The 144179-nt window shown below is 42.8% G+C and overlaps 8 protein-coding genes across 15 annotated transcripts in view; 4 read left to right on the top strand and 4 right to left on the bottom strand.

Moving 5' to 3' along the window:
* The window catches only part of spint1b (serine peptidase inhibitor, Kunitz type 1 b), a 13306-nt gene extending 12144 nt beyond the window's left edge, over window positions 1–1162 (bottom strand). The window contains exon 1 of one of the 2 annotated variants that reach the window (XM_021611488.2): window positions 124–1162. In XM_021611488.2, coding sequence (XP_021467163.2) covers window positions 124–571 — 448 coding nt within the window. In that variant the 5' untranslated portion in view covers window positions 572–1162. The remainder of the gene's footprint in view (window positions 1–123) is intronic. The other variant, XM_021611489.2, reaches the window with a different exon arrangement.
* A 23230-nt stretch (window positions 1163–24392) lies between these two features.
* On the top strand, window positions 24393–38736 carry LOC110529351 (protein phosphatase 1 regulatory subunit 14B). Its single transcript, XM_021611487.2, has 4 exons — window positions 24393–24884; window positions 33638–33718; window positions 34002–34034; window positions 37180–38736. Exons 1-4 carry the CDS (start codon window positions 24696–24698, stop codon window positions 37240–37242), a joined length of 366 nt encoding a protein of 121 aa, XP_021467162.1. The 5' UTR covers window positions 24393–24695; the 3' UTR covers window positions 37243–38736.
* A 6075-nt stretch (window positions 38737–44811) lies between these two features.
* On the top strand, window positions 44812–62506 carry LOC110529349 (mitotic checkpoint serine/threonine-protein kinase BUB1 beta). Of its 3 annotated transcripts, none has more exons than XM_036984728.1 (23): window positions 44812–44965; window positions 45627–45768; window positions 46008–46067; window positions 46360–46504; window positions 47786–47982; window positions 48239–48378; window positions 48667–48863; window positions 49107–49207; window positions 51399–51613; window positions 51981–52093; window positions 52696–52829; window positions 53272–53306; window positions 53483–53545; window positions 53764–53804; window positions 54051–54286; window positions 54755–54924; window positions 55590–55730; window positions 56350–56438; window positions 56813–56974; window positions 57458–57588; window positions 57820–57985; window positions 58424–58539; window positions 62208–62506. In XM_036984728.1, the coding sequence occupies exons 2-23, from the start codon at window positions 45635–45637 to the stop codon at window positions 62338–62340; spliced, it is 2919 nt and encodes a 972-aa protein (XP_036840623.1). In that variant the 5' UTR covers window positions 44812–44965; window positions 45627–45634; the 3' UTR covers window positions 62341–62506. The 3 variants fall into 3 exon arrangements, with proteins under 3 accessions (XP_036840623.1, XP_036840621.1, XP_036840622.1); XM_036984726.1 differs by having other exon boundaries at window positions 55581–55730; XM_036984727.1 differs by having other exon boundaries at window positions 44849–44995; window positions 55581–55730.
* A 3737-nt stretch (window positions 62507–66243) lies between these two features.
* LOC110529348 (serine/threonine-protein kinase PAK 6) lies at window positions 66244–104561 on the top strand. 2 transcript variants are annotated; one of them, XM_021611484.2, is made up of 10 exons: window positions 66244–66482; window positions 77194–77327; window positions 90167–90406; window positions 94760–95404; window positions 95576–96055; window positions 98757–98890; window positions 99439–99565; window positions 100474–100599; window positions 103233–103367; window positions 103444–104561. In XM_021611484.2, the coding sequence occupies exons 3-10, from the start codon at window positions 90203–90205 to the stop codon at window positions 103609–103611; spliced, it is 2019 nt and encodes a 672-aa protein (XP_021467159.2). In that variant the 5' UTR covers window positions 66244–66482; window positions 77194–77327; window positions 90167–90202; the 3' UTR covers window positions 103612–104561. The 2 variants fall into 2 exon arrangements, with proteins under 2 accessions (XP_021467159.2, XP_021467160.2); XM_021611485.2 differs by lacking the exon at window positions 66244–66482 and adding an exon at window positions 71154–71374.
* Window positions 104562–108772: 4211 nt separating this feature from the next.
* Window positions 108773–116687, top strand: myh6 (myosin, heavy chain 6, cardiac muscle, alpha). Its single transcript, XM_036984725.1, has 2 exons — window positions 108773–115472; window positions 115695–116687. The coding sequence occupies exon 1, from the start codon at window positions 109647–109649 to the stop codon at window positions 115443–115445; it is 5799 nt and encodes a 1932-aa protein (XP_036840620.1). The 5' UTR covers window positions 108773–109646; the 3' UTR covers window positions 115446–115472; window positions 115695–116687.
* An 18769-nt stretch (window positions 116688–135456) lies between these two features.
* Window positions 135457–136937, bottom strand: LOC110529346 (complement C1q-like protein 2). 2 transcript variants are annotated; one of them, XM_021611483.2, is made up of 3 exons: window positions 136589–136937; window positions 136131–136268; window positions 135457–135838 (listed from the first exon to the last, which is right to left on the bottom strand). In XM_021611483.2, exons 1-3 carry the CDS (start codon window positions 136764–136766, stop codon window positions 135546–135548), a joined length of 609 nt encoding a protein of 202 aa, XP_021467158.2. In that variant the 5' UTR covers window positions 136767–136937; the 3' UTR covers window positions 135457–135545. The 2 variants fall into 2 exon arrangements, with proteins under 2 accessions (XP_021467158.2, XP_021467157.2); XM_021611482.2 differs by having other exon boundaries at window positions 136577–136858.
* Window positions 136938–138224: 1287 nt separating this feature from the next.
* On the bottom strand, window positions 138225–139656 carry LOC118936357 (complement C1q-like protein 2). Of its 2 annotated transcripts, none has more exons than XM_036984724.1 (3): window positions 139362–139656; window positions 138899–139036; window positions 138225–138606 (listed from the first exon to the last, which is right to left on the bottom strand). In XM_036984724.1, exons 1-3 carry the CDS (start codon window positions 139537–139539, stop codon window positions 138314–138316), a joined length of 609 nt encoding a protein of 202 aa, XP_036840619.1. In that variant the 5' UTR covers window positions 139540–139656; the 3' UTR covers window positions 138225–138313. The 2 variants fall into 2 exon arrangements, with proteins under 2 accessions (XP_036840619.1, XP_036840618.1); XM_036984723.1 differs by having other exon boundaries at window positions 139350–139629.
* Window positions 139657–140996: 1340 nt separating this feature from the next.
* Window positions 140997–142279, bottom strand: cblnl (precerebellin-like protein). Of its 2 annotated transcripts, none has more exons than XM_021611216.2 (3): window positions 141996–142279; window positions 141515–141652; window positions 140997–141378 (listed from the first exon to the last, which is right to left on the bottom strand). In XM_021611216.2, the coding sequence occupies exons 1-3, from the start codon at window positions 142183–142185 to the stop codon at window positions 141086–141088; spliced, it is 621 nt and encodes a 206-aa protein (XP_021466891.1). In that variant the 5' UTR covers window positions 142186–142279; the 3' UTR covers window positions 140997–141085. The 2 variants fall into 2 exon arrangements, with proteins under 2 accessions (XP_021466891.1, NP_001117737.1); NM_001124265.1 differs by having other exon boundaries at window positions 141019–141378; window positions 142008–142125.
* Between the last annotated feature and the right edge of the window lie 1900 nt (window positions 142280–144179).

The raw sequence follows: 144179 nt of genomic DNA, 5'->3' as shown, positions 1-144179 counted from the left end.
TTGTTTCAACTCCTGATTGACGATTTAAATCACCATTAAACATGCTTGGTTCAAGACTATGCTTATTCATGTGTGTCTGGGAAACTGGTTCGTAGGCCTACAAGACTATAAAGCAATGACTACCTGGAACTGGAGTGAGTCGAGTCTTGATCTTACCACGGGTGCTTTCGGGTCCTCCCAGGTAATCTTCATAGACGGAGTCCAAAATGTAATTTGTGAATCCCACTTTGTTCACAAACCTGCAGACATACTCTCTCTTGTACAGGCAGTTAAACAGAAAACATGTTTTAACCGAGCCTTTCTCTGCACCATTCTCAATCAGAGCCAAGTTGCAATTGGGGTCTTGGCAACAATAGTCAACACAGTCTTCAGCTTGGGTTATAGTTGGGGACGAGATGAAACTGGCTCCTTCTTTGACAGAGTCTTCAGTGTCTAGCACAAAGTTTACATTGCCCACATTGAAATTCCCGGCGCAGCCTTCTCCATTTGTAACCTGTGCGTTGTCTTGGCAGACTATTGACAGGAGCAACAGCGCGGATCCTAATATTGACCCAATACACAGAGCCGTCATTATTGCCGTTACTTGAAAGACGTAGCCTACCGAACAATAGCCTACGACACAACGAAGGTAAATGCAGTCAAGTGTTGTTTTATGTTTCCTCTCGGTTTCCGTGTGAATTACTCCTATAAACACTATTTGGACAAAGGTTCAACGCCCATTCCGTCTCCAAAATGCCTTATTTAATTTAAAACAAACCGATATTCCATGAATTTCCAACACAGAACGTGCGACATGAAATGAGTTCAATAGTCGACCAACAACACGGGTTATAGCAATACGTATGTATTTTGCTGAAAAACAAACAAGATAGGCTATAATCTTATTTCTGTGTTCCTTGTTTAGAATCCAAGTAAAGAGAGTACCTCACGCGATTAAATCACTCAGCAATGTTGGGTGTTTTCATTCGCAAGAAAGGCCAACAATTTAACTTAAACAAAATTCTCAGGTGTGTCCATAGAGATAGATAGAGGACTCATATATATCTGTGCTATTATATCGTCGGTGAACGCATGTGCAGCGCCATTGAGGTTTACAACAACCCATAGGAAACCCCATCCAGTTGACTAGGTTACTTTGAAATGGCGTAAGCATGGTGGAATCCCTCAGGGGTAATGTCCATGATGAATACTCTATCTATCTCTATGGGTGTGTCATACCTGTAAAATCCAGGAAGTGAAATGTTGTACTGACGTTGATGTGGGCGGTAGAGTTTCGGTGGACTGTTGCTTCTGTCACATCAGGCTGGGGGCCCTTTGTATTTCCTGACTTCAACATCCCTCCTCTATTGTCAATATATAATGTCATTTTTCAATAAACCATTTGTCATTTTCTTGCCAATAAATAATGTGTCATGTGTATTTATTTTGTGCACAATCATTTCCAACAAAACTTGGAATAACACTTTTAGAGGTGAAATGATTTTTACTTCAATAATACACCCCAGCCTCTACTCCTTTCACGTCCCTTATTCCAATAAATATTCACGCGAAAATGTTCATCATCTAGCATATATTAGGGGGAAAAAATGCATGTTTGGATCCAGGTAGAACCCTTTTGGGTTCCACGTAGAATAGTCATTTTCACAGAGGGTTCTACATGGAACCCAAAAGGGTTCTCCAATGGGGACAGCTGAAGAACCCTTTTGGACCCATTTTTTCAAAGATGGTATTTTATTTTTATTTGTATTTATCCTTTATTTAACTAGGCATGACGACACAGCCTGTATGAAAACTCTTGTTCATTGTTACCTTTTCTTATGAAAGTGGTTAATGGTTTAGATGCCTTAGAATGATTGACGTCCTAAAACAGTTGGTCTTTGATTCCACAGGCAGACATGTCTAGTAACACTGCACATTGTATTGTCAAGAGACAAAGAGACATTGTGTGGTCTTTTTTTTCATCTTCTTTTGTATGCACGACACTGAGTGTACAAAACATTAACGACACCGGCTCTTTCCATGATATAGACTGGCCAGGTGAATCCAGGGGAACGCAATGATATCTTATTGATGTCACTTCCGTCAGTGTAGATTAGGTATTCCCAAACTGGGGTACCCCAAATAAAAATGTGTCTTCACATTTTCAAACAGTCCATCTATATTTCCCAACAGGGCTATACATTTGGGTGAGTTTTTTTCTTTGCCTGAGTAGCATTGTTTCACTGCCAAAAACAGCAAATTATCAACACAATGTCAAATAGAGGTAGCGTAGTCAAATAATTAACATCCAATCACATTAACCGTTACTCTCTTGGGGGAATTCCAATAACGGTCTGTTTGTAGCCAAACCTAGCTGCTGCTCATGTTGGTATCTGTGCTGATGGCGCAAAAGCCATGACAGGGAGACATAGTAGAGTGGTAACGCCCATGCAAGCAGTTGCTCCCGACGCCACTTGGGTAAACTGCAGCATCCACCGAGAGGCTCCTGGGTACACTGTAGCATCCACCGGGAGGCTCTTGGGTACACTGCAGCATCCACCGAGAGGCTCTTGGGTACACTGCAGCATCCACCGAGAGGCTCTTGGGTACACTGCAGCATCCACCGAGAGGCTCTTGGGTACACTGCAGCATCCACCTGGAGGCTCTTGTTGCCAAGGGAATGCCTGACAGCTCGAAAGATGTTTTGGACACTACAATGAAAATGGTTAACTTTGTTAAAGCAAGGCCCCTGAACTCTTGTGTATTTTCTGCACTATGCAATGATATAGGCAGCGAGAGTTATTTTCGATGAACAAATAAGGTTTTATATGTAAGATGGCAAAATGATAGATTATTATTATATTATTTGTGGCAGACCAGGGGGTTTGATCAAGACGTTTACACAGATCAGACATGGACAGAGTAGGATTAGCTTCAAGGGTGTTTATTTAAATAATAAATCAAAAGAAAAGGATAGGTCTCCCCCATGACACCCTCTCCGGGATACCGTCTTCTGGGCTCTGGGTCTTGCTGTATCCTGTCGGGCACAAAAACTGAACTCCCTCCTTTTAGCTCGGGCACCGTCTCCAACTATACAGAAGTCACCTTTCTTCCCCCAGTCCCTTCCCTTGTGTGTTGCACTTCTGGCAGCTTTATTGGACTCGTACAGCTGGTGAGCAATCAGCCCTTGATTTATCACCAACCACAATCAGCCCCAATTAGTCCTGTCCGGAGAGCACGTCGAGACCTGGCACGTCCAGCAGAGGGAGCTATCACCTCGTAATGTAGACTCCGTCTGCCACCAGGCATCGACGAGTCTCCCCCTGGTGGCTGACCTGCTGTATGCCACCCCACCTAAGCTCAGTCGGGGAAGGGGCTGTCGTCAGTGTATGTTTCTCTTCTCGATATGGCATCTGCGTTTCCATGCTTCGCCCCTGACCTGTGCACAACAGAAAAAGAGAAGCGTTGAAGGGACAAGAACCACCTGGTGACCTGATCATTTGTGTCCCTTCCCCTGGACATCCAGACCAGGGGAGCATGGTCAGTTACCAGGGTGAAGTGGGTACCTAACAGGTAATACTTGAGAGTGTCTTGCGCCCACTTCACCGCTAGACACTCTTTCTCAACAATCAAGTACTTTTTCTCTCTAGGTATTAGCTTTCGGCTTATGTGTATGATGGGGTGCTCCCTGTTGTGTATCTGGGACAGAACAGCCCCTAGTCCCGTGTCACATGCATCCATCTGGACCAACATCGGCACCTGGAAATCGGGCGTTACAAGAATCAGATGGGAGCACAGTGCTTCCTTCAGGCGCCTGAGCGCCGCTTCTGTCTCGTCCGTCCATTTCACTGTTTTCGGGAGGCAGCCCTGGTTAGATCGGTGAGGGGGGAAGCCATAGCCGCAGAGTTGGGGATTAACAGGCTATAGTATCCTGCAAGTTTCAAGAAGGACTTGACCTGGGTCTTGGTGCGTGGAACGGGCAAGTCACATACCTCGTGAACCTTCCTCTCCTGGGGCTTGACGTTCCCCCGTCCGATCAAATACCCCAGGTATTTAATCAAATACCCCACCTCCTCAAACCCTAGTTTGCATTTCTTGGGGTTCGCTGTCAACACGGCTTTCCTGAGCGCGTCCAGCACCGCCTGGAAGCATGTCAGTTGCTCTTCCCAACCTTGGCTGTGGATGATGATATCATCCAGATAGACCACTGTGTACTGCTGGTGGGGTCGAAGTACTTTGTCCATCAGGCGCTGAAATGTGGATGGGACTCCGTGGAGACCGAACAGGAGCACCTGGTACTGATATAGTCCATCTGGTGTCGAAAACGCTGTCTTCTCCTGGGAGAAGGCTGTCAACGGTACCTGCCAATATCCTTTGGTCAGGTCAAGGGTGCTGATGTTCCAGGCCTTTCCCAATCGGTCGATGAGTTTGTCCACCCTCAGCATGGGGTAGGCTTTGAACAAGCTGATGTTGTTCACACCCCAGAAGTCATTACAGAAGCACAGGCTACAGTCCAGTTTGGGCACCAACACGATGGGGCTGCACCTGGCACTGTGGGACTCTTCAACGACCCCCATCCTCAGCATAGCCTCCAGTTCTTGCTTCACGGCCTTCCTTCGGGCCTTCGGAATCCGATACGGACGTTTTCGTACCGTTTCCCCGGGCCGGGTACGGATGTGGTGTTCAATGAGGGTCGTGAGGCCCGGCTTCTCAGAGAACACCGCCATGTTTCGATCGATGAGCTCCCTGAGCTCTTGCTTCTGGGCCGGGTCGAGGTCCTCAATGCTCGGGACCACCACTGGTACCGTTGGCGTCCTGGGTCTCGACCAAAACACGGCCAAGGCTGTCCTCTCGTTAATTGACGGGTCCCAGCTTCTCGTATGGTCCGTGACATGTCTCCAGGAACTTACTTTCGTCCGTGGGGATTAATACCAACACCCTGTCGTTTTATTGAACCTCACGACGAGTCCATCCGTCTGTGGGGTCATCCATCTGCGGGTGAAAGACCGGATCTGCTTGATCTGCAGGAGAGCACACAAATATTTCATTAGGCGGGACATAAACTCAGTACCTTGGTCTGTCAGGATTTAGTTCGGGATGGCCACCCGGCTAAAGAGGTGGAACAGCTCCTGGGCGATTCCCTTGGATGCCGCCCGTAGGGGAATGGCCTCAGGATACCGGGTGGCATAATCTCCTATCACCAGGATGCATCGGTGTCCTCGTGCTGTTTTTACCAGGGGTCCAACTATGTCCATGGCAATGCGTTTACAGGGCACCCCGATGATCGGTAGGGGGACCAGTGGGTTTCGGAAGTGCGCTTTTGGGGCAGTGAGTTGACACTCCGGGCAGCTGTGACAGTAGTCTTGCACGGCCCTCCTCATCTCGGGCCAGTGGAACCGGGCGGCGATCCATTCTTCTCCTTTCCCAGGTGCGCCCCCAACAGGTGGGTGTGGGCCAGCTGAAGAAAGGTTCCCACGTACCGTCAGGGAAGCAACAATACCTCTTGACGTTCCCCCTGTTGGCGTGACACCTGATACAAAAGGTTATTCTTGATTTGGAAATTGGGGTATCGCCAGTCACTCACCCCCGGAAGTAGCTGTCCATCCACCGCTATCACTTGCGCTGCGGCGGCTTTCAAATTCGAATCCGCCCACTGGGCCGTCTCGAATTGTCCCCTCAGTTGGCCCCCAGCGGGGGACTGGCCCCTCGAAATCGAAGAGGGGGAGGCTGGGCTACTCCAGTGGTCCCCAGGGGGGGGTCGGGTTCCGGCGCCCCCTCTGACTCCGACTCCAGACCTGTAGATACAGGTTGGTCAACCGGTTGCTTCCGGGCCACTCAGACGCTCAGGGTCGTCCCCGCTCTCTTCTTCCGCCAGCTCGTATCTTTTTCTTCAGCTCGTGCCCCCATAGGGCCGCGAACAGCGGACAATCCCGTTCCACTAGGAGAGGTACCGGCAACTCTGGTACTGCACCCACCATCATCTGGCAGCTCCCTTGTTGTGTCACGATGTTGGTCCATATGGTTGGATACTGCTTTGTGTCAAGGTGAACACAGGAAATGGACATCTCCCTACCACCTTCAGTCTCCTGGTTCAGCAGGCTCGTGGTTATGAGCGTAACCATACTTCCAGAGTCTAATAGAGCTTCCATGTCGTGTCCGTCAATCTTTACCGGGACCATGGGTGCAGTTGATTCGTGGTGCGAACAACAGGAGGTGACATAGTTCACGGCGTGACCCACCTCGCCTCCGGGGCTTGCTGATGGCATCGAATACTCTCGAGCTGGGCAATTCCAGGCAATGTGCCCCCGGGCGCCACACTCAAAACACCTCTTTTAATCTCCATCTACCTGGGAACTTGTGGCAGACCAGGGGGTTTAGTCAAGACGTTTACACAGATCAGACATGGACAGAGTAGGATTAGCTTCAAGGGTGTTTATTTAAATAATAAATCAAAAGAAAAGGATAGGTCTCCCCCATGTATCCTGTCGGGCACAAAAACTGAACCCACTCCTTTTAGCTCGGGCACCGTCTCCAACTATACAGAAGTCACCTTTCTTCCCCCAGTCCCTTCCCTTGTGTGCTGCACTTCTGGCAGCTTTATTGGACTCGTACAGCTGGTGAGCAATCAGCCCTTGATTTATCACCAACCACAATCAGCCCCAATTAGTCCTGTCCGGAGAGCACGTCGAGACTTGGCACGTCCAGCAGAGGGAGCCATCGCCTCGTGATGTAGACTCTGTCTGCCACCAGGCCTCAACGAGTCTCCCCCTGTTGGCTGACCTGCTGTACGCCACATATTATTTGTGCCCTGGTTCTATAAGAAACTCACACCCATTCTTTCTTATGATTAATAAATGTATTGTATAGTGTGTGTGTGGCAGGCTTACAATGATGGCAAAAAACAACATTTGTGTCATGCCCTGACCATAGAGAGCCATTGTTTCTCTATGGTGTAGTAGGTCAGGGCGTGACTAGGGGGTGATCTAGTATATCTATGTCTATGCAGTGTTCTAGTTTCTTTTTCTATGTTGGTGTTTTGTATGATTCCCAATTAGAGGCAGCTGGTAACCATTGTCTCTAATTGGGGATCATATTTAAGTAGTTATTTTTCCCACCTGTGTTTTTGGGATCTTGTTTATGTGTAGTTGTCTGTTAGCACTCCATTGTCGTGAAGTTTCGTTCATTCTTTATTGTGATTGTGCGTTTCAGTAAATAAACATGTGGAAACCATATCACACTGCACCTTGGTCCGATAATTCTTACGACGAATGTGACAATGTGAGAGTGTGCTGACCCTGGTGCCAGAGGGGGTATGCAGCTGGAGGTTGAAGGTTTGAAGGGGTACAGGACTATAAAACGTTTGGGAACCACTGGTGTAGATGAAGGGGAGGAGACAGGTTAAAGAAGGATTTTTAAGCCTTGAAATAATTGAGACAAGGATTGTGCATGTGTGCAATTTCAGAGGGTGAATGGGCAAGACAAAATATTTAATTGCCTTTGAACAGGGTGCCAGGCGCAATGGTTTGAGTATGTGAAGAACTGCACCACTGCTAGGTTTTTCACACAGTTTTCCCTGTGCATTAACAATGGTCCACCACCGAAAGGACATCCAGCCAACTTGACACAACTGTGGGAAGTACTCTAGTCAACATGGGCCAGAATGTAGGCTGTTCTGGGGGCAAAAGGAAGCGCAATGCAATATTAGGAAGGTGTTCCTAATGCTTTGTCCACTCAGTGTATTTTGTGTTCTTTCACTTCTCGTTTGAATTTGTCAATTTCATGTTGGAATTTCAAATGATCAGGAAAATAATGACCATTGAAACGTTTGGGTAGATTCCAACAATTACAGTAAGAAACTAGGAATGGTTGAGCCGAGTGTATGAAAGTACTGTGTTTGGCACACAAACCAAATTAACTGAAGAGACATTCATTATTCTACTGTACATTAGAGAGTCATGAAGTGTATGAAAATAAGTCTTACCATACTAGCTTCCTTGGACTGGTTTACACAGAAATTATCATATCTCTCAAGAAAGCTCAAGCATTTTCTGGTGATTTCCACAGGCAGACACCAATGTCATAGGCTAAGGTACATCGAAGAAGTCAGACTCGTTTGACAAGCTAGTGAAATTATTATTATTATTATTTATTTTTTGTATGTATATATTTTTTTACCTCAGTTAAGAACAAATTCTTATTTTCAATGACGGCCTAGGAACAGGCCTTGTCAGCTCGGGGATTTGAACTTGCAACCTTCCGGTTACTAGTCCAATGCTCTAACCACTAGGTAGAATAAAAGTGCATATCCTATTATCTCCAAGGCCTAAACCAGCACTGTTGAGGGACATTAATGTTCAAAAACCAACGTTCCATTGTGTCACATTAAATAATAAAGGCTGAGTTTGATGTAAACCTTAGAATGATTTTGAATTGTGTGGTATTTTGATTGCTGGAAACAGTGGCTGCATTTGCACACATTTCTCTTCACTTTGGATGAAAACAGTTGATGATATCGACATGAGGCCACATGTGGTTGGGAGAGTTACCGTTGTGCCAGACTCTTTTTGGGTTTGTGAATGTGTCGATTTGTATGGTTTCGTTTACGCAGGCAGCTAAATTCTGATCGCTTATTGGTCTTTGGAAAAAAAGCTGATGTGAAATGATCAGATGGGATTGGTCAAAAGACCAATTAGTGGAACAAATATCCGAATTGGGCAGCCTGTGTAAAGGCAGTGTGAGGTGTAGCACATGTGGATGTGTCCCCAATTGCACCACTGACTAGCTAGCTTTTTGCGTGGTGCGACTGGTAAGACGCCTCGGGAGGGTGGTCACGTGTCCTAGCAAGGCAGAGGGTCCCTCCTGGGTGTGAGTCGAAATCAGGAGGAAGCGGTACTCTCTAAACAAGCAGCGATGTGGCAGCCAGACCTCTGCTGATATTTTCGTTGGACATTGGATCCGATGGACAATAAAGGGATCTTAATTTTAAATGGATGTGTGGTGTGTGTGTGTGTGTGTGTGTGGTGTGTGTGTGTGTGTGTGGTGTGTGTGTGTGTGGTGTCTGTGTGTGGTGTCTGTGTGTGTGTGTGTGTGTGTGTGTGTGTGGTGTGTGTGTGTGTGTGTGTGTGTGTGTGTGTGTGTGTGTGTGTGTGTGTGTGTGTGTGTGTGTGTGTGTGTGTGTGTGTGAAGGGGTTTATTGCTTTTCTAGGGCCCGTCTTTTGGTCCGGAAATGGAGCCATTGTGCTTTTAACCGTATTTCTAGCAATATTTTGTATTGATGCTGGTAGAAAATCCTAGGAAATGTTCTGTAAATGATACAAGCCGTCTCCAATCAATCTATCAACGTCTGGTTGTGCAGGTGGGTTTGGCAGGAGTATCGCCTGAGAAGGGAGGCGTAGCACAAGCATTTCGCTACACTCGCATTAACATCTGCTAACCATGTGTATGTGGCCAATAAAATTTGATTTAATTTGATTTAGCTCTGCAAATCTTGATTGCACAAAACCTATTATATGGGAGGTAATACTATTATTTTGTAGATCAGTGATTCTACACCTCACTTTGCTCAAGCTGATCTTCTCCAATGGACTCTGAAGTTGTAGATGAAAAATGTGTCAATTAGGGGCAGTTAAAAAAGCTCTATGCAGAAATCGCTCCGCCATTTCCTGGTTGCTAAAATTCTAATAGTTTGCCTAATTTCAGTTTGTGCCAAAACCAGCAAGTATAGAGTAGAGAATCGCTTTACCGTCTAAACCGCTGTGAAATATAATTTCCATAACCAAACATATATATTTTTCATGTTTGAAGTTGGTGTACAAAATTGAAAGTAAAAGATGCAGAAACTAAACTTAAGAACGGGAAGCATTAAAGTCTTAGACTTGCGTTCAATGAGAATGACAGATCTATAACACACATTTCTATGTGAATTTGGTCGGGTCGCCCAAAACGTTACATACTGCAGCATTAAAGGGAAAGTCGATGAAACCAACCATGGAGGAATACAGAATACAGAAAAAATTAGGAATTAGGAATTTGAAGTCAATCCACATCATTCTGAATTTATTTAGGACTAATTGGATAATTGCTTTACGATTAGTTCACACAGGGTGTGAGAAGGTGCTATTTCGGCCTCTTGAGAGGTGATCTATGATGATCTTTATGAGGGGTAGAAAAGAACTGGAACGAAAGGAGGAACCAACTATTGCATAGGGTCTCTTTGCCAGCCAGTCCGGAATCAGTGGAGGCCGGTGGGAGGAGCTATAGGAGAACAGGTTCATTGCAATGGCTGGAATGGAATTAATGGAACGGAGTCATACATGTACTTTCCATATGTTTAATGTGTTTGATACCGTTGACCAACCTGTATCTACAGGTCCGGAATCGGAGTCGGAGGGGGCGCCGGAACCCGACCCCCCCCCCCCCGCTGGAACCCGACCCCCCCTCCCCTCCGTGATTTCGAGGGGCCAGTCGAGACCCCCGCTGGGGGCCAACTGAGGGGTCAATTCGAGACGGCCCAGTGGGCGGATCCGAACTTGAAAGCCGCCGCAGCGCAAGTGATAGCGGTGAATGGACAGCTACTTCCGGGAGTGAGTGACTGGCGATAACCCAATTTAAGGAAATCAGTCAATTGAAATAAATGCATTAGGCCCTAACCTATGGATTACACATGACTGGGCAGGGGCACAGTCATGGATGGAACTGGGAGGTCATAGGCCCACCCACTTGGGAGCTTGGCCCAGCCAATCAGAATTAGTTTTCCCCCACAAAAGGGCTTCATTAGACAGAAATACTCCTCAGTTTCCATCAGCTGAAGAAGCCGGATTTGGAGGTCCTAGACTGGCGTGGTTGCACGTGGTCTGCAGTTGTGAGGCCGGTTGGACGTACTGCCAAAATCTCTAAAACAATGTTGGTGGCTTATGGTAGAGAAATTAACATTCCATTCCCCAGCACAAGGTGCACCTGTGTAATGAGCGTGCTGTTTAGCAGCTTCTTGATATGCCACTCCTGTCAAGTGGATGGATTATCTTGGCAAAGGAGAAATCCTCACTATCAGGGATGTAAACAAATTTGTGCACAACATTTTAGAGAAATAATTGTTTTGTGCGTATGGAACAGAAAACATTTCCGGGATCTTTTATTTCAGCTCATGAAACATGGGACCAACACTTTACATGTTGCGTTTATATTTTTGTTCATTATATACACTTTATTTTTCTTTAGATTATTGCATCTAGGCTATGTTGAAATGTTACTGTTTTCTACCCAACAACATTCAAAAAGGTTATTTGTGTCACGTTGTATAAATGATTGGTGACAGGCGCAGATACACGTAATAGGGGTTTTTAATAGTCCATCCAAAAAGACAACATGCCATGATAGGCACGGGGACGAAGCCCAAAACAAAACATGTATACAAAAACACAGGGATAAAACCCAAACAAAAGAGCGAGGTTACACCTCTAATAAATACACGGGATGAGACCCGTAATAACAAATGCGCAGCACGAAAGCCGAAACAACAAAGCAAAGGTATTCACAAGACCAACAGACATGGGGACAATAACTGACCAAGACAATGGTGAACAAAGGGCACAATTATACAATTACTAATCAGGGGAATTGGAATCAGGTGTGCGTATTGACAGTTCAGTGACGCATAGAGCCCGGTGACATAGACCTCCGGTACTGGTGCACGGAATGTGCAGCAGTACCGGGGGGATCCGTGACAGTACCAAACCCTGACGCGCTGCACTAGCAGCGGAACAACACCAGCCTCGAGGACGACCACAGGGACGTGGTGTGGGTTGGTCAGGGCCAGTTGCAGCTGCCGAAGTTGCGCCGTTGGACGGGCCAGTTGCAGCGGCGCCGGACGGGCCAGTTGCAGCTGCCGAAGTTGCGGCACCGTACGGGCCAGTTGCAGCGGCGCCGGACGGGCCAGTTGCAGCGGCGCCGGACGGGCCAGTTGCAGAGGTGCCGGACGGGTCAGTTGCAGCGGCACCGGACGGGCCAGTTGCAGCTACCGAAGTTGCGGCGTCGGACAGGCCAGTTGCAGCGGCGCCGGACGGGCCAGTTGCAGCTGCCAAAGTTGCAGCAGCATCAAATGGGCCAGTTACAGCTGCTGAAGTTGCGGCATCAGACGGGCCAGTTGCAGCTGCCAAAGTTGCGTTGTCGTCGGACGGGTCAGTTGCAGCTGCCAAAGTTGCGGTGGCGTCGAAACAGCTGCCGAAACAACAAAGCACAAGACCAACAGACATGGGAACAATAACTGACCAAGACAATGGTGAACAAAGGGAACAATTATACAATCACTAATCAAGAGAAATGGGAACCGGGTGTGCATAATGAAACAGTTCAATGACACCTAGAGGCCGGTGACATAGACCTCCGGTACTGGTGCACGGAATGAGCAGCAGTACCGGGGGATCCGTGACAATTTGCCACCCAGGTATCCAACTGCATCCATCTTTCCCTGAAGTGTAACTCCCGATCACTCCTCCATGGTTAGATAAGAGCCGTTGAAATGTATCTGTCAAAGATAGACAGTCGTGTACAGTAACTACAGTAAGGAGAAAGATACAGTGTGGTTAGGAGAAAAATACACTAAGAAGAAAGATATTACACTCTAATCCAGTTAGGGAAACAGTCTATATAGGCCATATCATTTTGTGAAGGTATGCTCTTTACTGTAATATGATACAATATATAAAACGGTATATACTGTATGTGATATTCTCCACACTTCTCCAAGATCGCATAGCAGTTCAGACGTCTTTTGTCCTCGTCTTGTCGTGTCCTGTATATATATATATATATTTACAACTTTTTTCACATACATTTTATTTTTATTTTCCATCAACTCATCTTCTAAACACTCTCCTGCAACCAGCCTCACCAATTTATATTTATAAAAAAGTATTATTTACCTCAGATCTGTAATCCTCCAGGAAGCTAGCCAGAAACTCCAGGAGGCTAGCCAGAAACTAGCCAGAAGCTAGCCAGGAGCTAGCCCAGAAGCTAATCCAGAAGCTAATCAGAAGCTAGTTAGCTTCTTTACTGGCAAATCGTTAGTATTCAGCTAACCACGGTTTGTGGTCATCGGCTGTCCTTTAGCTCAAAAATCTATCGAAAATCTATCGCCAGTTTTGTACGGCGCAGCGCGGCTCGGAACGGAACATACCGGACCAATTTTTCTCTCCATGTCCCTGGATTTCAACTGCTCTCTGGACATTCATACCCGGATCTCACAGCTAGCTAGCTGCTATCCGTGTGACAGTCGGCTTTCGTCGATTCCGGAGCAAACATCGATTGTTCCGGTGCTAGCCAGCTCCGTCAATCACTCCTGAGTTCCATCATTCACTCCTGGGCTGCAGTCACCTATCCGGACCCGTTTCACTGCCTACGCGGAGCCCCACCGGGCCTTCACAACTGGACTGCCGACGTTATCTACCTGAATGAGATCCGGCTGGCTCCTCTGTCGCGACGTTACCTGAACGCCCATCTGCGGCCCGCTAACCGTTAGCTGTCTTACCGGCTGCTATCTGAATAGACAATCGGACAATTTATTTATTTTTATTATTATGTTTTCTTCTCGGGCATCTATAACTATATCTATTGTTCTTATTTTTGTTGTTGTTGTGTGATTTGGATTAATCCCCTCTACCACACGGAACCCCACTAATCTACTGACCGAACGCAAGAGGTGGCTAACAACAGACTCCATCCTATGCTAGCTTGCTACCGGTTGGCCTGGCTAGCTGTCTAAATCGCCGTGACCCTCAACCAACCTCTCCACTCACTGGACCCTTTTGATCACTCGACTAAGCATGCCTCGCCTTAATGTCAATATGTCTTGTCCATTGCTGTTCTGGTTAGTGTTTATTGGCTTATTTCACTGTAGAGCCTCTAGTCCTGTTCACTATACCTTATCCAACCTATTAGTTCCACCACACACACATGCAATGACATCTCCTGGTTTCAATGATGTTTCTAGAGACAATATCTCTCTCTTCATCACTCAATACCTAGGTTTACCTCCACTGTATTCACATCCTACCTTACCTTTGTCTGTACATTATACCTTGATGCTATTTTATCGCCCCCAGAAACCTCCTTTTACTCTCTGTTCCAGACGTTCTAGACGACCAATTCTTATTGCTTTTAGTCGCACCCTTATTCCACTCCTCCTATGTTCCTCTGGCGATGTAGAGGTGAATCCAGGCCCTGCAGTGCCTAGCTCCACTCCTATTCCCCAGGCGCTCTCTTTTGACGACTTCTGTAACCGTAATAGCCTTGGTTTCATGCATGTTAACATTAGAAGCCTCCTCCCTAAGTTTGTTCTATTCACTGCTTTAGCACACTCTGCCAACCCGGATGTTCTAGCTGTGTCTGAATCCTGGCTTAGGAAGACCACCAAAAATTCAGACATTTTAATTCCAAACTACAACATTTTCAGACAAGATAGAACTGCCAAAGGGGGCGGTGTTGCAATCTACTGCAAAGATAGCCTGCAGAGTTCTGTCCTACTATCCAGGTCTGTACCAAAACAATTTGAACTTCTACTTTTAAAAATCCACCTCTCTAAAAACAAGTCTCTCACCGTTGCCGCCTGCTATAGACCACCCTCTGCCCCCAGCTGTGCTCTGGACACCATATGTGAACTGATTGCCCCCATCTATCTTCAGAGCTCGTGCTGCTAGGCGACCTAAACTGGAACATGCTTAACACCCCAGCCATCCTACAATCTAAACTTGATGCCCTCAATCTCACACAAATTATCAATGAACCTACCAGGTACCTCCCCAAAGCCTTCAACACGGGCACCCTCATAGATATCATCCTAACCAACTTCCCCTCTAAATACACCTCTGCTGTCTTCAACCAAGATCTCAGCGATCACTGCCTCATTGCCTGCATCCGTAATGGGTCAGCGGTCAAACGACCTCCTCTCATCACTGTAAAACGCTCCCTGAAACACTTCAGCGAGCAGGCCTTTCTAATCGACCTGGCCGGGGTATCCTGGAAGGATATTGACCTCATCCCGTCAGTAGAGGATGCCTGGATATTTTTTAAAAATGCCTTCCTAACCATCTTAAATAAACATGCCCCATTCAAGAAATGTAGAACCAGGAACAGATATAGCCCTTGGTTCTCCCCAGACCTGACTGCCCTTAACCAACACAAAAACGTCCTATGGCGTTCTGCATTAGCATCGAACAGCCCCCGTGATATGCAGCTGTTCAGGGAAGCTAGAAACCATTATACACAGGCAGTTAGAAAAGCCAAGGCTAGCTTTTTCAAGCAGAAATTTGCTTCTTGCAACACTAACTCAAAAAAGTTCTGGGACACTGTAAAGTCCATGGAGAATAAGAACACCTCCTCCCAGCTGCCCACTGCACTGAAGATAGGAAACACTGTCACCACTGATAAATCCACCATAATTGAACATTTCAATAAGCAATTTTTTCTACTGCTGGCCATGCTTTCCACCTGGCTACTCCTACCCCTGTCAACAGCACTGCACCCACAACAGCAACTCGCCCAAGCCTTCCCCATTTCTCCTTCTCCCAAATCCATTCAGCTGATGTTCTGAAAGAGCTGCAAAATCTGGACCCCTACAAATCAGCCGGGCTAGACAATCTGGACCCTTTCTTTCTAAAATTATCTGCCGAAATTGTTGCCACCCCTATTACTAGCCTGTTCAACCTCTCTTTCGTGTCGTCTGAGATTCCCAAAGATTGGAAAGCAGCTGCGGTCATCCCCCTCTTCAAAGGGGGGGACACTCTTGACCCAAACTGCTACAGACCTATATCTATCCTACCATGCCTTTCTAAGGTCTTCGAAAGCCAAGTCAACAAACAGATTACCAACCATTTTGAATCTCACCATACCTTCTCTGCTATGCAATCTGGTTTCAGAGCTGGTCATGGGTGCACCTCAGCCACGCTCAAGGTCCTAAACGATATCTTAACCGCCATCGATAAGAAACATTACTGTGCAGCCGTATTCATTGATCTGGCCAAGGCTTTCGACTCTGTCAATCACCACATCCTCATTGGCAGACTCAACAGCCTTGGTTTCTCAAATGATTGCCTCGCCTGGTTCACCAACTACTTCTCTGATAGAGTTCAGTGTGTCAAATCGGAGGGTCTGTTGTCCGGACCTGTGGCAGTCTCTATGGGGGTGCCACAGGGTTCAATTCTTGGACCGACTCTCTTCTCTGTATACATCAATGAGGTCGCTCCTGCTGCTGGTGAGTCTCTGATCCACCTCTACGCAGACGACACCATTCTGTATACTTCCGGCCCTTCTTTGGACACTGTGTTAACAACCCTCCAGGCAAGCTTCAATGCCATACAACTCTCCTTCCGTGGCCTCCAATTGCTCTTAAATACAAGTAAAACTAAATGCATGCTCTTCAACCGATCGCTACCTGCACCTACCCGCCTGTCCAACATCACTACTCTGGACGGCTCTGACTTAGAATACGTGGACAACTACAAATACTTAGGTGTCTGGTTAGACTGTAAACTCTCCTTCCAGACCCATATCAAACATCTCCAATCCAAAGTTAAATCTAGAATTGGCTTCCTATTTCGCAACAAAGCATCCTTCACTCATGCTGCCAAACATACCCTTGTAAAACTGACCATCCTACCAATCCTCGACTTTGGCGATGTAATTTACAAAATAGCCTCCAATACCCTACTCAACAAATTGGATGCAGTCTATCACAGTGCAATCCGTTTTGTCACCAAAGCCCCACATACTACCCACCATTGCGACCTGTACGCTCTCGTTGGCTGGCCCTCGCTTCATACTCGTCGCCAAACCCACTGGCTCCATGTCATCTACAAGACCCTGCTAGGTAAAGTCCCCCCTTATCTCAGCTCGCTGGTCACCATAGCATCTCCCACCTGTAGCACACGCTCCAGCAGGTATATCTCTCTAGTCACCCCCAAAACCAATTCTTTCTTTGGCCGCCTCTCTTTCCAGTTCTCTGCTGCCAATGACTGGAACGAACTACAAAAATCTCTGAAACTGGAAACACTTATCTCCCTCACTAGCTTTAAGCACCAACTGTCAGAGCAGCTCACAGATTACTGCACCTGTACATAGCCCACCTATAATTTAGCCCTATCAACTACCTCTTTCCCAACTGTATTTAATTTATTTATTTATTTTGCTCCTTTGCACCCCATTATTTTTATTTCTACTTTGCACATTCTTCCATTGCAAAACTACCATTCCAGTGTTTTACTTGCTATATTGTATTTACCTTGCCATCAAGGCCTTTTTTTGCCTTTACCTCCCTTCTCACCTCATTTGCTCACATTGTATATAGACTTGTTTATACTTTATCATTGACTGTATGTTTGTTTTACTCCATGTGTAACTCTGTGTTGTTGTATCTGTCGAACTGCTTTGCTTTATCTTGGCCAGGTCGCAATTGTAAATGAGAACTTGTTCTCAACTTGCCTACCTGGTTAAATGAAGGTAAATAAATAAATAAATAAATAAATATTATGTGATATTATAAAACACAAAAAAACAAGCTCATTTGTATCAGTTGGTGGTTATTGAGGTGGTCGTTGGCTAACTTGTCTCTACCTGTAATCTCTGGACCTTTGTTGTCTGTCAACTGCTGTAAAGGTGTCAAATTATGAGCCGGACGATAAGGCATATTGTCTTACGTTATGCTATACGTACACACATGGATCACCTTACACCTGTGACAAAGGTCTCAAACAAAGACAAAGAAAGCAAGCATGAGTAATGTTATTGGCTGTTTGCTGCAGGTGTAGGTTCATGTAAGAAAATGCCACCTATTACCTAGTGCACTAATGTAGTGCACAATGGAGGGGATAGGGTGCCATGTGGGATGTACACTGGTACTATGTAACACCAGAAGGTTGTGGAGAAGGATAGATGCCCACAAAGAACATTGGGAAACAGTTGTCGTGTCTGGACTATCATTAAATGGGAAGACTGTGTATTATCAAATAAAATATCTTAGTTTAATTATTTTGTGATTAAACTAATCATGTAAACATTAATTAACTAGGCAGTCGGGGCACCACAGGAAAATGTTTAGAGTTAGAATTAGAATTCCCTGAATATAACTCTTCAGATATTTTAATATCTGATCAAACCAGTCGCTTATTAATGAATTATTATTATTACCTCATCAGTTCTCATTACTGAACGCCGCAAACCCTTGGATATCTGCACAAACCATCGTTTCTATAATGAATCAGCAATATACAAATTGGCTTAATTATTTATTTACTAACTAACATAAATAATCACACAGAATTACATAACAAACAGACAGTAGATATTTCCGTTACTACATGATACAAAGAAAAGATCCCGAGCCGATATGATGGATTGGTAGACAAAGGAAAGGGGTGGGGACTGAGAAAGACTAAATTAATTCACTACACACAGTGGATAATTATAATCACTGCTATCGTAATCCTTCGAGAATAATTGCAATGTATATATTTACGCCGTATGTCGTTGTTTTCTTCTATGTTGGAATCCAGTTCCTGGTTAACTTTCCCAGAAGTCACAATGTCTTTCGTGGTTGTAGGTGGTTAGAATGGATACTTCAGAGTACCATTCGGAAATGTTCTAATAGATAAATGCTTTGGCGGTTGTCGGTATTCTCGTTCTAGACTTACGTCATTTCTAGCTGCAGACTAGTAATTATATGTCTAAGATTTGCTCTTATTCTGTGGTGATCGATAGTGTCAGAGTTTAACCATTTCCAGCTGTGTAGCCAAAACTACAGCTGTATGGTCTAATGATCTCAATTGTAGCCATTCCAACGTGGGGACTCTGTCCCGGCGTTCTCTGACTTAATGTATATTTTGTAGGAAGTGGGTTTTAAACTCTTGGGAAGAAAGTGTGGTTCTATGACGCCTAATGTGATGTCTGTATATGAAAATCCATACTCTCATTTAGAAAGTTAACATAACATTACATCTTTTCACAAATAGTTGAATGTTTAATCACATAAGTTTCACAATATTTAGATGCAAATCAGACAGCTGGGAAAAGTACACTTTAAGAGATACAGTTATATGTGTTTCCTGTCCTTCATGAGATCACAAATGAAACACACTCGTCATAACTGTCCCTTAAGTCCCACGGACCATTCCCACACTCTCAAAAATATAAATATTGTTTAGTTCTCCCATTTTGGGGATTAGGAGTTTTGAACGAAGAGAAGCTCTTTGTTCTGGTAGTGTCACGCGTTACTAGGCGTGGAAGGTAGGAGTCAGGCGCAGAGAGCAGAGGGTTCAATAATAGATGATTAAATTTCTCCGGCACAAAACGGTCACGCCAAACACAGGGCGCAGCAGAAACACTGACCAGCCCAAACACACAGGACAAAACGATCCGGAGAAAAAATACAACCACAACAGACAGTGAACACAAAAATAATCCCGCACAACCCTAAACGGGCCTGACAGGCTTACATAGACCAGAAATCTAGAAACACAAAAGAAACAGGTGCAACTAATAAGACTAAACCAACAGACAAGGGAAAAGGGATCGGTGGCGGTGACGAAGACCACCGAACGCCGCCCGAACAGGCAGGGTAGCCACCTTCGGCGGGAGCCGTGACAGGTAGAATCTCTCCCTCAATACTGCATGGTATTTATGACCGATGTAAAACCTGACATGAGAGAGAGAGAGAGAGAGAGAGAGAGAATGGGGAGCCATGTTATACACCCAAAAGCCCACATCGTGACACAGTATACAAGGACACAGGTCAAAGGTCAGACCTATACCTGCATAGTTACACTTAGTTCATGTCAACCATGTTTTTTTGTCAGAGCGTAAATGTTCAGGTTGATAGTGTAGTTCCTATTCATACATGTTGTAACAACATCAAACACTGCAGGTGACTAGCCTGGTCCCTGATCTGTTTGTGCTATCATGTCCGCTCGTTGGCATGACAATGAGTGACAAACTGAGTTGACATGATAGCACAAATAGATCTGGGACCAGGCCCAACAGGCTGAACAATCAACAATAATACAATTCTAATCTGAATCTGCCACGACTACGATTGTCTCCTCCTACTGCATTCAGGCTTCAAGGGAAGGCATCATTTGTAAAGATCCAATGGTTGTGGAATGTTGTTGTTGTTGATGATGTCCGTAAGCAGGAAGTTGGCCAACTCTATTAATTACATCATATTACTAAGTCTACTTTTAAACTGTGTAAATTAAACAGTTGATATTTAATGTATTTGGCAGCTAAAGGAGCTTTTGCATTTGTGTCTATTATGGATCCACATTAGCTGCTGCCAAGGCAGAAGCTATTGTTCCTGGGGTCCAGCAAAAAGGCAGTTGTAACATTTTAACACGTTTCACAAAACATTAAGTGTGTGCCCTCAGGCTACTACTCTACTACCACATACAGTTGAAGTCAGAAGTTTACATACACTTAGCTTGGAGTCATTAAAACGTGTTTTTCAACTACTCCACAAATTTCTTGTTAACAAACTATAGTTTTGGCAAGACGGTTAGGACATCTACCTTGTGCATGACACAAGTAATTTTTCCAACAATTGTTTACAGACAGATTATTTCACTTATAATTCACTGCATCACAATTCCAGTGGGCCAGAAGTTTACATACACTAAGTTGACTGTGCCATTAAACGGCTTGGAAAATTCCAGAAAATTATGTCATTAGCCTTCTGATAGGCTAATTGACATAATTTGAGTCATTTGGAGGTGTCTATCTATTTCAAGGCTAATGTATTTCAAGGCCAATCCGTGCCTCTTTATTTGACATCATGGGAAAATCAAAAGAAATCAGCCAAGACCTCAGAAAAATAATTGTAGACCTCCACAGGTCTGGTTCATCCTTGGGAGCAATTTCCAAACGCCTGAAGGTACCACGTTCGTCTGTACAAACAGTATAATAGTATGTAGAATTGTAGTATAAACACCATGGGACCACGCAGCTGTCATACCGCTCAGGAAGGAGACGCCTTCTGTCTCCTAGAGGTGAGCGTACTTTGGTGCAAAAAGTGCAAATCAATCCCAGAACAACAGCAAAGGACCTTGTGAAGATGCTGGAGGAAACAGGTGCAAAAGTATCTATATCCACAGTAAAATGTGTCCTATATCGACATAACCTGAAAGGCCGCTCTGCAAGTTAGAAGCCACTGCTCCAAAACCACCATAAAAAGACAGACCACGGTTTGCAACTGCACATGGGGACAAAGATCGTACTTTTTGGAGAAATGTCCTCTGGTCTGATGAAACAAAAATAGAACTGTTTGGCCATAATGACCATTGTTATGTTTGGAGGAAAAAGGGGAGGCTTGCAAGCCGAAGAACACCATCCAAACCGTGAAGCCCAGGGGTGGCAGCATCATGTTGTGGGGTGCTTTGCTGCAGCAGGGTCTGGTCCACTTCACAAAAGGGATGGCATCATGCGGGAGGAAAATTATGTGGAAATATTCAAGCAACATCTCAAGACATCAGTCCGGAAGTTAAATCTTGGTCGCAAATGGGTCTTCCAAATGGACAATGACCCCAAGCATACTTCCAAAGTTGTGGCAAAATGGCTTAAGGACAACAAAGTCAAGGTATTGGAGTGGCCATCACAAAGCCTTGACCTCAATCCTATAGAACATTTGTTGGCAGAACTGAAAAAGCTTGTGCGAGCAAGGAGGCCTGATTCAGTTACACCAGCTCTGGCAGGAGGAACGGGCCAAAATTCACCCAACTTATTGTGGGAAGCTTGTGGAACGCTACCCAAAACCTTTGACCCAAGTTAAACAATTTAAAGGCAATGCTACCAAATACTAATTGAATGTCTTAATTTCTGACCCACTGGGAATGTGATGAAAGAAATAAAAGCTGAAATAAATCATTCTCTCTACTATTATTTTGACATTTCACATTCTATAAATAAAGTGGTGATACTAACTGGAATTTTTACTTGGATTAAATGTCAGGACTTGTGAAAAACTGCATTTAAATGTATTTGGCTAAGGTGTATGTAAACTTCAGACTTCAACTGTATCTACAATACAAAATCAATGTGTACGTGTATATCAAATCAAATTTATTAATATAGACCTTTGTACATCAGCTGATATCTCAAAGTGCTGTACAGAAACCCAGCCTAAAACTCCAAACAGCAAGCAATGCAGGTGTAGGTATAGAGCATATGTTATTGTGTGTTATTGTATGTTATTGTGTGTGTGTGTGTGTGTGTGTGTGTGTGTGTGTGTGTGTGTGTGTGTGTGTGTGTGTGCCTTTGTGTGTGTCTCTTCACAGTCCCCGCTATTCCATAAAGTGTATTTTCATCAGTTTTTTTAATCTGATTCTACTGCTGCATCAGATACTTAATATGGAATAGAGTTCCATGTAGTCATGTCTCTATGTAGTACTGTGCGCCTCGCATAGTCTGTTCTGGACTTGGGGACTGTGAAGAGACCTCTTGTGGCATGTCTTGTGGGGCGTGCATGGGTGTCTGAGCTGTGTGCTAGTAGTTTAAACAGACAGCTCGGTGCATTCAACATGTCAATACCTCTCACAAATACAAGAATGGATTAAGTCAATCTCTCCTTTACCTTGAGCCAGGAGAGATTGACATGCATATTGTTAATGTCAGCTCCGTGTACATTTAAGGGCCAGCCATACTGCCCTCATCTGTGCCAATTTACATTTTCATAAGTCCCTCTTTGTGACACCTGACCAATCGACTGGACAGTAGTTCAGGTGCAACAAAGAAGGCAGAACATATTTTATTATGGACAGACCTCTCCCCATCTTAGCTGCTGTTGCATTAATGTGTTTTGACCATGACAGTTTACAATCAAGCGTTACTCCTAGCAGTTTATTCTCCTCAACCTTATCATGACAAGATTTAGTTGAGGTTTAGGGTTTATTTTCCCAAATGCAGTGCTTGTAGTTTTGGGAATATTTAGGACTAACCTATTTCTTACCACCCATTCTGAAACTGACTGCAGCTCTTTGTTAAATGATGCAGTGATTTCACTTGCTGTGATAGCTGACGTATATAGTGTTGAGTCATCAGCACACATAGACACATAGCCTTTACTCAGAGCCAGTGTCAGGTCATTAGTGAAGATTGAAAAAAGTAAGAGGCCTAGACAGCTGCCCTGGGGAATTCCTGACTATACCTGGATTATGTTGGAGAGGCTTCCATAAAAGAACACCCTCTGTGTTCTGTTAGACTGGTACCTCTCAATTCACAATATAGCAGGGCAGGGGATGTAAAGCCGTAACACATACGTTTTTCCAGCAACAGATAGTTGATTGATAATGTTAAAAGCTGCACTAACAAAACAGCTCCCACAATTGTTTTATTATACATTTCTCTCAGCCAATCATCGGTCATTTGTGTACGTGCCGTCCATACTTGTTGAATCCCCATCCGTATATGCGTGCTGAAAATCTGTTTTTAATTTGTTTACTGTGAAATGGCATTGGATCTGGCTAAACACAATTTTTTCCAAAAGTTTACTAAGGGTTGGTAACAGGCTGATTGGTCGATTGTTTGAGCCAGTAAAGGGTGGTTTGCTATTCTTGGGTAGCGGAATGACTTTTGCTTCCCTCCAAGCCTGAGGGCGCACACTTTCTTGTAGGCTGAGATTAAGGAGATGGCAAATAAGAGTGGCAATATCATCCACTATCATCCTCAGTAATTTTCCATCCAAGTTGTCAGACCCAGGTAGCTTGTCATTATTGATAGACAACAATATGTTTTTCACATGTTCCACACTCACTACGGAATTCAAAATTCCAATGTTTGTATTTCATTATTTGGTCAGTTATGCATTGATGTGGGTTCAGAATTTGTTGTTGGCTTTCATTGCTGTTGTTCTCCTTCCCCTTCAAATAATTTCACTGTGGGGGAAAGAGTCGTGGATTCCATTCACAGTGAATATATGGAAAAAGGAAGGTAAATTATAATTTACAATGCAAATGTTTTCTTTCTCAAGCAGATAGATGACTTGCAAAAAGTACTCTGCAATACTGTATATTTTTAAATGTATTTTCGAAATAAGGGCAGCAAGCCATCTGTCAAAAACTCCCCGTGTTGTGGGTTTGACACACACACAAACACACACACAAAAAGGAAAGGAAAGCATTTGCACTCTTACCATGTACAGAGCAAAGGCGAGAGACAGTCAGACAGAGGCAGAAAATAAAAAAGTAAATCGACAGGGATAAAGAGAGGAGAGAGGAAGATGGGAGACGAAGAGGAGAGTGTAAGAGGAGCGAGGAAGAGGATAGGAAATTAAAGAAGAAGAGGGCACGCAAGGCAAAGGAGGAGGAGACTGAGAGGGGAGAGTGGCGAGAGAGAGAGAGAGAGAGAGAGAGAGAGAGAGAGAGAGAGAGAGGGAGAGCGAGAGGGGGAAGGGTGGAGTCAAAGAGGGAGCCCCGGAGAAAGTAGGAGGAAATGACAGAGAGAAGGGAAAGCAGGGCAGAGGGAGAAAGAGAGGAGGCCATAGAGATAGAGAGAGATACAGAGGGGGTTTGGAAGTAGGAATACACAGATGAGAGAGCATAAGAGGAAGCCAAACAGACAGCAGTGCAGACAGACAGACAGACATCATTGCAGACAGACAGACATCATTGCAGACAGACAGACATCATTGCAGACAGACAGACAGACAGACAGCCAGACAGACAGACAGACAGACAGACAGAGGCATGTCCACCCAACCGGGTCCCCAGCACAGGGTCTTGTTCCAAACCCCAGGTGAGGAGAAGGCGGAAGAGGAGCCTCCTCAACGCAGACTGGGAAAACTCACGGTCAAGTACAACCGCAAGGACCTGCAAAAGAGGCTGGACATCGAGGAGTGGATTGACGGGCAGCTGCATCTCCTGTTCGACTGTGAGGTGAGTTTAAGCTATCTTCTGATTTAAGGTCAGCTCCTTTTACACCAGTGTTGATCTTCACCATTGTGGTGTAATATATCAAAAACTAGTCTTGGACCAGTATCTTATTAGGGCATGATGTAAATATAATGGTAAAGTAAGCAAGCTTTAGTTTAGACAAGGGAGCTCCCATAGCAACAGTTGCCTGGTAGAGAAGGGGAGAAACAGAGTTTAGGAGAGGTGAGGGAAGAGGGGATGGTGCTCCCTTGTTAGAGAGGATAGAGAGAAGGAGATAAAGTTCAGTACTTTGGTTATTTCATGTTGTGACAGAATCTAGCTATCTTGGGATATTTCTCTGTGCGTTTCCAGAGCAGACAAACTGAATTGGGAACCTGAATGAGGCTGAGTGAGGCTAAGTATGAAGACTTGATTGACTCAAATAATTAGTCCCGGAACCAGAGGGAGCTCGGTCCAATTATAACCTCAGCTGTGGCAATTTGATTACCGGGCCCCTAGGAAATGCAATGGAAACTAAAATTTGGGCTCCAGTTTTGGCTCCTTGTCAGTGAACCGTAAACCTTTTGTTTTGGGAGATAGAAGATAGTCGATAGATAGACGATAGATAGATGATAGATAGACCATATATAGAAGATATATAGATGATACAAGATACTGTAGATGCCTGTGGAAACATATCCAGGATCAGTTTATCCTCAATCAATCCTAACATTAGGATAATTTTGATTTGATTTGATTAACACATATCAGTATACACATATTCATATTTTGTGACCCATTAAACCAACTTCCGTTATAAATAGTCTAACATCACATGCACTGTAAGTGAAGTACTGTAGCTAAAGTTCTCTAGAATTCTTTTATTTCTACTTTACCCTCCTGGAGGTCATTGTCAGGAACGCTGTCTTTTTTCACATGACCTTGGGACACAGTTGTCCCTTAGCCAGTGAAGCCTATATGGAAGTAAATAACTGGTGGCTAAAGAACCCAGTGTTTGAGAGAGAAAGGGGCCTAGTCAGGGTTCAACTAAGGCGTCATATGACCAGCAGCGTGGGTGACAATAGAGTCGGTGTGCTGGCCCCCATCCAATGTCCCCTTTGCCCCCATCCAATGTCCCCTTTGCCCCCATCCAATGTCCCCTTTGCCCCCATCCAATGTCCCCTTTGCCCCCATCCAATGTCCCCTTTGCCCCCATTGTAAGAAAGTCCATAATAAAAGTTGGCCTGAAACAATTTATTTTATTTAACAAGGTAAGTTGACTGAGAACACGTTCTCATTTACAGCAACGACCTGGGGAATAGTTACAGGGGAGAGGAGGGGGATGAGCCAATTGTAAGCTGGGGATGATTAGGTGACAGCTTGGGAATTTAGCCAGGACACCAGGGTCAACACCCCTACTCTTACGATAAGTACCATGGGATCTTTAATGACCTCAGAGAGTCAGGACACCCGTTTAACGTCCCATCCAAAAGACGGCACCCTACACAGAGTAGTGTCCCCAATCACTGCCCTGGGGAATTGGAATATTTTTTTTAGACCTGAGTAAAGAGTGCCTCCTACTGGCCCTCCAACACCACTTCCAGCAGCATCTGGTGTCCCATCCAAGGACTGACAAGGACCAACCCTGCTTAGCTTCAGAAGCAAGCCAGCAGTGGGATGCAGGGTGGTATGTTGCAATACAATGCACTGTATAGTACAGTGGTGGTCAAAAATATTTTACATAATCAATAATAGAATCCATGAAATACATCTTACATTTGCATCTTTAGTACAAACACCATGTCCAGTAGCTCTGATTGAAAGATAAAAGTTGAGTATTAAAACTGAAGCTGCTTTCACAGTGTAAGGCCTCACATTTGTATGGGAGGAGAAGTACAGTGAACTGGCCTGAGAAATCACCACCAGCTTATTAGCATATTCCTTCAAAAGAATATTGTTCATTTTCTAGAAGGTTTCCTTGATATTTCGTCCCTGGTAGGCACTCATTGTTGTCTCTGAAATAGTTGTTTCTTTGTTCCTATATTAATGGAAATACCAAAGTAGTGTACAACAGACTGTGTTGTGGGTTCAAATCAAGACAAAGTCATTTAATCTTGACATTCTCCAGGATGACCTAGCCAGATCTGAGGGATTGGACCCTCACTGCATTCATGATAAATGATCAGATAGCATTATTATTTTCCAAGACACTGAGGTTAGAAATAGTTCATACATGATTGAGAAAGGATGGAAAGATGAAAAGATAATAACAATCTACTTTTTACTCATTGAGTTAATACTGCAGCATTTTCCCAAGTAGCAGTCAGTACGTGTGTTCTATTGGATTTATGCCAGTGGAAAGAAAGTAGGAATTGAGTAAAGGAGCTTGCCAAGTGATACGAGGAAGGTCTGAAGTGGTTTGCTATGGGGGGAAAAACAAAAGTAATCTGGACTTTATTGATGTTCACTAAACTAAAAGGAAAACATTGTAGAAGCAGAAACATATCCATTACCCTCCAGTATGCCACAAAGGTGGTTTAAGCTTCCACTAACACACAGGTCAGAGGTCACATTCTTTTTTTGTGTGTGGGGTTCATTCCAAAAAACAAAATGGCTGACTTATTGACTTCCCCCTGCAGAGTAAATCCTCTCTGCATGCTACGGCAGGTAAGCGATTACCTCCAGTTAGCCTACCAAGATTTAACATGTTTGCCCACAGTGTAGATAAATGCACTGAACATTTCTTGCTCAAAGATTCTTGACTTGATTAATATTCTGGAAATCAGCTTAATTTCTCAGCTATTTGTGCTTAAACCTTCTCTTAGCTTCACACGGTGAATGACATTGGCTTCCCAATACCTAAACTAATTTCCCTCTAAATTATATAACCTGAGCTTTAATGGTTTAGTAATAGTTGGTTTCAGATTATAGAGTACCGATGATGAGTGTATGGTGTTGAATGCAGTCAGGGATGGTACATACAGGCCGCATAAACACAATCTATGAAACTAGTCCTAGCTGTTGTTCAATTCCACAGGGTTTGTAATACAATGTGTGTTTTAAAGAGAAAAATTGCAAAAAAAAGATATCAAGCTACCGATAAAGTCTACCCCTGGAACCACACGTGAATTAAGGAATAACCTTCAATAATAAAACACATGACCCTAGGCGTCTGTGTCGAAATACCCCACTGGATAAAAGCAATACAGGGTGTTATAGGAAGATGTGACTGTGCCTGAAAGGTGGGTAATGGAAGAGGAAGTTAAGAGATGTTGACATCTGCCCACATGATCAAATTGATGTTGGGGTACTGTGTAGAGACTGATCACCTTAAGCATCAGCTGCCAAAATACCTTAATTGGAACCCCTGTACTATACCTATAAATCAAATCAATTTTTATTTGTCACATACACATGGTTAGCAGATGTTAATGCGAGTGTAGCGAAATGCTTGAGCTTCTAGTTCCGACAATGCAGTAATAACCAACGAGTAATCTAGCTAACAATTCCAAAACTACTACCTTATACACACAAGTGTAAAGGGATAAAGAATATGTACATATAGATATATGAATGAGTGATGGTACAGAGCGGCATAGGCAAGATGCAGTAGATGGTATCGAGTACAGTATATACATATGAGATGAGTATGTAAACAAAGTGCCATAGTTTAAAGTTGCTAGTGATACATGTATTACATAAAGATGCAGTAGATGATATAGAGTACAGTATATACGTATACATATGAGATGAATAATGTAGGATATGTAAACATTATATTAAGTAGCATTGTTTTTTTTTGTGAAGAATCAACAACAAGTGGGACACAATCATGAAGTGGAACGACATTTATTGGATATTTTAAACTTTTTTAACAAATCAAAAACTGAAAAATTGGGTGTGCAAAATTATTCAGCCCCCTTAAGTTAATACTTTGTAGCGCCACCTTTTGCTGCGATTACAGCTGTAAGTCGCTTGGGGTATGTCTCTATCAGTTTTGCACATCGAGAGACTGACATTTTTTCCCATTCCTCCTTGCAAAACAGCTCGAGCTCAGTGAGGTTGGATGGAGAGCATTTGTGAACAGCAGTTTTCAGTTCTTTCCACAGATTCTCGATTGGATTCAGGTCTGGACTTTGACTTGGCCATTCTAACACCTGGATATGTTTATTTTTGAACCATTCCATTGTAGATTTTGCTTTATGTTTTGGATCATTGTCTTGTTGGAAGACAAATCTCCGTCCCAGTCTCAGGTCTTTTGCAGACTCCATCAGGTTTTCTTCCAGAATGGTCCTGTATTTGGCTCCATCCATCTTCCCATCAATTTTAACCATCTTCCCTGTCCCTGCTGAAGAAAAGCAGGCCCAAACCATGATGCTGCCACCACCATGTTTGACAGTGGGGATGGTGTGTTCAGGGTGATGAGCTGTGTTGCTTTTACGCCAAACATAACGTTTTGCATTGTTGCCAAAAAGTTCAATTTTGGTTTCATCTGACCAGAGCACCTTCTTCCACATGTTTGGTGTGTCTCCCAGGTGGCTTGTGGAAAACTTTAAACAACACTTTTTATGGAAATCTTTAAGAAATTGCTTTCTTCTTGCCACTCTTCCATAAAGGAAAGATTTGTGCAATATACGACTGATTGTTGTCCTATGGACAGAGTCTCCCACCTCAGCTGTAGATCTCTGCAGTTCATCCAGAGTGATCATGGGCCTCTTGGCTGCATCTCTGATCAGTCTTCTCCTTGTATGAGCTGAAAATTTAGAGGGACGACCAGGTCTTGGTAGATTTGCAGTGGTCTGATACTCCTTCCATTTCAATATTATCGCTTGCACAGTGCTCCTTGGGATGTTTAAAGCTTGGGAAATCTTTTTGTATCCAAATCCGGCTTTAAACTTCTTCACAACAGTATCTCGGACCTGCCTGGTGTGTTCCTTGTTCTTCATGATGCTCTCTGCGCTTTTAATGGACCTCTGAGACTATCACAGTGCAGGTGCATTTATACGGAGACTTGATTACACACAGGTGGATTGTATTTATCATCATTAGTCATTTAGGTCAACATTGGATCATTCAGAGATCCTCACTGAACTTCTGGAGAGAGTTTGCTGCACTGAAAGTAAAGGGGCTGAATAATTTTGCACACCCAGTTTTTCAGTTTTTGATTTGTTAAAAAAGTTTTAAATATCCAATAAATGTCGTTCCACTTCATGATTGTGTCCCACTTGTTGTTGATTCTTCACAAAAAAAATACAGTTTTATATCTTTATGTTTGAAGCCTGAAATGTGGCAAAAGGTCGCAAAGTTCAAGGGGTCCGAATACTTTTGCAAGGCACTGGGATTGGGATGGAGATTTGTCTTCCAACAAGACAATGATCCAAAACATAAAGCAAAATCTACAATGGAATGGTTCAAAAATAAACATATCCAGGTGTTAGAATGGCCAAGTCAAAGTCCAGACCTGAATTCAATCGAGAATCTGTGGAAAGAACTGAAAACTGCTGTTCACAAATGCTCTCCATCCAACCTCACTGAGCTCGAGCTGTTTTGCAAGGAGGAATGGGAAAAAATGTCAGTCTCTCGATGTGCAAAACTGATAGAGACATACCCCAAGCGACTTACAGCTGTAATCGCAGCAAAAGGTGGCGCTACAAAGTATTAACTTAAGGGGGCTGAATAATTTTGCACGCCCAATTTTTCAGTTTTTGATTTGTTAAAAAAGTTTGAAATATCCAATAAATGTCGTTCCACTTCATGATTGTGTCCCACTTGTTGTTGATTCTTCACAAAAAAATACAGTTTTATATCTTTATGTTTGAAGCCTGAAATGTGGCAAAAGGTCGCAAAGTTCAAGGGGGCCGAATACTTTCGCAAGGCACTGTATAAAGAGGTGTCATTGTGTGGATTAGAATGGAGTTTAATGGACAACTACAGATGTAGGATCTTAATTTGATCACTCTCACACTGATAATTTTCCTGCCAATCAGGACTTGCAAACTTGTAGTGTATTTGAGTTTTAAAAAGGTTTCTAACATTTGTCATTTTTACTTAGAAATTTGACTTGATTTGCACTAATGAAAAATGAATCAACCCCTACAAAAATGTCCAAAAATTATAATCCACAATATAATTCACATTTCCTGTTGCTGCAAGATTATTTTCCTGCTCTAACAAATTGGCTCAAAATAAGATCCTACATCTGAAGTTTACCACAGGAGGGGTGAACATAACTTTTAAAGCTCCAAGGTCATACAATAGAAAACATTAGCTAATGTATTGCATTTAAGGGATAATGGCCCATTTAGCTCACAGGGTTAGCCTTATCTAGCTTTATAGCCTAATGATTTTCCTTGTCCTCGTTTTATGATCATTACTTCTAAGAGTCTGACTGTTGCTGACAAGCTTGTTCTGGCTTTCCAGAGTTGTGACGCTAAAGGCTGCCGTGTCAGCGGAATAGGCTGTCTTGTAGATTTAGATGAGGGACTGCATTTAGTTCCACTTCCAAAGGGGACAAAAAGTACACCCATTCATCAAATCAAACATTATTTGTCACATGCGATGTAGACCTTACTGTGAAATGCTTCCTTACAATCCCTTAACCAACCATTTTTTTTTTTAAGTAAGAATATATTTACAAAAAAAAAGTAGAAATAATAATAAACCAAAGTAAAAAAAATAAAAAATAAAAAAAGGTACACAATAAATTAACAACAACGAAGCTATATACAGGGGGTACCGAGTCAATGTGCGGGGATAGATGTTAGTCGAGGTATTTGAGGTAATATGTACAGTGCATTTGGAAATGATTCAAACCCCTTCACTTTTTCCACATTTTTGCTAATTTATTAAAATTGAAAAACAGATACATTATTTACATAAGTATTCAGACCCTTTGCTATGAGACTCAAAATTGAACTCATGTGTATCCTGTTTCCATTGATCATTCTTGAGATGTTTCTACAACTTGATTGGAGTACACCTGTGTTAAATTCAACTGATTAGAAATTATTTGGAAAAGCACACACCTGTCTATATAAGGTCCAGTGCATAAGTTGACAGTGCATGTCAGAGCAAAAACCAAGCCATGAGTTCGAAGGAATTCGAGCCACAGATCTGGGGAAGGGTGGCAAATAAATTATGCAGCATTGAAGGTCCCCAAGAACACAGTGGCCTCCATCATTCTTAAATGGAAGAAGTAGACAGGTCCTGGATGGCAGGAAGTACTACCCTCTGATTGATTGAAGCACTATCCTCTGTAGCGTACTACCCTCATTGGTCTATAACTATATTTTCTATTGGGCAGAATATGTGTTTGCTCCTTGATGCCTTCTCAGTTAGTGGAACGAACTAAGAGAAAAAATAAAGGAAGTTAAAGTTGATAAAAAATGTCACTACAATAAGCTAGAATGTATTTTGGAAAGCATCCCTGTTTTATCTCAACCTAACAGAGAACAAACAGGGCAAGGCCTAACTTCCTTCTTGCCCACAATTTCCTGTTCTGGAATGGTACAACAAAAAGGTACCATAATGCAGGAGATGACAACTGTAAATGAAGAGCTTTATAATTAGCCTGTTTGTCAGTTGAAATGCAGCTCTAAATAAGTTGCAAAGTCATTTTGAGGTTTGAAAAATGTATGCACTGTACTCATGATTGCGGTTCTTGAAAACCATTTCAGAGCCCAACCCATTTTCTCCATTATCCTCCCTAATGCTGTTGAAAAGCAACATCTCAACACAAATGACAAATGATCTTCATGCATTAATTAGACCAAAACATTCTGCTGCGTAGAATAAGAACCTTTTTGTCTTTGCGTAAGTGTGCAGGGAACATTAGGTGCACTTGTGTTTTGGTTTCCTGGCTGTTTCCCCACTCATTAATGATGTCAACAGTCATTTCCCATCTTCTACTGTCAGGATCGGCAGCCATTTTGTCTCATTAGACAAATTGTAGGTAGGTACAATAGGGAACAGATTTACTAGTATAGGCCAACATACTCATGAAATGATCCTTGAAAACTAAGGATCATTTCAATGGAAGCTAATTTGCAAGGGAAAGTGTTCTCTGGGTAAATCTTATGATCTATTAGCCCTCTCTATGCCTAAACCTCTTCCTGGAGATCTACCATCCACATTATGTCAGAAGTTTGCGATAGTTCATTGATATTAAAATGGCAGAACAGTGTGAATGGGAATTGTAGAGTTATAGGTGCACAATATGTTTTCTTTTTTGTGGTTATTTACTTTTAAAGTATGTCATTGGCTCTTTGGTAGCTGTGGCTGCATGATTAGTGGGACAACTGTGGTCCACCAAAGCCCAGTGTATGCCAGGGAATGTTGTGCTTGTTGGCCGTCAACACAAAAGACTAAGTGTCTGAACTATTATCTGTGCGTGACTGTGTGGGTCACAAAAATGCTATCACTTCCTATCAACATGGAAATCTGCTGGCAACCAACAACAAAAAAAGGAGGGGAAAAAAAGGGAATGTTTTTATTTGCTTTGTTCATTTCACAGTGATCGTTGTGTGTGTTCATCCATCAACAATCAAGTTCATGAAAATGGTTGAGTGAGAAAGCAACGGATGCCCTTTCTCAGAATGTATATTCTGGATGAAGAAATACATTAGTGTACAGTTGACAGAGAGGACATTCAGACTCAGAATAGCCTTTTTTTCATTGGTTAAATGTATTATTAGAATAAATGGAGAGTTATCTTGTTGACATTTGGGTTCTTGTTTTATTCCAGTTCTCTCTTTGTTTGTGTTTTGCCTTTCTTTCAGGAGGAGGATATTCCAGAGTTAGAAATTGACATGGATGAGTTGCTGGATCTATCAGACGCAGAACAGAGAGCAAAGCTACATGTGAGCTCAAAATCCTTGGTCTATTCAGACCTGTGTACAAATACTATTCATATTCCTGCAAATACTGTAGCTGTGCTTAATTGAATTTGGCTGGCATTGGAACAGTCCCCAAAGTGCAAAACTCAGCCCATCTGGCATTGACAGGCTCAACCAAACGCTCAAACTATTTGAACGAGAACTAAAGCTATTTCAACCCTGTTCTAAATCTGTCAGAAACACCTTGTGATTTTTAATAAAGAGTCAGAGTGAAAGGGTTCATGGTTTCCCATGTCTATTTCTACAGGACCTTCTTCAAGACTGTGACAAGCCCAAAGAGGTAAGGGAGCACCAAACAAATTGCATTGAGAGGCAAGGCCCTTTGGATTTGATAATGTAGTTAGGCTGCAGATGGGAGGACGTCTCATAATAATGTCCGGAATGGAATAGTATCAAACACGTTTTTGATACTATTCCATTACACTCCATTCATAGCCATTACACTCCATTCATAGACATTACACTCCATTCATAGACATTACACTCCATTCATAGACATTACACTCCATTCATAGCCATTACACTCCATTCATAGACATTACACTCCATTCATAGACATTACACTCCATTCATAGACATTACACTCCATTCATAGACATTACACTCCATTCATAGACATTACACTCCATTCATAGCCATTACACTCCATTCATAGACATTACACTCCATTCATAGACATTACACTCCATTCATAGACATTACACTCCATTCATAGCCATTACACTCCATTCATAGCCATTACACTCCATTCATAGACATTACACTCCATTCATAGCCATTACACTCCATTCATAGCCATTACACTCCATTCATAGACATTACACTCCATTCATAGACATTACACTCCATTCATAGCCATTACACTCCATTCATAGCCATTACACTCCATTCATAGCCATTACACTCCATTCATAGACATTACACTCCATTCATAGACATTACACTCCATTCATAGACATTACACTCCATTCATAGCCATTACACTCCATTCATAGACATTACACTCCATTCATAGACATTACACTCCATTCATAGACATTACACTCCATTCATAGACATTACACTCCATTCATAGACATTACACTCCATTCATAGCCATTACACTCCATTCATAGACATTACACTCCATTCATAGACATTACACTCCATTCATAGACATTACACTCCATTCATAGCCATTACACTCCATTCATAGCCATTACACTCCATTCATAGACATTACACTCCATTCATAGCCATTACACTCCATTCATAGCCATTACACTCCATTCATAGACATTACACTCCATTCATAGACATTACACTCCATTCATAGCCATTACACTCCATTCATAGCCATTACACTCCATTCATAGCCATTACACTCCATTCATAGACATTACACTCCATTCATAGCCATTACACTCCATTCATAGCCATTACACTCCATTCATAGACATTACACTCCATTCATAGCCATTACACTCCATTCATAGCCATTACACTCCATTCATAGCCATTACACTCCATTCATAGACATTACACTCCATTCATAGCCATTACACTCCATTCATAGACATTACACTCCATTCATAGACATTACACTCCATTCATAGACATTACACTCCATTCATAGCCATTACACTCCATTCATAGCCATTACACTCCATTCATAGACATTACACTCCATTCATAGCCATTACACTCCATTCATAGCCATTACACTCCATTCATAGCCATTACACTCCATTCATAGACATTACACTCCATTCATAGACATTACACTCCATTCATAGACATTACACTCCATTCATAGCCATTACACTCCATTCATAGACATTACACTCCATTCATAGACATTACACTCCATTCATAGCCATTACACTCCATTCATAGACATTACACTCCATTCATAGACATTACACTCCATTCATAGACATTACACTCCATTCATAGCCATTACACTCCATTCATAGACATTACACTCCATTCATAGACATTACACTCCATTCATAGCCATTACACTCCATTCATAGACATTACACTCCATTCATAGCCATTACACTCCATTCATAGCCATTACACTCCATTCATAGCCATTACACTCCATTCATAGCCATTACACTCCATTCATAGCCATTACACTCCATTCATAGCCATTACACTCCATTCATAGCCATTACACTCCATTCATAGCCATTACACTCCATTCATAGCCATTACACTCCATTCATAGCCATTACACTCCATTCATAGCCATTACACTCCATTCATAGCCATTACACTCCATTCATAGCCATTACACTCCATTCATAGACATTACACTCCATTCATAGCCATTACACTCCATTCATAGCCATTACACTCCATTCATAGCCATTACACTCCATTCATAGCCATTACACTCCATTCATAGCCATTACACTCCATTCATAGCCATTACACTCCATTCATAGCCATTACACTCCATTCATAGACATTACACTCCATTCATAGACATTACACTCCATTCATAGACATTACACTCCATTCATAGCCATTACACTCCATTCATAGCCATTACACTCCATTCATAGCCATTACACTCCATTCATAGCCATTACACTCCATTCATAGCCATTACACTCCATTCATAGCCATTACACTCCATTCCAGTCATTTTATGAGCCATCCACCCCTAAACAGCTTCACTCTGAGCCCCATGCACATTCAGCTGAGAGAAAGGAAAAGCCTGACATAGTAACTACCACGGTATTGGCTATTTCAAAGTTATCTACTTGATTCATGAAGGATGTGGAAACTGTTATTGACACGCTAATGATGGGTGGGTGAGGCACCGTTTAATGAATAATCCAATGATACAGGCAATCTTTCTAACGGGAGGCAGATAGCCTCGAGGTTAGAGCGTTGGACCAGTAACCTAAAGGTTGGTGGTTTGAATTCCAGAGCCGACAAGGTGAAAACCCAACTGCTCCAGGGGCGCTGGACAACGGTGACCCTGGCCGTGACCCCACTCCCTGCGGGTGTCTCAGGGGGAGTTGGGATATGAAGAAACACCTTTCCACGACACACTGACACTTGTACCAGTGTGTAACAGGACAAATATAAGCAGCCCCTAAACGTTCGATTATTATCTTGTGATGTGCGCTAAAAAACGGTGAATCTTCCGTTGACCCATACACGACTGCTACTTGTTTACCTGACCCCACCACACAACCCCTTACCCTCGTGAGACTGCTCTCTAGTGGTGAGAAGTGACAGCCCAAAAACAAACCCAAACATACACCCTATCAAAATGACTCTTACAACCACAACATGTGAGATATACTTCCACTAAGTTTCCATAAACACACCTAAAACTGTGTTGTGCATGCACGTATTGACCGGTTAACCTGTAAACAGAATTACCACCTCTCGCTCACATCTTCTCTACTGTTTCCTGACAGGACTTCATCGACGGCTTGCTGTATCGTATGAAGGGACTTCGCAAGATGTCCCTGAAAAAATGAACAAAAGTTGGACCATGTGAAATGAGACACCATTGTCTCTCACCTGTAGCTGTGGATGTGTGTACAGTGACAGTCCTCATGTATCTAGATATATCCTTATGTATCCACAATCTGCACTATCAGTGTCTATATTAGTGGTTGGCAGCACTTGTCAAAGAGGGTCCCCATGGCCAGTCCGTCCTGACCTTATATTATTAGGACCATTTGATACCATATATGTCTTACTCACATAAGCCTGGTGGGTCTTCCAATGGGGCATCTGTGTAAAACTGAGTTTAAATATGACGTAATATAGCATAGAGATGTCCTACTAGATTCAAACACCTCTTGGTATCAGTTGCCTCTGAAGTAGAATGAGAGATCCAGTCTAGTGTTGATGGATTATCCAGTCTATCGTTTATGTAGATGTTTTTCACTGTTATGTTACAGAATGGTTCACCAATTCACCATGGCCTGGTTTGTTATGTTCTTCGGTGTTAATGGACACTTCTGGCATTTTGAATAATCAGATCACAGCTTATGTTGACATTCTTTTTTATTTTTTCTGAATTTTTTCTGAAATGTTTTCTCTGATGAATCCCCTGCTATGACTAGCCCAAGAATGTACTGTCGTGACTTTGGCTATGCCGGATTAAGTAATATGATATGCTATTCTATATTAATATCGCCTGATTGAGCTAATCATGTAAATGTAATTAACTAGAGAGTCAGGCACCACAAAATAATATTTATAGAGCTGTTATCTTCCGAATAAACTCTTAAAGACCTAGTAATATTTTACATCAATAGCAGTCAACATTAATCATCACCTTAATTCAGTCTCATCTGAAAGTTGTAGATTCTTAGTTATCTGCATGAACCCTGGCTAACAATTTGAATCAGCAATACAAAATTGGGTTTAATTATTTATTTACTAAATACCTAACTAATCACACAGAATTACACATACACACAATTAATCATAACTTGATTACAAATTACGTCATAAAGGAAAACGTCCCTAGCGGGCGGAACAGTCTTTATATAGAAAGGGAGAAAAGGGTTGTGTTTCATAGTTTACAACCTCTGTCTCTTCACGTGGGCAGGCAGAATCTCTATGTTAACCAAGAGTTTTGCAAATGTAACCTCAGTAGGGTAGAGAGAGGAAAAAGGGTTGGACTGTCATAAACCAATCCCCCAGGCCAATGTCATGACAGTACTGTAAATATGGTTACTAACACTTTTGTTTATCTTAAAGTATTGTTTTAAAAGAGGCAGTGCTCTCATTAACTGTTACATCGGAATTTCAAATGTGATCTCCAATTGAAAATATGTGTACTGTGATGTTACCTATGATATTCTGGAAAATATCACCTAAAACAAATTCACTTCAATCCATAAAAGGGCAGTTAGGCATCACAGAATGTCGACGAGCCTTGGATCCGCTAAAGATCCCAATGGGGGGGGATCGAAACTTTTTCTCTTTGTGAATTTCAATAAATCAATGGAAGCATATCAGAGTTTTGACATTCTTCAGGGCAGAAGGTAGCAGAGCGTTAAGCCAGTAACCAAAAGATGGCGAGTTCGAGTATTCGAGCCGGCAAGGTGAAAAATGTGTCTGTGTACTTGAGCAAGGCACTTAACCTTAAATTGATCCAGGGACGCTGTACTACTATGGCTGACCCTGTTATACAACACATTTCACTGAACCTATCTGTAAAACAACACATTTCACTGCACCTGTCTAAAACAGCACATTTCACTGCACCTATCTGTAAAACAACATTTTTCACTGCACCTATCTGTAAAACAACACATTTCACTGCACCTATCTGTAAAACAACACATTTCACTGCACCTATCTGTAAAACAACACATTTCACTGCACCTGTCTAAAACAACACATTTCACTGCACCTATCTGTAAAACAACACATTTCACTGCCCCTATCTGTAAAACAACACATTTCACTGTACCTGTCTAAAACAGCACATTTCACTGCACCTATCTGTAAAACAACACATTTCACTGCACCTATCTGTAAAACAACACATTTCACTGCCCCTATCTGTAAAACAACACATTTCACTGCACATATCTGTAAAACAACACATTTCACTGCACCTATCTGTAAAACAACACATTTTACTGCACCTGTCTAAAACAACACATTTCACTGCACCTATCTGTAAAACAACATTTCACTGCACATATCTGTAAAACAACACATGTCACTGCACCTGTCTAAAACAACACATTTCACTGCACCTATCTGTAAAACAACACATTTCACTGCACATATCTGTAAAACAACACATTTCACTGCACCTATCTGTAAAACAACACATTTTACTGCACCTGTCTAAAACAACACATTTCACTGCACCTATCTGTAAAACAACACATTTCACTGCACCTATCTGTAAAACAACACATTTCACTGCACCTGTCTAAAACAACACCTTTCACTGCACCTGTCTAAAACAGCACATTTCACTGCACCTATCTGTAAAACAACACATTTCACTGCACCTGTCAAAAACAACACATTTCACTGTACCTGTCTAAAACAACACATTTCACTGCACCTATCTGTAAAACAACACATTTCACTGCACCTATCTGTAAAACAACACATTTCACTGCACCTGTCTAAAACAACACATTTCACTGCACCTGTCTAAAACAGCACATTTCACTGCACCTATCTGTAAAACAACACATTTCACTGCACCTGTCTAAAACAACACATTTCACTGCCCCTATCTGTAAAACAACACATTTCACTGCACCTATCTGTAAAACAACACATTTCACTGCACATATCCAGTGTTTGTGACAATACAAATATTTAAATAAACGTAATTTATTTAATTTGAGGCAGGTTCAATCTACTCCCAAATGTTCTTACCATTGAATTAGTTTATATATTATATTGCATTTTCTGACTCTTTTTTTTTCTTCTTTTCTACTGCCCTTTTTAAAACCTATTTCCTGAACACAAATAAAATGTAAGGGAATATGGTTTATCGCCCGGCTCATAATTCGACACCTTACAGCAGTTGACAGACAATTGTAATCCAGGGATTACAAGTTAGCCAACGACCACCTCAACAACCACCAACTGATACAAATGAGCTTGTTTTTTTGTGTTTTATAATATCACATAATATCACATACAGTATATACCGTTTTATATATTGTATCATATTACAGTAAAGAGCATACCTTCACAAAATGATATGGCCTATATAGACTGTTTCCCTAACTGGATAAGAGTGTAATATCTTTCTTCTTAGTGTATTTTTCTCCTAACCATACTGTATCTCTCTCCTTACTGTAGTTACTGTACATGACTGTCTATCTTTGCCAGATACATTTCAACGGCTCTTATCTAACCATGGAGGAGTGATCGGGAGTTACACTTCAGGGAAAGATGGATGCAGTTGGATACAAGGGGTGGCAAATACCCCTTTTGAAGGTTGTTGGGTGGAAAACAGTCAAATTAAAGAAAAATAGTGTTTTCCCGGCAGGTAGCCTAGTGGTTAGAGCATTGGGCTAGTAACCAAAAGGTTGCTGGATCAAATTCCCGAGCTGACAAAGTAAAAAATCTGTTGTTCTGCCCCTGAACAAGGCAGTTAACCCACTGTTCCCCGGTAGGCAGTCATTGTAAATAAGAATTTGTTCTTAACAACCTCTTAAGGATCCACCCCTTTTTTTAAATTTTCGCCTAAAATTACATACCCAAATCTAACTTCCTGTAGCTCAGTCCCTGAAGCAAGGATATGCATATTCTTGGTATTCTTGGTACAGGAAACACTTTGAAGTTTGTGGAAATGTGAAAGGAATGTACGAAAATATAACACATTAGATCTGATAATAGATGATACAAAGAAAAAAAAAAGGTTTTTTTTACCATCATCTTTGAAATTAAAGGCCATAATGTATTATTCCAGCCCAGTTGCAATTTAGATTTTGTCCACTAGATGGCATCAGTGTATGTGCAAAGTTTTACATTAATCCAATGAACCATCGCATTTCTGTTCAAAATGTAGTCATGACTGCCCAAATGTGCCTAATTTGTTTATTAATAACTTTTCATGTTCAAAACTGTGCACTCTCTTCAAACAATGGCATGGTATCATTTCACTGTAATAACTACTGTAAATTGGACAGTGTAGTTAGATTAACAGGAATGTCAGCTTTCTGGCAATATCAGATATGTCTATGTCCTGGGAAATGTTCTTGTTACTTTTATCCTTATGCTAATCACATTAGTCTACGTTAGCTCAACCGTCCCACAGGGAACCCACCCACCCTGAAGAAGTTCTTTAACTGACTTATAATATAATATAATATTTAAATATTATATATATATTAAAATGTTTAAATATATTGAACAAAACTATAAACACATCATGTAAAGTGTTGGTCTTATGTGCTGAAATAAAAGATCCCAGAAAGTTTCCATATGCACAAAAAAACGTATTTCTCTCAAATTGTATGTATTGTCCCTGTAAGTGAGCATTTCTTATTTGCCAAGATAATCCATCGACCTGACAGGTGTGGCATATCAAGAAGCTGATTAAACAGCATGATCATTACACAGGTGCACCTTGTGCTGGGGACAGTAAAAGGCCACTCTAAAATGTGCAGTTTTTTGACACAACACAATGCCACAAACGTCTTAAGTTTTGAGGGATCGTGCAATTGGCATGACGACTGCAGGAATGTCCACCAGAGCGTTTGCCAGATAATTAAATGTTAATTTCTCTACCATAAGCCACCTCCAATGTAGTTTTAGAGAACTTGGCAGTACGTCCAACCGGCCTCACAGCCGCAGACTACATGTAACCGCGCCAGCCCAGGACCTCCACATCCAGCTTCTTCACCTGTTGGATAGTCTGAGACCAGCCACCTGGACAGCTGATGAAACGGAGGATTATTTCTGTAAATAATAAAGTCCTTTTTAGAGGAAAAATTCATTCTGATTGGCTGGGCCTGGCCCACCCACTTGGGAGCCAGAACCGCCCATGGCAGCACCCCTGCCCAGTCATGTGAAATCCATAGATTAGGGCCTAATGAACTGATTTCAATTGACAGATTTCCTGATATGAACTGTAACTCAGTAAAATCATTGAAATTGTTGCATGTTGCGTTTATATATTTTTTCAGTATTACAGGCTGCACTGCATTATTAGTGAACTGTGTGCTGGCTTCTGAAGTTCAGAATATCTCTCCTCTTTCTCTTAATGTTTTCACATTCCAATCCAGTAGAGCCCCAACTGTATTTTGACCTGCATGTTACGCCTGCCAAGAAAGAGTGGAAGGATAGTGTGAACCTAGAAAGATTGAGGGTATTCGATGAATCTGGCTCGGGTGCCATGAGGGTATTCGATGAATCTGGCTCGGGTGCCATGAGGGTATTCGGTGAATCTGGCTCAGGTGCCATGAGGGTATTCGGTGAATCTGGCTCGGGTGCCATGAGGGTATTCAATGAATCTGGCTCGGGTGCCATGAGGGTATTCGATGAATCTGGCTCAGGTGCCATGAGGGGATTCGATTAATTTGGCTCAGGCGCCCGGGTAATTGTGTTTTGCATAGGGCGAAAGTTAATTGCATTAGTTTTGGAACCGTTCGGGCCAGATGCCCGGTTTAAAGCACTCGGGAAGTCGCCTTAAAACAAAAGTTACGTAATTAAGCACGAGGTACGCTTCTTTGTTTTCACATGCAAAAGGGTTTGCTTTTGGTAAAAATCTGCCTTCCCAATGACAACTATGTTTCTGGACGATGCACTATGCTGCCTTGTTGACAACATGACAGAGTGGCTCAGATTACTGTTCCATTTGAAAAGGGTGCTCCTCCAATGGCCCTTTTGCCTGGTCATGTCACAGGCCTTTGGCCGGTGCCCAGGGGCTCAGAATAATCTAATCTACCCATTTCTACGGAAGTGCAGTGACATTATCCACTCAGAGAGGAGAAAAAGATGGCGGAAGGGGAATGATGAAGTGGATTCGGAATCTCATGGAGGTAAAATCAAGGAGAATTGGAATATTGTCCAAAAGAATGGAAAACGGAGCAAACTAGACTACAGTGATGAGAATGTCACTTCGTATCTTGTAGGGGTACGGTTATAAATGAGGAGCAGATGATCAAATTACCCATCTTGAGGAATCCATTTGAGATATCCAGACTGGTGAAGAGAGTGCTGGGTAAAGTGAAGGCTGTGAGGATCATGAGACGCGGCCTGGTTTAGATTTTTTGTGCTTCTGAGGATCAGAATAAATATGTGTTGCGTCTCACCCGATTTGATAAGTTTGAAGTGTTGTGTGTGTCTCTCTTAGGAATAGGGCACCCCTCAAGAGGGTTATATCTGGAGTCACGTGGGAAGTAGATGTTGAAAGATATTCCTGGAGTGATTGATGCACTTCGGATTAATTGTGTGGTGAAGGGTGAAAAAGTGAAGAGTCCATCTGTTCTTTAAAAATGTTTTTGTATGGAGTCTCTCCCTACTCCAGTGCAGTTAGGGTATATTAACTACAGAGTTAGAGCCTTTATCCCAATACCAATGCAGTGAAGCTTTTGGTCATGTTTTGAGTGTTTGCAGAAGGGAGAAACTGAGATGTCAAATTTGTGGAAAATATCATAGTATATGTTATAAAAGTGATGAAAATGTTGTAATTGTTGTGGGAACCATGAAGCCAAGTCTTTCAAATGCCCCACAAGGGTCAAAGAAAATGAGGTGGCCAAAGTCAGGGCTATGCAGCAGCTGTTAAAAGGGTTGAGGGTGTGAAAGGAGTCCATGGTGGTGAATAGGCCTTCACTCCAGGCTGCAGGGGTTCCCTTTCACTTGCAGGATCCTGACATTTAAAATGTTAGGGTGGACTTTGTGGCCATTATACCTATGGTGATAAATGGCACTGCCAAGGTGGAGAGAAGGTCCAAGAAGATGGAAATCATTGTGGAAGCGGCAGAGAGGTTCCTGGGGCTAAAAGATTTCCTGGGAAGGAGTTACATGGAATATTTTCACAAGCCGTACCACCCTCTCAGGCCCTAGAGCCATACCACCCTCTCAGGCCCTAGAGCCATACCACCCTCTCAGGTCCTAGAGCCGTACCACCCTCTCAGGCCTAGAGCCGTACCACCCTCTCAGGCCCTAGAGCCGTACCGCCCTCTCAGACCCTAGAGCCGTACCACCTTCTCAGGCCCTAGAGCCGTACCACCCTCTCAGGCCCTAGAGCCGTACTACCAACTAAGGCCCTAGAGCCGTACCACCCTCCCAGGCCCTAGAGCCGTACCACCCTCCCAGGCCCTAGAGCCGTACCACCTTCTCAGGCCCTAGAGCCGTACCACCCTCTCAGGTCCTAGAGCCGTACCACCCTCTCAGGCCCTAGAGCCTGAGAAGCGAGATATGGAGAATTGAAAGAAAGAAGAAGTGGGAGTTTTTTTTGCTTTGTCAATGTACTATTTTTATTTTGGTGGATTAAGTTAGTTTCCATATAACATATGGCTTTTCTTTTGACCTTGTTTTGGCTTCAACCCGTCCAGTTGGTGGCGGCAACACACATTTTTGGGGTTGTAGTCCGCCATAAACCCACAGAAGAAGAACACGAATAGGCGGATCAAAAAATAAATAATCCAATCGCGTTCGTCCTTTGCTGGCGGTTCATTTTAAATGTGTGGAAAACACAGGCGTAACCAGCTGTAGCCAACTTTTGCATTTTAAGATTTGAGAAGAGAAACGGTGAATATATTTTGTATAATTACAGAAACTGTAAGTTGTCTTTAGCTAGCTAAGTTTGAGTTGTACATTACATAATGTATGTAACGTTAGTTACCACTAACTCGACCGGTCCCTTTCTTTAAGCTAGCTAACGTTAGCTATAAAATAACTGTGTTGCTGCCAAACTAACGTTAGCGTAGTGGCGTTTCATTACTAAAATAACAAAATGCAAACCAAGAAAGTTAGCTAACTAGTGTGTCATGAACAGCAGATTGCTGGCTAGTTAAATCAGCAAATGAGTCGTTTTATAAAAATTCTAAGTTGGCCTAAAGTCTGTCGATAAAGGCACTTAAACCTAATTTCTCCTGTCAATGGATATGAGCGTCTGCTAATTGACTAAACGGTAAATGTTACTTCAGCCACATGCTAACTGTTAGCTAGCTTGCGTTACTATTACCAAGTGTAAGTGTTTTTGTTTAGTATTCTAGTCGTAAATTAATATACGTTAGCGTTAGTAATGTCGAAGGAACACTGACAAATTCAGTACAATACGTCCAATATAACGTTTAGTGAAGTGTGTATGGCGTCATGTACACTGGTGTCATCATGTAATCTAGATTGTAGGCTACTTTTTTAGCATTTTAAAGTAATTAGCTAGTGAACATCCCCTTTTCTTTCAAAGTTGTGGTTATGGCCCAGGTGGAGGCAGAACGGGGGCTGTGTAAAGAGAACACCCAGCCATTGAGAGAGGGATTGGCTGTGACTGGTCTGCACCTCAGCCACCAAGAGGGATCCTGTCATGCAGCCATCCAGCAACAGAGACAGTATGTCAACAACGCTGTCTTCACAATGTTACTAGCTAGCTATATTCAACCATTTTAAGTTTGGGGTCAAGAATCACTGTCCGGGCTATTCTGTTTTGGCTTTGTGTAGAGATATGTTATAATATCTGTTCTAGAATTTGGTGTTGTGTGGATTTGGTGAGTTTCTACATGGGGCATATCTTTAAAAGTTCACACAGGCTCAGTCTATAAAATTGAAAGCTCTGTTTTGTGCCCCACAGAGCGTTTGAATTGGAACTCCATATGTACACTGGAGATGATCCACTTGATATCTGGGATAGGTGAGATGTGCAGCAGCATATGCAATTCACCTCACTCGGTAACACCACACACACACACACACACACACACAGAGGTTTAGACATACACTTCCCCATGCTCCCTAACTTCACCTGCCATAATGGTATATCTGTGTTTTTGTGTGATCTGTTTAACTTTTGTATAGGTAAACCGGATTTAAAAAGTTGAACTTGCTTCCAGTCCAAAATGTCCCTCGGGATAATAGTTTGACCACACAGACACACACACACACACTCTGGGACCATACACAACTTTGGCTTCTGTGTTGTGCAGGTACCTAAAATGGACACTCAAGACCTACCCCCAGGGTAGTAAAGAGAGCAGTCTTACGGCCATGCTGGAGAGGGCTGTGCAGCTCTTTGCTCATGACAAGAAATACTACGATGACCCCCGTTACATCAACCTCTGGATCAATTTGGTGAGTGGCTAGTCCAGGTCGTTAGTGCGTGATCTTCCACTACTGTATTGAAAGACGTTGAACTCCATAGACAAACTCCGCTAATGCCCTGGACCAGAGCTAGTGAGCGGCAACATGACATGGATTACCAAAAGATTAAGGAATACCGATAGCCTCGTGTGCCTCGCTTCTATGATCACACTCTAGTGGTCAATGAGAATATCTACATTTTATGCGTGATCTTGTTCATATCCAATTTGTTTATTGAGCTAAGCAAGAGCTAAGGCAGTTTATTGCCCACTCATACAATATCACACTTGCAAACGCATGCTTTCCTAAGGATAGCCTGGAATATTGTAATCCAAATGAAATATTGCTCAGTTTCACTGTTTCCCTACATTGACAATAGTGAAATGGAGCAATATTCTCTGCATTCCCCAAGCTAATACTAGGTGTAGTAATGTATGTTTACAGCCATGTTTAGATGCTCGTATCAATTTGTATGAAAATGTGAACGGTTTGGAACATACATTTTCCACTCATTCTGAAAATAATCCCCATTTATATTGTTCTGCTTCAGTGTTCTGACCGGAAGAATAAACTTCTGAGCCAGTTAGAACCCCAAAAAGTATCAGTTACTTTTTGTATATATAAAAAAAAAATGTGCCTAGTGAAATCAATCGTTTTTACATTTGGCTATTTAATTTACTCCACCAATTAGCATGGATAGAGCAGCTGGCTATGGAATGGGTAAGCTAGTTTGATGGACAGATACTGTAAGTGCAAGTACTAGAGCAACGGACAGTTCACCGGTGAGGAGAGAGGGTGGACATGGATGGAGCTTGGCTTAAAATAAAGAACATCATGATGTGGCTTGGAATGTGTTTAGGCTATTACTAGCTATTACTGAATTATAGACTAGACATTAGGAATATTTTTGGAGCAAAAATAACATTAACCGGTTCTCAAGATTTGAAAATGTTTGTTTCAGTTCCTCAATGTTTTTTGAGGGTTTCTGTTCCTCGAACCTGTTCCAACCCCTGCCGTTCAATATACTGTACATTACTACTGGGTAAAGCACAGACATTGGCTTGCATGCTATCACTACCCACCTGTTTGCATCGATACAGAACTCTGAACAATTGACCCAACTTGGGTTGTGTTCATTAGGATACGCAACGGAAAAGTTCCAAGTCATTTTGCAACATAAAAAAAAAAATAGATTTTCTCATTTGACAAGTCCAGGTAGTTCCTCCCTATTTGAGTTTGTTTTGGTGCCTAATGGACACTGCTGTTTTGTAGGCCCAGAACAGCATGGAGCCCCTGGAAATGTTCAGCTACATGCAGGACAACGGCATCGGACTCACTCGGGCTGACCTTTACATTGCCTGGGCGGAGGAGTTCGAGAAGCACGGCAACTTCCAGAGGGCAGACGCCATCTTCCGTGAGGGACTTAAGTGCAGAGCCCAGCCCATGGATAAACTTCAGCAATATCACAAGTGTGTGCTCCTTGTCTCTGTCCATTCCTTGTTAGCTGTCCTATGTCTGCCTCTGTCTATGTCATATATGGAAGGGAGTAGGCTGTAAACAATATGCCCCATTACAAATAAGTCACAGTACTTAGATTTTCATTTGTACTGAACAGAATGTACTATTAGTTCATAGTAATTACTTTAGCGTGATTTAATGAGGATTTAGGCACAGCCCTTGTCCTTGCTTGTCGGTGGTTTGGTGATTATTATTTGTTCATTTTAGTGGTTTCCAGGCCAGGGTGGCCCATCAGGCTTGGTCTGCAACTGAGGAGGAACCCGAACCAGCAAGAACCAGTATGGTAGACCTGAGACCACGGGGGAGAAAGAAGGCCGTCGCACCAGTCAATCGAACAGAGGCTGCAGGTTAGCCCTTTGTGGTCGTTACTAGGTAGGGGTTTAGCTGCAAAGTAGCTGCTCTACGAATGGGTGTGTAGATGGGGGCTTTCTCAGCCAATCGGCACTGTTCTGAATTCAATGCCGTCTTTGAGGAAAGTGGATCCAGAGTCGATCTTGGTTGATGTTTAGAAAATGTTCTAAAATGCAGTATTTTCAGATGAAATGCTGTACTTTGACACAAGAAAAAGCCACTGAGCCTTTAATTAAAAGTAAAGTAAGGATGTAGCGGTTCAACTGTTTTGCTATCTTTGGTAGGACACTCTCGAAGTCTGAACTTGCAGTTGCCCAGGCGGTCAGCTCGCCACATCCAGAAAAACCCGATCCTGGGGTTTAACGAGAATCAGGCGGATTCCCTTCAAGCTGCACAACTGAAGCTGGAACCCTGGATGGCACCACCCAGCAGCAGGGCCAACGAGAACCAAGTCATGTCTGAGCAATTGGCCGACATCAAGGTTTGACCGCCGATGCCGATCTCCATAGATAACTTGACCTGTCATTTAAATTGCATCAATGTGCACGGTTTCTAATCTATGAGACTTTGTCGAGATAGCTTGCCAGTAGTGAATTGAGTTGGTAGACTTGGGTTTGTGTTTTAATATGGAACTAATACAATTTTCTGTGGAACCTTTTTGTATTTGACTGTTTATAACTGTTATTATTAAGCCATTTTAAGGGGGTGTTCTTTGTCTTGGCAGATTCCCCAGAAGTCATGGTGTTCTGCCTCCAGTGTAACGGTCCCTGCCAGCAGGCTCAACTTCCAGCCTTTTGTGGAGGAGGGTGACCAGACCCCTTCTGTGTGAGTAGTGGAGGAGGGTGTCCAGACCCCTTCTGTGTGAGTAGTGGAGGAGGGTGTCCAGACCCCTTCTGTGTGAGTAGTGGAGGAGGGCGACCAGACCCCTTCTGTGTGAGTAGTGGAGGAGGGCGACCAGACCCCTTCTGTGTGAGTAGTGGAGGAGGGCGACCAGACCCCTTCTGTGTGAGTAGTGGAGGAGGGCGACCAGACCCCTTCTGTGTGAGTAGTGGAGGAGGGCGACCAGACCCCTTCTGTGTGAGTAGTGGAGGAGGGCGACCAGACCCCTTCTGTGTGAGTAGTGGAGGAGGGCGACCAGACCCCTTCTGTGTGAGTAGTGGAGGACCAAAAAAAGCAGATGCTTAATATATACATATTTTAAATGTGTTTGTAATAATGACAATTACAACAATACTCAATGAATAATGAACACTTATTTTTACTTAATATAATACATAAATAAAATCATTTAGTCTCATAAATAATTAAACATGTTCAATTTGGTTTGATTTAAATAATTCAAAAACAGTGTTGAAGGTGACAGTGCAGTATGTGCCGTGTAAAAAAAGCTACTGTTTAAGTTCCTTGCTTAGAACATATGAAAGCTGGTGGTTCCTTTTTTTTTATCCAGTTAAGACGTTTTAGGTTATTATAGGACTCTCTATACCATTTGTATTTCATAGACCTTTGACTATTGGATGTTCTTTTTGGCACTTTAGTATTGCGAGCCTAATCTCGGGAGTTGATAGGCTTGAAGTCATAAACAGCGCTGTGCTTCAAGCATTGTGGAAATCTGCTGGCAAACAGAGGAAAGTGCGGTTTGAATGAATGCTTACGAGCCTGCTGCTGCCTACCACCGCTCAGTCAAGACTGCTCTATCAAATATCAAATCATAGACTTAATTATAATATAATAAACACACAGAAATAGCCGTAGGTCATTAATATGGTCAAGTCCGGAAACTATAATTTCGAAAACAAAACGTTTATTCTTTCAGTGAAATACGGAACCGATCAGTATTTTATCGAACGGGCGGCAACCCTAAGTTTAAATATTGCTGTTACATTGCACAACCTTCAATGTTATGTCATAATTATGTAAAATTCTGGCAAATTAATTACGGTCTTTGTTAGGAAGATATGGTCTTCACACATGAACCAGGCGACACAAACTGCTTCATATACCCTGACTCTGCTTACACTGAACGCAAGAGAAGTGACACAATTTCAGGCACCGCATTGATTATATGCAACGCATGACAAGCTAGTTAAACTAGTAATATCATCAACTATGTGTAGTTAACTAGTGATTATGTTAAGATTTTTTTTATAAGATAAGTTTAATGCTAGCTAGGAACTTACCATGGCTCCTTGCTGCCTGCACTCGCGTAACAGGTGGTCAGCCTGCCACGCAGTCTCCTCGTGGCCATGTTCTGTTATAATCTCCACCCGGCACAGCCAGAAGAGGACTGGCCACCCCACATAGCCTGGTTCCTCTCTAGGTTTCTTCCTAGGTTCTGGCCTTTCTAGGGAGTTTTTCCTAGCCACCGTGCTTCTACACCTGCATTGCTTGCTGTTTGGGGTTTTAGGCTGGGTTTCTGTACAGCACTTTGAGATATCAGCTGATGTACGAAGGGCTATATAAATACATTTGATTTGATTTCAATATAATCAGCGTTCAAAAATTCCGATTACTGATTGTGATTCACTGATTGTGATTCACTGATTGTGATTCACTGATTGTGATTCACTGATTGTGAAATCAGCCATTCCGATTAATTGGTTGACCTCTAGACCAGACCCCTTCTTTGTGAGTTGTGGAGGAGGACTAAAGTTGACTCAAGCAGCTGATCTAGGGCCAGGTTAGAGTAACTCCCCTCATGGTTAAAGATGGACTCTGCAAACAAATGTTGTTACAAATGTCTCAAGTGTAAAGAGTAAGGTTCATACATGCATATAAAGAACACTCACATGAATTTTCTACCTGTTCAGAATTAATTTTGGTGCATATTCTGGTCAAAAATGTGTTTTTAGTAAAAGGAGTAAATTACAAGAAGTTGATGATGCATAAACTCTCAATGGTCTGTTTATGGAAATTCTTGCTTGCAGTAGCTAACTAACCAAGTAGGCTAGCTAATGTCTTATCTCTGACCTAAATGCAGCAAAAATAATCTCCTCCACTTTCTCCACGGCTACAGGTCTGCGTGTAAGATTGACCCGGCAGTGAACACTGTCCTCTCTGATCGCCCGCCCCCCTCCAAAGAGGAGTCTGTGCTGGAGGAGGGAGGAGGAGGCGGGGTGAAGGAACAGAGCATGTACCTCAAAGAGCTGCTGCTGAATGGCGCTGTGGAGCTGAGCATCGAAGAGCTGCGTGCCGAACACTACTTCGCACGCAAGCGGCAAGAAATCGAAGGTTACCATTGGACAGTAACTGTCACATTATACCTGGGATGTCCCATGACATTTTACATATTTCCTGTTTTCAAATGCATCTTTTAAAGTATAGACATACAACCGATAGATTTGGACAAAATACTTGGGTAAAAAAAGCTCTGTGTATCCCATGTTCATGTATCTTGTCGGGGAATAAAATGGTCTACTGTGCTTTCGACTGCTGTTTCACACGGTCACTCGGGGCCCTCCCTTTTTGTCTTCGGACTTTAAAAAATAAATAAAAAAAATTCAATGATCTTCTCTCCTCATATTGGCATATTCCCTCAAGGTCAACCACCAATGACCCTTTATATTCATTCTTTATTCCCACCCTTTCCTTTTGATAGAGACGATTCAACAGCAGAGCCAAGCCAAAGAGAGGCTGAGGCAACAGATTGATGAGAAGCAACGACTGCTTCAGTTGCAGCAATCCCAGCAACGACCACAACTATCACAACAGGCAAGTGGCAAACACTCTTAATACACGGTTGTGTTCATTAGGGCACATCGTAGCGACGCGTTTTGTAACAAAGTGTCTCTTATTGGACAAATTCCGCTATTATCTACCCCTTTCGTTGCGTTTCTTGCCTACTGAACACTATTCTGGTTTGAGAGATCTGAGCTTGCATTGCAAATGTCCAATGTGTTTTGTAATTGTGATTTGCTATCCCTTTTTCTTTTCAGTTGGAGGTCTGTTTAGGAAACCCAGCTAGAAAGTGTTTAGAAAAACTGCAGAGGTCATTGACGTCGACTGTGAAAGCAACTTGTTTGGGATAGTTAATATGATTATCTGCTACTAGACTATCTGGGTCATGTTCAGTAGAGCGCACCGTAGCCAATATTTCCCCAGTTTTTTTAATGTTTTTATTTAGTATAGATGTATACCCCAGGAAGACTCTACTCTGCCACTGCTTCTGAAAAATATCCTAGGGGTTGCAACAGGAAAATTAGTTTTTTTATTGGACAAGTTAGTTCCTAAACATTTTCTCCTTATTGAGCACAACCCTGCTGTCTAAGTGTTTTCATGCAAAATAAACCATTTTCCTAACTTTTTGCTCCTAGGATGACACTGGGACTGATTCCATGCAAATAACAGAGTGTAGGTCTGGAACTGTCCTACCTAGCAGCCAACCGAATGCAATGGCCTTCCAGATCTTTGATGAAGGATCCCAGTCTGGCTCTGCACATGGGTCTGGGTAAGCCATTGAGACTCCTGTCATGTATCACTGCATTAATAAACATTATAAACTGGGTGGTTCGAGCCCTGAATTCTGATTTGCAGACAGCCGTGGTATATCAGACCGTGTACCAAGGGTATGACAAAACATTTATTTTTACTGCACTAATTATATTGGTAACCAGTTTATAATAGCAATAAGGCACCTCTAGGGTTAGTGATAGATAGATGTATGTATATGTATGGCCAATATACCACGGCTAAGGGCTGCGTCCAGGCACTCCTCGTTGTGTCGCGCATAAGAACAGCCTTTAGCCGTGGTATATTGGCCGTATACCCCACCTCGGGCCTGATTGCTTAAGTCTAGTTTACATTGTCATAGACAGTCAAACAAGTCATACTTTCACATGCATGAATTAGGCTATATGACAATGAAATGTCTCCCCCATTTTACTTTACAGAAACCCTATTCCGTGTGAAAAGGACATGTGTCCAGGTTTGTGTTCCTTAGTTTGCATCTATGCTATACACGCAACATACAAAAAAAATGTGAGGTAAAACAAAATATATATAGCTATTTGATAGTCAATTATCAACTTTGACCTGTACTTGGCCTTTATCTGACATTTGACCTGTACTTGAGGTCTTTCTCTGACTTGATTGCTATTTTAGATGATGTTTTCCTACCTGCTGGAGACAGAGGTCTTTGCTTTAAGACTCCTTACCCGTTTCCAGGTAATTCTGAATGTACACAAGTCCTCTAAATGCCAACCTACTTTAAAACTGTTAAGGTTAAGTTTTGTAACATGGGTTAAAACATGTTATTTTAACACAGTAGTATTATTTGGAGAACTAATAATTATGCGGGAACAATGACACTAATCAAACTCTTTCAGACTTTTCCATGCACTTCAATGGTGATCCTGTTTTTTTTTGTGTGTGTTTTTTGACAGGTGGCAGTATCCCCCTCTCTGAACGAACTCAATTATCTAAGGTTTGGACAGTTTTTGGAACAAGATCACTTGTGCTACGAAGTGATCTCTCTAATCTAGTACAGTTCAGACAAGACCATCAATGATCCACTGCCTTTGATTGTAAAGCCTGTTCCCAGATCTGTTTGTGCGGTCTTGCTAACTCAGACCTGAGCTCAGTCTAGTGTACGTATGTTATCTGTTGGAAATTCCTGGTTGCACAAAAAAAATCATATCAATAGGTAGATTGATTGACTTGTACCATCCAGAACTTCCCAGAGCGAACAGAGTCCCTGAACGAGGAGGTGGTCAGCGGCCACAAGAACAAGACTCTGTGCTCCAGCCCAGAGGACACGCAGGACTTTGTGAAGGCCGCCAAGATGGCCTCCTCTCCTTATCACGCCATGGGACAGAGGGCGGTTTCGCCCAACGCTGGGATTCTGACCAAGGAGCCCAGCATTACCCCTCAACTTGATGCTGACTCGGACGGAAGGAAGAAGCTCAGGTATAGTTTGTCCACCCAATGACTTGACCCGACCGACAAGGGTCCACTAGCCTTATTGATGGTTTGATGGCAGCGAGTTCTGTAGCTTGTCCCCTTTCCCTCCCGGAGTCATTCTAAACCATCTCTGCCAGTGCAAGTCATGATGATAAGCCGGGGGCTGTGTTCATTGATGCGGACACATTGTTGTAAAATGTTTGAATGTATCTGAAAATGACCCTTTTCTTATTGGACAAGTTCAGGTAGTACCTCCCCTCTTTACACCTTGTTTTCTTCAGTTTTATGCCTAATGAACACAACCCCGCTCAAATGGAAAATAAAGGGAAAGGTCATAACGTGCAGCTCTGTGTTACCAACATTCTAAAACCCATTGTATTGCTTTCACCAATTATGTCAGAACAGTAATTGCGTCAAGAAAATATCTATTTGAACAGGGCACTTGTGACCATCTCCTTGACGTTTGCTCTACAGCCCTATCCAAGAAGCCAGCCTGGAGGCTTGGGGCTCCATGGCTTCAGGCCCCACCTCCGCCTCCTCCGTGTGCACGAACTCTGGAGGCAAGGCCGTCCACCACCTCGGCAGGCTGAAGGACAGCCACGCAGAACCCCACCCCGAAGCCATGGACCAGAATTCACCATGCAGTGAGTATCTGGATGGTAGAGCATGGCGGTTTCAACTCCAGGGTTGTGGGTTTGATTCCCACGGGGGACCGGGACTGAGAAGGGGGGGGGGGGGGGGGTGTGAAGTGTATGCACTACTGTACGTCGCTCTGCATAAGAGCCTGCTAGATGACGTAAATGTAAAAAATAATAATAATAAACAAACTTTGCCACTGCTGAATTACACACAATCCTATTTCCAGTATAAATTCTTGCCTGCCTTTTCTTTGGCTGTCCAAGAAAGCTGTATTTCACCTCAAATCAATGTAAAAGTCATTGCATTGTATTGCACATGGTAGTTTAGTGGACCAAAAAAATAAGCCTTCTATTAATTTTTCTTAAAATACATTTTCATTTGGATTGGTATCTTATGTTTCAGTAGAAGCATTGGTGCATAGTAGGTAACTGTTAACTCCATGTGGTCCATAAGAAACTATCAGTTATGAATTAATGTGCTCAACTGCACACTGACATTTCATTTCACCTATTTAACACTGCTGAATCTGACTATTTGGGGGTTCAATCCAGTGCCCATTCATTTTGTATGGCTAGTATATTTAAGACTCTTGGCTTCACTAGGAGCTGTAAGGAATAAGTAAAGTCTATTTGATGTTGGAATGCCTTGTTCTTCCTTCCTGGTATTGCAGTACAACCTGTGATTGAGGACCCTTGCAGTGTGAGGGTGAGACAACGGTTGCTGGATCAAGTGGACCTGAGCTCCTTTCCAAACTTCTACTCAGAGGATGGTCCCCTTCCCATGGCTGAGGAAGATGGTGTGCTGATTCTAGGTAGTTCAACTAATAATGAAGGCTGGGCGGTTGGTTTAATGATGGCTGGGCGGTTGGTTTAATGATGGCTGGGCGGCTGGTTTAGTGAAGGCTGGGCGGCTGGTTTAGTGAAGGCTGGGCGGCTGGTTTAGTGAAGGCTGGGCGGCTGGTTTAGTGAAGGCTGGGCGGCTGGTTTAGTGAAGGCTGGGCGGCTGGTTTAGTGAAGGCTGGGCGGCTGGTTTAGTGAAGGCTGGGCGGCTGGTTTAGTGAAGGCTGGGCGGCTGGTTTAGTGAAGGCTGGGCGGCTGGTTTAGTGAAGGCTGGGCGGCTGGTTTAGTGAAGGCTGGGCGGCTGGTTTAGTGAAGGCTGGGCGGCTGGTTTAGTGAAGGCTGGGCGGCTGGTTTAGTGAGGGCTGGGCGGCTGGTTTAGTGAGGGCTGGGCGGCTGGTTTAGTGAGGGCTGGGCGGCTGGTTTAGTGAGGGCTGGGCGGCTGGTTTAGTGAGGGCTGGGCGGCTGGTTTAGTGAGGGCTGGGCGGCTGGTTTAGTGAGGGCTGGTTTAGTGAGGGCTGGGCGGCTGGTTTAAATGACGGATTATAATACTACACCGCTTGTTTGTTTATTTTTTTACCGTCTTGCTTAAAGGGAACGACACCTTTGCTACCTATTCCAAGATGGACTATGAGAACTTTTCCATCTATGCAGGCCAAGGTGGAGGTGACGTTGCCATTAAGGTAAGGCAGTGAATGACTGAACTCAAAGTAGATTTAAATAACTATCCTTCATGTGAGTTGATGAGTTGAATGATTTCCTTCATGTACGCTCCACCTCAAACTGTTTATGTATGCAGACTCCACCTCTATTTTTCTAGAATAGCAGATTAAGCAAAATTGCACTGCTGGTTCGTTGGCTTTATTTTAATGGCAAAATTTTCCCCTCCACTTTTGCTATAAAGCTGAGGGATGGCGCTGGAGAAATCAAGTCCATATATGGTGCTATGGATACAATGACTGACAGTCCATGAGATCAACATGATGATTTTGACATTTACTTTACACGGTGTTCTCCAGTGAGTTGAGATCTAACACGTCACTCTTGCCTTGTGCAGCTGGAGCGCACCCCGGTGCCGTGGGACTTCTACATCGGCTCACAACTGAGGGAGCGACTAGCCCGGGACTCCCAGGCACCCGTCCACGACGCGGGGCGCTGCTTCCTGTTCCAGGATGGCTGCGTCACGGTCCACAAGGCCTCCCAGCAGAGCACACTGCGTGTGGGTAGTTCCACCCCTGTCCTCCATGCATTATTGTACCCTTATAGAATCTGCTTTTTAAAAAAAAAATGTTTTAACCATTTTTATATAACTAGGCAAGTCAGTTAAGAATAAATTCTTATTTTCAATGACCTCCTAGGAACAGTTGGTTAACTGTCTTGTTCAGGGGCAGAACGACAGATTTTTACCTTGTCTGCTCGGGGATTCAATCTTGCAACCTTTCCCCACCCCTAAAATAACAATAGCTCGGCGTATAAACCCTTTGCAAGATGTAATTTTATAGTCTACCTTGGGTCGTGTTCAGTAGGCATCAAACGGAAGAAAATGATCTGAAACGAGGAGGTTCTATTTGAAGTTGTCCATTAAGAACTGCTAGTTGAGTGTTCTTTTTGCAAAAAAAACACTAGTAATGATGTAAAGAACAGGATTCTGATAGGAAAGACCTGTTAAAGTCTGTGGTTCCTCTCCTTATGGCATACACAGGAGGTGGCTGAGGAGTCATTTGAGGAAATCGTGGCCTCCCTGGCCATGCAGACAGTGGAGCTGGTGAGACTCATGCACTCCTGCCACCTGATCCACGGAGCTCTCAGTCCAGACACACTGGTCATGAATCGGTATGCACACACACACACACGGTCCAGCCACGCATGCATATGAGTTTCCGAACGCAGACTTCTGACATACAGGCATATTACTTACTCACTCACCTTGCATCCTTGCATACACTCGCTGTGGGAGATAAACATTAGGGCCATTTCCCTACATGTGTATTTGATCTTTAAATCCAGTCATATAATCTACTAGTCAAGTCTTATTCTTCCTTTTCTCTGCCCCCCCCCCCTCAGTCATTATGATGAACCAATGGATAAGATCAGTGCTGCCGTGGCACTGGACTTCTCCTGCTCCGTGGACCTGGAGCTTCAGCCAGAGGTGACAGCAGCACACATCCTCCCAGCAGCCCAGAACTTCATCACACAGGATCTACTAGCCCCCTCTGCCAGCCCCTATCAGGTACGGTACACACCTGTCTACAGCCTCTTGTTGGCACCGTCACATCGCTACATGCTTTCCAGAGGAAAGTCTAAAAAGACATCAAGAATAAAGTCAATGTTTCACTATTTTTAATTGATATGCATGCCCCAAAAACCCTCGGCCTGCCCCATCTTCATCTTTATACTTTATTTACATTATGTAGGATGTATTTGATTCATTTATTTATTGCATGGCCCCAATGCTCTTTTGAACCTCACCTGTATGTGTTTCTCTTTTTAATCATGTTTTTCCCTTATGTAAGATGCACTGCAATTAGGTTTTCTTTAATGTAAAATATTCCATTGTGGTACGTGTATATATAAATAAAACCCATCCTAAAAAGCTACCAGATACCTACATTTACGATTGAGAGTCGCTCTCCCCTAGTTTAGTAGCTGTCACTCTCCCTGATTACAGGTGGATCTCCTGGGCATTGCAGAGACTGTCCACACTCTGCTGAAGAAGAGAACCATGCGCCTGGTTAAGGAAGACTCCATGTGGACACTGGAGGAATATCAGGAAGCGCGTCCCAGGTATATTACGGTTTCCTCTTGTCATGTCCTGCCGCTGGGTCCTCACCAGTTGCCACAGTCAGAAGGCCTGTCCTACTCGACCAATCGGATGAGGGGGTGATGTCATGTACCCCGGCTTACGGTTAGTGGGGAACGACCAATCAAATGAGGGAGTATGTGAATGCAGACGAGAGACTTGCGTTGCTTGAATCTAGTGTTCATCAATGATTAGCTTATTTATTATCTAATAAACCAACCGTTTTAAATGCAGAGTCCTACTTGGATGTCTTATTCAAACTCTCCTAGTGAGCTTGTTTGCCCTTACTACTTGTGTAAAACCAAAATAGGTTTAATATCTGCATTGTTTTTAAAATGGCATGTTGACAAATTGACACCTTGATTTTTATTTTAAAATCCACAAGTAAAATGTAGTTTCACATATTTCATATTTTTTTTAAGATGACAACTTCAACCTTTTTTGCTTTGCGAGGTGTTTAAAGTTCAGTTAGCCATTGTTATGTTAATGAAATCTGAAAAGTTCCAGTGGCCTGGCTTTGGCCCCAACTGAGTGCCGGCCCGCATAGATGGAAACTAATTCTGAGCCTTTTGGGTAAAACACTGGGGTGAAACCCATCTGGAAATGTTCTATTAGCCCATCCACCCCCTTCTTAGGAAGACAAATGTAACCTTGACTTACATTTTTTGTTTTTTACTGATATTTTGTTACATTTATTCCTGCACTTTACTTTTAATACACAGTATTATGTTTTGATATACACATTATATATCAAACTTGAACTCGATGCTATTTCGAAAATGAGACAGTTCCCACCAACCGGAATATGCCTCGTCACACACCCTCATCTGATTGGTCCAGTAAGCGGGCCTTCTGACTTCGTGCCTGTGGTAACTAGTGATGACCCTACGGGCTGTCTGATAAGTGGTCATAGAGAGAAAATGATGAGGTTAGGAAGCCATATAGGTATGTTGGAACACAACTGGCTCCTGTCTTCCAATCCTCTTGTTTTTCACCATATTATCAAACACATTTATGTCACTTGCGCCGAATACAACCGGTGTAGTCCACTGTGAAAGGCTTACTTACGAGCCCTTACCCATCAATGCAGTTTACATTTATTTCATATATTTTTTACAGATTTGCCAAAAAAGTAATGTTAACACAATAAAATGACAGCGGCTATATACAAGGAGTATGTGCAGGGATACGAGGTAGAGGTAATATCTACATTTAGGTAGGAGTAAAGGTGAATAGGCAATCGGGATAGATAATACACAGGGTATGTAAATAGTCGGGTTGGCCACTTGATTAACTGTTCAGCAGTCTTATGGCTTGGGGGTAGACGTTGTTCAGGAGCCTTTTGGTTCCAGACTTGGTGCTCCTGTACTAGAGGTCAACCGATTTAATGATTTTGACGCAGAGTTTTGTTTTTTGTTTTTTATTCATTTGATTTATATATTTTTTAATAATGACAGTTACAACAATACTGGACCAACACTTTTATTGTAATATAATACATAAATAAAATCTATTTCGTCTCAAATAATGAAACCTGCTCAATTTGGTTTAAATAATGCAAAAATGGTGTTGAAGAAAGTAAACGTGCAATATGTGCCATGTAAAAAATTTATTTTTTAAAGCTAACGTGTAAGTTCCTTGCTCAGAACATATGAATGCTGGTGGTTCAATATTCCCAGTTAAGTTTTAAGTTGTAGTTATTATAGGAATTATGACGCGTTGACTATTTCTATACCATTTGTATTTCGTAGACCTTTGACTATTGGATGTTCTAATAGTCACTTTAGTATTGCCAGCTGAATCTCGGGAGTTGATAGGCTTGAAGTCATAAACAGATGTGAAGCAAGCATTGCTTAGAGCTGCTGGCAAAAGCAGTAAAGTTTGAATGAATGCTTACGAGCCTGCTGCTGCCTAAGTCAGACTGCTCTATCAAATATGAAATCATAGACCTAATTATAATAAACACAGAAATATGAGCGTTAGTTTCTGGATTTGACCATATTAATGACCTATCATTTTGAAAACAAAATGTTTATTCTTTCAGTGAAATACGGAACCGATCAGTATTTTATCGAACGGGCGGCAACCCTAAGTTTAAATATTGCTGTTACTTTGCACCACCTTCAATGTTATGTCATAATTATGTAAAAGTCTGGTAAATTAGTTCGCAACGAGCCAGGTGGCCCAAACTGTTGCAAATACCCTGACTCTGCGTGCAATGAATGCAGGAGAAGTGACACAATTTCCCTAGTTAATATTGCCTGCTAACATTAATTTCTTAACTAAATATGCAGGTTTAAAAAATAAATAAATGAAATACTTGTGTAATTAAGGCATTGATGTTCATGGTTAGGTTCATTCGTGCAACGGTTGTGCTTTGTTGTTGTTGTTGTAAATATGCTTAATTAAATCACCCCCCGTTTGGCGAAGTAGGCTGTGATTCAATGATAAATTAACAGCATTGATTATATGCAACGCAGGACAAGCTAGGTAACCTGGTAATATCATCAACCATGTGTAGTTAACTAGTGATTATGTTAAGATTTATTGTTTTTTTTAATAAGTTTAATGCTAACTAGCAACTTACCTTGGCTCCTTGCTGCAATCGCGTAACAGGTGGTCAGCCTGCCAATTAATCGGTTGCCCTCTATCCTGTACCGCTTCCTGTGCGGGAGCAGAGAACACTCTATGACCTGGGTGGCTGGAGTCTTTGACCATTTTTAGGACTTTCCTCTGACAGTAGTTTCTATACCAAGTTGTGATGCAGCCAGTCAAGATGCATTCAATGGTGCAGCTGTAGAACTTTGAGGAACTTGAAGCTCTCGACCAGCTCCACGACAGCCCTGCTGATGTGAATGGGGGTGTGCTCGGCCCTCTGTTTACTGCAGTCCATGATCAGCTCCTTTGTTTAGCTCACGTTAAGGGAGAGGTTGTTCTGGCACCAAACTGCTAGGTCATGTTGTCAGTCATAAGACTTAACACCATTGCGTCGTCAGCAAATTTAATGATGGCGTCTTGAGTCGTGCACGGCCACGCAGTTGTGGGTGAATGGAGTACAGGAGGTACCAAGCACGCGCCCCTGGGGGGGCTCCTGTGTTGATGGTCAGTGTGGCTGGTGTGTTGCCTACCCTCCACCTGTAGACGGCCCGTCAGGAAGTCCAGGATCCAGTTGCAGAGGGAGGAGTTCGGTCCCTGGGTCATTAGCTTGGATGATGAGCTTGGAGGCCACTAGTGTTGAACGCTGCTGAGCTGTAGTCAATGAACAACATTCTCACGTAGGTGTTTCTTTTGTCCAGATTGGAGAGGGCAGTATGAAGTACAATAGCAATTGTGACATGTTGGGGCGAATTGGAGTGGATCCAGGTTTTCTGTGATAATTGTGTTGTGAGCCATGACCAGCATTTCATGGTGACAGATGTGAGTGCTACGGGTCGGTAGTCATTCAGGCAGTTTACCTTAGTGTTCTTGGGCACAGGGACAATGGTAGTCTGCTTGAAACATGTTGGTATTACAGACTCGGACAGGTTGAAAATGTCAGTGAAGACGCTGGTCAGCGCAAGCTCTGAGAATGCGGCCTTGAGAAAGGACACATTATTAGATTACTGGGATGCAGATATTGTCTTTCATCCCCTGTCCCTCTTTTTGTTTACAGTGACCGGAGCGATGCGTTTTGGAGCAAGTTCTTCCGGACCGTTCTGAATCCCGGAGACAGGCCTTCTGTATCAGTTCTCACAGAGCTACTTGAAGACATGAAGAAGTCTACATTTGCTTGCTATGGCGCCTAGTTTTCTTTCCTAGCACTACCTTCCCAGTGATTTATCCGTGTGGCTATTTAGATTTTATTTGTCTCCTAGATGTTTTTGCTAGTCCCTTAGTTTTTTCCTCATTTCAATGTAATTGTTTTTCTGTTAAATGCGATTGTTCATAATAAAGTATATGTCTTATTCATTATGACTGTTTTGCGTGTTTAGTTTTTTTAATGGTTGTATTCATTTTTAGGATGTACTGCCTATATATGGCCTGTAGAGGGTGTTGTCCTGGTGGCATTGATCATAGACCAGTCACCCCTGAACTGTTTTATGGTACATGAACAGAGAGAATTCTGTTCTGACATAAATCTGAGTTACGTCTTATTAAGTTAGAGCATGGCATACACTTGCAGTTAACCAGCCAGACTTGCGTTGTGTGTTTTCGGGGGGGTAGATGTAACATGGTAAATGTAAATCTAGAACATTCCAATTAGTGTAAGTTACATTTGGTCTGACATGCAGTGCCTTCAGAAGGTATTCACAGCCCTTGACTTCATGCACATTTTGTTATAGCCTGAATTGAAAATGGAATAAATGTAGATTTTTTTTTTTTTGTTGTCACCTAAACACTACCCCAAAATGTCAGTGAAATTGTTTTGGGAAATTTGTACAAATGAAAAGCTGAAATGTCAGAAGTATACATTTGCTTAAGTCATTAGTTTCATGGACTTTACTTTTTATTACTACCTCATCTCTGTACACCACACACAATTGATCTGTAAGGTCCCTCAGTCAAACACCGGAGGGAGGAGGGTGAATATCCCTTTGCGCATGGTGAAGTTATTAATTACGCTTTGGATGGTGTGTATATATACATCCAGTTACTGAAAACATACAGGCGTCTTTCCTAACTCTGTTGCCGAAGAGGAAGGAAACCACTCAGGGATTTCACCATGAGGGCAATGGTGATTTTTTAATTTTTTTTTAACCCCAAAAAAGTTACGTAGCTTAATGGCTGTGATAACTGAGGATGGATTATCAACATTGTAGTTACTCCACAATACCAACCTAATTGACAGAGTGAAAAGAAGCCTGTAAAGAATACAAATATTTTGAAATATGCATCCTGTTTGCAACAAGGCACTAAAGTAATACTGTAAAAAATAAATGAAGCAATTCAACTGTCCTGAATACAAAGTGTCCTGTTTTGGGGCAAATCCAATAACACATGACTGAATACCACTCCATATTTTGAACCATAGTGGTGGCTGCATCATGTTATGGGTATGCGTGTAATCGTTAAAGCAGTTATCCAATCTCAGTCCTCGTGACCCCAAGGGGTGCATATTTGTTTTTTTGCCCTAATACTACACAGCTGATTTAATATCAAAGCTTGATTAGTTTATTTGAATCTGTTGTGTAGTGCTAGGACAAAACCAAAAGGTTAAAAAATAAATGGAATGGAGCTAAGCACAAGCAAATTCCTCGAGGAAAACCGGGTTGTCTACTTTCCACCAGACACTGGGAGATGACTTCACCTTTCAGCAGAACAATAACCTAAAACACAAGGCCAACTCCACACAATTTAATTACCAAGAACACTGAATGTTCCTGAGTGGCTGAATTATTTTTTACTTAAATCTACTTGAACATCTATGGCAAGACCTGAAAATGGTTGTCTAGCAATGATCAACAACCAATTTGACAGAACTTGAAGAATTTTGGAAGAGTAATTGGCAAATGTTGCACAATCCAGGTGTGGAAAGCTCTTAAAGACTTTCCCAGAAAGACTCACCACTGTAATCACTGCCAAAGGTGACTAACGTATTGACTCAGGGGGTTGAATACTTCTCATCAAGATATTAGTGTTTTACTTTACATACATTTTTAACAAATGTTAGAAGGTTTCTTCCACTTTGACAGAGTATTTTGTGTAGATCACTAACAAATGACAAATACAATTTTAATTCCTCTTTGTAACAAAATGTGGAAAAAGTGCAGGGGCCCTAGCCCTCACCCTCCAATCCAACAGGTCCCAGACGTGCTCAATGGGATTGAGATCCGGGCTCCTCGCTGGCCATGGCAGAACACTGGCATTCCTGTCTTGCAGGAAATCACGCACAGAACGAGCAGTATGGCTGGTGGCATTGTCATGCTGGATGAGTCGGTCATTGTCATGTCAGGATGAGCCTGCAGGAAGGGTACCACATGAGGGAGGAGAATGTCTTCCCTGTAATGCACAGCGTTGAGATTGCCTGCAATGACAAGCTCAGTCCGATAATGCTGTGACACACCGCCCCAGACCATGACGGACCCTCCACCTCCAAATCGATCCCACTCCAGAGTACAGGCCTCGGTGTAACGCTCATTCCTTCGACAGATAAACGCGAATCCGACCATCACCCCTGGTGAGACAAAACCGCTACTCTTCAGTGAAGAGCACTTTTTGCTAGTCCTGTCTGGTCCAGCTACGGTGGGTTTGTGCCCATAGGCGATGTTGTTGCCGGTAATGTCTGGTGAGGACCTGCCTTACTACAGGCCTACAAGCCCTCAGTCCAGGCTCTCTCAGCCGGACAGTCTGAGCACTGATGGAGGGATTGTGTGTTCCTGGTGTAACTTGGGCAGTTGTTGTTGCCATCCTGTGCCTGTTTCCACAGGTGTGATGTTCGGATGTACTGATCCTGTGCAGGTGTTGTTATACGGGGTCTGCCACTGCGAGGACAATCAGCTGTCCGTCCTGTCTCCCTGTAGCGCTGTCTTAGGCGTCTCACAGTATGAACATTGCAATTTATTGCCCTGGCCACATCTGCAGTCCCCATGCCTTCTTGCAGCATGCCTAAAACACATTAATGCAGATGAGGAGGGACCCTGGGCATCTTTCTTTTGGTGTTTTTCAGAGTCAGTAGAAAGGCCTCTTTAGTGGTCTAAGTTTTCATAACTATGACCTTAAATGCCTACCGTCTGTAAGCTGTTCGTGTCTTTACAACCGTTAATTGTTTATTGTTCATTGAACAAGCATGGGAAACAGTTTTTAAACCCTTTACTGTGAAGTTATTTGGATTTTTACGAGTTATCTTTCAAAGACGGTCCTTCTTTTTTTGCTGAGTTTATGTTAGCTAGGTGGCGAATGTTACCTATGCTAGGGGTGAAGGTTAGGGGAAAGGTTAGCTAACATGCAAAGTAGTGGCGAAGTAGCTAAGAAGCAGTTGCTAATTAGCTAAAATGCTAAAGTTGTCTTAGATTCAAACACGTAACCTTTCGGTTGCTAGACATTTGCATAATATGCCCACCCATCCACCCTGACCAACAATCCTATGTTCAGTTTCTGTCTTATGTAACCCTACCAAGTGTAACAAATACTAATTTACATTTATGTTAAGTCTAGTCTGAGACCAGGCTGTTTGAGATTGTATTAAGTCTTGGAAACTGCAGTGGGGCTGCCTATATATATATATATATATATATATTTATTTATTTATTTATAAAAATGTAAAAATGTATTTGAGGGGGGGGCAATATATTTAAAAAAAAAATAGATAATTTGAAAGATGTAAATGTATTAATTGGTTTATTTTCATTTTGATAAGAGAAAACAAAACAATTCACTTATTTGTTGATGTAAAAATGGAAATTGACCGATTTTTTTTAAAAATTAAGTTTGTGTCATTAGATTTCTGGCAGAAAAATGGGGTACCTGCTGAAAAAGTTTGAATACCACTGTATCGCAAGTGGACTAATGACCATGAGATGGAACTAGCTCTTTAACTCTAAATAATAGCACTCGAACTCTCTGCCTTTAGGCCAGAGGCTCAAGGAAATCGCTCTCTCTCCCAAGGACGTCTGTCTGCCTGCCTGCCTGCCTGGACAGGTGGTGAGGCGTACAAGCTTATCCCACGGTGAAGTTAATATTTGATAGGAGAGGAGTGGCGGCTAGTTTGCAAGTAAAATCCTCCATAATCAGAATATTGCTAGAGAGAGAGGAGGAACCCGCTTGGTCGCTCATGGATTGGTGTCTTGACAGTACAGACAGTCCTTTCCCTCCCTCTACCCTACCTAGTGCCTCCACTGAGAAAAGTCACACACTTGTCCAGTCCAAGGGAAAACTAAGTTGGTAGAATGAAAAGCAATTCAATTCAGAGATGGAGTATTGGTGTCCGAAGCACAGTAGTTCAACTGTGGTAAGTTTTTTTTTAAAATGTGCCATTGGTATAAAGATAAAATTATGAGAATTTGGATCAAGTGCATATAGACTGCCGAAAAAGGAAGTTGGTCTGGCTAGCATATTACTTATTAGCCTTAATTTGTAATATTAATCATTGAAATGTACAGTATTTGTATTTCATGGCTTTTCAATATAGAGCAGCTCTGCTTGGCATAATTGAATTAGAAATGGTTTAATGCAGCTGTCGGACCAGCCTATTGCTCATGCTTTGTGGGCAGTCAGTTTGTTCACCGATATCATGTCTGGCTCTGCTTCTTCCTCTGAGTCAGCCAACCACTTCTCTCACTCTTAATCAGCCAACGACTCTGCACTTGCCTGGACTCATCCTTCTCTTGCTGTTTTACATACAGAATGTTTTACCAGTAGGCCTATAACAGAGGAGCTTGATGTTAGTTTTTAAGGCCCACTGACCGTGACCATGCTTTGTTGTCTGTCCTTTCAAGATAGACATATCGTTTGTCAGCAGAATTTACTAAGCTTTCCTGCAGTGCAAGTTTGCTCTCATTTTTTCAGAATGATAGAGAACCTGAAGGTAAACATTAGAGTTAAAAGGAGTGTTAAACGGTTTCCATTTTATGTTCTACCCTGTTGTTCCTGGTTTAGACGTTTTTCCATCCTAAAAGGTTAGAAATGAAACCAGCAAACACGGCAACCCTTGAAGACAGGCATTCCTCCTATCACTGTACTGTGCAGAAAGTTGTCTTTGTGAGTCACAGCTCCCTCTCCTATCCTACACCTGCATGACTTCAATGTGTCACAGCCGCTAATGACAACCAGGTGTTGTTGACACATCTGTCATGTTAAGTAGGCACCAAACAGAAGAAGACTGTCTGAAGTGGAGTGTGAGGTACTCAATCTCCAACTTGTCCTATAAGAAATACTCATTTTCATTTTACATCGGAAATAGTTTGGACTTGGATTTGGCTCTGTGCCTGTTGACACGTGCGTTTCGATTTTATTTGCATATATTAAGTACACTGAGTTCATTCGCACTTCTCATTATATATGGCAGTGAACCAGGAAGATGTTGCTGTTTGTGGGCCACTGAAGGTGCCATATTAAAGTATCACTAACTGGTCATACTGTAACTTAACAGTAATCATGTGACTACACTGTCTGGACTTGCCCTGTGGTAGCTTACAAGAGTGAATGATTGTCATCCCAAGGACCTGGCTTATCTGTGATTCATGAAAATAAAAGAGAGCCGCACACTCTAGGAGCTCAGATGCAAAAATGTAATTACCAACGTTTCGACAGCCAAGCTGTCTTCATCAGGGTATAATCACAAACACTGCGGGATGACTCGTTTAAGAAATGTGTCAAAAGACACAGGTGTCTGTAATCATGGCCAAGAGTGGCCTAATATCATTGGTTAATTATCAAATATTAAAATGTCATACAAAGAACAGCATACAAACAACAAATAGATAGCATACGATCATAGATTCATTTGACTACACAGGCTTGCAAACAATTACAATGGCAAAGTCACAATAATCACAAGAATGGCTTCAGATCAAAGTCTACGTTGAGACTGAAGGGAGCAAGGGTCTTTAAATTAAAGATCCAGGCAGCCTCTCGTTTTAACAATAAATTATCAAGGTCACCCCCTCTCCTAGGGAGGGTGACATGTTCGACGCCAACATAACGCAGAGACGAAATCGAGTGGCCTGCCTCCAAGAAGTGGGCCGCAACTGGATAAGTAAAGTGCTCTGAGATACGTACTTTTAATTCGCGCTTTGTTTTACCCACATAATTTTTACCACAAGGACAAGTTATAAGATAAATAACTGCCTTAGTGGAGTACGTAATAACACCTTTGATTGGGATCGATTTCCCTGTTTGTGGGTGTTTGAAGGATCTACATTTATAAGTGCCATTGCATTGAGCACAGCCATTACACTTGTAGTTTCCATCCAGTAGGGTCGCAAAGAGACGTTGTTCAGGAATATCTTGGGGTGGTAAATCAGAGTTTACCAATTGGTCTCTGAGATTTCTGCCCCCGAGAATACGACCAAGGGAAGGTTCGAAAACACATTACCGAGACTATCATCGGATTTTAGGATGTGCCAATGTTTGTGAACGATTCCCTTTAATTTGTTCAGACCACTTTGAATAGCGGGTAGTTAGAACATTAAGAATGCGTCTTTTTGCGAGACTGACCTTTCTTCTAGATTATCTGTGATTCAACCACTAAACTGGTTGTTACTAGCAAAAGGGAAACCCCAGTGTGCATTCCAAAGGGCAACCTATATATTGCACTACTTTTCACTGTTGCCCATCGGGCTCTGGTCAAAGATAGTGCACTACGTACTTAATAGGGTACCATATGGGATGCAGTCCCAGTCTTGTGACCAGTTATGTCAATTCTGTCACGGTTGCTCAGGTGGTTTGGAAATGCAATGACCCAAATAACACTTTTCTGTCATTTTTGCGTCTTCAGAAGCAGCACTGCCTTGACCTCTGTGTGGCACTTGAGGGGAATAGGGGGAAGTTGTCCCTTGATGGTGATCTTGGGTCCGTTTTGTATTTTACCCACTAATGGTTTTAAGGTTAGGATTGGAGTAGGGGAAGTTAATCCTAGATCTGTACCTAGGGGAAACTTCATTGGGGAGCGATGTGTGAAGTTAGGGGATCGGCTAGCCAATCAGCTGTCAGAGTGGTCGGATGGGAACAAATGGGGGAAAGGGGTTGTTAAAAGTAACTGACATCCCTGTCTTTTTTCTAGAGGCTCAGGTGTTTGAGACCATAAACTGTTACACGTAGCCTCACTCACTCACTCACTCACTCACTCACTCACTCACTCACTCACTCCGTCCTGTTCACAATTCTCATTCTATGCTTCTCATTAAAGGTAAATTTAGTATGAAAATCCTACAGCTCTCTCTTCCTCACTCATACAAAAACACATTGGTCAATATTTATTGTTCAGTAATAGTTAGGTAGTAATAACCGTATTAAGGACCGTAAAATCTCCCTTTCTAACCTCTCTGGCGTGGATCTGTAACCGTGGCCATCAACCGTTACCAAGGGGAGTTGTCCCAAGCTGGGTGACTCCACACGAACACTAATTCAGCTGTGGCGTGTTGGATGAGTCACCAGCCATAGAGAGAGGCTTAAAGCAGCTATGTGCTTCAGGGCCTGAAGGCAGGAACGCACCCGGCTCTCAAAGACAAGCCTGAGCCTGCACTGTGTAGGAGAGCAGCCCTTTCAAGCTCTTTGTGTGTGTAATGTGCCACATAGATGGTTCACTCTGCTACCATCCGGCAAATGGTACCAGAGTGGACCAACAGGCTCAGAAACAGCTTCCACCCCCAAGCCATAAGACTGCTAAATAGCCAGATTGCTAAATAGTAAATTAATGGTACCAGAAACTATCTGCACTGACTCTATCTTGCACTGATCCTACATACACCCACTGGATTATATATACACACCATATAGACACTTACTAGACTATATATACACACACCATATACACACTCACTATACTTTATATAAACACACCATATACACACTCACTAGACTATATACAGTTGAAGTCGGAAGTTTACATACACTTAGGTTGGAGTCATTACAACTTGTTTTTAAACCACTCCACAAATTTCTTGTTAACAAACTATAGTTTTGGCAAGTCCGTTAGGACATCTACTTTGTGCATGACACAAGTAATTTTTCCAACAATTGTTGACAGACAGATTATTTCACTTATAATTCACTGTATCACAATTCCAGTGGGTCAGAAGTTTACATACACTAAGTTGACTGTGCCATTAAACAGTTTGGAAAATTCCAGAAAATGATGTCATGGCTATAGAAGCTACCCTAAAGGGGTAAAATAAATAAATAAATAAATAAATAAAGGACTTGTTTGGATAGGTGTCGAAGAACTTGACTGCTCTGCACACAGCCCTGACCTCAACCCCATCAGACACCTTTGGGATGAATTGGAACGCCGACTGCGAGTCAGGCCTTATCGCCCAACATTGGTGCCCGACCTCACTAATGCTCTTGTGGCAGAATGGAAGCAACTCCATGCAGCAATGTTCCAACATCTAGTGGAAAGCCTTCCCAGAAGAGTGGAGGCTGTTATAGCAGCAAAGGGGGACCAACTCCATATTAATGCCCATGATTTTGGAATGAGATGTTCGACAAGCAGGTGTCCACATACTTTTGGTCATATAGTGTACCTCAAATACCTCGTACCTCTACACATTGATCTGGTACTGTTACTCCCTGTATTTATAGCAACATTATTGTGTATTTTATTTGATTCCTCTTGTGTTAGTTACTATTTTCTATTATTTTTTTTAAACTCTGCATCACTGGAAAAGGTTTGTAAACAAGCACTTCACTATAAAGTCTTCACCAGTTGTATTCGGTGTGTGTGATAAATACAATTTGAATTGTGACAGAGAGAAAGACCACATTCCCACTCCAATCTCCCTCACAGAGGAGCCACATTCATTAGACGGTGATGGTATTGATGTAAGAGCTGTTTTCTGTCTCTGATTCCTCTTCTTCTCATCCTCTCTCTTACCTGTAGGAAAGAGGTGAGACAGGGGTTTGGCGGGGGAAGGGAGGAGGCGCTGTGAGGTAGAAGCGAGCGAGTTGGACAAAGAAAAAAAAAGCTACGCTCCACTGGCTAGGGGAAGAGGGGGAGGAGAGAGAGGAGTCATTACAGACCATGTGGCAAAACGGCAAGCGTTAGAATAGAGTAAACTAAGGAGGAACAGATAGGTCATCGTCATGCCACAGAGGAACCAGCTTTATCCACCGATCCGGTCCAGTCCCTCTCCCCCTCTCCCCTCACCTTCCCCGCAAAGAAGCTAAACCCCTTCCCACCAGGTGAGTGAACAAATGGAACTGAAATTGCTGCTTCTGCTCACCACCTCTCTCGTCTCTCTTAGAACCCGCTCTAGCAAGTACCTCTGTTCATTTTACAGAATTTGAGAGCAGAGCATTAAACCATGCAGTTTTTCAACAACAGTGCCAGGCCAGAATAGAGAGAGATCCAACTGGGTACTACTGTCTGAAGGGACTGTCCCTGAGCTGGTAGTGGGAATGACTTCTGGTCTTCTTCTTCTCTGAGTCTCTCTTTGGTGTGTTTTCAAAAGGGTTGCTTCTGATACGCTACGATACGATACAGACAAGGCATCAGGCTGCTACAATGAACACTGTTGGAAGGCATACAGTAGCTCATTATGTAGCTCTGCCAGTCATTGTACAGAGATTGGAGTACTGCAACTCTATCTGGTGCTTGAGCTGACATTTGAATCAGGGTAAATTGCGGTCAATTCAGGAAGTAAAACATCCCAAGTTATGTTTAATCTGATTCATGTTCAAATCAATGTTGGGGTCCATTCAAAAAGTACATTTGGTTTACTTTTTTTATTGACCCCAACGCTGAATTGAACATAGATCAGATGGAACAAAACGTGGGATGTTTGGCTTCATAAATGAAGATCAAACAAACAGAACCAACACTTCAATTGATATTGAATATAATTTTTGTCTTAGAGGACAGTACATGTTTTGGGTAGAGGACAGTGCATGTCTTGGGTAGAGGACAGTGCATGTCTTGGGTAGAGGACAGTGCATGTTTTGGGTGGAGGACAGTGCATGTCTTGGGTGGAGGACAGTGCATGTCTTGGGTGGAGGACAGTGCATGTCTTGGGTAGAGGACAGTGCATGTTTTGGGTGGAGGACAGTGCATGTCTTGGGTGGAGGACAGTGCATGTTTTGGGTGGAGGACAGTGCATGTCTTGGGTGGAGGACAGTGCATGTCTTGGGTGGAGGACAGTGCATGTCTTGGGTGGAGGACAGTGCATGTCTTGGGTGGAGGACAGTGCATGTCTTGGGTGGAGGACAGTGCATGTCTTGGGTAGAGGACCGTGCATGTTTTGGGTAGAGGACAGTGCATGTTTTGGGTGGAGGACAGTGCATGTCTTGGGTGGAGGACAGTGCATGTCTTGGGTGGAGGACAGTGTACAATGGGAAAGGGATACATTTCAATAGAGGGTTTATCCTCTATTTTCACTTCAGGATTCACAAAAGCAAGAAACAGGTGGTTACTGGGGAACTGATACTGTGCTTGGGTACTGTTACTTATCTGTTACCTACCTGGGGTGTATTCATTAGTCCAAACCATAGCAAAACGTTTTGCAACTGAAAACTTCTTGTAACAAAAACAAGCATTTCATATGGGACAAGTTCATCTTAGTCCCTCGTTTCAACATTTTGCTTCTGTTCGGTTCCGTTTGGTTCTTAGTGAATATACCCCTGTTTAAATTGGCACTATTCTTTTGGCTTTTCACCAATGCTGTAATCAACACACCAGTTAACCCATTTGAGATGCATTGATATTTAGTCAGGTTGATATCTGTGCGGTACCACCATTGGACAGGATGTGACTTAATACAATAACTACAGCTGACTCCTGATCAGTGCCAAACTCCGAAAGCACATTGTAGTTCACCAGTCCCAATTTAACTACATTATTTTTTAAATATCTGCATTCTTCATGACAAGCCTAGGCTGCTGCACATTTCAACAGTCAACTTGTTAGTTGAACACTGGGTGTTGGCAGTTGAGTTGTTGGCAGTTCAACTGGCTGTTGGCAGCTCAGTTGAGTTGGATATGCGTTGTTTTGAATAGTGAGGCATCTCAGAGATGTCTGGTCATGCAGCCTGTAAGGAGCATGGACTCCTCAGGTATTTAGTCCTAGTCCTACAGCAATAGTATAAAGGAAAACCTCACAAATCTCACATAGCGGTGGTGTCAAAGGCATAGATCCTAAATCCTTCAAATTAGCATCAAACATACGTTTTTCTACTGGTTACTATACCACATCTTAGGGGGTTTGTTCGTACAATATGAATGATGGGTTTCAATGATAATAATATAATACATATTTCTAAGCACCTTTCAAAACATCCAGGAAACTGTACAGCAAAAAAAGAGAGAGGGGAAAAGATAAAACAATATAAAATAAAAGTTCAAATTAAAAGCTACTTAGGTGTTCTGTATGGTTAACATGACTCTGTCAGTTGTGACAAGGACATGACAGAGGAACGACAGGTGACCTATCTCAAACTCTGTCAGTTGTGACAAGGACATGACAGAGGAACGACAGGTGACCTGTCTCAAACTTGCCGTAATGCTTGTGTTAACAACAAAACCATGAGAACAGTAGGCCGAGTTCTTGTTGTATCATCAGAAAACGTAAAGTTAGATGCTGGTGTGACGCTTCAAAGAACATCAGTTAATGTATGTACTGTATCTAAATGCTCAGACTGACACTATTAACAATGTGTGTGGGAACAGAACAAGGCGTGTTTCTCGTGGTTCAAAATGAAATTATTGGATGTGGATAAACTCACCCCAGTATTTAAAAAAAAAAAGAAGTTAACAACTTTAACCTTTAAACGTCAATACAGACCCGAGTTTGATCCCGGGCTGTGTCACAGCCGGTCGTGACCGGGAGACCCATGAGGTGGCGCACAATTGGCCCAGCATCGTCCAGGTTAGGATGTGGCCGGCAGGGATTTACTTGTCCCAGTGCGTTCTAGGGACTCCTTGTGGCGGGCCGTGCGCTTGCAAGCTGACTTTGGTCGCCAGTTGGACGGTGTTTCCCCAGACACATTGGTGCGGCTGGCTTCCGGGTTAAACGAGCAGTGTGTCAAGAAGCAGTGCGGCTTGTCAGGGTCGTGTTTCGGAGGACACATGGCTCTCGACCTTCGCCTCTCCCGAGTCCGTAAGGGAGTTGCAGCGATTGGACCTTTCCTCATGTAAAAATAATACTACAAGCTATGCGAGTCACTATGAAGTCATTTCCTACATGAATAGTTAGAAGCAGACTCAAACTCGGTCTCAGACTCCATCTTAGTTTGCACCCCCTAGGTGCATGTTTTGGTTTTTGCCTTAGCATTACACAGCTAATTCAAATAATCAACTCAGGACCGAGTTTGGGAAACCCTGACTTAGATTACTGACTGTGACATGAACACAAAGACCAAGAGATGTCCCAGATCCCCTTGAACCTGTTTGGTCTGTGGAACGCCTGGGTCATGTTCATTAAGCACCAAACAGAGGAAAACCCACTAAACAGGAAGGGACTACCTGAACTTGTCCAGTAAGAAACAGTCTTCTTTTTTTTCATTTTCCATCGCAAGACGCTTGTCTAAGGTGTGTGCCCTAATGAATGCTACCCAGGTATCCTCCAACCAAAATAACTGTGGATGACCTTTCCTGGTGAAATGCCATCATCCCCCCCCCCCCCCCCCCCCCCACCAGTGAGTGGAGACATTACTCAAAACGTCAACAACCTACACAGGAGCACCTGGCTCACTGTATGTTGTCATGTCAAAGGAACTAGCTTTCATACCAATCCAGAGCTCCGCTGTAGAGACAGATTCTAAGCTGTGAAAGTTTTTGCCTATTCATTATCTGAAACTGGAATTATTTGCTGTTTTACTCTTTTGAAGGAGTTGTCATGACAACAACAACTCTGAACCGTGCATCATAACTGGAATGTTGAAATAGCAGACATTCCCATTACCACCTCCTCCGTCCCTCTCTTTCTCTCCTCTCTCTCTTTCTCTCCCTCTCTCTATTTCTCTCCCTCTCTCTCTTTCTCTCTCTATTTCTCTCCCTCTCTCTTTCTCTCTCTCTCTTTCTCTCCCTCTCTCTTTCTCTCCCTCTCTCTTTCTCTCTCTCTCTCTCTCTCTTTCTCTCCCTCTCTCTCTCTCTCGCTTTCTTTCTCTTTCTCTCCCTCTCTCTCTCTTTCTCTCTCTCTCTCTCTCTCTTTCTCTCTCTCTCTCTCTCTTCCTCTCTCTCTCTCTCTCTCTCTCCTCTCCTCTTCTCTCCTCTCCTCTCTTTGGTGTGTGTGCACTGCATCCTGCAGGCTCCAGTCCGTCTCCAGGATCATCTACCCTGTAGGTTTATGGTCAATTCATTTCATCCGCTGAAGTGTACTTCCTGTACTGTCTGTATTTGTCTACATGATGAGATATTGGCCCAATAAGTCTTATCTTCTACTGTGTGACAATGACTCACCATGAGCGCATACCAAATAAAATTGTATTCCCTATGTATTGCACCACTTAGTAGTGCACTTTGTAGGGAATATGGCGTCATTTGGGCAGTGGTGGGAAAAAGTACTAAATTGTCATACTTGAGTAAAGTCATTAGATTCAATAATAGAAAAGTGAATAGTCACCCAGTAAAATATTATATATATCTAATACTATTTGGTTTAAAATGTACTTAAGTATCAAAAGTAAAAAGTATAAATCATTTCAAATTGCTTATATTAAGAAAACCAGGCGGCACAATTTTAATTTTAAATATACGGATAGCCAGGGGCACACTCCAACACTCAGACATAATTTACATATAGCCAGGGGCACACTCCAACACTCAGACATAATTGACAAACAAAGCATTTGTGTTTAGTGAGTCCTCCAGATCAGAGGCAGTAGGGATGACCAGGGATGTTCTCTGTTTAGTGAGTCCTCCAGATCAGAGGCAGTAGGGATGACCAGGGATGTTCTCTGTTTAGTGAGTCCTCCAGATCAGAGACAGTAGGGATGACCAGGGATGTTCTCTGTTTAGTGAGTCCTCCAGATCAGAGACAGTAGGGATGACCAGGGATGTTCTCTGTTTAGTGAGTCCTCCAGATCAGAGGCAGTAGAGATGACCAGGGCTGTTCTCTGTTTGGTGAGTCCTCCAGATCAGAGACAGTAGGGATGACCAGGGATGTTCTCTGTTTAGTGAGTCCTCCAGATCAGAGGCAGTAGGGATGACCAGGGATGTTCTCTGTTTAGTGAGTCCTCCAGATCAGAGGCAGTAGGGATGACCAGGGATGTTCTCTGTTTAGTGAGTCCTCCAGATCAGAGGCAGTGGGGATGACCAGGCATGTTCTCTTGATAAGTGCGTGAATTGGACCATTTTCCTGTCCTGCTAAGCATTCAAAATGTAACTTTTGGGTGTCAGGAGAAAATGTATGGAGTAAAAAGTACATTATTTTCTTTAGGAATGTAGTGAAGTAAAAGTAGAAGTTGTCAAAAATATAAATAGGTTAAGTACAGGTACCCCACAAAAAAACGACTTAAGTAAAAATACTTTAAAGTACCACTTAAGTACTTTACACCACTGCATTTGAGACTCATACCATGGCCACTTGGAGAAACAGATGTGTTTTTGCTGTATGCACATTGAATACACATTTCCTGAATACTCATAATTGCACATCTTTCTAATAACAATGAAATAGTCAACATATTGTTCATGCAACGAACAGTATGGCATATGTTGTAGGAGATGTATTTATCCTGTTGTCATGTGTTGTCTGCATGCCATGCCTGTTAAATCCCAGAAATAATTGGCCCTTGGGGATAAATCAAGTGTAATAAATCGACTTGAACAGGGATCCCACGACACATTATTATCCATTAGCCTCCACTATCTACACTCTGGATCAAGCCAGTTAGAGGAGTGGAAGAGATCCTCCGTAGCGGCAGATGAGCGACACTATTCTAGATCTAATTTCTTGTCTCTCTGTATCCTCCACCACACCCGCAGATCAAACAGTAGGAGGGATATAAAGCGAGGGAGAGGGAAAGAAAATAACATTAGTTTCATCTAAGTAATTCTTTCCCTTCCAGGTCGAGAATCATTAAGACCCCAGTGGTGGGTTAAGGGTAGACGGACAGACAGACGTTGGACAGAAAGCCCTTGCTCGTCCGGGATTAAAAAGAGACTAAGAGAGGCAGAAGACCCAAGACTACGGTAAAGACAGGTAAGACTCAACACAGCTTCCTCTCTTCTCTAGCCTCCAGAAGACGCTTGTTTCTTGACAATATTTATACTTCAACTACAGCATGTCCCGAGATCTGTGGCTAATCTGTTTATTATGTGATGTTTGACATCAGATATGGAAACTGTACATTATAATCAATATATTTTATATGAAACATGGAGAATGGGTACATGATAAAATGAGTATTTGTGCTATGAAGTCCTTATGTAGGTAGCTTTGAAATAAAGTCAAGCCATTCATCTCAATTCAAGAATTTAACATTCTATCATTGGAGATAAATTAATGAACCTCCCCTTTTAATTAATATAATTAATTTACTTGAAATGTTGTCAGTTTCATTCTCAGATGTCCCGCACAGAACTTTTATTCAGAACACTTTGCTCATGAGGGTAGCAGAATCAGTTATGTATAGTGTCATAACATGTTACCGTGACGACCCCTCTGATCTTGTGAATAGTGTGCTTTAATGAGAAGCAACTATGAGAGAGGGCTGAGTGAAAGGACATTAGTGTAGTATGGCCAGTTTAGAGAAAGATTAATGTTGGTAGGAGTACTGAAATACTAATAGAATAAACTCCTGGTTCAGTGGCATGACTGAACCATGACAAAAAAATCAAATAATAAATGTTTTGTTGACCATGTTTAGTTGTTGTAACTGTAACCTTGACCTTCGTTCAAAATGTAACCTCTTCTGTACATTCAGTACAGTGCAGTAAGTGAGACTGATACAACCGTTTAGCTCAGAGTGAATGTGTCATTTCAATATCCCACTTCTCGGGACAGCTCCCTTAGTTTACTTTCCGACCTTAGATAAATATTGACTTACCTACTTTAGTGAGACGTTATGTTGCATCTGCCAACCCTACCTGGACTTGGAGACACACCAACCAGCACTTCTAAGTCATGGACTGTACCACTAAACAACAAGAGGGGTGGGGTGACCATTCGAGCCCTAGGCAGAGTGATGACAATGTGGGCCTTGAACAGTTGATCAAAGTGTCACATTTTGGCATTTATAAATGCCATTCTTGTCTGCAATTATCAGGTGCAGGGAGCAAACTACATCTCTTCTTTTTGTCAAATCAAATTGTATTTATCACATGCGTCGAATACAGGTGTAGACCTTACTGTGAAATGCTTACTGACAAGCCCTTAACCAACAGGTGTAGTAGACCTTACTGTGAAATGCTTTTTAATTTTTATTTTATTTCACCTTTATCTAACCAGGTAGGCAAGTTGAGAACAAGTTCTCATTTACAATTGCGACCTGGCCAAGATAAAGCAAAGCAGTTCGACACATACAACGACACAGAGTTACACATGGAGTAAAACAAACATACAGTCAATAATACAGTATAAACAAGTCTATATACGATGTGAGCAAATGAGGTGAGATAAGGGAGGTAAAGGCAAAAAAGACCATGGTGGCAAAGTAAATACAATATAGCAAGTAAAACACTGGAATGGTAGATTTGCAATGGAAGAATGTGCAAAGTAGAAATAAAAATAATGGGGTGCAAAGGAGCAAAATAAATAAATAAATTAAATACAGTTGGGAAAGAGGTAGTTGTTTGGGCTAAATTATAGACTATATTATTATGCTTCCTGACAAACCCTTAACCAACAATGCAGTTCAAGAAATGGAGTTAAGAAAATATTGACTAAATAAACTAAAGTAAAAAATAACAATAAAATCAAAAAGTAACAAGAAAATGACATTACAATATACACGGCTTACCGGTACCGAGTCAATGTGCAGGGGTACAGGTTACTGTTGGTCATTTTTAAAATGACTATGCATAGATAATGAACAGCGGCTAGCAGCAGTGTAAAAAACAAAAGTGGGGGGTCAATTTAAAATAGTTTGGTTGGCCATTTGATTAATTGTTTAGCAATCTTATGGCTTGGAAGTAGAAGCTTTTGAGTTTTTTGGTCCTAGACTTGGAGCTTCTGTAATGCTTGCCGTGCGGTAGCAGAGAGAACAGTCTATGACTTGGGTGACTGGAGTCATTGACAATTTGTTGGGCCTTCCTCTGACACCACCTGGTATAGAGGTCCTGGATGTCAGGAAGCTTGGCCCCAGTGGTGTACTGGGCCGTCGCACTACCCTCTGTAGCGCCTTACGGTCAAATGTCGAGCAGTTGCCATACCAGGCAGTGATGCAACTGGTCAGGATGCTCTCGATGGTGCAGCTGTAGAACTTTTTGAGGATCTGGCCTGTGAGTAATATAGGTATTATAGACTCGGTTGAAAATGTCAGTAAAGACACTTGCCAGTTTGTCCAAGCATGTAATCCGTCTGGCCCTGCGACCTTGTGAATGTTTATTATTTTTATATATTTTTTTAATATTATCAATTTTTTCAAATTTTCTACCCAATTTCATGGTATCCAATTGGTACAGTCTTGTCCCATCGCTGCAACTCCCAAACAAACTAGGGAGAGTCGAAGGTCGAGAGCCGTGCGCCCACTGAAACACAACCAAGCCGCACTTCTTCTTGACACAATGTCCGCTTAGCCCGGAAGCCAGCCGCACCAATGTGTCGGAGGAAACACCATACACCTGGCGACCGTGTCAGCGTGCATTGCGCCCGGCCCACCCCAGGAGCCGCTAGTGCGCGATGGGAGAAGATCATGCCTGCCGGCCAAACCCTCCCATGACCCGGACAATGCTGGGCCAATTGTGCACCGCCCCCTTGGGTCTCCCGGTCGCGGCTGGCTACGACATAGCCTGGACTAGAACCAGGATCTCTAGTGGCACGGCGGGAGGCCGCTTTGTGAATGTTGAACTGTTTAAAGGTCTTGCTCACATCGGCTACAGAGAGCGTGATCACACAGTCGTATGGAACAGCTGGGGCTCTCATGCATGCTCGAAACGGGAATAAAAGGCATTTAGCTCGTCTGATTGGCTCGCGTCACTGGGCAGCTCGTGGCTGTGTTTCCCTTTTGCAGTCTGTAATAGTTTTCAAGCCCTGCCACATCTGATGAGCATCAGAGCCAGTGTAGTAGGATTCAATCTTAGTCCTGTATAGACACTTTGCCTGTTTGATGGTTTGTCTGAGGACATAGCGGGATTTCTTATAAGCATCCGAATTAGTGTCCAGCTCCTTGAAAGCAGCAGCTCTAGCCTTTCGCTCTGTGCGAATGTTGCCTGTAATCCGTGTCGATGCACTTATTGATGAAGCCGGTGACTGAGGTGTTATACTCCTCAATGCCATTGGATGAATACCAGAACATATTCCATTCTTTGCTAGCAAAACAGTCCTGAGGCGTAGCATCCTCGTCATCTGGCCACTTCCGTATTGAGCGAGTCAATGGTACTTCCTGCTTTAGTTTTTGCTTGTAAGCAGGAATCAGGAGGATATAATTATGGTCAGATTTGCCAAATGGAGGGCGAGGGAGAGCTTTGTATTTGTCTCTGTGTGTGGAGTAAAGGTGGTCTAGAGTTTTTTTTTCTCCTCTGGTTGCACATGCTGGTAGAAATGAGGTAAAACGGATTTAAGTTTGCCAGCATTAAAGTCCCCGGCCACTAGGAGCGCCATGTCAGGATGAACATTTTCTTGTTTGCTCATGGCCTTATACAGCTCGTTGAGTGCGGTCTTACTGCCAGCATCGGTTTGTGGTGGTAAATAGATGGCTATGAATAATATAGATATGAACTCTCTTGGTAGATAGTGTGGTCTACAGCTTATCATGAGGTATTCTACCTCAGGCGAGCAATACTTCTTTAATATTAAAGAGACTTCTTTAATATTAGACATTGTGCACCAGCATTTATTGACAATTAGACATACATCTTCGCCCCTCGTCTTCTCAGAAGTAGCTGCTCTGTCCTGCTGATGCATGGAGAAGCCAGCCAGCTCTATATTATCCGTGTCTTTGTTTAGCCACGTCTCGGTGAAACATAAGATATTACAGTTTTTACTGTCCCGTTGGTAGGATAGTCTTAATCGTAGAATGTCCCGTTTGTTTTCCAATGCTTGCACGTTGGCCAATTATATGGACGGTAGTGGTGGTTTAACCCACTGGTTGGCAAATTATTACAAGGCACCCCGCCCTCCCTCTTTTTCTACGTCTTTTATTCATGCAAATGACAGGGATTTGGGCCTTGTCTCGACGAAGCAGTACATCCTTCGCGTCGGACTCATAAAAAAAAATCTTAGTCCAGTTCGAGGTGAGTAATCGCTGTTCTGATGTCCAGAAGCTCTTTTCGGCCACAAGAAACAGTAGCAGCAACATGTACGAAATGAGCTACAAACAATGCGAAAAAATAAACAAAATAGGGCAGTTGGTTAGGAGACCGTAAAACGGCAGCCATCCCCTTCAGAGTCATTATCACACCGTCATTTGGGGAAGTAACAATGCCCCAATGATCAATCAATTCAATAAAATATATTAATGAAGCCCTTTTTACATCTGCTGATGTCACAAAGTGCTGTAAAGAAACCCCGCCTAAAACCCCAAACAGCAAGTAATGCAGATGTAGAAGCACGGTGGCTAGGAAAAACTCCCTAGAAAGGCATTCAGAGCATTCAGAGTTAGAGACAGCAGGCACGGTAGAGAGAGAGAGTCGAAAACAGCAGGTCCGGGACAAGGTAGCATGTCCGGTGAACAGGTCAGGGTTCTAAAACCGCTGGCAGAACAGCTGAAACTGGAGCAACAGCATGACCAGGTGGACTTGGGACAGCAAGGAGTCATCAGGCCAGGTAGTCCTGTGACATGGTCCCAGGGCTCAGGTCCTCTGGGAGAGAGAGAGAGAGAGAATTAGAGGGAGCATCCTTAAATTCACACAGGACACCAGATAAGACAGGAGAATTACTCCAGATATAACAGACTGACCCTAGCCCCCCAGCACAAACTATTGCAGGAGACACTGGCCCCGTCCAATGATACCCCTAGACTGGGCCAACTCCGCAAACCACCAACTTACTACCCTGAGACGAGGCTGAGTATAGCCCACGAAGATCTCCCCCACGGCACGAACCCGAGGGGGCACCAACCCAGACAGGAAGATCACGTTAGTGCCTCAACCCACTCAAGTGACGCACCCCTCTTAGGGACGGCATGGAAGAGCACCAGTAAGCCAGTGACTCAGCTCCTTTAATAGGGTTCGAGGCAGAGAATCCCAGTGGAGAGAGGGGAACCGGCCAGGCAGAGACAGCAAGGGCGGTTCATTGCTCCAGAGCCTTTCTGTTCACCTTCACACTCCTGGGCCAGAATACACTCAATCATATGACCCACTGAAGAGATGATTCTTCAATGAAGTCTGTGTCTCTCACATGGATACATTTTCTTTCTAAAGTATATATTTTTTGTCATGTTTCTACAGGTATCTAGATGATATTTGTCTATGTGGATTGGCAAATGGTAAATTCTGGTACTTACAGAGAGTACAACACTGGTAGCAGTTTTGGTTGCTTTTTTCAGTGGAGGTGAAGTTATGCATTGCCAAGCTGGACATAGAAAGGAAAAGTGACAGTGAAATATTGTTTTGGATTCACAGTGATGAATCAGATATAACAGAAAATCGGCATCTGGGTAATGTCAGATATGCTAATAATCTTGATAATTCATGTCACATGAATGATCACTGTAGATCTGGAGTGTATTCATTAAGAGCTCACAGTAGCAAAAACGTTTTGCAACAGAAAAAAGAGTTTGTTCCACAAGAGTTTAAGAAAAACATAGCCAGGAAAGTAGGGCCTGTGGTTTGTACAGGTTACAAGACATACCATTGACTAGTCCTGCGTGCATGCACATGTAAGCTCAACCTTGTGCATACACACGTGGTCAAAACCTTAAAGCGTTCCTGGAAGTGCTAAAGTCATGTCTGTCATTTGAAGAAGCAGTAAACAACTACCAAATTCACATCCTCTCTATACTCTCTGGAGATCAATCCATCTCCACTGGTTAAGACAGAACAGCGTCTTCCGATCCGGTTTTTTTCTAGGTTATGACAGGTCACCTATTGTGTCATTGATGCTGAAATCTTTTCAAACCTTAACTCCTGGGCTAAAAAAACACACTCAGTGGAGAATATCCTATGGAAGTGCTTTTAGTCCAGGAACCAGCTTAATCTGGGTCTGGGGAAAACGGCCTTGAAACCCTAACAGAACAATCACGCTCAGGTGCCCGTCCTAGCAGTGCTTCTTAGTGCAGAAAGTGACAGACAGCTAACAATAGTATGTGTAGTAATGCTGTGGTGCGTGACTGATTATGTAGTGTAGTAATGGCTTAAAGGGGACCATTATCGTTGTGCTAACAGAAGGAGATAGAGTTGGGAAGTTGACCCTATAAATTGATCTAAGGTCAGTTTATATTTTCCCTCCTAATCATTAAAGGGGCAATCTGCAGTTTTTACATACAGTTTTGGACTAGAATATGGAAGAACCCAACATTTAAACTTGTTTTACTCCATTATTTGTAAACAATGTAAATGTAAACAAACACTGTATAGCCTCGAAATCTTTTTCAAATTAACAAGGGGAGGTGTGGCCTGACAGAGCGAGGGAGAAAACGGTGTGCTGCAGCACCCTCTGAAAAATTGGAATACAGTTTTTTTTAAATGTAATGTTATGTATTTATGTTTTTATCACAAAGGTATTGTACTGAGCCTTTACTAGCTGTGTTTCAATGGACCGATATAGCCCTCTGTAGCACTGGCCCCAAAAACTTTTGGGGGACTTTTTTCACGTTTATCTCATGTCTCTCTCACTCTCCTACCTCCTCTTTATCCCCCCTTATTCTCTTCTCTCTTCCTCCCCCTTCTTTTACTCCCTCCCCCTCCCTAACTCCCCCCTATTCTCTCTCCCTCCTTCTTACCCTCCCTCGACCTCATCTCTCCCTCTCCCTCCTCTCTCTCTCTGTCCTCTCTCTCACCTTCCCTCACTCTCCCCTTCTTTATCTCCTCCCCCCCTCCATTCTCTATCCCTCTTTATTTCCCTACCTCTGTCTGTCTGTTGACTCTCTCTCCCCTCCCTCCCTGTCCCTCACCCCCTTCTCTCTCTCCCCCTCCTCACTCCCACATCCCTCCTTCACTCGCTCCCCCTCCCGCGCCCCCCTCCTTTCTCCATTCTCTCTCCCTCCTTCACCCGCTCCCCCTCCCGCGCCCCCCTCCTCTCTCCATTCTCTCTCCCTCCTTTCCCTGCCTCCCCCTCCACTCATTTCTCTCGCCTTCTCTCTCGGACGGACGGACGGACGGACGGACGGACGGACGGACGGACGGACGGACGGACGGACGGACGGACGGACGGACGGACGGACGGACGGACAGACAGACAGACAGACAGACACTCATGCACTCATACACACAAAACACACACACATATTGACGCTACACACACACACAGACACCTTTCACACACCTCACACATGCTGCTTCTACTCTGTTTATTATCTACCCTGATTACCTAGTCACTTTTACCCCTACCTACATGTATATATATCAATTACCTCAACTGCCTTGTACCCCTGCATATTGACTCAGTACTGGTACTCCTTGTATATTTTTTTGTTATTTTTTTGTTATATTTTTTTGTTATTTTACATTTATTTAACATTTTTTGGCAAATTTTTGTTACTTTTTAACTCTGCATTGTTTGGATAGAGCTCTTAACTAAGTAAGCATGTCCCTGTAAATCAAATGTATTTTTTAAGCCCTTCTTACATCAGCTGATGTCTCAAAGTGCTGTACAGAAACCCAGCCTAAAACCCCAAACAGCAAGCAATGCAGGTGTAGAAGCACGGTTGCTAGGAAAAACTCCCTAGAAAGGCCAAAACCTAGGAAGAAACCTAGAGAGGAACCAGGCTATGTGGGGTGGCCAGTCCTCTTCTGGCTGTGCCGGGTGGAGATTATAACAGAACATGGCCAAAATGTTCAAATGTTCATAAATGACCTGCATATTCAAATAATAATAATCACAGTAGTTGTCGAGGGTGCAACAGGTCAGCACCTCAGGAGTAAATGTCAGTTGGCTTTTCATAGCCGATCATTAAAAGTATCTCTACCACTCCTGCTGTCTCTAGAGAGTTGAAAACAGCAGGTCTGGGACAGGTAGCACGTCCGGTGAACAGGTCAGGGTTCCATAGCTGCAAGCAGAACGGTTGAAACTGGAGCAGCAGCACGGCCAGGTGGACTGGGGACATCAAGGAGTCATCATGCCAGGTAATCCTGAGGCATGGTCCTAGGGCTCAGGTCCTCCGAGAGAGAGAAAGAAAGAAAGAGAGAAAGAGAGAATTAGAGAGAACATACTTAAATTCACACAGCACACAGGATAAGACAGGAGAAATACTCCAGATATAACAGAATTAGGAGGCCTGCGTCTTGTGACCGTAGCGTACGTGTAGGTATGTACGGAAGGACCAAATCGGAAAGATAGGTAGGAGCAAGCTCATGTAATGCTTTGTAGGTTAGCAGTAAAACCTTGAAATCAGCCCTTGCCTTAACAGGAAGCCAGTGTAGGGAGGCTAGCACTGGAGTAATATGATCACATTTTTTGGTTCTAGTCAGGATTCTTGCAGCCGCATTTAGCACTAACTGAAGTTTATTTAGTGCTTTATCTGGGTAGCCGGAAAGTAGAGCACTGCAGTAGTCTAACCTAGAGGTGACAAAATCATGGATAAATGTTTCTGCATAATTTTTTGACAAAAAATGTTTGATTTTTGCAATGTTACGTAGATGGGGAAAAAGCTGTCCTTGAAACAGTCTTGATATGTTCTTCAAAAGAGAGATCAGGTTCCAGAGTAACGCCGAGGTCCTTCACAGTTTTGTTTGAGACGACTGTACAACCATCAAGATTAATTGTCAGATTCAACAGAAGATCCCTTTGTTTCTTGGGACCTAGATCAAGTTTAAAAGTAGGAAGTTTGCAGCCATCCACTTCCTTATGTCTTAAACACAGGCTTCCAGCGAGGGCAATTTTGTGGCTTCACCATGTTTCATTGAAATGTACAGCTGTGTGTCATCCGCATAGCAGTGAAAGTTAACATTATGTTTTCGAATGACATCCCCAAGAGGTAAAATATACAGTGAAAACAATAGTGGTCCTAAAACGGAACCTTGAGGAACACCAACATTTACAGTTGATTTGTCAGAGGACAAACCATCTACAGAGACAAACTGATATCTTTCTGACAGATAAGATCTAAACCAGGGCAGAACTTGTCCGTGTAGACCAATTTGGGTTTCCAATCTCTCCAAAAAACCAATCTCTCCACCTTCACAAGTGCAGTCTCAGTGCTATGATGGGGTCTAAAACCAGACTGAAGCATTTTGTATACATTGTTTGTCTTCAGAAAGGCAGTGAGTTGCTGCACAACAAGAGAAAGTCTATGCCCTATTCGGCACATGTGAAAAATAAATTTGATTCGATTTTTGATTTGGCAGACAGGCAGTGTATTGGACACAAGGGTCTTGCAGTTCTAGAAACTAAGATCCCTTTTATGAATTCTTGAATTAATTCTGAAGAGGATATTGATCACATTTTTTTTAGATTGACTTGAAACTTGAATCTGTCTGTCTGTCTGCCTGCCTGTCAAAAAGGCTTTTGGGTCGATTGAATTTACATTTTATATGCCGAGTCCCCCAATCCCAAATATGTAAAATATGTGACCCCTATGACCCCCAATTAAGTCACTCCCTGTAATCGCAGGAAGCTGAAATTCAATGTACAGCCTACTGGGGACACTCTTTAACGGTCCCCTTTCAAGTCTGTACGTTCTTCAGAAATGATCGTTCTATAGAGGATGGAAGACAGTGATTTTGTGTAACTACAGGGAAAGAATGAAGGAACATGTTGAATATGAAATAAGACACGTTCTGTTTGCCACAGGAAGCTGAACCTCAATACAGGGCATCCTTATATGGTCACGATTTGTTTTCTGCAAGGACGGTTCAATCACAGTCAACAGGGGCTTCATGCTTATGTGAGAGCTGTAGGTAATGCTTTTCTATGGAAGAAAAGCCTTGTTCTCTGTGCAGAGTTCATTTCACAGGGTCAGATCTAGGCTTGCGTTCATCGGAAGCGTCTGTTGAACAATCCCGTGTGAATTTTGTTTCTAGCCTCAACTGTTCTACCGATGTCACTCAAAAGCACATTAACTCTAGGCCAGGCTTCAAGTGAGGCCTACCTTTCTACCATGTAGTGGGAGAGGGGGAATTCAACCCTAACCCTAACCCTTGCTTCATCTCCACATCTTTACTCCGAGAGAGAGGTGGGAGAGAGAGAGGAGCAAAATCCCAGGAAAATCCCAGTCTACTTGAACAGAGCAATACTCAATCATGAGGCATCAAATCCAAAGGAACTGAATAATATTAAGAAATGCTATATTGAAGGAAAGTATTGTGGAAAAACTAAACTTCCTGAACAAAACGTTTCACTGTAATAGTGAAGGTGTAAACTTGGCAGTAGAAAACATAAACAGTATATTTGACCTCTCAGCTTTACTATCAAATCTAAAAATGAAAAAAAAAAAAATCTAATGAACAACAATGACAAATGGTTTGATAAAGAATACTAAAACCTAAGAAATCAATTGAGAAACCTATCCAACCAAAACCCAGAGACCCAGAGCCTTCACTATGGTGAATCACTAAAATAATACAGAAATACACTACAGAAAAAGAAGGAACAGCACGTCAGAAATCAGCTCAATGTAATTGAAGAATCCATAGACTCTAACAAACAACAACACAAAGGGTTATCTATCCAACATGGAGATGTATGGATAAACCACTTCTCTTTTATAACAAAGAACAAACAGCAAAAACATTTACATGATCATACAAATCTTAGAATCAACTGTTAAAGACTAAGACTAAGTACCCACTGGATTCTCGAGGTACGTTGAATGAGCTACAGGACGAAATACAAACCCTCCAACCCAAAAAGGCCTGTGGAGTTGATGGTATCCTAAATGAAATGATAATGATTATACACACCACACATTCCAATTGGCTATACTTAAACTTTTTAACATCATCCTTAGCTCTGGCATCTTCCCCAATATTTGGAACCAAGGACTGATCACCCCAATCTACAACGAATTGGCGAGGGTACTGGAACAGTCAGCAGCACCCGGCCTCACCCTACTAGAATCTGAATTAAAATGTCTGCTGTTTGCTGATGAGCTGGTGCTTCTGTCCCTAACCAAGGAAGGCCTACATCACCTAGATCTTCTGCACAGATTGTGTCAGACCTGGGCCCTGACAGTAATTCTCAGTAAGACAATAATAATGGTGTTCCAAAAAATATATATAAATTCTATCTAGACACCGTTGCCCTAGAGTACAAAAAAAACTATACATACCCTGGCCTAAACATCAGCGCCACAGGTATCTTCCACAAAGCTGTGAGTGATCTGAGAGACAAGGCAAGAAGGGCCTTCTATGCCATCAAAATGAACATCAAATTCGACATACCAATTAGGATCTGGCTACTTGAATCAGTTATAGAACCCATTGCCCTTTCTGGTTGTGAGGTATGGGGTCCGCTCACCAACCAATAATTCACAAAATGGGATAAATACCAAATTCACACTCTGCATGCAGAATTCTGCAAAAATATCCTCTATGTACAATGCAAAACACCAAATAATGCATACAGAGGAGGATTAGGCCGGTACCTGCTAATTATCAAAATCCAGAAAAGAGCCGTTAAATTCTACAACCACCTTAAAGGACATGATTCCCAAACCTGCTAATAACATAGCCATCACCTACAGAGAGATTAACCTGGAGAAGGGTCCCCTAACAAGCTGGTCCTGGGGCTCTGTTCACAAACACAAACAGACCCCACAGGACAGCAACACAATTCCACCCAACCAAATCACGAGATAATTACTTGAGACATTGAAAATAATCAACCAAAAACAGAGCCAATTAGAATGCTATTTGGCCCTATTTATGTTTATTTATTTTCCCTGTTGTACTTTAACTATTTGCACATCATGACATTTGAAATGTCTTTATTATTTTGGAACTTTTGTGAGTGTAATGTTTACTGTAAAAAAAAATTCTTGTTTGTTTCACTTTTGTTTATTATCTATTTCACTTGATTTGGCAATGTTAACACGTTTCCCATACCAATAAGAGGTGGGCGAGAGAGAAGGGCGAGTGAGGTGGGAGAGAGAAGGGCGAGTGAGGTGGGAGAGAGAAGGGCGAGTGAGGTGGGAGAGAGAGAAGGGCGAGTGAGGTGGGAGTGAGAGAAGGGCGAGTGAGGTGGGAGAGAGAAGGGCGAGTGAGGTGGGAGAGAGAGAAGGGCGAGTGAGGTGGGAGTGAGAGAAGGGCGAGTAAGGTGGGAGTGAGAGAAGGGCGAGTGAGGTGGGAGTGAGAGAGGGGAGAGAGAGGTGGGAGTGAGAGAGGGGCGAGAGAGAGAGAAAAATACATAGATTAGAGAGAGGGGGAAAGAAGGAGAGAGAGAATGGAAGGAGAGAGAGAGAAAGAAATATAGAGAGAGGAGGGAGAAAGAGATGGAAAGGGAGGGAGGGTGTCATTTTTGTGATGGCTTTGTCTATGCGTCCATATTGTGATTACCTTACCTCTTTGAATGCAATGCATTCACTTAAGCATCAACCCTGTGACACTCGTCTTTCCCATCGACTGGAATTTGTTGAGAAAAACGTCAACCCAGTGATACTCGTCTTTTCCCATTGACTGCAACGTACCAGAGGGTATCTTTCCCTGCATGTCTGCTTGAGCGTGTCACTACCGAAAGAGAGAGTGTGTGTCAGTGTGTGTGTGTTCTTGATATACTGCCACAATGGCTCTGGCTGAGAAGCTGTTGACGTCCGGTGGTAACAGGGTTCCCCTTGCTTTCCCCAGCCCTCCTTCTTCCCGCCCCTCACCGGCTGTCTCGTCATGTTCCGGCGGAAAAAGAAGCGGAGGCCGGAGATCTCGGCGCCACAGGACTTTGAGCATCGGGTCCACACGTCATTCGACGCAGTGCAGGGGTGCTTCGTGGGCCTGCCGCCCCAGTGGCAGAGCGTCATTGACATCCTGAGGAGGCCAAAACCAGTGGTGGACCCGTCCCGGATCACCAATGTGGAGCTCAGGCCCAAGAAGGTACAGTGGGGTGCCTCAGGCCCTGTCATTGTTATCATTGTTATTATTAGCATTGTCATAATTATTATCATCATCATTATTATTATTATCGGTATCATTATTTTCATTATCGTTATCATTATCAGTATCATAATTATCATTGTCATTATTATTATCAATAGTATCATTATTATTATCATATCTATTATCATTATTATTATCATATCTATTATCATTATTATTATCATTATTGTTATAATCGTTATTATTATCATTATCATTATTATTTTTATTATCATCATCATTAGTATCATTATTGTTATAATCATTATTATTATCGTTATTATTAACATATTTATTATCATTATCATAATTATTATCATATTTATTATTATTATCATTACCATCATTATTATTATCATTAACAAATTAACTCTAAAGGCAGTGTTCTTTTTTCAACAGTCAAAAGTGTTAATTTAACACTGGATTCAGAGGAACTAATATGGGCACTGAAAGTGTTACATTTAAACACCTTCAGAGTTAAATGTACGGAAGTGGATTTGCTGTTGTCAACTACTGTGCATTTGATGTTCAGTTTCACCTGACCCAATTCAAGTACATAACAATCATGATATCTGCATGCTTGTTACGGTTTTCTTCCGTCGAAGGAGAGGAGGATCAAAATGCAGCGTGGTTATTTCGATTCATGTTCAATAAAATAATAAACACGAACAATACAAAACAAGAACCGTGAAAACCTAAACAGCCTATCTGGTGCAAACAAACACTGAGACAGGAACAATCACCCACGAAACGCTCAAAGAATATGGCTGCCTAAATATGGTTCCCAATCAGCGACAACGATAAACACCTGCCTCTGATTGAGAACCACTCCAGACAGCCATAGACTATTCTAGACAACCCCACTAAACACAATCCCAATACCTACAAAAACCCCAAGACAAAACTCACCACATAAATAAACCCATGTCACACCCTGGCCTGACCAAAATAATAAAGAAAACACAAAATACTAAGACCAGGGCGTGACAATGCTTCTGTGTATTCAGTGTGTTTCATGCAAATACTTTATTATACAGGACTCAGATAAATACCTGTGTGTCTTTATACGTGCTGTATATGAAAGCATTGGTAAAAATACACACCTGTTTTAGTGACACCAGGACATGCATAGGACATACTGAATGACAGGTTTATTTGTTTTTTTAGGACACAGTTAGAGGAAGTGTTTGGTAAAGTGCTTAATGAACCAACTTTTTTGTGATACTCTTTCGAGGCAACATTCTCCCTATGTCAGTATGTTGATCTTTTAGGTCATATTTAATCCTGTGACAAAAAGAGAATCTTAGTTTAGTTTACACCTTGCATGACACACGGCCATGTCATCCATGGTGCGTTAACGGAAATTGCAACAACAACAGAAACCTGTGAGAAAAACCCTGAGGATAAAGGTTGGTTACCTCATGTGCCTGTTGTATCCTCACCACTTCCCCATGTATTGGCACAAATTACCCTTTTTACAGCACGTTTTGATTGATACATTGTCCTTGTGTTTAAAAAGTAACCTCACACCTAAAAAGTCCCTCAAGAAAATAATACAATTGTTATGGGTATGTTCAAAATGTGAAAGTTGATCTGTTCATGATCTTCAATCATTGCAAACAGGATGGTATACTAGAATGGTGTGTACACAAACATGCTTTAGGGGGATATTGGTCTTGAACAGATTGAATATAGCAAATAATGTAATGAGATGAAATTAAGTTCATACATAGTAGGTAAGTACTAATACTTGCAGCATGTAAATTAATCAAGGAGCCCTTTTTACTCAACAACACACAAACTGATTTTGTGTCAGTCCTACATTTAGCGTTACTCACCAATGAACGTATTCTTGCACAAAAATGAATCTGTGCATTCAAACTAAGTGAAACTTTTTTGCGACTACCTAAACCAATATACTGTCAAAACTCAAAAACTTGATTCATTGTGTAATACTGCACAGAGATGTTTAACTTTCTTTTTTTTTAACTATCATGACCACATACACATCATTGACCAGTAGAGCACAGTTTAGGCCTACCATAACCAACCTTTGTTCTTACCTTCTATTTGCCCTCATTTGTTTATGGAACCATTCCCAGCAATCTCAAGGCACTTTTATCAAGCTTCGTGTTGGGTGCAACTGTTTACACACAGGGCTCTATTTTCACGCACCATTTAGGCCTGACCTGGTTTCAAGGTACACAACAGGAGCAATGAAAATAGTTTCCGAGATACAGTGTCACACTCTTAGACCGCCTATATATTGTTCGTTTATAAAACACTCCATTTCAGACTGGAATTCTTCCTTTTAAATATATACTCAGGGTATTTTTACGTGTTTTATTTAGCGAGGGAGTAAATCAGAGGGGATACAGGAGGGTGGGGGAAAACAGATGGAGGGTTAGGAGTGGGAATTGAACCCCGGTCTCTGGTAGGGAGAGGATTATACATGTGTCTACGCCAGGAGAGTTACCACTAGACCACTGGCATTTTACGTGCAGACTGGATGTCTATTGATATACCCGAGGAAGGGATTCAAAGAAGAGATAATGGTGATAATCTTGAAGTTCATTTTGTTCTAAACTGTCTCACAGACTTTTACCACGAGCAGTGTTCAGTCATGCCTAGTAATTCATTAGCCGAGAGGCTGTCAAGATCATGCTCCTGACCCTGATAGCTAACCCATCATCATCATCATCATCATCATCATCATCTCTCTCCCTCTTTATTTTTCTCTCCTACTTTCTCGCTCTCTCTGCTGTTCATTAGAAAGATAATTGGGGGCTCCTGTCATTGACTAAGGGACTGTACGTTATTTATAATGAGGGATACCTGAAGAAAAATGGGCTTCTGTGAAATGAAAATGGATGCCCCCCCCTCTTCAGTGAAATATATTTTTTACCCGACCCTCCCTGAACGCTTAAAAAAAACAAGTGAATCTCCCCTATACCCCAAATAATAATAAAATTATTACAATTCGAGCCCTGGTTTTAACTTAACACACCAAGCCCTTCACTGACACTGAGATATGCACAGTGACTGAAGGGATTGGCTGACAAAATCTATGGATAGTAGACTATAATTTAGTCTGTCAAACAGGTAGGCATACCTATTATTTCTGGAATAGGAAGAAATAGGCTCTGACAGAAAGCCCTCGTTGTTAGCAGCCTAAGGTAAAATTGAAATGAAAAGTGTTTAAATGAATTAGCCTACTTTCAGCACCCGTGTGCGCTGTGCATCTTTGCGGTTGCCGCTTCATAGTAATGTAAGTTAAGTAAATTACTGAAATATGGCTTATTGTGAGGCCAATAACTCTGATAAACAGCTTCATTATGGGCAATGAAACATACTGATTTTATTTAAATCAATTATAGCAGTAGCAAGCTTACCTCCGGTCCTCCTTCTCATCTTCACACTCTCCCTCTCAAACTTAAAAGGACATCAGTAGGCCTAGTCCGCATGCAGAGATATTGCATTTTTTTTGACAAAATAAAACAATAATTTTTGGAAGAAGCCTTTGACTTGCCTCCTGAAGTGCCACTGTACACAGCACAGTCATTGATTAGGCAGCACAATAGGGTCTACATCAGCAAGAGCAGGGCAGGCCAGGGCCCATGATTGGGAATGCCTATCCATGGCTGTGTGTAATGCAGTGTAGCCTAGTTTTATGTACACCATCTCAGCAGCGCAAAAACGTGGTAAGGAAGTTCATTTTCTTAGAAACATAGCTTTGCCCTGTGCTTCTCCCAGCATGCTCTTCATATAGCCTATAGTATAGGTTATGAATCATTTAATTAAGACTACACTCTGCACACTTGATATTGAGCACCCAGCAGCAAATCAGGGATGAGGGGCAGCAACAGGCATACATCGAGATATTATAATTGAGATATTATGATTGAACTAAAAAAAGCATGACCCTCCCCCATTTTCCTCCGGGTAACAATTGGGTCAATTTAGACCGCTCCCTAAGTGGTCTGTCTTTGCAGTTAGTTAGTATTTTGAAAACTGGGGCCTGAGAGTTGAACTATGACCTCTGTGCGAGACCAGTGGTAAGAACACTTTGTGTACTGTAAGAGAGGTTGAAATATCCCTGACCTCTGACCAGAGGCAAGTCTGTTTTGCACAGAGAGGGATAGGAATGGATAAAATCAGTATAGGTCGCTTTTTTACACAGCGCTTCTAAAGAGATTATTAACAATTTATATAATTTCTAATTATCAGCCAGCCCATGAAATAGGGCCCTGGTTGAGCCTACCATGTTCCAGAACCAATATTGACTGTTTTTGTTCATGTCCTCCCTTTCAGACCATTTGTAGGGGGAGTTTCATAGGACACGGAGACTACATCTCCCACGTCATCTCAGAGATGACTCGTCTTACCGTCACCAGTTCCAACTCGCTCCGGAAGAGCAGTCCTTCGGCGCGGCAACGGGCACGCTCCATGGGGCGTCTGGGCGAGCTCGTCGAAGGGGACACGTATCAGTATGAGGAGCTGGACCAAGAGAAGCGTCATAACGGCGGTAACAGCTACTGGCAGGTACAAAGCGAGAACGGCAGCCCCAAACTGGCTCTTAGGAAAACATCCACCCTCCAGCCCAATGGGGTACTGCCTCGGGCAAAGTCGACGCATGAGATGAGCACGGCAGCTGGGGATAAACCTGCACCTCTGCCGAAGGGGCCAGTCCCCACGCCCCCTAGAGGAGGCGGCACAGGTCATTATACACGTAGCGAATGGTCCGGACTTATAAATCGGCCGGGACAACAGATGGGGATGCCGCAAAAGGGCAAGGTAGCCAATCAGAGGCCGGCATCCTGCTATAACCTGCAGACCCTGCAGACGCAGCAGCAGGTCAACATGAGGGTCAAGCCTGGGGTCAATCACCTGCCGGACCTTCTGACCTCCTCCAAGGATACTTCTCCTCAGAGACCCCACTCGTCCTGTGACCTGAAGGTAAGCCTCTTCCGTTTCCATTTAGCATTGATATGTTGAAGCTGTGTCTTGTTGGAAGGAAACATTGTGGTCACCTCAAGACTGGAGTTGCCTACACCTGTCATTGCAGATCACCTGTATTTCTAGTTTGTCGAAGGCCTATGCTAAAATATCTTTCCTGTCATCTCCCAGATGAATTCATTAGGGCCCTCGGCCATGTCCTTACCCAATGGCACCAGCAGCCTGATCGCAGGCCGAGGGCGAACCCACAGACCCTCACGCTCCTCCTCCAGCTACACCATTGGATTGTTATCACCAATAGTTCAGGGGGCTACCATGCCCCTACTCCCCAAACAGGACAGCCCATCCCAGCCCCGGCCTTCTCCCACGGGCTCCCCGGCCACCAGCTCAACAGGAACGGCCCAGCAGCAACAGCCCAAGCTCGGGCCAGAGCCTGAGCCGGCCAAAGTGACCCATGAGCAGTTCAAGGCGGCTCTGCAGATGGTAGTGGACAAGGGCGACCCGCGCACCTCCCTGGAGAACTTTGTGAAGATCGGGGAGGGCTCCACGGGGGTCGTGTGCATTGCCCGCGAGAGGCATAGCGGTCGGCAGGTGGCGGTGAAGATGATGGATCTCCGTAAGCAGCAGCGCAGAGAGCTGCTCTTTAACGAGGTATGCAGTATGTTAATGGGAGGTAAACAGTCAGAATTGGACTGTAAAAAAGGCTGAACTATGTTAGTATGTCATTAGGTTGTGGGTTCCTATCTGGCCTGAAGGACTAAAACAAGATATGAAACAGCATGCCTCCATTAATGGTTTAGGACAGAACAGAGGACTTTATTGTATAGTGAGTTGCACTTAATGACATGTAAACCTCACTACACAACAGTTTCTTGGAATTTGAGCATTCTGTTCAATTAATAAATGCATGTCTAGTCTGAAAGGTAGATAGACACAGACTTTCTCCCAATGAGCTTGAAAAGCTACTTTTAGATATCATCTGTCTGTCAAGATTGCTTATCTACATGGATAGATTGCCTATCTAAATGGATAGATTACTTACAGTTGAAGTCGGAAGTTTATATACACCTTAGCCAAATACATTTAAACTCAGTTTTTCACAATTCCTGACATTTAATCCTTGTAAAAATGCACTGTCTTAGGTTATTTACGATCACCACTTTGTTTTAAGAATGTGAAATGTCAGAATAATAGATGAGAGAATGATTTATTTCAGCTTTTATTTCTTTCATCACATTCCCAGTGGGTCAGAAGTTTACATACACTCAATTAGTATTTGGTAGCATTGCCTTTAAATTGTTTAACTTGGGTCAAAGGTTTCGGGTAGCCTTCCACAAGCTTCCCACAATAAGTTGGGTGAATTTTGGCCCATTCCTCCTGACAGAGCTGGTGTAACTGAGTCAGGTTTATAGGCCTCCTTGCTTGCGCAAGCTTTTTCAGTTCTGCCAACAAATTTTCTACAGGATTGAGGTCAGGGCTTTGTGATGGCCACTCCAATACCTTGACTTTGTTGTCCTTAAGCCATTTTGCCACAACTTTGGAAGTATGCTTGGGGGTCATTGTCCATTTGGAAGACCCATTTGCGACTAAGCTTTAACTTTCTGACTGACGTCTTCAGATTTTGCTTCAATATATCCACGTAATTTTACTCCCTCATGATGCCATCTATTTTGTGAACTGCACCAGTCCCTCATTCAGCAAAGCCGGCCCACAACATGATGCTGCCACCCCAGTGCTTCACGACTGGGATGGTGTTCTTCGGCTTGCAAGCCTCATTTTTCAACCACTCCACAAATTTATTCTTAACAAACTATAGTTTTGGCAAGTCGGTTAGGACATACACTTTGTGCATGATACAAGTAATTTTTCCAACAATTGTTTACAGACAGATTATTTCACTTATAATTCACTGTATCACAATTCCAGTGGGTCAGAATTTTACCTACACTAAGTTGACTGTGCCTTTAAAGCTAATTGACATAATTTGAGTCAATTGGAGGTGTACCTGTGGATGTATTTCAAGGCCTACCTTCAAACTCAGTGCCTCTTTGCTTGACATCATGGGAAAATCAAGAGAAATCAGCCAAGACCTCAGAAAAAAATGTAGACCTACACAAGTCTGGTTCAGCATTTTCCAAACGCCTGAAGGTACCGCGTTCATCTGTACAAACAATAGTTTGCAAGTATAAACACCATGGGACCACACAGCTGTCATACAACTCAGGAAGTAGACGCGTTCTGTCTCCTAGAGATGAATGTACTTTGATGCGAAAAGTGCAAATCAATCCCAGAACTACAGCAAAGGACCTTGTGAAGATGCTGGAGGAAACAGGTACAAAAGTATCTATATCCACAGTAAAACGAGTCCTATATCGACATAACCTGAAAGGCCGCTCAGCAAGGAAGAAGCCACTGCCGCAAAACTGCCATAAAAAAGCCAGACTACGGTTTGCAACAGCACATGGGGACAAAGATCATACTTTTTGGAGAAATGTTTTCTGGTCTGATGAAACAAAAATATAACTGTTTGGCCATAATGACCATTGTTATGTTTGGAGGAAAAAGGGGGAGGCTTGCAAGCCAAAGAACATCATCCAAACCATGAAGCACAGAGGTGGCAGCATCATGTTGTGGGGGTGCTTTGCTGCAGGAGGGACTGGTGCACCTCATAAAATAGATGGCTTCATGAGGAGGAAAATTATGTGGAAATATTGAAGCAACATCTCAAGACATCAGTCAGGAAGTTAAAGCTTGGTCACAAATGGGTCTTCCAAATGGACAATGACACCAAGCACACTTCCAAAGTTGCGGCAAAATGGTATAAGGACAACAAAGTCAAGGTATTGGAGTGGCCATCACAAAGGCCAGACCTCTTTCCTATAGAAAATTTGTTGGCAGAACTGAAAAAGTGTGTGCGAGCAAGGAGGCCTATAAACCTGACTCAGTTACACCAGCTCTGTCAGGAGGAATGGGCCAAAATTCACCCAACTTATTGTGTGAAGGTTGTGGAAGGATACCTGAAACGTTTGACCCAAGTTAAACAATTTAAAGGCAATGCTACCAAATACTAACTGATTGTATGTAAACTTCTGACCCACTGGAATGCGATGAAAGAAATAAAAGCTGAAATAAATCATTCTCTCATCTATTATTCTGACATTTCACATTCTTAAAATAAAGTGGTGATCCTAACTGACCTAATACAGGGAATTTTTACTAGGATTAAATGTCAGGAATTGTGAAACTCTGAGTTTAAATGTAGTTGGCTAAGATGTATGTAAAGTTCCGACTTCAACTGTATAGACATAATATCCCTCTATGCACCTCTTCTCATGTACATTTGTAACCATAGGTGGTGATCATGAGGGACTACCGGCACAACAACGTTGTGGAGATGTACAGGAGTGCCCTGGTGGAAGAGGAGCTGTGGGTTATCATGGAGTACCTGCAGGGTGGCGCTCTAACCAACGTCGTGTCTGAAACCAGGTAAAGGGTCTGTCAATAAGAGGAGCCATGTTGTGAAGCTTAAAACACAGAATACTTCCTAGCAACAGTGATGTTCATTAATCATATTATATATATTAATAATCATTTTCAGAATGCCATGACAATGTACACAAACCAAACCCTTTGGGTAGAATGAGATGAGTAATAGTTTGCTTTGGGAAAATCCCACTTGGTCAAGAAGTTATGGCAAGTAACTGTATTGCCACCCACTCCTACATACCTTCTTTTGTGTAAAAGGAGAAATGTAATTGTTATAATTGCCAAAATAAAGGAGGGTCTAACAATAACACAAGTTGGCACGTGTTGCAACAAGATTCCTCTGTAATTCCCTACTACGTTTTGGTCCACTGGAGAACAGTACAATGTTGATCTGACATAACAAAAGAAGAGAACGATTCACATGATGCTAATGCTAACATGATTAACCTGATGGATGTTGTGTCAAAGACAAAAAACCTACAATTTTATATCAAAGGCTGACTAGAATGTTGGATAACAAGTTTAAGTTGCATGTCATTTCATACCAGGCTGAATGAAGAGCAGATAGCCACCGTGTGCGAGGCTGTGCTACAGGCGTTAGCCTATCTCCATTCCCAGGGAGTTATCCACCGTGACATCAAGAGTGACTCTATACTGCTCACGCTGGATGGGAGGGTAAGTGCGGCCACATCCAGAAATAATTTCTACCCGGTCTGGAACCTCAGAACACCTTACAAAATATTGCGCTAGCTAACTGTATGTACTCCTGGGGGCAGGAATGGCCGGGTTTGAACTAACAAAATTAGGTCAGAAACCGTCTCCAAAAGCCCTTACCCAGCACCTCTACCTATCCATCCCCTAATTACCAACCTACCCCTACAGATAAACCTCTAGAACTCTCAATCCCTGAAGACCAAATCTTAAATTGTGATAATGCAAATTGTATTGAAATCAATGGCATAGGGCCTCCTGGGTGGTGCAGTGGTTAAGGGCGCTGTACTGCAGCGCCAGCTGTGCCATCAGAGTCCTGGGTTCGTGCCCAGGCTCTGTCGTAACCGGCCGTGACCGGGAGGTCCGTGGGGCAACGCACAATTGGCCTAGCGTCGCCCGGGTTAGGGAGGGATTGGTCGGTAGGGGTGTCCTTGTCTCATCGCGCACCAGCGACTCCTGTGGCGGGCTGGGCGCAGTGTACGCTTGCCAAGGTGGCCAGGTGCACGGTGTTTCCTCCGGCGCATTGGTGCGGCTGGCTTCCGGGTTTGATGTGCGCTGTGTTAAAGAAGCAGCGGCTTGGTTGGTTGTGTATCGGAGGACGCATGACTTTCAACCTTCGTCTCTCCCGAGCCCGTACGGGAGTTGTAGCGATGAGACAAGATAGTAGCTACTACAACAATTGGATACTACGAAATTGGGGAGAAAAAGGGGTAAAAAATAAAAATAAATCAATGGCATAAAGCTAAAGCTAAATTTAAAGCTTAAATGAGCATGTTGGAATTTGGCCCTTTCAGTTATTTGTAATGTATCCAATAATTTTTATGGCCTTTTATTCATTTATTTTGTATTTTTTTATTGTATTATTTTCCTAGATCAAGCTGTCAGACTTTGGATTCTGTGCTCAGATCAGCAAAGACATCCCCAAAAGGAAGTCCTTGGTTGGAACACCATACTGGATGGCTCCAGAGGTTGTGTCAAAGACGCCATATGGAACTCAGGTAACAGAACAACCAACCAAAACTGTGTTTGTTTGACTGCTAGTAGGTTGTCTCATTCTACAATATGAACAGAGTATCTGAAACAGTGATGTGTCCCTCAAACACATCCAGTGACCTCCACAAGTTTAGGGACAGTGACAATTGTGTTGTTGTTTTGGCAGCTTTAATTTGAGGGTATTTTCATCCATACCGGGTGAACCGTTTAGAAATTACAGCACTTTTTGTACATAGTCACCCCATTTTAGGGAACCAAAAGTATTGGGACAAATTCAGTTATGTGTATTAAAGTAGTCAAACGTTTAGTATTTGGTCCCATATTCCTAGCACGCAATGACTACATAGAGCTTGTGACTCCACATTTGCTGTTTGTTTAGGTTGTGTTTCAGATTATTTTTTGCACAATAGAAATGAATGGCGCAGCGGTCTAAGACACTGCATCTCAGTGCTTGAGACGTCACTACAGACCCTGCTTTGATTCCAGGCTCTATCACAACCGGCCGTGATTGGGAGTCCCATAGGGCGGCGCACAATTGGCCCAGCGTCGTTAGGGTTTGGCCGGGGTAGGCCGTCATTGTAAATAAGAATTTGTTCTTAACTGACTTGCCTAGTTAAATAAAGGTTACATTTAAAAAATGTAAAAACATAAGTGAATTTGTTCCGATACTTTTGGGGGACTGTATGCAACAACAACAAAAAATCTAAACTGTTCACCCGAAATGGGTAAAAATACCATCAAATTAAAGCTGACAGTCTGCACTTTAACCTCATAGTCATTGTATCATTTTAAATCTAAAGTGCTGCGGTACAAAACAACCAAAAATGTGTCACTGTCCCAATATTTTTGGAGCTCACTGTATGTTTTGACCTTATTGTTTTGCACATTGTGTTTCATTCACACACACACACACACACACACACACACAAAACACACACATGATCCTGTTACTGTTGCCTACACCTCTCCTTCACCACTTCAGGCCGGATACTCCTTGCACTAGATAATACTGCCTAAAACAGACAGGCAGGATTATCTGTTACCCACCGAGGTATTTTCTTATCGGGATTCAACAGAGATGGAGGGACCTTTTTCCATCCTTAAGTGTGTGTTTGATGTGAGAGAAAGACAGTGTGTGTACTGTCACTGAATGTGTGTGATAGTGTGTGATGTTCAATGAATGCTTGTACAGGATATGACATGGATGAGCATGCCGTTTCTATGGGTGTGTGTGTCAGTGGCGATGAGTGCCGTTTAAAATGAGTGAGGAGGATTTTTTTTTTTCATGAGCATGGCCTATTACAGCATATTGGATGACTGTCATTCACATTCCATTAACCCAGTTCAATGTAACATCGATAGGTTTAGGCTACTACATGATACTCTAATGTTCCCTGTACCCATCATGAGGTTGCTACAACATAGCCTATGAATTAAAGTTTACAACGCAGTTGCACACAGGTCGAGAGACGCATCTAGCTGATATAGGATGTAATCATTAGTCCAACAATCGCAAACGAGAGTTTCTATTGGACAAATTCAAGTATGTTTATCCCCGTTTTGTTCCATTTGTTTCCGTTTAAGAAACACTTTTCAACAGAATCCGCGGAATGAATACACCCCTGACCACTCGTGAACACAGCCACTTTGTATTCCTTCTCGCATCCATGCGGTCACCTCCTCTCACCGCTCCCCATTCGCTTGAGGACTTCAATGCACAACACATCAGCTATATGTGACCAGGCAACAAAAAAAAAAAAATCCAAGCCAAACCGCTAGACACAGCCTACATCGTTGTCACCATATTAGATAAAGTAACGTCATAATCAGCATAGCTAATAGAACTAATGCATTAGTAAACCCACTACAATCCTGCAGTAACCTTACAGTGTACAGTCAGAAAAGCAGTTTAGCAGTTACACCGGTGGGCCCCGGTGGCAATAGATTGATAAAACCATAAGCTTACCTTGACTTGGAAGAGTTCCAGTGTTGTGTTGGCTAGTCATAGCCACAGATAGCTAACATAGCATCCCTGTGTTTGAGCAGGGTGTTTCAGTCAGCTGCACTAGCTAGCTGCATTTGCTAGCTAAGAAAGTGTATTTTTTTTCCAGTTTCAATCTGTTTCTATATATATATTTCTATCTTGCATCTCCTTCATTTTGGAAGAAATTAATTTGTTCAAAATGGTTCAACTATTGTCTTTCTCTCTCTGAGTCAACTACTCACCACATGAGAACCATGAGTCTCCTAGGTTTTGTATTGAAGTCAATATACCCAGAGGAGGACAGATGCTAGATGTCCTCTGGCTACACCATGGTGCTACTCTACAGAGTGCTGTTGAGGCTACTGTAGACCTTCTTTGCAAAATATAATAATTTAATCAATCATTTGATGACTTGATAATATTTAGTATAGTTTTATCTAAAAATGATTACTTTTTAAAATGTTTTACCATTTTTATTTTTATTAAATTAACTGAGGAGGATGGTCCTCCCCTTCCTCCTCTGAGGAGCCTCCACTGGTGTGTGTTTATGTTCCTGTGTCAGTCAGGTGGATGGAAGGTCTCTGGATATGCTTTTAGAGGGTACGTGAGGCCTTGTGTGTGTTAATTATTGTAAATGTCTCTGATGTCTGGCAGGTGGATGTGTGGTCCCTGGGTATCATGGTGGTAGAGATGGTGGATGGAGAGCCTCCGTACTTCAGCGACACACCAGTGGCAGCTATGAAGAAACTGAGGGACGAGCCGCCACCCACAGTCAGGAACACACAGAAGGTGAAATAGATATAGATACATACCACACACACACTCACACTAACACACTACTCACACCCCATCTCTCTCTCTGTAGATCTCCCCTGTGTTGAAGGACTTCCTGGATCGTATGCTAACACGGGACCCCCAGGAGCGGGCTACCGCTAGCGACCTGCTGGAGCACCCCTTCCTGCTGCAGTGTGGCTCGCGGCAGTGCCTGGTGCCCCTAGTGGAACGATACCGTAAGCGCATGTCCCGCTGCTGACTCGCCCAAACACACAGGATCCATGGTGGCCGAAGAATGGGCTGATCCCCTGACGTCTGACCCTGGGTTAATTAACAGGCGAACTTTCGCTCCATCCACCGCATTTGTATTGAGTCTCAATACCCACTACAGGAAGTGGATTTACTGTCACTCGGTGTGTAGATGGATAGATATGGAGTCGATCAGAAACGCCTCTCTCTCTTTATCTTGTCCCTTTTTATTTGCTCCTTTTCTCTGGAATCCCTTCAGATCCACAGGAGCGTCATTGCTCCCCTTGTTGGGCAGTGTAGGGCAGGATGGAATTGGATATCAGAGTTTAAGGATTTGTTAATTCATTCTATGCAAAAAAAGTGCAACAAGCCCCAACGTAGAATTGCAGTGACCTGAACCTTCTGTACTGATCATCTCCACCATCACTGTCCAATTTGTCCGACTGACTTTGAAATGTAACAATTACGACTGACTTTGGTACTATACTTGTTTGGTAATTCGTTCTGTAAAACAAACGAATGACCAGACCCTTTCTACCAGATCACATAGTGGTACCCCTGGACTTGATCAGGGGATGATCTACAAAGTTGTCCCAAGCAGAGGCTTTGTTTTGGTATTGCTGGAGAAACATGTTTTTATAGAATTTCAAAATGGATAAAGTATTTCGGGATATTGCAGATATGAATGTGAGTAGTATAGTAAAGAGTAAGACTATACTGAGTATAGTCAATGTTCTGTTATATCCCTGGGTATCCCTGGGAAAACACTATTTTAATCAGAACCGATCACCTGTATTTAAAGTATAAAAAGGGATCCGCCATACTTTGGTTAAACATGTTTTTGACAAAATAGGCATGCAATATATTGAAATGAAATAAAATGCAGACATGAGGTAGTTCAAAATCTCAAGACCGGATTGTTTTGTAGCCTACTGCTGTACCCTTGTTAGCTGACTAGCCTACTGCTGTACCCTTGTTAGCTGACTAGCCTACTGCTGTACCCTTGTTAGCTGACTAGCCTACTGCTGTAACCCTGTTAGCTGACTAGCCTACTGCTGTAACCCTGTTAGCTGACTAGCCTACTGATGTACCCCTGTTAGCTGACTAGCCTACTGATGTACCCCTGTTAGCTGACTAGCCTACTGATGTACCCCTGTTAGCTGACTAGCCTACTGATGTACCCCTGTTAGCTGACTAGGCCACTGATGTACCCCTGTTAGCTGACTAGGCCACTGATGTACCCCTGTTAGCTGACTAGCCTACTGATGTACCCCTGTTAGCTGACTAGCCTACTGATGTACCCCTGTTAGCTGACTAGCCTACTGATGTACCCCTGTTAGCTGACTAGCCTACTGATGTACCCCTGTTAGCTGACTAGCCTACTGATGTACCCCTGTTAGCCGACTAGGCTACTGATGTACCCCTGTTAGCTGACTAGGCTACTGTACTGTTTGCCAACACTGGATAGCTGTAGCTGTAGCTTTCTTATGTCAACACCCATTTTCACATGCATTTTTGTCCTTCTCGGAATGTTCTATATCTGACCCTGTACAGCAGTTTATATTTTTCATACACTTCAAAAATGTGACTTCACTTTGCACGTAAGTACTTGGTAAGTACTGGTAAAGAACAAAACCTATGAAGGTACTTCTTTACATTTTTTTAAATAAATATCTGTGAACAAATGCTGTACTTTTGTTGCAAATATCATATTGATTATGATTTAAATACAGTTTATAGGCCTACAACATGATATAAGTATGCTATTGAATCTGCATAAGAACCTCTGTTAAATGATCAAATACGTATACAAGTCATTGCCATTCAGGTGAGATCATCGATGTCCTAACTATTCACAGGATACCCAGGATTTCTTTAATTTTGAAAAAAAAATGTATCATGTGTTTTGTGACCAAGCTTTCTGTGACCGTCATTACACCTTATCATGGCATCTTTTAATGTGATGAAAAGCACAAAATGATGGTATGAGTGACAAAGTGTTTCACAGAGTTTAAATAATTGCGGTTATTTTCTACAACACACACTATGCCAATGTAAAATAAGTGACTGAAAGGCTTCCCAGAGGGATCTGTGTGAACCTGCCTTATTTTTAATGAGTAAGACATATGGAAATCTTGTTGAAAAAAAGGATGACAAACAAAGTTTCCGGTAGCAAACAACCCTGTGAATTTCAGCGTCACTCAGTTTTCACCTACATAATGTGCGATGACGTTTGCAATGAAAACCCCTTTCGGTCATTTCGAAAAGATTTTCATCACTTATAAAAGCATGACAAATTGGATGAATAAATCAAATAGATGGATAGAGATAAAGATATTCAATATGTTTCCTTAACAATAGTTTTCGTAATTACAAATGAAATAGCATGTCAGTTATTGTTTACAGCACAAAACTGGAACACAGTAATGTAACACGTGATTGCGTAAGAGCAGTTAAGCTGGCACTGCAGCTTTTCATAGCACTTTTAACACAGCCATGTTTTTTCCCCCCTCATTTTAAGAATGTTCAACTTGAATAATGAAGGAGAATGATCATTTCTTTGTCAGTGGGCAAATGTACAAAATCAGCAGGGGATCAAATAAATTTTTTCCCTCACTGTAGCCCATCAACTTAGTGAACACTGTTACTCTTTAATGAGGGTTTCAGCATGCAATATCCTTTATATTTTGGGTTTTTATTTACTTTACAATGCCAATATATCTTTGTTGTAAATGTTTTGGGGACAAATTGGTGGCAGTTGAAAAAAGTGAAAAAAGGTAAATGGAAGAGTTGCAGAGATAATTGGAAATGACATCGTTGTTCATTAGACATGTTTTACATGATTAGGTTATTTTCTCCTGAACCACATGGCCTATCTACTAGAAACGGATGGACATCGTGGAAACAGAAATGAAGAAAATATGAATACATTTAGATTTCCAAAATGACCTTTAAATTACAATAATTTCAACAACAAAAACATCTAAAATAACTTGGGTAAATTAACGGGTATTTTACAAACCTACACTGCTGTCAATAGATCTGGCAAATGGCAGGCAATGCTTTTTTTTATGTCCCTGACAGCCACTAAAGAATAGAAGTTGTTCAACATTTTCTAAAGTCAGAAACAGGGGAAAACAGTGGAACAGTTTGTCCATGTCCTGAAATCATAATTTCATTTGAATCAATTCAACTGTGAAATATGAACTTAGGCTCTACATGGACATTTAGATTATATCAAATGCACAGGACTTCTTAATGCAGTCTTAAGAAGAGAAATTCTATAGCGAAGCGGTTTCAAAAGCCCTGTGTGTGACGCTCTGTAAAACTTATCTCGGAATTAAGGACGGAGAGTGCTTGAAAGTGTGCTGGAGTGACGCATGGCAGGCTAGTGAGGCACTTTGTGATGATAGGCCTTGTTATCAACATACTCTTCAAGAGTCATTGAGAATTTAAGGCAATGCATGTTCTCAGTTTCTATAATTAGGCATAGCAACATAGCTCAACTCCAATTGTGGCAGCAAGAATATAGGGTTAATCTGTTCAGAGTTGTGGATTATATAGTAAACATCTATGTTCAGAGTTGTGGAGTCTACGCATATACTGAAGAAAGATAGAAACGCAACATGCAAGAATTTCAATGACTTTACTAAGTTACAGTTCATAGAAGGAAATCAGTCAATGGAAATACATTCATTAGGATTTCACATGACTAGGAATACAGACATGCATCTGTTGGTCACAGATACCTTTAAAAAAGGTAGGGGCTTGGATCAGAATTGCCAGTAGGTTGGACCTGGAACACGCTGTCTGTCATGCACGTAGATCCAGAGCATCTCACACATGCTCAATGGGTGATACATCTGTGAGTATGCAGCCCATGGAAGAATTGGGACATTTTCAGCTTCCAAGAATTGTGTACAGATCCTTGCAACATGGGGCCGTGCATTATCATGCTGAAACATGAGGTGATGGAGGTGGATGAATGGCACAACAATGGGCCTCAGTATCTCGTCACGGTATCTCTGTGCATTCAAATTGCCATCGCTAAAATGTAATTTGGTTTGTTGTCCTTAGTTTATGCCTACCCATACCATAATCCCACCGCCGCCATGGGGCACTCGGTTCACAACTTTGACATCAGCAAACCGTTGCACACATGACACCATACACGTGATCTGCGGTTGTGAGGCCGATTGGACATACTGACAAATTCTCTAAAACGAAATTGGAGGAGGCTTATGGTAGAGAAATGAACATTAAATTCTCTGGAAACAGCTCTGGTGGACATTCCTGTAGTCAGCATAGCAATTGCACGCTACCTCCAAACTTGAGACATCTGTGGCATTGTTTTGTGTGACAAAACTGAACATTTTAGAGTGGCCTTTTATTATCTCCAGCACAAGGTGCACCTCTGTAATGATCATGATGTTCAGCTTCTTGATATGCCACACCTGTCAAGTGGATGGATTATCTTGGCAAAGGATAAATGCTCACTAACAGGAATGTAAACAAGTTTGTGCAAAATATTTGAGACAAATAAGCTTCTAGGATTTTTTTATTTCAGCTCTTGAAACATGGGACCAACACTTTACATGTTGCATGTATATATTTTTGTTCAGTGTTGTTCAATCCCATTACTTTTCAAAATACATACACTTTAGCATAGTTGTTTTAGAGAGGCAGTGGTATGTATCGTCATCTAAAATGTGACATCTGTAAAGAAAAATACAAAAAAATTAATTAAAAAGACCTCAACATAATTTGTGGCTGTACCAAGTCTTGTGTAATGGTGCTTGTTTTAAAGGTTCAATGCAGCCATTTTTATCTGAATATTAAATCCTTTCTGTGTAACAATTAAGTACCCGTTTTAAATTAAAATGGTCAAAAATGAATACAAATATATTCTTAGCAAAGAGCAATTTCTTAAGCAAGAGTTTTGCTATGACTGTCTGGGAGTGGTCTGAGTGGGGAGGGGAAAACTAGCTGTTATTGGCAAAGAGGTTAGGGAACTATTTCATCGCCTGTTGATGACACCAGGGAGGCCAAAACTCCATCCCACCACAAACAGCTCTTACACTAAAAGGGCATTATCATAATTTTCACAATATCACTATTATTCCAACCTCATAGAGTGGAAATATATGTAAAACACAGAACAATCAAGTTTTTGACTGCACTGGGCCTTTAATTCATCACAAACAAACAAAATATCAATAATGTGGTTGTTATTACGCAATTACCTTTTACCATGTAATTGTCCAGTAGATCCTGGGTAACTACCAGACTGCCATATACAGTAGAATGTAACTAAATAACCTCTACACATTTTGAGAATCCATATACGACTTATGTGCAGACCTGAATCAGTGAAACACCCCATTAAAAAAGGCCAGAGTGCCTTTGTGTGCTGTGCTATTTGAAGGGCATTGTTGAGTGGAGATGAGCCGAGACAGCTTGTTTTGTGAGAGCTGTGAGAGGTGTCTATGTCATCTCTTAGATAAGGACCGTGGCAAGCAGCCGACCACAGATAAGGAACCAATTCAGCCAAACCCCCATGTCACGACTATTCAGCTGAACACTGCAATATCTACTGTCAGTTATGATCTCTCAAAATTGTCCAATTTTGTGTACTTCTCTTGCATAATACGGTTCAATATACCAAATATGAATGGACACCCAATGCTAAAGAGCTACAGTAAACATAGACAGGGTAGGTCTATTAGGCAGAGCTGTGTGGAATGTATTTCAAGGAGGGTGAAAGCAGGAGATAAGCAGAGACATGTCACTTTCCCTAAAATGGATACTAACAGCTAAAGGTCTTGGAAACTGCCCCCAAGGCACTTCTCAGTCTTGGGATAAAATTGGGTTCTTTTTTTTGTCATGCCACCAGCTACATCCTAATTTGGCCTTCGGTTCCCCTTTATAAAGATCAGACAGCAGAGATGAGCTCGCAGTTACCCACAGAGTCAACAGCAACAAGATCTTTGCTCTGTGTTCACCCCAACTGATTATCTCTTTGTCTGTGGACCTCCAACAGCAACAATGGGTGATGCTCTCATGGCCGAGTTTGGGAAGGCTGCTCACTTTCTGAGGAAGTCAGACAAGGAGCGCCTGGAAGCCCAGACCAGGGCTTTTGACATCAAGACTGAATGCTTTGTGGTTGATGACAAAGTGGAATATGTCAAGGGGCAGATCCAAAGCAAAGAGGGGGGAAAGGTGATCGTAAAGAGGGAGGACCAGACTATCGTGACCGTCAAGGAGGTGGACGTCCATCCCCAGAACCCGCCAAAATACGATAAAATCGAAGACATGGCCATGTTCACCTTCCTCCATGAGCCAGCTGTTCTGTTTAACCTCAAAGAGCGTTACGCAGCCTGGATGATCTACACCTACTCAGGGCTGTTCTGTGTGACAGTGAACCCATACAAGTGGCTTCCTGTCTATGACTCTGAGGTGGTGTCTGCCTACAGGGGGAAGAAGAGGACTGAAGCCCCCCCTCACATCTTCTCCATCTCAGATAACGCCTACCAGTATATGCTTACTGATCGGGAGAACCAGTCTGTTCTTATCACCGGAGAATCCGGTGCTGGAAAGACTGTCAACACCAAGAGAGTCATCCAGTACTTTGCCAGCATTGCAGCAGTTAGTGGTGTTAAGAGGGATCCAAGCAAGGGTACCCTGGAAGATCAAATCATCCAGGCTAACCCTGCACTGGAGGCTTTCGGTAATGCCAAAACACTGAGAAATGACAACTCATCACGTTTCGGCAAATTCATCCGTATTCACTTCGGGACCAGTGGGAAACTGTCCTCTGCCGACGTAGAGACTTACCTTCTTGAGAAGTCCCGTATCACCTTTCAGCTCAAAGCTGAGAGGAACTACCATATTTTCTTCCAGATATTGTCCAATCAAAAACCAGAGCTGTTGGACTTGCTGTTAATCACCAACAATCCATATGACTACTCCTACATCTCCCAAGGAGAAGTAACAGTAGCATCCATCAATGATTCTGAGGAACTGATGGCCACTGATAGTGCCTTCGATGTGCTCGGCTTTACTGCAGAGGAAAAACAGGGGGTCTACAAGTTGACAGGTGCCATAATGCACTACGGCAACATGAGGTTCAAACAAAAGCAGCGGGAGGAGCAGGCAGAGCCTGACGGTACAGAGGCTGCTGACAAGTCAGCTTACCTAATGGGGATAAACTCTGCAGATCTGATTAAAGGACTTTGCCATCCCAGAGTCAAGGTTGGCAATGAGTATGTCACCAAAGGTCAAGGTGTAGATCAGGTCTACTATTCCCTCGGTGCATTGGCTAAGTCAGTGTATGAAAAGATGTTCAACTGGATGGTGGTGAGAATCAACCACTCCCTTGACACAAAACAGGCACGCCAGCATTTCATAGGCGTACTGGACATTGCTGGATTTGAGATCTTTGATTTCAACACCTTTGAACAGCTCTGCATCAACTTCACAAATGAGAGACTGCAACAGTTTTTCAATCATCACATGTTTGTGCTCGAGCAAGAGGAGTACAAAAAGGAGGGCATTGACTGGGAGTTCATCGACTTTGGGATGGACTTGCAAGCTTGCATTGACCTCATTGAAAAGCCACTTGGGATCATGTCAATTCTAGAGGAAGAGTGCATGTTCCCCAAGGCCAGTGACCAGACCTTTAAGGCTAAGCTATATGACAACCATTTGGGCAAGAATAGAATGTTTCAGAAGCCAATTCCAGGTAAGGGCAAGGCAGAGGCACACTTTGCCCTGCTCCACTATGCTGGCACTGTTGATTACAATATTTCTGGCTGGCTGGTGAAGAACAAAGATCCATTGAATGAAACAGTGTGTGGTCTTTATGCAAAATCCTCCCTCAAGCTGTTGAGTCATCTTTTTGCCATCATAGCAACGGAGGGAGGTGACAAAGCTGGTGGAAAAGGAGCCAAAAAGAAAGGGTCTGCTTTCCAGACTGTATCTGCACTTCACAGGGAAAACCTAAACAAGCTGATGAGCACCCTGAAAACCACCCATCCCCACTTTGTCCGCTGCTTGATCCCAAATGAGAGCAAAACGCCAGGGACCATGGACAACTGCCTTGTGATGCACCAGCTTCGCTGTAACGGTGTGCTGGAGGGCATTCGAATCTGCAGAAAGGGCTTCCCAAACAGAGTCCTCTATGGCGACTTCAAACAGAGATATAGAATCCTGAATGCATCCGTCATTCCTGAGGGCCAGTTTATCGACTCCAAGAAAGCCGCTGAAAAGCTGCTGGGATCATTGGACATTGACCACACTCAGTACCGGTTTGGCAACACCAAGGTCTTCTTCAAAGCAGGCTTGCTGGGTACGTTGGAGGAGATGCGAGATGAACAACTCTCCCGCATCATTACAATGATCCAGGCCAACGCAAGAGCCATACTCATGAGGGCAGAGTACCAGAAGCTTGTGGAACGCAGGGATGCTCTAATGGTCATCCAGTGGAACCTTCGCGCCTTTTTAGGGGTTAAGAACTGGCCCTGGATGAAGATGTTCTTCAAAATCAAGCCACTGCTGAAGAGTGCTGAGTCTGACAAGGAGATGGCAAACATAAAGGACGAGTTCACTAAGCTCAAAGAGGCCTTTGAGAAATCAGAAGCAAGACGGAAGGAGCTCGAGGAGAAAGTGGTGAGTATTCTCCAAGAGAAGAATGACCTGCTCCTACAATGCCAGTCTGAGCAGGACACACTAACAGATGCTGAAGAGCGCTGTGAGCAGCTCATAAAAAGTAAGATCCAAATGGAAGCAAAAGTGAAAGAACTGACAGAACGTATGGAGGATGAAGAGGAGATGAATGCAGATCTCACAGCAAAGAAACGCAAGCTGGAGGATGAATGCTCTGAGTTGAAGAAAGATATAGATGACCTTGAGCTGACATTAGCCAAGGTTGAGAAAGAGAAACATGCCACAGAGAACAAGGTGAAGAACCTCACAGAGGAGATGGCTTCCCAGGATGAAAACATTATGAAGCTGACCAAAGAGAAGAAGGCACTACAGGAGGCTCATCAGCAGACACTCGATGACCTACAGAGTGAGGAGGACAAAGCCAACACCTTGACCAAAGCTAAAGCTAAGCTGGAGCAACAGGTGGATGACCTTGAGGGCTCCCTGGAACACGAAAAGAAAGTCAGAATGGAGCTTGAGCGCTCCAAGAGAAAGCTTGAAGGAGACCTAAAACTGAACCAAGAGAATTTGATGGATTTGGAGAATGACAAACAACAGCTAGATGAGAAACTCAAGAAGAAAGACTTTGAGATGAGCAGCCTGACTGTAAAGATTGAGGATGAGCAGGTGGCTGGAGTTCAGTTCCAGAAGAAACTGAAGGAAAGCCAGGCACGAATTGAAGAGCTTGAAGAGGAGTTGGACGCTGAGCGAGCAGCCCGAGCCAAAGTGGAGAAGCAGCGATCTGATCTCTCCCGCGAACTAGAAGACATAAGTGAGCGTTTGGAGGAAGCAGGAGGGGCCACATCTGCCCAGGTGGAGCTCAACAAGAAGAGAGAGAACGAATTTCTGAAACTTCGTAGGGACCTGGAGGAATCCACGCTTCAACATGAGGCTACTGCTGCATCCTTGAGGAAGAAGCATGCGGACAGTGTGGCCGAACTGGGTGAGCAAATCGACAACCTCCAGCGTGTCAAGCAGAAGCTAGAGAAAGAGAAGAGTGAGCTGAAGCTGGAGCTAGACGACCTGTCCTCAAATATGGAGAGTGTGGTGAAGGCCAAATCCAACATGGAGAAGATGTGCCGATCAATGGAAGACAATATGAATGAGAACAAGACCAAGTATGAGGAGGCCCAGAGGTCCCTCAATGACTTCTCCTCACAGAGGGCCAGGCTGCTCACTGAAAATGGAGAGTTGGGACGTCAGTTGGAGGAGAAAGAGTGCCTGATTTCACAACTCACCAGGGGCAAGAGCTCCTACACCCAGCAGGTGGAGGATATGCGCAGGCAGCTCGAGGAGGAGGTCAAGGCAAAGAATTCACTGGCCCATGCCGTGCAGTCTTCCCGTCATGACTGTGACCTGCTCAGAGAACAGTTTGAGGAGGAGCAGGAGGCCAAGGCAGAGCTGCAGAGGGCACTATCCAAGGCCAACACTGAAGTGTCCACATGGAGGGCAAGGTATGAGACTGATGGAATCCAGAAAACTGAGGAGCTGGAGGAAGCTAAAAAGAAGTTAGTCCAAAGACTGCAAGAAGCAGAGGAGGCTGTGGAGGCTGTGAACGCAAAGTGTTCCTCCCTCGAAAAGACCAAGAGTCGCCTACAAAATGAAATTGAGGACCTGATGTTGGATCTTGAAAGATCTAATGCAGCATCTGCAGCTCTGGACAAGAAGCAGAGAACCTTTGACAAAGTCATGGCTGAGTGGAAGCAGAAGTATGAGGAGTCACAGTGTGAGCTCGAGGGTTCCCAGAAGGAGGCTCGGTCTCTCAGCACTGAGCTCTTCAAATTGAAGAATGCCTATGAGGAGTCCTTGGATCACCTGGAGACCATTCAAAGGGAGAACAAGAACCTGCAGGAGGAGATCTCTGACCTTACTGATCAACTTGGTGAGGGAGGGAAAAGCGCCCATGAATTGGAGAAACTTCGGAAGCAGCTGGAGCAAGAGAAAGCAGAGCTCCAGTCAGCACTTGAGGAGGCAGAAGGTTCCCTGGAGCACGAAGAGGGCAAAATCCTTCGGGCACAGCTGGAGTTCAACCAGGTGAAGGCGGATATTGAGCGCAAGCTGGCCGAGAAAGATGAGGAAATGGAACAGGTCAAGAGGAATTACCAGCGCATGGTAGAGTCACTGCAGACCTCCCTCGAGTCTGAGACCAGGAGCCGCAACGAGGCCCTGAGAGTCAAGAAGAAGATGGAAGGCGACCTCAACGAGATGGAGATCCAGCTTAGCCAAGCCAACAGACAGGCGGCTGATGCCCAAAAGCAGCTTAAGAGCAGCCAGTCATATCTGAAGGATACCCAGCTGCAGCTGGATGACTCTACACACGGGAATGAAGACCTGAAGGAGAACATTGCTCTCTTGGAGCGCAGGAACAATCTGTTCCAAGCGGAGCTGGAGGAACTTCGGGGTGTTCTTGAGCAGACAGAGCGTTGCCGCAAGCTGGCCGAACAGGAGCTCACTGAAGCCACAGAGCGCATGCAGCTCCTGCACTCTCAAAACACAGGCCTTATCAACCAGAAGAAGAAACAAGAGGCTGATCTGCTCCAACTGCAGACCGAGGTGGAGGAAGCTGTACAGGAAAACCGCAATGCTGAAGAGAAGGCCAAGAAGGCCATCACCGATGCAGCCATGATGGCCGAGGAGCTGAAGAAGGAGCAAGACACTAGCGCCCACCTGGAGCGTATGAAGAAGAATATGGAGCAGACCATTAAGGACCTGCAGCACCGTTTGGATGAGGCAGAACAAATCGCAATGAAGGGTGGGAAGAAGCAGCTCCAAAAGCTGGAGTTACGCATCAAGGAGTTGGAGAGCGAGCTGGAGGCGGAGCAGAAGAGGGGCACAGAGTCAATCAAGGGGGTGCGCAAGTACGAGCGGCGCATCAAGGAGCTCACCTACCAGACGACGGAGGATCGCAAGAACATGGCTCGCATCCAGGACCTGGTGGACAAGCTGCAGCTGAAGGTGAAGTCCTACAAGCGCGCCTCCGAGGAGGCAGAGGAACAGGCCAATGCCAACCTGGCCAAGTTCCGCAAGCTGCAGCATGAGCTGGAGGAGGCTGAAGAGCGAGCAGACATAGCCGAGTCCCAGGTGAACAAACTCCGGGCCAAGACCAGGGACGGGTCCGGCAAGAAGGGCTTGGATGAGTGAGGAGGTCCCAAAAGAGCAATGTCACAGGTGTGTTGATTAGAACAATTACACCTTTTTCTCACAATTGCATTATAGAACAGAATGTAGGATATGAAGAATATAACCCATATTCTAGACAATGAGTATGTTTTACATGCATAATTATAATTCAATATTACTTCCTTACTTACTCTGATTATCTTAATCGCTGTAAGGTCATAAACCGATTAAAACACTGAGATTTTTTTTTGCAATCTTTTGAATAATTAGGACACCTTCATCGGAGTTCCTGCTGTGTATTTGATCTGCTCTCACCAGCAGTGCGATCCTCCCTCTTCGGCACGAGTGAAGTGAGTTTGGAAAGTATGCATTATAGAAATGATTTTCAGATGCAAACTTTATATGTCTAATCTCGGAATCAAATAGGCTTCCCAAAAAGTATATGATCACTGTGATAAAACGTTTAAGTTGCTAGGGTATTTTCTACATTTTTCAAAGCCTCATCAGGTAGCCTGATTAACAGCTGTCCATGTTAACCGGATTAGAAGGGAAATCGATCTTCTTGCAAAGCATGTAAATGTTTTAATCAAGCTATTATAGTAATGAGAGTAATCACAATAATCATATTATTGAATGCATGCACCTAATTATTTAATAGGAATAGGCTTCATTGGTTTAAGAATACACACCTAATTCTAATGCCCTAAATAATTTCCCTGTGCAACATAAATCACATTGTATTGTAATTACACAGTTAAAGTGAAATGTGAATACCGTGGTTGGTTATGATGATTACATAAATGTCTTGCTTAGGGCCTGTGCATGTCTTTACTGCATCATACACACATGTTTAAACTATACAGCAGAAAGATGCATTGGTGGATGTGTAAGCGTGGCTTCATGTCTAGTAAGTGGTCATGTTGTTTTTGAGGACAGTCTGTAAACCGTAGCGGGACATGCTGTGTAATATTGTTGATCTAAAGCAGAGAAAAAGGATGGGAAATGTTTTGATGTCAACAAAGATGTTTCCTTAAATTATATATAACTCCCAAAACATGAGTTAATGTCAGCCTTTCATTTGAATCTGTTCCAACAGTGTGTCCATTGTCAATGTAACAATACCAAATTGTCTCCACATTTGTAAAGTACATTGGAAATGAATGCTGCCAACTGTGCACCATAACATCTCAAATCCTTAAAACATCTTAAACTAACAACATTGTATTACAACTAGGAAAATAAAGCACTGCTCTGCACTAAAAACTGCCTCCAATACATTGCTTAATGTCTACATACTCTGGTTTTTCTAAGAATTATGTCATTTGATGAATAAAGTTTGAGGAATGTAAAATACTTGGCAGGTGTGTGATACATCAGAATACAGGGAAAACAGGGTAACAGGCCTGTACTCGATCCCAACCCCACAGCTTCTCATCAAACAAGGGGGAGAGGATCTTCGCCCGGCCAGACTGAAACTGTCACTGCAACTGTGCTGGGTTTGGTTTAAAAGCATTCATTTTTGTTAAGTAAAATCATACACTAGTTCTACTAAGCTCCCATTTTTAGAAAATGGATTACTTCGATATTGTAGTGTCAAAACAGAAGGGTTTAAAATGCACCATGATCGCTGAGGCCTGCTTATCTACATAGCCAAAGGCTACACATGCCAAATACAGGTACACTCAGTCACACACCGATCCGATCAGGTAGCCGAACAAATGTATTCCTCTTGTTTTGGCAGGGTCAGAGGGGGAAGTGCATTATATCCCGCCCTTTTCCTATTAGAGTCACATATCTGTCTCTTTAAAATGAGCTAGTTCATTCCCTACCTGTAAATAGATCTATCGTTTTACTGAAACAAACAAGAATCAGGGATTGCACAGTATTTGAAATTGTGTCAATTGTATTCTCGCTGATCAATGACAGCATATCTTGACCAATACTGACCTCTAGAGGTGTTAATGGGGAATGTTTGTGATTCGTTAAAACTACTTTACAAAGAAAATTAATAACATTAACAACAGAATGTGAAACACATTCGTAGTACTCACAGCAAAGACAAACTAACAAAATATTTAATATAAATATAATTCTCCTTTAATTCTGACTCGGACTCTAACCGGTGTCTGTATATAGCCTTGCTTCAAATATTTTTTTACTGTTTCATTTCTTTACTTACCTACACATACACACACACACACACACACCTACACACACCTACACACACACACACACACACACACACACACACACACACACACACACACACACACACACACACACCTTTTTTCCCACTATTGGTTAGAGCCTGTAAGTAAGCATTTCAACGTATTCGGCGTACGTGACCAACTTTGATTTGATTCGATTTGTGTCATACAACCTACACACACAGCCTCTTTCTTCTTCTTTTTTACACTATTTTCTACATTGCACAATAATAGTGAAAACTATGAAATTAGTAACCACAAAAAAAGTATCCACTGTTTGCCTTGATGACAGCTTTGCATACTCTTGGACATTCTCTCAACCAGCTTCATGTTGTAGTCACCTGGAATGCATTGAAATTAACAGGTGTGTCTTGTTAAAAGTTCATTTGTGGAATTTCTTTCCTTCTTAATGCGTTTGAGTCGATCAGTTGTGTTGTGTTAGAAGGTAGGGGTGGTATACATAAGATAGCCCAATTTGGTAAAAGACCAAGTCCATATTATGGCAAGAAAAGCTTAAATAAGCAAAGAGAAACAACAGTCCATCAATACTTTAAGACATGAAGGTCAGTCAATCCGGAAAAGTCAAGAACTTTGAAAGTTTCTTCAAATGCAGTCGCAAAAACCATCAAGCGCTATGATGAAACTGACTCTCATGAGGACCGCCACAGGAAAGGAAGACTCAGAGTTACCTCTGCTGCAGAGGATAAGTTCATTACAGTTACCAGCCTCAGAAATTGCAGCCCAAATGCTTCACAGAGTTCAAGTAACAGACACATCTTAACTACATGATTCTGTATGTGTTATTTCATAGATTATGTATTCACTATTATTCTACAATGTAGAAAATTGTAAAAAATAAGAATAACACTTGAATGAGTATGTGTCCAAACTTTTGACTGGTACTGTATATACTCAGTACCTTCGGAAAGTATTCAGACTCCTTTACTTTTTCCATATTTTGTTACATTACAGCCTTATTCTAAAATGGATTAAAATAAATAAAAATCCTCAGCAACCTACACACAATACCCCATAATTATTTGAGCAAATGTATAAAAACAGACATACCTTATTTACATAAGTATTCAGACCTTTTCCTATGAGACTCGAAATTGAGCTCAGGTGAATCCTGTTTCCATTGATCCTCCTTGAGATTGTACCCTTCCCAAGATCTGTGCCTCGACACATCCTGTCTCGGAGCTCTATGGAAAATGTTTTCGACCTCATGGCTTGTTTTTTGCTCTGACATGCACTGTCAACTTTGGGACCTTATATAGACAGATGTTTTCCTCTCCAAATCATGTCCAGTCAATTGAATTTACCACACGTGGACTCCTGGATGATCAAAAACATTTCTGCAACATTGAAGGAGGTCCCCAACAACACAGTGGCCTCCATCAAATTTGGAACCACCAAGACTCTTCCTAGAGCTGGCCGCCTGGCCAAACTGAGCAATTGGGTGAGAAGGGCCTTGGTCAGGGAGGTGACCAAGAACCCGATGGTCACTCTGACAGAGTTCTAGCGTTCCTCTGTGGAGATGGGAGAAACTTCCAGAAGGACAACCATCTTTGCTGCATTCCACCAATCAGGCCTTTATGGTAGAGTGGCCAGACGGAAGCCACTCCTCAGTAAAATGGACATGACAGCCCGCCTGCAGAGAAGAATGGGAGTAACTCCCCAAATACAGGTGTGCCAAGCTTGTAGCGTCATACCCAAGAAGACTTGATGCTGTAATCGCTGCCAAAGTTGCTTCAACAAAGTACTAAGTGAAGGGTCAGAAAACGTATGTAAATGTGATATTTCCGTTTTTATTTGTAATAAAAAAAAAGTTTTTGCTTTGTCATTATGTGGTATTGTGTATAGATTGACAAGGGACAAAAACAATTTAATACATTTTAGAATAAGGCTGTAATGTAACAAAATGTGTAAAAGGTCAAGGGATCTGAATACTCTCTGAAGGCACTGTATATACAGTGTATATATGTATGTATGTGTGTGCGTACAGTGTACAGTTCAGTAAATTTACAGTATATCATCCAAATAGGATTAACATGTTTATGATTCGGATGATATATACTTCTATTTGTGCTCTTGTGTAGGACAAAAACAGGGCAGTGTTAAGAAGATTTCCTCAAATGTCATTTCGTACATAATAAATAACAAGATGTATAGTCGGGATGAGGAAAAATCATATGAAACCATGTTTAAATGAATAAGGGATTTAATTGAAAACTACTAGATATATCAGGGGGGGTTACCAGGGCACGTGCTAAACCTGACAGTGACCACGGTGTGTCACATTTTACGTGGAGCAGTACCTGCCCCCTTTCAGGGCTGTGTTGGTGTCTGTCTCATGTCCCGCTCTCCCCCAGATACAGGTATACACACACATTTGTGCACGCACACGCATTGACAGATAAAGGTGCATGCACACTCACTCATTGTGTTTCAACACTATTATGCCGCTCTCTCTCTCTCTCTCTCTCTCTCTCTCTCTCTCTCTCTCTCCCTCTCTCTCTCTTTCTCTCTGTCTCTCTCCGTCTCTCTCTCTCTCTCTCTCTCTATCTCTCTCTATGTCTCTCTCTCTCCCTCCCTCTCTCTCTCTCTCTCTCTCTCTGTCTCTCTCTCTCCCTCCCTCTCTCTCTCGCTCTCTATGTCTCTCTCTCTCTCTCTCTCTCTCTCTCTCTCTCTCTCTCTCTCTCTCTCTCTCTCTCTGATCTCCTCTAGTTGAGGTGGCTAGGGGTGAAAAGAGAGAGAGAGGCCTGTTTGATGTGCAGACGGTGGCCAATTAGAACCAGGCACCAAGACCCTTTATCTCAGGCTGTATCTCATTCTGTTTGGTTGTGGGCAAATCAGAAGGGATGAATCACAGCACAGCTTGCAGACCCATAAGGTGAAGATAGTTTGGGTATTGGTTTGTATGACAAAGATATTCTAAGGCATCTTTGGAGGTGTTGTGAATATCAAGACTCATTTTTCAGTGCATTCACCTGGGTTATTATAGTAACCTAAAACTGAAATTAAAATGAAAACAAATAATGAAAAAGTATTTTGTAAACTGAAGTAAAAATAATTAACAAACCTATAACTAAAACAACAATGAAACTATTATCTTTGACTCCAAAATTTACTAACTCAAATATATAAAAAACACTATCATGAATTATGTTGTTTTAGTTTTTATCTACATTTTGGGCAAAAATCCAATTGGGTTTCCAATGCGTTATTCAATCTTTTCGGGACGTTTTCAAGCTACTGAATCTGGAGGGTAAATGCTGGCAGGAGATGGCGATGTCACTATTAGCCTCTAGACAGATGAGTTGCTTGCCTAGCTTACAATACTCCAAGGTCTGGGATATCTGAGACGACATCACTATCACAAGCTAACAGGGAAAAAACAGGCTATGTAGCTAACTTGTCCTACTACGGTGAAAAGCATTGGATTGGTGTGAACATGGGTGAGAAAGAGGTTCCTTCCTGCCATATCTTTTTACACCAGTGTTAGCGCTATTCCTTTTAAATCCAAGTCACATTGCACATTGCAAGCTTATATTTTGGATTCTGACGGGGACCGACAATCGAACTAAGCTAATGAGGCATTTATAAGTTATATTCTTCAAGAATCAATGTGTACACATAATTTATAAGTAAAACAATGGATGCAGCAACTGCTGATTGCCCTATTAAACCTGACCTATGACCTGACCCATCCCATTATGCACTGCTGTCCCCCTGACATAGACAACATAATGTCTCCAAGCCACACATGTTCTCTCCCTAACACTAAAACTAAAACTGAAACTTAATAATATAAAAACAAAATAGAAATACTTCTGCACATTTGAAATGAAGTAAATACTAGCCAATCAGGTCTGACAACTGAAACTAAACTGAATTCCAAATAAACAACTAATAGAAATAAAAAAAGTTAAAATAACAAAACTGTAATAACTTTGGGACACACGCACGCTCGTGCACACGCAGAGAGACACAAACAGACAGACACACACACCCATCCTTGCTAAAATCGGACATTCTTGTCAAACACCTCAAACCTGTCAAACACTGCACTTCTTTATGTAAGATATGAAACATAGATTGTGTAGCCATACAAAAGTGCTGAAATAATATGAATGAAAAACAAATGTAAAACATACTGAACAAAAATGTAAATGTCAATTAGAATAAATTCATTAGGCCCTAATCTCTGGATTTCACATAACTGGGAATATAGATATGCATCTGTTGGTAACAGATACCTTTTAAAAAATAGTTCAGGGCTTGGATCAGAAAACCAGTCAGTATCTTGTGTGACCATTTACTTCATGCAGCGCATCACATCTCCTTTCGCATAGCGTTGATCAAGCTGTTGATTGTGGCCTGTGGAATGTTGTGCCACTCCTCTTCAATGGCTGTGCAATGTTACTGGATATTGGCGGGAACTGGAACACACTGTCGTACACGTCGATCCAGGAACTGGGACATTTTCAGCTTCCAGGAATTGTGTACAGATCCTTGCGACATGAGGCCGTGCATTATCATGCTGACACATGAGGTGATGGCGGCAGATGAATGGCACAACAATGGGCCTTAGGATCTCGTCACGGTATCTCTGTGCATTGAAATTGCCATTGATAAAATGCAATTAAGTTTGTTGTCCGTAGCTTACGCGTGCCCATACCATAACCCCACCGTCACCATAGGGCAACAACGTTGACATCAGCAAACCCTTTGCCCACACAACGCCATACACGTGGTCTGCTGTTGTGAAGCCAAATTCTCTAAAACGAAGTTGGAGGTGGCTTATGGTAGAGAAATTAACATTACATTTTCTGACAACAATTCTGGAGAACATCCCTGCTGTCAGCATGACAATTGCACGCTCCCTCAAAACTTGAGGCCCTGTGTGGCATTGTGTTTTGTGACAAAACTGCACATTTTACAGTGGCCTTTATTGTCCCCAGCAGAAGGTGCACCTGTTTAATGAAAATGCTGTTTAATCAGCTTATTGATATGCCACACCTGCCAGGTGGATTGATTGTCTTGGCAAAGGACACTAATAGGGATGCAAACAAATGTGTGCACAAAATCTGAGAGGATTAAGCCGTTGGTGCTTATGGAACATTTCTGGGATCTTTTATTTTTAATACAAAATAACCTTAAGGGTGTCTGGCTTGTGTGCATTGGTTAATTGGCTGTAATTGAGTGCCTGGCAGCGCCAAAGAGGAGTCAGAGTGCCTCCTCCCCTGAGTTTATAGTGCCCAGCTGCTGCTGTTGGCGCCAGACACTTTATTACCCAACACCGCTGCTCAAAGGCCACCAAGAGATTTTGCCACACACACATACGCACGCACGCACACACATACATACGTACGCACGCACACACACACGTACGTACGCACGCACACACACACGTACGTACGCACGCGCGCGCGCGCACACATACACACACACACACATATACACACACACACACACACTCTTGTTACTGTGTCACACAAGATCCCAAAAGCATAAAAAACTATGTAAAAACAGGAAATGATGTCACAGGAGTATTGACAGATGGACTAACTATAGCTCTAAAGAGGAAGTCATGATGTCATGATAGCGGCCATGTTCCAGAACAGATTTTGAGGCCACCTGCTGAGCTCCAAAATGGATACAAGTGGATTGCCAATCTGCAGTGACTGGTTACATCTGTCACTCTAACACACAGATCACTAGTTACAGATGAATGAGCACACTCACTCACAAAAAAAAGAGCTAAAACCTCAAAAAGTACACATAGGCCTACATTTCACACACTTGCAGGAATAAGCATGTACAGTGTGTGCTTATTTTTTCATTAAAATATTACAGATACACTCACTCCCCCCATTTTCTAGAGGATGAAACGCAGAGGAGCACAGATGTGTGCCGGAGGCTGTCGCCATTGGAGACAGTCACTAGGGGAGACTGACTGACGTAGGGCTGCTGTCAGTCAGCAACATTAACCCAGTGGCCCCTGTCTCTGCCTCCCTGGAGACCACCCATCCAAAATTCATACAGAAATCCCAGAGGGAATATGGAAAAGGTTACGGCGCACAGAATATGTCCCTTTTCACGGATACAGGTACGCTCAGTCGCACACCTAAGCTGTGCAGTGGTTGGCGTGAGCAGTAGTGCAGACATAGGCTACTAATTTATGTACTGCTATTTCACGAAGAGATCAGGTCATATACACACATGTTTACAACATACACAAGTGGAAGGTGTTGGGTTTGCATATGGTTGTGTAAAACTAGGGGCTGATGGAACATCTGTAGACAATGTGCTTATTAGGGATAAATGGGCTATAGTTCTCACCACACACACACACACACACACACACACACACACACACACACACACACACACACGCACACACACACACACACACACACACACACACACACACACACACACACACACACACACACACACACACACACACACACACACACACACACACACACACACCTCATCTGGCAAAAAGTAAGACCCTCATCAGCACAAATCAATGAGCTTCATCCTTGAGCCTCTGCCTAAATGCAAATCTAATTTTATGTAAGATCCAGGAAACCCTTGTTTTTTTTCTCTCTCTCAACCAATTACTTTTTTCTCTGCTAGGCAATGAGTGGGTGTATCTGTTAATAGCTGTTTTTTTAAGAGCACTTTTATTTGGAATGTCCCTTATTCAAGCCTATACCTTGTGCAAAGACAGAAAAGCATACTATGATGCTCCACAATGACCTTGAAAACACTAAAGCATCAATGATTGATCACCAAATCCAATTTAGATCAAGGAACCAGGCAGCTATGGGGACCATGATGAAACTTTTCATAGCCTACATTCAGTTATGAGAGAGGTCTGGACCCAACACAGGAAGTCAATATAAATGGTCTATGTAAAGAGAAACAAGTAACGCATTCCTGGCTGTGCTAGTTGGATGGAGTCCCAGAACAACAAGGTCCCCTCCCTTGACAGTCCCGGGTGCGTCACGGAGCTGTGCCTGCTGGCTTTGGAACGTAGCTTGCGTCATGGCGCTGACGTGATTCGCGCAATGCCATCATCGAGACACAGACGACGCCGGTGTGTGACTAAAGTGTGAAGCGTGAAAACCATGGATTGTTGCATGTAAAAAGAAAAAACGGTCTCCTGTGGTCTTTTATTCCGCCTAGACAACGTAGCTTAAATGTATTTGTTATTCTACGAAAAGAGTTACAGAAATGGAATAAATAATTATTTGTGCACAGCCTTCCTTGTCTGGTAATCTGAGCATCTGATCTGAACATTTACTTGGTGAGAAATTGATAGATAGGTCTTATATCAGCGAAGTTAAAAGTGTCACTAACTTCAACCAACCACAATAGAAGGGTAAGAAATAAAAGCCTTCCTCAATTTAAGAGGTAGCTACAACGAATAAGTAGGCTATAGTATAGGCTTAGGCGCAATGGTGCATAGCTTCATCAAGCTCATTCAAATTAAATTAGACTTTGATAGCCAGAGAGACCCTTCTTGGGCTTTTACAACATTTCAGTAAGATGACAATCCTGTATTCTATCACAATTTCCAATGTAACCGATGTGAAATGGCTAGCTAGTTAGCGGTGGTGCGCGCTATACTGTTACACCAACAGGTGCACCTAAGCTTTGCTCATACCTCTGTTTGTCCCAATGGTTTACTACGCGGAGCTGTCCATGCAATCCATCGCATGTGCTCAATAAGTATAGGCATCACTCATTGTGCATCAAGACTTTATGTAGTTCAAGTATTTGATGATGACTGAACAATGACAACACCAAAAAAGTAATCCAAATAGATCCTGGGGGATTCATGAATTATGCGTATGGGACATTTCAGGGATCTTTTATTTATAATTCTAAATAACCTTCAGTGTGTCTGGTTTGTGGGCTTTGGTCAATTGCCTGTAATTGGGTGTTCTGGCAGGCAGGCAGGCAGGCAGGCAGGCTATAGGTCTATAATATAGCCTAAATGCTGATAGGTGACATACTGTGTGTGTTGCATGTGGTCCAGTATGGTTAGTTTTTATCTTTGTGTTTTTACATGGACGTAAAAAAGAAAGATCACCATGTGCACTCATCTATCCTTATGCAGATTACAATAAGTATAGGCTAATGCAACGAGAGAGAAACATGTAGCCTATTCTCATTAAGTCTGATGTCTTGAAATCATGGCATTTGAGGACAGTGAAATTGATCAATGCAAGGTAAAACAAATATAGAAATTTCCTCGCTTCATCAAAGGCCCGCCTCCCGACCATGTTTTGAGACCAGACTGACTGTCCACTTACTTTGCTGAGGCGCCCTTGTACGTTACCTCATTTAATGAGTCGAATTAATCACATCCTCGCTGCTTGGACGCAAAGCCTCTAAATAATCGCCTACAAGAGCTTTCGCCGGGATAAACAATTGCAGTGAGCGTAGCAGAAAGCGCATGGACCACGGAGACTAGCGCACCGCACCATCTCATTATCTTCCCATTATCTTCCCAGTAAATGCCTGGTACATAACGGAAGGGTGCAACCGCTTTATAAAGTGAGCCTGTGTTATATTCGAGCCAAGATGAGCGCGATAGTAATCTGTTTGGTTACGAAGTGATACGTCGGTGTGAAAGACACATTTTGTGTGCGTTAATTAAGCGGGTAAGCATCTTCTCTTGCACCGTGGATACCATCTAATCCTTCAAGACGGACGGCGCGGCGGAGCGAAGAGGGAGAAGGTCGAAAATGAGGGACAGGGACTTCATGCCCAACATGGAACGGGGGAAACCCGCCACATACACGGGGGACAAAAAGGCGAAAATGGCTGCGAAGACTAACAAAAAGTGGGTGAGACTGGCCACTGTTTTCGCATACGTATTGTCCGTTTCTCTGGCGGCTATAATATTGGCCATATACTACAGCCTAATATGGAAACCGACGTCTGCCGCCTCCTCGTCATTTGCGAGCCCCAATGCTGTGACCGTTGTCGCGGCGAATACTACTGCGAACATAACCACCAGTAGTGTGCCAAATAATACAATGCACACAGGTACGCAGACGGACGCTAGTATACGCGACGACACGAGGTCCAAGGCATCACCAGTTACCATCAAAACAGAGACGTCCGGGACTGAGGCATTTCAGTGGGCGGATAGCAGTAGTAAACGTCCCACGGTCTCCGCAGACGACAATACGCCCAAAACAGCGAATGTTGGACCAACGAAAATACACTTGGTCTCTGCGCAAAGCTACCCAGCCACAAACAACAAATTGGCAACTCCAACAGAAGTCAGACACGGGTCTCCAAGTGTCACTGGAGAGGACTCGGTGAACTTGCCTACGCACCCAACCATGGACCAAGAGGATACGTGGTGGACGTTTAGCTTGGTCTCTCCTGCTGTTGGGGTACAACATGAACCTGTGGAAGGATCTGGGTTGGATTATATTCAAGAGAGCCAAACTACGGATTCTTCTCGGATGAACGGAGTGACGCTGGCGGAAGCCGCGGTGGCTACAAACGCAGATCATCCGACTTTGCGCACCGACTCTACCTCTGACCAGGCCCGGGGTACGCGGGGACCGGTTACCTTTACCGATGCACAACGTGATTCGGATTTAATAACGGATCGGTTTTCTAACGTACCAGAGCACAGGCAGGAGGAGATAGTTACCATGGAAAACGGAGATGCCCCAGCGAGAACTACACAATCCTAAACGCACATGCTTTTTTGGGCACCATTCAAACTGCGTAATAGGGCCTATTCTTATAATGCATTAACGCTTTTTGAAAATTAGCATTATAGCCTAACATTCCAATATTTAAGTTATGCCTTCATGTGGTACCCTTATTTGGATTGTTGGCATCACAGCATTTCTATCGAAGCATCTTCTATGTTACCCCATAATGTTGAGGAAATTAACGAAATAATTTAACGCGGCTGGATTGAGCTATAGGCCTATGTTTAAATGTGTAGTTAACATTGGACCTTATTCTCAAGGATAACGGAGCCATGTTACACAAACAGCCTACTTAACGGGAAAGGCATTTCTATGGTATATCTTTAAAGGCTCTGTCCCAAGGTAAGATGATATCAGGAATGGATTGGCAGAGATTAATATGTAGTACCTCTCAGGTAGCCTATGTCCGTAAACTTACACATTTAGCCGCAAAATACACTGTGTTTTGGTCTTTTCAGTAGGAGTAACATTGTAACACATTGTAACATCGACCTTTGTTAAAGTTATAGCCAAATGTAGCCTCCTTTTTACAATATCCATGTGCAATACATAGCCTGTATGAACACACAAATAAAGCCTTTTGAGAATAATATTGTTTTTCATGGTTTGTCACGTTTACACTATAGTATGTTAATTAGACAAGAGGACTTGAGATCATGCTTTATGCTCTTTTTCAATAACTTTTGCGCACCCACACCTTTGTTGACTAAATCAATGACCCAAGTATCAAATAGAGTAGGGTGTTCTTATTATTTCAAATGGGAACCATTGAAATCTTTATGCTCTGAAATGTTTATTTTGTCTTTAATATTGTTCAATTGGATATTGCTTGGTGGAGCGTGGGATAATTTTTCACGTTAGGTGGAGAACAATAGGCTACATTAAACACTTTGAACGGGTCCACGTCTTATCAAAATATACAGAGGTACTGTTCAAGAAAGCATGTTCTCATTGTTGTAAACTAATTATTTGCTGGGATGGAGGAAACGGTGACGCAACGGCCCTCAGCTGAGAAAAAATATTATATATTACAAAGTATGACAGCTGTTTCGATATTGGTGTATTGGCAATGGGCCATGAAATGGGTTGCTTGCAAACTGCAGACATTGGGCAACACCAGAGTGACAACAGTTTACAGGCTGACACGTTTCCTAATAAATGACACATAATGTTTACATGAAGAATATATTTCAGAGTTCTGGGGCATTGCCCATTAAATTCTTTGTGAATGTGTGAATGAAATGAGAAAGAAATGGCACCAGAGAGGAAGGGAAAGGTTAATGAGAGGGAGAGTTTTCATCTAATCAGAGTGAACTTCAAGAGGAATAGAATTTCTTAATCAGGATAGACATCCACCCTATACTTCCACCCTACCACTCACCCTATCCTTCCACCCACTCTATCCTTCCACCCTACCACCCACCCTATCCTACCACCCACCCTATCCTTCCACCCATTCTATCCTTCCACCCTATCCTTTCACCCACCCTATCCTTTCACCCGTCCTATCCTTCCACCCTACCACCCACCCTATCCTTCCACCCTATCCTTCCACTCTATCCTTCCACCCTACCACCCACCCTATCCTTCCACCCTACCACCCACTCTATCCTTCCACCCTACCACCCACCCTATCCTTCCACCCACCCTATCCTTCCACCCATCCTATCCTTCCACCCTATCCTTCCACCCACCCTATCCTTCCACCCATCCTATCCTTCCACCCTACCACCCACCCTATCCTTCCACCCTATCCTTCCAACCTATCCTTCCACCCTACCACCCACCCTATCCTTCCATCCTATCCTTCTAACCTATACTTCCACCCCATCCTTCCATACTCCTGAGACCAGAATGGACTCCACTCTTCAGTGTCGAAAGAGCATCCTCCACTAATCTTAGCTTGACTCTGTATCATTCTATGCCACAGTGGGCTATACGTCGCTGCCTTGACCACCTTCCAGAATCATTTGCCCAGGGTCGGACTGGCCATCTGGCGTTTCGGGGAAATGCCAGATGGGCTGTTCCAATTTAAAGCCTAGTGGGCTTGTCAAATATTATTTTTTAGCAACATGATAATTATCTGGCTAATAATGGGAACTCGAGGAAAAAATAGTCTGGTGTATTAGAAATGCCAGATCCATTTTTTGATCCCAGTCCGACCCTGCATTTACCTGTGCCCTGCACCGTTCCATGTATGCTCCTAGGCTCTGATGGCAAAACCTGGCCATTGTTCAACACAAGGCAAGGCTGGGCTCTTCAATACCATGAGTTACCGCACTCCCGCTCATCCAAGTAATAGCTCTCCCTCCCCAATGGGACCTGCATTAGTTCTGGCAGCCTGTACCCTCAGAGGACTATCACATTCACCCCTCCTTTCAGTCTTTAACACCCTTCTTCTAGAGAAACGAGTATGTTTTCTTAGGATAAAACTAACAAACAGATGCTAGTCCAAAGGGGAGTCTGGTGAACACTAAAGTGCCCAAAGCCCATTCAGGGCTCAAGGTGTCATGTGGGTCTTTCTGTCCTTCAAGCATGAGAAATGGATGCATACTATCTCTCTTCGTGTTACGTTGAGTGTTGGTAGGAGGTTTTGAGAGTAAGGGAAGTGGAAGGGCAAGGGGGTTTATCTTACTGATAGCCTTTTGAGGGTGCAAAGATTTTTACATTTTTTTATTTAACCTTTATTTAACTTGACAAGTCAGTTAAGAACAAATTATTGTTTACAATGACGGCCTAGAAACAGTGGGTTAACTGCCTCGTTCAGGGGCAGAATGACAGATTTTTACCTTATCAGCTCAGGGATTTGATCTAGCAACCTCTTGGTTACCGGCCCAACACTCCTAACCACTATGCTCCAGGGCAGCAAGGATCAAGGCCTGATCCACGTCTTTTAGCAATGACAAATACAATACAGACAACAATAGGCACTTCAACTCGTCTAAAGCAAAGAATAATTCATATTTTACTGGGTGACTTTCACTTTTACTTGAGTCAAGTAAAAATGACTCAGGAAAAATGTAAAGTCACCCAGTAAAATACTACTTTAGTAAAAGTCTAAAAGTCTTTGGTTTTAAATATACATAAGTATTCAAATTAAAGGTAGTTGCTAAAATATACTTAAGTATCAAAAGTAAAAGTATAAATTGTTTTAAATCCCATATATTAATCAAACCAGATGGCAAGATTTTTGTATTTACAGATAGCCAGCAGAACACTCCAACAGTAAGACAATCATTTACAAAGAAAGCATTTGTGTTTAGTGAGTCTGCCACATCAGAGGCAGTAGGGATGACCAGGGATGTTCTCTGTTTAGTGAGTCTGGCACATCAGAGGCAGTAGGGATGACCAGGGATGTTCTCTTGATAAGTGTGTGAATTTGAAAATGTTCTTGTCCTGCTAAGCATAATAAATGTAACAAGAACTTTTAGGTGTCAGGGAAAATGGAGTAAAAGTAAAAGTTAAAAAAATATATGAATAGTAAAGTAAAGAACAGATACCCCACAAAAAAATACTTAAGTAGTACTTTAAAGTATTTTTACTTACACCACAATATTTTTGTGATAATGGTGCAATCAGTTGGCTGTAGTTTTGGATAGAGCAGTCCATATATTTTTGTTAGCTGCATGTGTGACATAACTCCGCCAGTACTATTTATGATATCATTATTAAAGATTATACCGTTTGTAATTTTGTTTCTCCCAAAAAAAAAATATATATATCAATTTGTATATTTGAGTTTAACCACAATATATGTTGTAATATATTGTTGTAATATGTGTTCTGTCATTTAAGGTGGATTATACTGAAATTGCAACCAGCTTTCTATCGCTTGTTTTAAAAATAGCGATATTCTGTAGATGATTTCATTTCTCATGACCTTTGTCTTGCTGCAGTTGTTAACTAGGCCTTCTTGCCTGCCAAATGACTGGATTCTGTCATATCTTTGGCTCGTAGATGTTGGTGTGTGATAAAAGAGTTGTCATCGGTGAAGTCAAGATCTTAGTAAAATACAAGGTCCATCGTATACCTCTTGCCTGATCTTCTGTTGTTCGCCCGCGAGTAGGGCTGAAATCACACAATCTTAACAAACTCCAGACTTCACAGCAAAGCTCATGTTGTTCGTTCCCACAGTGCATGAGAAGTTGCTGTAGAACTGTTTTATGATGTTAACGACATGGGTGGAGATTCCAGAAATTCTTAATATGTTCCATAAGCTTCCGCGGCGGATGTTGTCTAAAGTCTTCTGGAAGTCAATAAAGTTGATGTAGAGCTTCCAATGCAACTCACTACATTGCACAATAATGTTCCTGAAGCTAAATATCTGGTCTGTAGAGCTCCTTCCTCCCCTAAAACCCGCTTGTTCGCTCATAAGCACTTTGTCTACAGCTGAAGACATCCGTTGTACGATAATCTTGCAATATATCTTGTTGGGAACTGATACCCATCCTGATCCTTTTAGTATCTTTCCTTTCGTTCAGATGTCACTGACGATTTTGAACAGCTCTGCATTGAGGTTATCAGGACCAGGAGCTTTTCCATTCTTTAGTGGACTTGATGGTAGTGATTATTTCTTCTTCGGTTGGTGGGTCGGTGTTTATGTTTAGATCTTCTGGAGCAGTTTCAGGTGTGTTAATTAGATCCACAGGGGGTTCTCTGTTGAGAACCTCTGAAATGTTCTGTCCACCTTGCTTCCTGTTCATTTTCTGTATTTGACTTGAAGTTTCAGCCACAGATTCGGTTAATTAATTTGTATACTGTTCCTTAAACGCTTTTGTCTCTTCTTACTAGCCTGCTGTCTCTTCTAACTAGCCTGTTGTCTATTCTAACTAGCCTTTTGTCTCTTCTTACTAGCCTGCTGTCTCTTCTAACTAGCCTGTTGTCTATTCTAACTAGCCTGTTGTCTCTTCTAACTAGCCTGTTGTCTCTTCTAACTAGCCTGATGTCTCTTCTAACTAGCCTGTTGTCTCTTCTAACTAGCCTTCTGTCTCTTCTAACTAGCCTGTTGTCTCTTCTAACTAGCCTGTTGTCTCTTCTAACTAGCCTTCTGTCTCTTCTAACTAGCCTGTTGTCTCTTCTTACTAGCCTGTTGTCTCTTCCAACTAGCCTGTTGTCTCTTCTAACTAGCCTGTTGTCTCTTCTAACTAGCCTGTTGTCTATTCTAACTAGCCTGTTGTCTCTTCTTACTAGCCTGTTGTCTCTTCTAACTAGCCTGTTGTTTCTTCTAACTAGCCTGTTGTCTCTTCTAACTAGCCTGTTGTCTCTTCTTACTAGCCTGTTGTCTCTTCTAACTAGCCTGTTGTCTCTTCTAACAAGCCTTTTGTCTCTTCTAACTAGCCTGTTGTCTCTTCTAACTAGCCTGTTGTCTCTTCTAACTAGCCCGTTGTCTCTTCTTACTAGCCTGCTGTCTCTTCTAACTAGCCCGTTGTCTCTTCTAACTAGCCCGTTGTCTCTTCTAACTAGCCCGTTGATTTTTCTGTACTGCTCTTCCAATTTCTGTTTCAGGGGTGATACATTCCTAAATTTCCCATGTTTCTGGGGTGATCCATTCCTCAATAATTTCCCATGTTTCTGGGGTGATCCATTCCTCCATAATTTCCCATGTTTCTGGGGTGATCCATTCCTCCATAATTTCCCATGTTTCTGGGGTGATCCATTCCTCAATAATTTCCCATGTTTCTGGGGTGATCCATTCCTCCATAATTTCCCATGTTTCTGGGGTGATCCATTCCTTGCATTGTCCCCTTCTCTGTCCATGGTTTCCTTACTGCTTTTACTGTAAGCCTTAATCACTTTCTCCCACTTCCTATCTATATATATATTCCCCTCTTAATCTTCTTCTTCTGTGTTTTTTGAAAGGGCTTAAGACTTGTTGCGAGCTTGCATTATGAAGGTTTTCTTGATGGTTTGGTCTCTCAGCATGCCAACATGTTGGTGGTCCTGAACGTTTCAGCTGGCAGTCACAAGATGGTGGTCACTGGCAACATCGGCCCTTCTTCGCAACTTGACATCCCTCAGCGAGCTTCTCCACTTGCCGTTGATCATCAGGTGGTCAATCTGGTTTGCCTCTTCCATTAGGAGAGTACCATGTCAGCTTGTGGATATTCTTGTGGGGAAACTGGCTATCACCAGGTTATTTGTGAAGCAGAATGTTGCCAGTCTGTCACTGTTATCATTCATCTCTCCACAGCCGTGCTTCCCCATTGGTCTCTCGTAGTTAGTGTTGTCGGTGCCAACCTTTGCATTCAGGTCACCAATGAAGAGGACCAGGTCTTGAACAGGTGTCTTCTCTACTTCAGATTGGAAGGTGTTAAAGAACAGGTATTTTTCTTCATATTTGGCATCGTTTGTGGGAGCATAACACTGAATTATTGTTAGTTTGGTATGTTGTCCATTGAGTCTGTGTCACGACTTCCACCGAAGTTGGTCCCTCTCCTTGTTCCGGCGGCGTTCGGCGATCGAAGTCACCGACCTTCTAGCCATCGCCGATCCACTTTTCATTTTCCATTGGTTTTGTCTTGTCTTCCATCACACCTGGTTCCAATTCCCTCTGTTCTCCCCCCATGTCCTTGTCGGTAATTGTTTATTGTAGTGCTTATGCACGGTATGCTGGTATTTACCGGGTTTTGTTTGACCCATTTATTGTATTGTTCTGTTGACGGTGGTTTATGGATATTAAACGACACCGTTGTGAATCAGTTTTCACTCTCCTGTGCTTGACTTCTCTTCCGCCAGTACGCACCACACTACAGAATTACCGACCCAAACTATGGCGTCAGCAGGAGCAGGTACAGGGGTGGAGGAGCACGTCCGGGAGCACGCAGCAATACTCCACCATCTTGGCACCACCATGGACCGCGTTGTCCAGACAATGGACCAGTGGGAGAGACAGGGAGTTCTTCCAGCACCTCCACCAGCACAACCGGGGTCTCCCTTGTGCGCCCCTCTTCGTCCTGGTCCCAGTGGGATTCGTCTCTCCCTGATTCAGGAATACGACGGAAAGGCTGCGAACTGCCAGAGGTTCCTTTTACAACTGGACCTATACCTGGCCACCGTCCACCCGACTCCGTCGGGCCGTGAGAAGGTGTCCCTCGTCTCGTGCCTCACCGGGAAAACCCTGGAGTGGGCCAACACTGTGTGGAGAGAGGGAGATGCGGCGTTGGACCAGTTTGAGGAGTTCACCCACCGTTTCCGGGCAGTCTTCGACCACCCGCCCGAGGGTAGAGCGGCGGGTGAACACCTCTTCCATCTGAGGCAGGAGGACGAGGAACGTCCAGGAGTTCGCCCTGGAGTTTAGGACCCTGGCTGCCGGCGCAGGATGGAACAACAGGGCCCTGATCGACCAATACCGCTGCAGTCTGCGCGAGGACGTCTGTCGGGGAGAGACACCACCCTCATGTTCGACCAGCTGGTGGACCAGTCCATCCGGATGGACAAACTGCTGGCTACCCGCAGACGTTCAGATCGGGCTTTGGTGGTTCCATCCTCCCGCACCCCCTCTCCGATACCCATGGAGCTGGGAGGGGCGGTGCGCAGGAAGACCAGAGGGAGTTCCAGCTCGTGCACCATTTGTGGCCGCAGAGGTCACACTGCCGGTCGGTGCCGGGTTGGTTCCTCTGGGGATCGGGATCGAGGCAACAGGCAGGGCACTCTGGCGTCACCCCAGGTGAGCCGGCACCATTTTCACCCAGAGCCCTCTGTTGCACATATGTTTGTGTATGTCACTTTCCCTGAGTTTTCCCCGCATTCCCAGCATAAGGCGCTCGTAGATTCAGGTGCGGCTGGGAATTTTATTGAAGAGCGTTAGCCCATAGTTTAGGGATCCCCATTGTTCCCGTGGATGTGCCCTTCCCCGTTCATGCCTTAGATAGTCGACCATTAGAGTCAGGGTTGATCAGGGAGGTCACCGCTCCTTTGGGCATGGTGACGCAGGGGGATCACAAGGAGAGAATTAGTCTCTTCCTTATTGACTCTCCTGCATTTCCCGTGGTGCTGGGCCAGCAGAGCAAAACATTTTTGGGACTGTATCAACAGTGGACTAATGATAAAAATACCAGAATATAGTTTGAGTGGATTATTTCTTTAATGAAACATTGAAATAAGCATTACCATTTCTTGCTAAGTCATGCCATGTAATTATAAGCCTTTTACTATTACTTATTATCGATAGGAAATAGAAGGTAACCACTGAACATGCTAATTCTGCTGTTGTCAAATATGCAACTGCCACTCCAGAGAACCACATAGACTTTGTCTCCTTCCACTAGGTCTAGTATGACTCCATTGGTCCCGCTGTGGTAAATATTGGGTTTTGGGTTGGCAGTTTCATAGACGGCAGCCATGTTCACACCGTTCTTTAGCAACGCTGCATTCGCCTTCCCTGAATTCCCAACATTGCAAGTGAATGTGAAGTAGTAGGCCCCTCTCACAAGTGCAGTAAAGACACCTGCATCAGGTGGGAAAGCAAGATGGACAAAAACAACTTTGTGTGATTATGACACAACAGAATATGGACATAAAGACACCTCAGTAAAATACATTAAGGTGCAATCTGTATCGTTCATCATTGCCAGTGGCAACTCAAGGTATTACAAACACTTTCAGCCAAGAACTGAAAGATTAAACAAACTAAGTCCCATCCCCTCAGTTTACAAGTGCAGGACAGCGCTTGACACAAAATGAAGTCACAGATTGCATCTTTAATATAATGCTGAAATACTTATCAAGTGGGTAAATACCTGTATCTGGGTTATATGCTTCACCAATGTTTGTAGTGACCTTTTTATACACCACAGTGGTGTACTTGTCGAAAGGTCCTAAGTGATAATGTTCATCACTGACCCTAACTGAAGCGGTGAAGGCCACTTTTGGTTTGCCTGTAAAAATACATTATGTTCAGATTACTACACATCAAACGTTTGAAGCCAGATAGTTTGACAGCCAGAACTTTTGCATTTCTTTCCAATGATACTGTGAAATAATGACAGAGCATGATGAACACACACTTCCATTGACCATGCATGCGTGCACAAACACATTGTTCCTACACGCCCGTAGGAATACCGACACACACCGTTCCTGCACGCCCGTAAGAATACCGACACACACTGTTCCTGCACACACTGTTCCGACACACATAGAGAAGCTAAGTCTAGGGACAATGATAAGTAATGGCCAACATTACCATTATACTCACTCTCCAGTTTCTCCACCCGGGCTGTCAGTTCCCTCAGCAGCCCGTCAACCTCACTCTCCGTCTGAGTCTCAACCATACAACAGCAAAGCAACACCACCACAGCCAAAACAGACTCCATCGCAGGGCTTTCAACGAACTGGGTGGGAGAGGATTGCTGAGATGTCTGACTGCTCCTCATATGTTGAAATAGATTGGTTTATTTAAAATGTAACCAGGGTTGCAATATTCTGGGAACATTTCAAAATTCCCCAGCTATTGCAGAAATCCTGGCTGGAAGATTCCTGGAATCAGACGGGAATAAGCAGGAAATCCTGGACTCCTCCAACCGGGATTTCTGGACCACCTGGGAATTTTGCCGTAATTACCAGAATTTTGCAACCCTGGTATCAGCAAAGTTCACTCCACTCTGTGCGTCAACAAATGACATCACCGACCCTGTAATAGAGCAATAAAGACAAAAAAAAGCATATTTTGATTAAAGGAGCATTCCACAATATTCCCATAAAATGTATGTCTATGTTTCATCTATAGAAGTAAAGGAAGAAAAGAACTAAACATAATACCCGTATGGCCAACTGACATAACCTTGAAATAGCAGATATTGATGATAACAAGAAACACACTTGTTTCTCTATCACCAATATATTTTTTTTAAATGTTAAAAACATTCTTGAGACATGGGTAGGTAGGATCCTTATTTTTGTTTTATTTTCCAGAACAGAACAAAAAGCATTTTATTTAATCAAGTTATGTGGACAAAACTGTTTTCTGTGAGACTGCAGTATGTATGGTACATTCAGTTTCTGAGTGTTGAAGTGTGCCACTGGCTATCCTTAAAAAAAAAGAAAATGGTTCCGTCTGGTTTGCTTAATATAAGGAATGTGAAATGATTAACACTTTTACTTTTGATACTTAAGTATATCTAAAACCAAATCCTTTTACTCAAGTAGAATTTTACTGGGTGACTCACTTTCACTTGAGTCATTTTCTATTAAGGTACCTTTACTTTTACTCAAGTATGACAACTGGGTACTTTGTCCACCACCGACACCAGCGTGTGGTACTGTTTCTCCAGTGCTGGTCCTCGTGGATTCAGAGCTAGTCCACCTGACTTCACTCACCTCCAGGACCTGTAGCTTGTATCTCCTCATTTTGTTGGAAACCCGTGACAGCTTTCTGGACTCAAACATTGTTCAAATATTATAAAAGCCAAAGTGCAGTTTGTTTTTGGTGTTCAGTGCTCCCATTAGTCAGTCACTAGTTTCCCGTAGGCTTTCACTGATGGTGCTCATACAAGTCTGGGACACTGGGAGATTTTTGCATCCAATTGTAGAACTGTGATTTGTTTTTGCGGGTTGGGGTTGTTAGTCCCATGGCCAACAGTCCAACCTTTCTGTTTTCAGGAGATGTTGGAGATGATTTGTTAGTCCTCTCCCCTGACATTTTGTCTTCCTGGTGATGGATTACAGTCTCATACAACGTGAGGCCAGACAGGCTTTAGGTTGTGTACAAGCAGCCCCGGTGCGTCAAGTCTAACCAACTACTGCTATGTTGGTTTTACCAGTTCATACCAGCAGCGCAAAACATTTTGGGACTGTATCAACAGTGGACTAATGAAAAAAACACCAGAAGACAGTTTGAGTGGATTATTCCTTTAATGAAATGTTGAAATAAGCATTTCCAATTCTTGCTAAGTCATGCCATGTAAATATCAGACTTTTACTATTACTTATTATCGATAGGAAATAGAAGGTAACCACTGAACATGCTAATTCTGCTGTTGTCAAATATGCTACTGCCACTCCAGAGAACCACATAGACTTTGTCTCCTTCCACCAGGTCTAGTGTGACTCCATTGGTCCCGCTGTGGTAAATACCGGATTTTGGGTTGGCATATTCATAGACGGCAGCCATGTTCACACCGTTCTTTAGCAACGCTGCATTTGCCTTCCCTGAATTCCCAACATTGCAAGTGAATGTGAAGTAATAGGCCCCTCTCACAGGTGCAGTAAAGACACCTGCATCAGGTGGGAAAGCAAGATGGACAAAAACAACTTTGTGTGATTATGACACAACAGAATATGGACATAAAAACACCTCAGTAAAATACATTAAGGTGCAATCTGTATCGTTCATCATTGCCAGTGGCAACTCAAGGTATTACAAACACTTTCAGCCAAGAACTGAAAGATTAAACAAACTAAGTCCCATCCCCTCACTTTACAAGTGCAGGACAGCGCTTGACACAAAATGAAGTCACAGATTGCATCTTTAATATAATGCTGAAATACTTATCAAGTGGGTAAATACCTGTATCTGGGTTATATGCTTCACCAATGTTTGTAGTGACCTTTTTATACACCACAGTGGTGTACTTGTCGAAAGGTCCTAAGTGATAATGTTCATCACTGACCCTAACTGAAGCGGTGAAGGCCACTTTTGGTTTGCCTGTAAAAAGACATTACGTTCAGATTACTACACATCAAACGTTTGAAGCCAGATAGTTTGACAGCCAGAACTTTTGCACTTCTTTCCAATGATACTGTGAAATAATGACAGAGCATGATGAACACACACTTCCATTGACCATGCATGCGTGCACAAACACATTGTTCCTACACGCCCGTAGGAATACCGACACACACCGTTCCTGCACGCCCGTAAGAATACCGACACACACTGTTCCTGCACGCCAGTAGGCATACCGACACACATAGAGAAGCTAAGTCTAGGGACAATGATAAGTAATGGCCAACATTACCATTATACTCACTCTCCAGTTTCTCCACCCGGGCTGTCAGTTCCCTCAGCAGCCCGTCAACCTCACTCTCCGTCTGAGTCTCAACCATACAACAGCAAAGCAACACCACCACAGCCAAAACAGACTCCATCGCAGGGCTTTCAACGAACTGGGTGGGAGAGGATTGCTGAGATGTCTGACTGCTCCTCATATGTTGAAATAGATTGGTTTATTTAAAATGTAACCAGGGTTGCAATATTCTGGGAACATTTCAAAATTCCCCAGCTATTGCAGAAATCCTGGCTGGAAGATTCCTGGAATCGGACGGGAATAAGCAGGAAATCCTGGACTCCTCCAACCGGGATTTCTGGACCACCTGGGAATTTTGCCGTAATTACCAGAATTTTGCAACCCTGGTATCAGCAAAGTTCACTCCACTCTGTGCGTCAACAAATGACATCACCGACCCTGTAATAGAGCAATAAAGACAAAAAAAGCATATTTTGATTAAAGGAGCATTCCACAATATTCCCATAAAATGTATGTCTATGTTTCATCTATAGAAGTAAAGGAAGAAAATAACTAAACATAATACCCGTATGGCCAACTGACATAACCTTGAAATAGCAGATATTGATGATAACAAGAAACACACTTGTTTCTCTATCACCAATAATTTTTTTTTAAATGTTAAAAACATTCTTGAGACATGGGTAGGTAGGATCCTTATTTTTGTTTTATTTTCCAGAACAGAACAAAAAGCATTTTATTTAATCAAGTTATGTGGACAAAACTGTTTTCTGTGAGACTGCAGTATGTATGGTACATTCAGTTTCTGAGTGTTGAAGTGTGCCACTGGCTATCCTTAAAAAAAAAGAAAATGGTTCCGTCTGGTTTGCTTAATATAAGGAATGTGAAATGATTAACACTTTTACTTTTGATACTTAAGTATATCTAAAACCAAATCCTTTTACTCAAGTAGAATTTTACTGGGTGACTCACTTTCACTTGAGTCATTTTCTATTAAGGTACCTTTACTTTTACTCAAGTATGACAACTGGGTACTTTGTCCACCACCGACACCAGCGTGTGGTACTGTTTCTCCAGTGCTGGTCCTCGTGGATTCAGAGCAAGTCCACCTGACTTCACTCACCTCCAGGACCTGTAGCTTGTATCTCCTCATTTTGTTGGAAACCCGTGACAGCTTTCTGGACTCAAACATTGTTCAAATATTATAAAAGCCAAAGTGCAGTTTGTTTTTGGTGTTCAGTGCTCCCATTAGTCAGTCACTAGTTTCCCGTAGGCTTTCACTGATGGTGCTCATGCAACTCTGGGATACTGGGAGATTTTTGCATCCAATTGTAGAATTGTGATTTGTTTTTGCGGGTTGGGGTTGTTAGCCCCATGGCCAACAGTCCAACCTTTCTGTTTTCAGGAGATGTTGGAGATGATTTGTTAGTCCTCTCCCCTGACATTTTGTCTTCCTGGTGATGGATTACAGTCTCATACAACGTGAGGCCAGACAGGCTTTAGGTTGTGTACAAGCAGCCCCGGTGCGTCAAGTCTAACCAACTACTGCTATGTTGGTTTTACCAGTTCATACCAGCAGCGCAAAATATTTTGGGACTGTATCAACAGTGGACTAATGAAAAAAACACCAGAAGACAGTTTGAGTGGATTATTCCTTTAATGAAATGTTGAAATAAGCATTTCCAATTCTTGCTAAGTCATGCCATGTAAATATCAGACTTTTACTATTACTTAGTAGTGATAGGAAATAGAAGGTAACCACTGAACATGTTAATTCTGCTGTTGTCAAACATGCTACTGCCACTCCAGAGAACCACATTTACTTTGTCTCCTTTCACCAGGTCTAGTGTGACTCCATTGGCCCCGCCGTGGTAAATACCGGATTTTGGGTTGGCAGTTTCATAGACGGCAACCATTTTCACATCGTTCTTAAGCAACGCTGCATTCGCCTTCCCTGAATTCCCAACATTGCAAGTGAATGTGAAGTAGTAGGCCCCTCTCACAGGTGCAGTAAAGACACCTGCATCAGTTGGGAAAGCAAGATGGACAAAAACAACTTTGTGTGATTATGACACAGCAGAATATGGACATAAAGACACCTCAGTAAAATACATAAAGGTGCAAGAGACTGAGAGTCTTATCAAGTGGGTAAATACCTGTATCTGGGTTATATGCTTCACCAATGTTTGTAATGACCTTTTCATACACCACAGTGGTGTTCTCGCCGAAAGGTCCTAAGTGATAATGTTCATCATTGATCATAAAGGAAGCGGAGAAGGCCACTTTTGGTTTGCCTGTAAAAATACATTACGTTCAGATTACTACACATCAAACGTTTGAAGCCAGATAGTTTGACAGCCAGAACTTTTGCACTTCTTTCCAATGATACTGTGAAATAATGACAGAGCATGATGAACAGCAACTTCCATCATGCATGAGTACACACACACACACACACACACACACACACACACACACACACACACACACACACACACACACACACACACACACACACACACACACACACACACCCGTAGGAATACTGACACACAGTGTTCCTGCACGCCCGTAAGAATACTGACACACATAAAGAAGCTAAGTCTAGGGACAATGATAAGTAATGGCCAACATTACCATTATACTCACTCTCCAGTTTCTCCACCCGGGCTGTCAGTTCCCTCAGCAGCCCGTCAACCTCACTCTCCGTCTGAGTCTCAACCATACAACAGCAAAGCAACACCACCACAGCCAAAACAGACTCCATCGCAGGGCTTTCAACGAACCGGGTGGGAGAGGTTTGCTGAGATGTCTGACTGGTCCTCATATGTTGAGTTAGATATATATGGATTGGTTTATTTAAAATGTAACCAGGGTTGCAAAATGCAGGCAACTTTTCAAAATTCCCCAGCTATTGCAGAAATCCTGGCTGGAAGATTCCTGGAATCAGATGGGAATAAGCAGGAAATCCTGGACTCCTCCAACCGGGATTTCTGGACCACCTGGGAATTTTGCCGTAATTACCAGAATTGCAACCCTGGTAACAGCAAAGTTCACTCAACTCTGTGTGTCAACAAATTACATCAAACCGACCCTTCACTTTTTTACGGTAACAAAACATCAAAGACATAAAAGCATATTTTGATTAAAGGAGCATTCCACAATATTCCCATAAAATGTATGTCTATGTTTCATCTATAGAAGTAAAGGAAGAAAAGAACTAAACATAATACCCGTATGGCCAACTGACATAACCTTGAAATAGCAGATATTGATGATAACAAGAAATACACCTGTTTCTCTATCACCAATGTTTAAACAAATAAAACAACATTATAGAGACATGGCTAGGTTGGATCCTTATATTTGTTTTATTTTCCAGAACAGAACAAAAATGATTTTATTAAATCAGCTTATGTGGACAAAACTGTTTTCTGTGAGACTGCAGTATGTATGGTACATTCAGTTTCTGGGGCTACTTGGTTACATAAGCGAAATAAATTAAATTCAACTAAACATATTGTCACGCCTGCTCTTCCCCCGTGGCGCTCGAGGGCACCAGGCTCACCAAAACTTCTCACTCCTGCCATCATCATTACGCACACCTGCCTTCCCCCCGTCACGCGCATCAGCGATTATTAGACTCACCTAGACTCAATCACTTCTGTCATTACCTTCCCTATATCTGTCTGGTTCCCAACTGTTCCCTGCTTCTGCATTGATTGTCATATATCCTTGTTTACCCATGTGCTGATACTGTTCCTGTCCTGTTACCTGTTTGTTCCTGATTAAATGTTGACTCCCCGTACCTGCTTCTCATCTCTGGCGTCGGTCCTTACACATATGCTCTAGTAGTGTGCTCAGGCTCACTGTAGTTAGTGCTGGGTATCTTAGTGGGGGGGATTCCTATGCATCTGTGACATCTGATAAACCAGTTTTACTGTATTGGTGATTAAGAACATTTATAAATCATACATTTGTAAAACCTTCAGAATCCTGTTTGCATAAACGTTGGAGAAACGCACCTGCAGTATTTCCTGAAGGAAGACGAGCATCAGTGTTTGATTATAGTACATACATTCCTACAAAACTTTACAATCATTATACATAAAAAAAGCAAATGGTGTGCTCTCCTCACATTGGAAAGAGCAGGACACCAGTGAATGTGCTCCTGTATCCATTATCATAGATGCTGTTGTCACTCCAGAGAATAATGTTAACATGATCACCTTTATCTAACTGCAGTATTACACTATTTGACCCCATGCTGTCAACATTACCATTTTCAATCACTGCAGCCATATTTTGGCCATTCTTCAACAGGGCCGCATTCACTTTTCCTGTAGTCCCAGAATTGCAAGTGAACGTGAAGTAGTATATGTAACCATATTACGAGGAAGTTAACCACAGGAAAAAAAAGTGTTTGTCCCGTCTCAAGTAATAAGTAATGGTTTTATCTGACCGATTGTAGATTAGATAGGCGACTATGAACCAGATAAGATGTAAAACATTCTCAGATAATAAAAATTGGTTCCTCATCCTTGCATGACTCTTCCAAGGTTTAGGAATGTTTACTCAAGGACTGACCAGTCAAAGACACTAAATGAAAATTGCCATGGCGCCCAGTCTCTTCCAACTCCTAGTATCTCCTTGGAGTGGACCCCAAGTGATGCAACTACCACTTCTTACTAGATTTACTTAGCCAGGACGGTCCACTCAGTAACACTTGCCCCTGTTCACCCATTTAACCCTATTCCATTAGCGATACCATGTTTATAGACATGCTGTTAGCATAGATTCTAACAGCAAACAGTACACAAC

This window comes from Oncorhynchus mykiss, chromosome 8, assembly GCF_013265735.2.
Source record: "Oncorhynchus mykiss isolate Arlee chromosome 8, USDA_OmykA_1.1, whole genome shotgun sequence".
NCBI classification, from domain to species: Eukaryota; Metazoa; Chordata; class Actinopteri; order Salmoniformes; family Salmonidae; genus Oncorhynchus; species Oncorhynchus mykiss.
Note: the sequence above shows the minus strand (reverse complement) of the source record. Positions and strands in the feature narration are given on the sequence as shown.

Excerpts from the sequence above, each read along its gene's own strand:
- LOC110529349 (XM_036984726.1), top strand. The coding sequence starts at position 45,635 with ATGGCCCAGGTGGAGGCAGAACGGGGGCTGTGTAAAGAGAACACCCAG. Across the intron at positions 53,805-54,050 it reads AACGAACTCAATTATCTAAG|AACTTCCCAGAGCGAACAGA; the intron begins GTTTGGACAGTT and ends TGTACCATCCAG. Across the intron at positions 54,925-55,580 it reads GGACCAGAATTCACCATGCA|GTATTGCAGTACAACCTGTG; the intron begins GTGAGTATCTGG and ends TCTTCCTTCCTG.
- myh6 (XM_036984725.1), top strand. The coding sequence starts at position 109,647 with ATGGGTGATGCTCTCATGGCCGAGTTTGGGAAGGCTGCTCACTTTCTG.
- LOC110529351 (XM_021611487.2), top strand. The coding sequence starts at position 24,696 with ATGTCCACCCAACCGGGTCCCCAGCACAGGGTCTTGTTCCAAACCCCA. Across the intron at positions 24,885-33,637 it reads ATCTCCTGTTCGACTGTGAG|GAGGAGGATATTCCAGAGTT; the intron begins GTGAGTTTAAGC and ends CCTTTCTTTCAG. Across the intron at positions 34,035-37,179 it reads ACTGTGACAAGCCCAAAGAG|GACTTCATCGACGGCTTGCT; the intron begins GTAAGGGAGCAC and ends GTTTCCTGACAG.
- LOC110529348 (XM_021611484.2), top strand. The coding sequence starts at position 90,203 with ATGTTCCGGCGGAAAAAGAAGCGGAGGCCGGAGATCTCGGCGCCACAG. Across the intron at positions 90,407-94,759 it reads TGGAGCTCAGGCCCAAGAAG|ACCATTTGTAGGGGGAGTTT; the intron begins GTACAGTGGGGT and ends CCTCCCTTTCAG. Across the intron at positions 103,368-103,443 it reads CAGTCAGGAACACACAGAAG|ATCTCCCCTGTGTTGAAGGA; the intron begins GTGAAATAGATA and ends CTCTCTCTGTAG.
- LOC110529346 (XM_021611482.2), bottom strand. The coding sequence starts at position 136,766 with ATGAGGAGCAGTCAGACATCTCAGCAATCCTCTCCCACCCAGTTCGTT. Across the intron at positions 136,269-136,576 it reads ACTGGAGAGTGAGTATAATG|GCAAACCAAAAGTGGCCTTC; the intron begins GTAATGTTGGCC and ends GTATTTTTACAG. Across the intron at positions 135,839-136,130 it reads AGCATATAACCCAGATACAG|GTGTCTTTACTGCACTTGTG; the intron begins GTATTTACCCAC and ends CACCTGATGCAG.
- cblnl (XM_021611216.2), bottom strand. The coding sequence starts at position 142,185 with ATGAGGACCAGTCAGACATCTCAGCAAACCTCTCCCACCCGGTTCGTT. Across the intron at positions 141,653-141,995 it reads ACTGGAGAGTGAGTATAATG|GCAAACCAAAAGTGGCCTTC; the intron begins GTAATGTTGGCC and ends GTATTTTTACAG. Across the intron at positions 141,379-141,514 it reads AGCATATAACCCAGATACAG|GTGTCTTTACTGCACCTGTG; the intron begins GTATTTACCCAC and ends CAACTGATGCAG.
- LOC118936357 (XM_036984723.1), bottom strand. The coding sequence starts at position 139,539 with ATGAGGAGCAGTCAGACATCTCAGCAATCCTCTCCCACCCAGTTCGTT. Across the intron at positions 139,037-139,349 it reads ACTGGAGAGTGAGTATAATG|GCAAACCAAAAGTGGCCTTC; the intron begins GTAATGTTGGCC and ends GTCTTTTTACAG. Across the intron at positions 138,607-138,898 it reads AGCATATAACCCAGATACAG|GTGTCTTTACTGCACCTGTG; the intron begins GTATTTACCCAC and ends CACCTGATGCAG.